Source organism: Pocillopora verrucosa, chromosome 3, assembly GCF_036669915.1.
Source record: "Pocillopora verrucosa isolate sample1 chromosome 3, ASM3666991v2, whole genome shotgun sequence".
NCBI lineage: Eukaryota > Metazoa > Cnidaria > Anthozoa > Scleractinia > Pocilloporidae > Pocillopora > Pocillopora verrucosa.
This window is the reverse complement of record NC_089314.1, coordinates 6,493,211-6,613,156: the sequence shown is the minus strand read 5'-3', so window position 1 is coordinate 6,613,156 and position 119,946 is coordinate 6,493,211. Positions and strand designations below refer to the sequence as shown.

Here is a 119,946-nt window from a genome sequence, read left to right as displayed (position 1 = left end):
CCAACACATTGATCTGGCCATTTCTTGTGCCCCCCTACCCGGGGTTCAGCGCGCTAAGCAACCGCGCCTCCACATCGAACACAAGCCGGCCGATGAACAACTGATCAATTCAACGAAAAACTCATCGTCAGGGATATCAGTTGGACTTATCAGAAATAATTTATATCCGCTTTTCGCTGGATTGAATCTATCGAAAATGGGATGAAGAGCCGAAAAGAGGATATTCTGTATACGTGATCATGCAGTATCCGGTCTCCAGAAAAAAGCAGGCTGTGATGATCTGTCAAACAATAGCAAATCTGTGCATTGCGTTAATATGTGCTTGCGTGGCTACTTTTTTTCTCTTCTGTTTCGTAACTTAGGTTCTTTACTTCTGTTCGATTTAAGCTTTGGTCGTTTTATCTAGTTGATCTCCTTAATAGTTTTATTCTTACTACAAGATTTAGACCACAATCTTCCATCTTTTCGATCTACGTTTATTAATATACAGTTGATTTGGATATATGTTTACATTCTTCAAAAAAATGACTTCCTTCCACAGCTTGAAAATGATGTTTCCGCTCATCCGTGATCGGCATATTGTTTGCAAAAGCTAAATAAAGACAAATCACATCAGAAGCCCACGTTCTCTCAGCAACCAAATATTAAAAAAAAAGATACAAGTGTCATTGGGCAGTGCTGAATATCTTGATATGTTTTTACCCGATAGTTAGTACCCCTTGAGTTTATGTATCAAATTTGTAATGTTGGTGCTAAGTTTCCAAGTAACGCTAACGGACATAAAATATTTTTATTATTTTCTGACACAATGTTTCCTCAGTAAAATTTTAACGGTTCCAATCAAATCGGCAGAAATCCGCACTATAAACTTACAAAAAAGAGAAAAAAAAAACGTTAACGAGTAAATTTTTGAAATATATGTAATGTTTCCCGTCTCCCTGTTAAGGCCATGGATCATGTTCCGGGTTAGGAACGGTATGAAACTTCGTTTTTTCGTGTATCCAGCCGCTTAGCGTTTCAGCATCAGAAAGAACCCACGCAAATGGGCGAAATTAAGAATGACAATAAAACACGAGAATAATAATTACTTTTAGAACAGTCATGTAACAGTACTAACAGTCCGTATAGGTTTAAAATTCCAGTTCACCTCTCATTACAAATATATATATATATATATATATATATATATATATATTTTTTAAAGCACATTTGTTATTCTCAAATTAGAGAATCGTAACACTAATCCTGCTTTTTCCCCTGAGGCAGATTTAATTATAGGATCAAAAAAAACTTTGGTTGACTTAAACAGCAAGGTACCGAGTGGCCACTGAAAGATAAACAAAAAAAAACAGCAGGCAGCTGGTGTGGATAAACTTTTTAAAAATTGTAATGAAAGTTTACAATTTCTTGCCGCGCTAAGCTCGTGACTATTGATCGACCGACGCAAATAAACTTTTCTTCAAAATTAAAAATTTTAATATGTCGGCTATTAATACTACGTTTAAGGCGTCATTCTTAGCAAAGTCAGGTCGCAGTTTTAAAAACATTATTGTTCCTCCTTGCTGCGAATATCTGACATTGTTTTCAAAACATAATAATGTAAGTTTTGACAGATGCCTCTTACTGTACTAAAAGGTCGTTTAAAACTCTTCTTAGAACTGCTGGAAGGCAAAGTTTTGGAGTCACATGTTTTTGTCTTCAACCACGTAATTTTGATGCTTTCTGTGGGTTCTAACCGTGAATGTTTGAAAATTAGGAGGCGCGTTTCTAAATGCTTTTTTCAGGACCGCCTCATACATTTTAATTTGTTCGCAGTAATAACTGAAAAGGTGTTACTTTGAACAGACGCTTTCGAATATTTAACAAGTTGGAGTAGGGAGGAATATTTCGCCCTACTACCAACCCAGACTGATAGGTAAATCCTTACATTGCTAATCGCTAAGCATCTATTCGTCAAGTTTGCCGCTAAAATCCTCACAAGTACCTTGATTTCAATGACAAAAAAAAGCTGGTTGAAAGATTAATGTATTAGATAAAACAGACAGGCATATAAGAAGAAATTGAAGGAACATCTTGGTAAACCACACGATTCCTGGGAGTGTGAAGAACACGCCGAATAATTATGTCTTTGTCTTTCAAATGAGACGAATGTAATAACTGGCTCCCCGTCAGGAAATTCAATTTACGAACACCAGTGGGAAGTGTGTATATAAACAGACAATCTGTCGAGCTGTCCTTGAGGAGTGACACAATTTGGTCCGCGAACGTGACGTACTCCTTCGTTTTGTAAACAGGAGAGAACAGATAAAGCAAACGAATGAATGAACACACTGTTTCCAAAGCATTTGTCAGAAAGCTGCTCATCTAATCAATCAACTAAAGAGAAAGAGGTTTTCAGTGATAGTTTCATTTCGCCTTGGCGATCGTTCAAAGGTATTTGGTCAGGGCGTATAGACCAAGGAACACAACGTGACGGACTGGAGGAAACGTTTGAAAAAGTTCCGTGTTGGAACACGTAATTATTCAACTGAATCTCCAACATCTTCGAACTGTGGTCAGCTCTGTCAGCCAAAAAAAATCTACGGTGGAATAAAAAATCAAGCTCAGATTCGAGCTCTATTGAAAAACAAACAAACAAATAAAAAAAAAACGAAGAAATCAGGCAACACGACTTATTCGCAAGCAGCGAAGAACAGAACATTTGAATGGCCGCAAATGAAAGTCTATCGGTGAACTTTAACAATCTGAGGGATTTGTACATGAAGTTTGAGCTCGCAGAGGGAATTTGCCTTCCAGTTCTGTCTGTTTTAACGGTTTCCACCAACATTTTACTCTTGATAGCGATATGGAAAGACCCGGGGAAAAACTTTAGATCACCAACAACTTACTTCTTGATAGGTCTTGCTATTGCAGACCTCTTAACTGGCATGTCGACCGAACCATTTTTCGCCGTTTATCACATCATGAATTTCCAGAGTGGAGGCAAGCCTATTCCCAGAGTGGTTGCTAAACTCTACAACATAGGACAGTCAATATCAACTGTAACTATAAGCTCCTCGTATTTAATAATCCTGGGTCTGTCGATATCGCAATACATTGCCATTAAGTGGCCACACAAGTACAAAGTTTTAATCACGCGAAATCGCGTCATCGTAAGTGTTCTATTAAGTTGGTTGTACTTCATTTGTTTCACGCTAGTCCCGTCTTTCACACCAAACATTGATCACCAATTGTTCCTGAAGGTAGATCTGGCCTTGCATCCTGTATTGATTTCCACCATTTTATTCACAACGTTAATTTTATTATACAGAGTTTTCTCGCAGGAAGTTCAGCGGAGGCGATCATACAGAAAGTCAGATAGTCAGAAAGGAACTGTCAGGGGCAAATCGGAAAATCTTCAACGGCAGTTTGTAATAGTCACGTTTTATTTGGCAGCAATTCTTTTGATTTCAGCTTTACCTCATATCGCTATTCAATTTGTCTGGCTGTACGTAGCTCTATCTGAGGAAGGATCATATTACACCTTCATGGCTTTACGGGTTCGAGATTTGTTGCTCTTTCTCAAAGTGGCGCTTGATGCCTTCATATACGCGTGGCGATTGCCTTCTTATCGTAAAGCCTTAAAAAGGTCGATAAATCATTCAAGGCGAGATAGTAAATCTTCTGTTGAAGTAAAAGGGTGAGTTGAGCAGAAATGAAATTTTTTCGTCATATTGTGAAAAAAAATTAATAAAAATGAAAGTGAAATATGACAGAAGCAGAAATTATTCAGGCTTTTAGGGAGCAGTTGTTGCTTTTTTTTAAAGGGGCCTGTGTAAACAAATTCACCTGGAGAACGGCCTTTTTAGAGAAACATTAAAAGGAAGTAAACGAGATGAATTTTATTTTTTAACTGAAAAATTTCGATTCGAAATTTATCGGGCTAATACTGGATAAGTCACGAAAGATTTTAGCTCGTTTGGGAGGCGTTTAGAGCAATTAAGTTTGTATGAATTTTATGTCATAGCGATTCTTAATAAATAATTCAGTAACAAAATAGGAAATAAATTATTATCAGAAACTCCAATAGTATTGTCACATTGTCAAGTGTCATTTGTTTTGGACCAACCATATTTATGATGACCAAACTGGTTTATTGACTCGCTTCAAGTGGGATTCCAATTTATTTTTCCACTGTTTCCAAATGCGTCATTATTATGCGTCTGTATTCCTCGTCTTGTATACCGGATTTTTATCTTTTTTTCAAAAATGAATTTTGAAATCTTTTTCATGCTTGCTCAGTTGAATGCGCGATCAAAACCATAGCTTTTTTGAACATCCACATGAACGAAGTGTATCGTGGTCTTCATTTGTATACACTTCCAATTCTTGAAAAGAGAGTAAGTTTGAAAAAAAAACGAGAAAGAGATTTAAAAAAATTTATGCAGAGTCACTTCGATCATAGCGTTTTTTAAGTTTAATCATTAGAACGGTTTTTTCTAATGCACATCATGATTTTTGCCAATTGATGTTACCGACGATGTCAATTTAACCACTTTAACCGAAACTGATCTGAGGTGATCAGAATTCATTTCCTGTGCTTTCTAGAATCTGAAATTCCTTTTTATTTAAGTATTCCCTCCGGCAAGATAATTAATGAACTACTAAAAGCATTGTGTCATTTGAACTCTATTTATCCTAGATTATTATGCAAGAAACGAACCTTTTCCTGTGGCTAAGTTTTAATAGCTTTGCAAATGAACGCCACGCACACTGTTTGGAGCACTCAGTGTCCGGTGATAATTAAGTTGGCGATGTCATTTGCTGACGCAACAATCCGAACGGTAATAGGCTGATCCATTCCAACAACTCGAATTTAACATGCATGTCTTTTATTTGGGACCTTTAATTGGATTTTCCTCGAAAATTATCTATTGCTCTATTACTCTAAAAGGATCTACATTTTGAACGAAAAATAGGTCCTTAAACTTTTTTATGGGCAGCAGCATCTTGCCGACGCACAATTACTCCGCAAGTATCATCGCACCTGATATAACTGATTAGATACTTTTCTTTGGTTAAGGATTTTCTATCAAATGCCGTCACAGCAACTCACTTTTAGACCAAACAAAAAAAAATCACACTTTACTCTATAAAACTTTTGATAAAAGTGTCGGTGTGAACACTTCTCATTAATCACAACAGTTATGCAGGTGGTTGAACCACAAGCCGGCAGCCCGGAGGGGGCCTGGCACCCTGCACGTTGCGATTGTAACAGCATCCCTTGGGTTGCACTGTGCGGTCAGGACAGCATTGGTGTGTTGCGAAAGTAAAAACACGAGAGAAACCACAGCAACCCTAAAAGATAAAGAGAGGAGATGTTGAGCTGAAAACGACTGTTTTAACAGATTTCTCAGCTTGACACGTTTTTCAAAGTTTTGTACTCAATTTCAAAGGAAATAAACGGAAGGTGGGGTGAGGGGGGGGGGGAAGATTCATATGAATGAGATGTTCTGAAATTTATCAAATCTTTGATGAGTACTCCATCCTTCCTTGTCAAAAAGGTCCACGTAATCCCCAGATTTGCGTGTATTGACGACACGATTTCATCCCCGAACCCATATGTTCACCATGTCCTGACAAAGTAGTTAGTATTACCGTAGTTACCTGTTTAGATGGGTCATATGACATCTGGCCACAGCAGCGCGGGGATCTGATGTCTGGTGGTCTGTAGGTGATCTGTCGAGCACAGCACAACTGATTTGATGGGTAATATGGAGTTAGACCACAACAGCTCATTGCCACATTCGAACATGGCTTGGAATAAAGAACTGAGCCACAGCATACCTATGTCAAAGAAAAAGAGAAGTCTCTATCACTTTGATACGGACAGCGTAAAAAAGGTAAGGAACCTCAACGAAATTTTACTTCTCACAAAAAACCTTAATTTGAGAATGTAAGTGACGTTAACAATATTAGGAGTCGTGTTTAATTTTTTTTTTCTGTTTTTCTATTTGTTTTGTTATTCCTACCATCTGTCTGCGATCATATGGGACAGTTCCACAGCACGCATAGGCAGTTGATGTTGGAGTTGGTTTTGGTATCACTCGTCGGTTGCAACAGAGATGTGTGGCTGTGTTAAATGCTTTTGGATCGAAAAACGATCTGGAAAAAAGGCAGTGGTTTTGAATACACTGTAAGTTGACCCTGACAGATCTTGATAACTTATAAATCGCGTCAAACTTATGTAAGTTTACAGTAAAGTAATTGGAAAGGTTTTGAACCCAGAACAACTGGGATGGTACCGTTGTAAGAAGCCCTGGGTCTCCAACTGAAAATCAAGACAAGACTTACCCACAGCATCCAATTCTGGAAGGAATGGAAGGAAAGGGATCCGATGTGCTGATTACTTTACCATAGCAACACATCTGCCTTCTGGTGTCATATGTTGCCCTGCCACAGCAAGCATGTGAGTTTGAAGGCTTGTTGTGCAACTGTCTACCGCAGCATAGGGAACTCTGTGGATCATACAGTTTTGTGCCGCAGCAGCGTTGTTTGCGAGGGTCATAAGGGATGCCTCCACAACATCCTGTATGAGAAAGCGATGGTTTTGTCATTACTTGGCGATTGCAACAGAGTTGATTTGCACGATTGTATGGCTCGCCGAAGCAGCAGCGTTGTTTTCGAGGGTCATAAGGGATGCCTCCACAACATCCTGTATGAGAAAGCGATGGTTTTGTCATTACTTTGCGATTGCAACAGAGTTGATTTGCACGATTGTATGGCTCGCCGAAGCAGCACGATTGTTGGCGAGGAACATATGGACTGCTTCCACAGCACGCCGTATGAGAAGGCGATGTCTTTCTTACTGGTTGACGGTTGCAACAGAGTTCCTTACTTCGATCATACAGTCTTGTTCCACAGCAAACCTGTCCTGGCTTCCGGAGTTGTACTGTGTTACTGCAGCACAAGTATTTGGATGGGTCGTAGAGGGCACTTCCACAGCACCGGTTAAAAGGGGATGATGGTGGCTTTGTTACTGGTTGACGGTTGCAGCATACTTGTTTCTTTGGATCATATAGTCCCATCCCACAGCAAAATTTTCCTAGCTGCCTGGGGAGTAGCCTGTTACTGCAGCAGATTTTTGCCCTGGAGTTGTATATACTCGATCCACAGCATGCATAACCAGGTTTCTTTGGATAAACTCGGTTGAGGCAACAGACACTTGTAAAATAATTGTAAGGAACGCTTCCACAACAGCGGTACGGGAAGTTTGGCGTCGGAGGAAATTTGGAAGGAGGGCCACCTTTGATCAACACAGGTCGACACTCTGGCCTCGGGGGACCTGGAGGACCTATAGGACCCGTGGGACCAGACACCTGGCAGTTGATTGCTACAACTTTAACAAATAAATAAATAAAGAAAAGAATAAATTTATAATGATTTAGTTCAAATTAATCAAAGTTTTGAGAAAAACCAATGATAGGAATGAATGAATTAATCATCTATTGTCTCGAGGCAGTTACTCACGACATTATAAAACAATATTTTACGCCCAGACTTGGCTTTTCTAATAGAAATGATGGGAGAAATTTGTATTGCTCTTGTTGATGGCCCTCGCGGCCTCGGAGTTTCATTTTCATCAGTTTTTCTTGTTGATGCCAGAGACGTCTTAACTGAATCACCTTGACACCCTGACAACATAGACCAGAAAATCCAAAAGTCTGGAAGACAACGATCAAGAAACACAGAAACAGAAGTGATATAGGGAGTGACTACGTGGTAAGACAACTGTATAAAGGGTAATTAATTCATTATCACTGAATTTTACCGCGATGAGCAACCACAACCTTGTTCATACAACTGATAGACCGAAGATAGACGACGGCCCGTATTATGCTGCTGCAGATAGAGTATTACGGAATACTTATGACAACTAAGAATCATTTCTAAACACCAAAGTATAAAATTAAGACAATTAAACTCTGATTTTCGAATACTAACGATGAAGGACCTTTAAACCACAAAAATGTTTAAATTTGAAAGTGGCACGCAAACGATTTAAGTTTAAGCTACAAAAAAGGAAGCGATAACTCCCCCCCTTCCCCCCCCCCCCCCCGTTTAACAAACAACAAAGGTTGCTTGACAGTGAATGCCCTGAAATAGAGGACACGCTTCGTTTAAACATTTTTTTTAGTTTTTGAACATCTAACGTCATCTCAACGGCTATGACCACCCCCCCCCCCCCTCCCCAACCACAAATCAAAATTTTAATTCGTGACTGGGAAACCAAAGGGCTCAATCTGTTTCCGGCTCTCTCGTAATAACTATTTTAGTAACCTGACCAATATCATAACCATCCTTGGATACTTGAATTACATATTGCTTAATTGCTTAATTATTCTTGAGTGCACGCGAAGAGATTTTTTGCCAGCGGGAATCAAGTTGAAGTTAGACCTCTTTTTGCTGACACACAACGAAGCATGCAGCAAAAGTTAATGAAGATCAAGTTTAGCTCGAAAGAGTTTATTATCGCTGAGATTTCATTACTGTATGTCGAAAGTATAGATGAGCTAAAAACTGTCGTAAGTCCGCTTTGAGCTCCTCTATCTATTAACTGCTCAGGGAAGTTTAAACAATTTGTATTTCTGTTAATTCAAAAGTAATATTTCTGCTGTTTAAGCTGCTTAGTGTTTCTTCTTCTCCTGAAATAGTGTCTTGTTTCCAAACTGCGAGCGCATGTACAGGGATTGGAGAATTATATCGTTTCATGCATTTCTAAGGCCCAAAAATTCCCCGGCCTGTACACAACCATATGGTTCGTACTTGGAAGTACCAGCCACATTGCTTGCTTAAACCGCACGAAAGGTTCTAGAGGTTATTTAAAACGGTTCAAGAATAAACACGAGTGTAAAGAAGGTTCTGTTACATGCTTGTTCATTCAAAACCTGGAAAAATGTTTTCTACGTACCTGATAAAAGAAAAAATGCAACAATTTCAATCCAGCGAGACATGTTCTCTGAGCTTGTTGCGAAGTACGAGGTCGACTGAAAAAGATAAAAATCAGGATGATATGTGGATTATTTCAGAATCAATGATGTAACTGATTTAAATGAGGAGACGTTTTCTTACAGCAGATTAGTACAAACGATTGCTTTAATTGGTGGGCGCTTTATACCTAAACAAATCTTCAAAATAAACGAACACGAATATAACCCCCTGTTCTCAGATTTGAATCAGTAGAATCCGACGAAAAGTCATCCTCTTCTGTAAGTCACTTAACCCCGAAAAGATTTAAAAATTTGGCAAGTCAGGTGAAACGTCACCACAACTTTTTAGCTTGTAGTAATAATTTCTTGATGCCATCAAATGAAAAAAAAATCTAACCTACCTGCTCCACACACTGCTTGCAGTCTGCTTCACTGTAGAACACGTAAAGTGAACCTCTTTAAATATGAAAGAGCTGAGTGAAACTTGAGGATATCAGATCACAAATCTTTTAGAAGTCACGTTTCAATAACGTTACCAAGCTAAAACGCCCCTCCAAGTGTTTACCGTCATTAGCAAATTCCCGATACGTGCTTACAGGAAGGTCAGGAAATTTAAAACGGGATTTCTATTTACGGAACCAACGTAAACCTCAGCTCATCCATATTTCATCTGATTTCTGTGGAAGATGAACAGATAGATAATGTATAACACGTGCTGTATTTTCCTAACTTTTGCTGTTTTATTTTTCTACTTTTAATTGTTTTCTTTTTCAATTTTTTTTGTTCGTTTTGTGTTGTACTTGTTTTTCTATACAGTTTTAAATCGTTTAAGGAAATTGCTCGAACTTGCGTCTTCCATCGGACAAGCGCCCTTCCCCACAACTCAGCCGTTTCCATCGGACGATAGATCACGTTCGCCGAATAAGTCCAGAGCCTTCCAACGGCATTACACGTGCACATTTTTAGAATCCTTTTTTCAACTTGGTAATCCACCAAGTTTGGGAAAAAAAAAACTAAAAGTGCCTTTGCTAATATGACTTTAAGATCGGCCTTTTAGCTTTTTAATTTAATTAAGAGGTCAAGCTTTTGTTTTCGGCCACGTAAATTTGACTTTGCAAACAACGATTATGTCTAGTTACAATGGAGGGAAAATCAAGCAAGTGCCTCCCTAGCTAAAGTGTGCACCCTTTCAAAATTCGCCGAGTTTGTCGTCGTATGGCCTAAATTGAGTGAATTGTGGGCGCTTTTCAGAGGGTAGCAAAACAAAAAATTGGGGGCGTTGTGTAAAAATCATATTCCTTCCTTTCATCAAGAAGGCTTTCCGCTGTTTTGATAAGCAATTCTAACCAGAATAGCTTAATTGTTAACGTGGTGACAAAAATTTCCGGCTTTCTGTGATAAACAAATATAGGTAAGTCGAGAATCTCAATGGGGTTAACCGTAAGCCGAAAAACGGCCAAGAAATTTAGACGTTAGGCATAAAAACTAACAGATTTTAACCGTTGGTCGTTGGAAAGTTAACCCTTATAAATTTCTTTCCACAATGTATCATTTTTGAGTCAATCGTTAGCCATAAATTGGCCAAAATTTTAACCGTCAGCCGTAAAAGCCATCAACTCATTGAGACCCTAGTGGCGAAAATATATCGTTACAAAACAGTGCACCTTAAATGAGTTTTAGAGAGCTCTTTTTTTTCAACTTGTTTTATGAACTGGTCGGCTCCTTGCCAGCATTCGCAGAACTTTGCTTCTTTTGTCTTTTTTTTTTCAGAAAAAACTGGGAATGACTATATATGATATTATGTAATGCTGTGCTTCATGAGAAGATAAATATTCTAGGTTTTGACATACACAGATAAGTTCGTGAACAACGGTGAACTGATACGGTTTGTGATTTAAAGTTATCCTAGAAAACTTTTAAAATTGCATTGTATATTTCTATGAAGGAACAGAACTGCAAAAAGAGAAGTGGATCAGATGTAGAAGATCGACCACGTAGAGAAGAAACAAACTAACTGGTGGGACGTGCATGGTGCGTGTCTCCAGTTTCCGTTCGATAAATGGTAAAAAATTTACCTGTCAATAACATATAAACAAAAAAGTGTGACCTTGGAAGCCCTCCTTATCTGAAAACAAAACCTCGCCGGTGATATTACTTCGCAATATGAGTTTGTTCTACTGAAACTAGCTGGTCTACTGAAACTAGCTTGCAGATTTCGCTACCGAAGACTCTTTGAGAATTATTCGATGAATGGCTGTTTTTGTGATAATAGCAGACTGCTTTAGCTGTTTATAGTGCCTATTACACCCCTCCACAACCTCCCCGCTTTTGTAACTCAACTATCTATCCACCAGCCGCGAGGTCTTAGCCCATCAGCTGATTTGTGGTAAGAAAGAAGCCACACTGCTAATCATGCAAAATAGCGAGAGCCAGTCAGGTGGTTGTTTGAGGTGACAAATGTACCCTATCTCAAGCCAACTGCTTTTGACACTCCACTTCTCTCTACACCTTGGGTCTCAGCCCACTGCCTGAGCAAAACAGCAAATGCCAACAATGAACTAAATGGGCTCTTCTAAGAAACCCCTTTTAGCGAGAGAGCAAAGTCCAATCGACTATGGTGTCTAAGACTTAACCTATAGACCCTACGCTTTAGAGTTACCTGTCTCGACGGGTCATATGATTGTAACAGGCCAGTTGTTACAGCAGCGCGGGACCTGATACCCGTTGGTCTGTAGGCGATCTGTCGAGCGCATCACAACTGATTTCATGGGTGAAATGGAGTCAGACTTCAACAGCTTATTGCCACATTCGAACATGGCTTGGAGACAAGATTTGAATTACAGCATACCTGTGTAGAAATGCGATAAGAAGTCTCTCAGTTTTAGGTTGAGGCATCTTAGTAAAATTTTATTTTTTTTGTGGAAATACCTCCGGTCGAGAATACACCTGGTTAATGTTTCCAGAAAAAAGAAATAAACTTGGGAGAATACTACACCGCATTCACATGATTTTGTTTGAATTCTTTGAATTGTCCTCAGCGCTAACAACCAAAACATAGTCACCTCGGCGGAATTAGGTATTTTATAATATGCGTAACAAAAATTACGCGCGTCTGATTGGTTGAAAACGATTGCATTTTTTGTGTAACATAAGTGCAAAGTTGTAACGCGAGTACGAATTACAAATAGCGCGCGCGCGCGCGCGCTGTCAAGAAGTGGAGAGAAACAGACGTAGTCGAGTGTTTCTCCCTACACTTCTTTCGTGCTCTTACCGCTTCCTGCGTGCTTTATAACAGAACAGAGCACACTCAAGGCTTCTCTATTTGTTTAATAAGGTATAGGGCTGAGCTAAAGCTATCACACCATCCGAATTGAACTATGTACGATTATTTCCCGAACTTCTCTCCAGCCTTTTTTCGAAAGTAGAATTTAGGAACAAGCCAGCCAGCAAATAGCAACAGAAGAACCAAACAAAGATTTGTAAACATGCCAAGCGCCGTAATTTACTTTATTATAACGTTAGCACATACGAAAATCCTCAAAGAGGAAACGAATTGGACAGTCCGAGTTTTGAAGGTTATCATGCTTAGTTAGATTGCAAGCTTAGGTACAGTTATAAAAATCAAACGCAGCTAACACTCGTATAGAATGTATACTTTCGTGTTCAAAAACAAAAACAGAACAAAACAGGAATGATGAAGATGTAGCCAAACTGGCATAACTGTTAAAATTCATACTAATCCTGTTGGGGTCCATCGCGGCTAGCTCATCATGGCGATCTTAGGTCATCGTGGTAAAGCAAGCCTCAGAAATTACATCGGCCGCCCTTCGTGTGAACAACTCAGAGCTTGATCTGATATCCTTTCCGGTGCGTTGAGTGGAAGACTACATCACACATGTTACTTGTTGATCATTTACACGAAAAAAGGATCACAGAAAGTCAAGACAGACGAAATTTTGACAGCGTGCGCGCGCTATTTGTAATTTGTACTTTGCACTCGTGTTAAAACTTTGCAGTCGGCGAGTTTTACGGCACTGTTATCCCGAGCAGTCTTTATGTCCCTATGAATTCTGCTGTCGTTCATTCATAAAACACACGCCTTGAGCAGTTTGTTTTCGAATTGTCATGTGAAAAGAGTAAACCCTAAGCCGGATTCCACTGAACATTTCACGTTCAGATTCTATATTTTGGAGACTAAAAAACTTCAGGCAAAAGTGTTAAAATCGACTTACCAAACTGTTTCAGTTTGTAAACTATTGCAGATTGTGAACTTTGATGGTTTCACATTTTTGACAGCTTTAGTCTTGTTCAACCAATCAGATTATTTGAACCATTCTAACAAGGATTCTGATTGGCTTATTTTCGCGTGCTTTTTGAGAACATGGAGCATGCTGAAGACACTGTTGTTCACTTTGGAAACAAAGAGATGCTGATGAGGGGAGTCATAAGATTATTACAGAGCCTTATGGGAGGATCAGAGAATATTTTATCTTGACCGAACCAAAATCCTTCAACCTTCTCTCTTCCAAGCGATAAAATGATGATCGGTCTCTGGATAAAATATTTCGATGACGTCGCATCAATGCAATTGATACCACGATCTGCCTTTTTTTCAAAGAACTTCTAAGAATTTTCTCTGTTGAGGCAGCTAAGATCATCGGCTTCTCGCCGCAATCAGCACATATGTTTCCAGACGGCCCTGCTACAGTGTGAAAGAATTGTAGCGAACGTGGGAAACATTGACGCGATTTCTAAGGCTGATAGTGCCTTCATAAAGAGCTATAATTTTGTTAATGGCTCTTGCTCTGGCTCGAACTTGTTGCGCGTCACTCTATAACTTCGTGCACTAGAATTCAGGGGTCATTTAAAACGAATCAAGTATAAACGCAATAATAAGAACAATTTTTCTAAATAGTATCTATCTTTTCTGGTATGCGTAGCCGGCGGATTTGATGGGGAGCTCTTGAGTAAGATGCAAAGCCGCAGTGGGGATCAAAAACAAATTTTCACGCCCCAGGAGCGAGATAGCTCACGAGGCGATTGCCTGACAAAAAGAAAGATCAAATCTAATGAAATATTTTAAACCTCCAAACGTGGTGAATCAGTTGCCAAATAAGTGTAACATATTTAGCAACTGGTTCGCCATCTTAAAATTGCTCACGCAGTGCGACAAAATATGTCCACATGTCTCCATCGTTGAGACTGTTGTCGATTTTAAGACTTTGAAGCCTGTTTCTTTCCAGTTGAGTATTCTTCAGCATGTTTGCTCTTCGTTTTCGAGGTCTACAAAGGTGTATTTTGGTCTAGAACGGATCAGAAAGAAGGAAAAACTACCTTGATAATTGTAGAGTATATGGTCCGACAATGGGACTGTTGTCATCGTTGATTTCAAGACTTTGAAGCTCTTTTCTTTACAATTGAGTATTTTTATATACATTACCTCTGCGTTTGTAAGGTCTCTACGGGTGCCTTTTAATCAAGGATGGAGCGAAAAGAGAAAAGACAGCCAGACCATTCTAGCCTACGACATGATATTGGGAACAGAGATAAGCTAACAAGGGAGGCTTGCGATTCCCATCTCCGCATCCCCTTAGGAACGCCTGGGACTATGATGCCGATTTGGCGACCAAGACAAAAAAAAAAAAAACGGCTTGCATTTTTAGACTCGAGCTTTCTTACGGAAGCATGAATAAGAAGTTTAGTCAGAGTTCCATATAACAAACTCCTTACTAACATCGCTTACTTGAGCCATACTGAAGAATATTGGCTTTCTGTCGTTTTCATGCTGTTTCATACTGTTTCATACTGTCACGAACTTGGGCCAACATTCCCTAGTATGGCCCTTGCGTTCAGTTAGTAAGAAGTTAATAGTCATGATTTAATAATTTAACAATGCCCAGACTGTCTTAAATTATTATGGGTCATTAGAAAAATCCCGGAACGTACTTGAGGAAAGCTAAGAATTGTGACACTCGTATTTTCCTAATTTTTTCGATCCTACAACAGGTTGAGATATCAATTTAAAGCTCTTGATATACAAAGATCATTTTCTCCAGCGAAGATTGACACGTGAAACGTCAGCGTTTCCAAAATTCGTTGGTACAGTTAGCCTACATTCAGTTTATTAGCCTTCCAGGCCTGGAGCGGAATAGTAAATGAGGAGGTAGTAGAGTGAAAAAAAACGAGAGAGGTTTGGGGTCGAGCTGCGTAATCGACCCATACCTCCTTTGCTTTTTTCGCTCCTCCTCTACTATTGCGCCATTTAGGCGCCTTTTGCTATTTCGCTCTGAAATGCTAAGTGGAACAGGCATTCAGTCAGTTATCAAATTTGACTAATTGCTTTAATAAAAATTTGTTCAATCATTCGAAGTTTAATCATTCAACAAATACAAGCACAGTCGAAGGCAATTATACAAAAGCGGAAATACATATGCGAGCAAAGCTTCATCAGCATATTTCACGGTATGTTTGCAAAACAATGAATAACACCACGATGGGAAAGCTCAGAATAATAGGTTACTGAGGAAAGAGAGAATTACATTCCAGGAAAGTACAGGAAGCTTTAGAATGGAGAACATCAATATAAATATTGCGTTATGATGCACTTTCTAAATGTCGTCCTTGTGTTTTACGTACAAGTCAGAATACCTCCAGATTAAACAAAGTAGTGGAACTGGGTTCAGGTTTCTTTGCGCACTTCGTTTATATCTGAATTTTCTGGAATCTCTATATTTTTCATCTGCTCGCCTATTTCTTGTTCATTTTGAATGTTTTCGGCTATTGGCTCTTTGCGAGAATTTTGATATTGATTTCGAAACAGTTTTTAATGACAGTTTCAAATGTTATGGCCTGGTTTTCGACACTTTCGCGGCAGAGCTAGCCTGGGTCTGTCTTCCGTGTGTGTGTGTGCATTACTTGCTGGTCATTCTGAGCATCTCTAGTTTGTAAGACACATGATTTTGTCCCTCAAACCTAGCGATACTCCTTCAGCGGAAGTGGAGAGGCTCATGAACGACCTTCACTGAACTCTAGGAGACTCCAATTTCATTTAATTATTTTCAATTTTCCCTTCCTCCGGACACTAATTAGGGGTCTAATACTATTAATGATAATAATTTTTTCCTCTTTCATGGACGTTTTATTCATATGTTGGTTTATCAAACTGTTTGCCGACACCGGTCCTCTGGATGAAAGGATTTCTGATATTGGCTTCACACCGAGATAAAATTGAGGTATTTTAGCTGACGTGTTCAGTTCTAGATTGGACCTTCTACTTCGCAATGCCACAAATAGCGCATGTTTTAACTTTATAGTTATCTGTAGAGTTAGCTCATCGATTTATGTCCACAAAAGTCCCTCCTCAGTTTTTCATCTGCTTTCCCGGAAAGATGGAGGGCACACACGAGTGAAAAATCTATCCTTTATTAAAACACATCCTGTACTTTACAATGAATACGGCAAGCGGAACAGTACCAGTGCAATTAACGATACATGCATCTGATCGAGGCAGGAGCCGTCGAGACGTTTCGAAAACGACTTGGTATTTTTTCTCTCTCTATAAAAGAGGTTTTGCGACCATTTTCAGCTTACCCTAGTACAACATGGGTAGGTCATAAAGAGTTAACGTGCAGAGAAGATATTTTGATAGCGGCGATTCTTTGAGATAAAAATATCCAATGTAATCTGCTGGAAACTGGTTGCGGTCTTTGAAACCTTTCCATAGCACTTTCCTGAAACATATTTTTAGGGTTCGCCACCTTATCAACATCTGCTGATTGCAATATCAAATATGCTTACCTTTCATGAAGGCTTACATGAATAGCTCGTGAAAGCTTACTTCGAGTAACCCATTTTTCTCCAAAATAATATACTTGGTCAGCCAGTTGTTCATCATTTTTTTTCTCCAGATACACACAGCAAAGAATTTCAATGACTTGAGCTGAAAGTGCTAACGAATTTCAATATATGTCAATGACTTGACACCAGGAAATTTTTATTACAAAGGGCTCTGATATTGTTGTTGTGGTGTTGCAAAAGACGTGGAAAGTTTTGTCCTAGACACGTTTCACTTTGGAACCTTGACTTAATATGTGATGTGCAGAAAATGTTTCGGCTGAAAGCCAACATTTGAGAAATTTAAGGAAGATTTGATGAACAGATATGTCTTTTGTCGGTTGTGATATCTCACGGAAGTAAACTCCAGTAATTACAATTAAGTTCAAATGCATAATATTAATCCCTTTTGAATGGCATTAAAACCGTTTTATTTGTAATAACAAAATGAGACTTAATCTTTAACGAAGAAGAGTTACATTGTAACACTTTCGCTAGAAAACAGACAAAATTCAGGAACAGTAAAGAAAAAAAGTGTTTGGGAGAACAGATGTCCGTTTTTGATATCGGAAACAACACCAAATCAAACTTAAATAAGTCTTGAGTTGAATATAATGATGACATATTGTACATGCATTCATTTAAGATTCAACTGGCTGCAATAGATATCTATTTTATTTCAAAGTATTTGTTGCGCTCGAAACTAAAATAAAATTAATCTGACAAGACAGGGACAAACACAAGGGCATGTCAGACAAAAGTGCCTGATAAAATATGCTTATTCAACAAATAAAAACACGGAAGTCAAAAGTTCTGAATCCACCCCTTTTTGTTTCGCTGCTTAAAATACTCATAATATAGCGCCTATCGAACACGGCTTCTATGGTTGCTTCATGCTGTCTAATTACGTACTGATTGGAAATCGTTTCGCTCTGAGTAAACTCTTTGAAAGTCGTCACTATCGTCAGGAAAGAAATCACTTGATTTCCTTTATTTCAGGAAGGGGTCAGACTACTTAAGCAGCCCGAGTATGTTAAAAAAGGTACAACAGTCAAACTGGGAAAGTGAACAATCACTAAGAAAATCAATATATTTGGACGCAACACGGTTTTGCAAGAGCGGCAAAATGTTATTTATTTATTTATTTATTTATTTAATTCATTTTTTGATACCACACGCAGAGAATATGTGGTTGGCTCATTCAAAGTCAGCACTACTTTTCTTTGCTGTTGTTTTTTTGTTGACGAACTTAAGCTCCGAACTGTAACTTAAGTGTCTGCATTGTGTCTGTGATGTGCTGTAGTCTGCCGCTCATAGATTGTAATTGCCTCACCCAGTGTAAGTAAGTATTGCTTAGTTTGAAGAGTAAGCTAATAATGGATTTAAAATTCGTTATGCAAGTAGTGCAAGCATCATATAATTTGTAGTGTTAGCTAGTTTAACAGAAAATCATCAATCATTTAAGTAGCCTTTAAACGTGAGTATTGATAAATAGAAATAGAAATAGGGGTAGTATTGTAAGTAACGTAAGCATTGTAAGTATCGTAATTATTGTAAGTGTTTTACGTACTATTTGTATCGCCCTGTTGTATGTAAGTTAAAGGTCAATATAGACAATTTCAGACAAAAAAAGCGCTGCATAAACAGCTTTGCAGCTTATTGAACACAGCTTTCAAGGATGCTTAGTATCACTAGTATTATATAGTTAAGGTCTTAAGAGCGTGATTCAGCAAGTTCAACTAACGTCAAACCAACACTCTGATTAATCGCTATTTTAGGAAAAAATTTGTCCTATCTGTCAGTTTATTTGATATTACTACCAACATCTAACATTTGAACCCTGCAATCTTCAATTGTCCATCAAGTTCCAAAGACGACTTAAAAGAGGTACGGCCAGTTGCAAAAACCAGTCGGAGTTGCGAAGGTAAACTATCAACCTTTCTTCATAAAACGAAGGTAAGTGAGTGCTTCATCGTTGTCACAATGCTAGTTATGTCAAGCAATGTTCTTCAAGAATTTTTTTTAACAAGCTAAGGAAAAGCGATCTCAAATATCCTTTTGCGTGGCTGCCAAATTTTCTTTTTTTTTCAGCAGCCATAATTCGCAAGAGAATATCAACTGTCGCTGATCTCGATAAAAAGATCGAACAGGTGTATTTTCGCAGTTTAGATGAGTGTTGAGAACAAAAGGGAAATTAGGTGAATGTGGAATAGTAAATTTCGAGCATAAACGCTTGCTGGTTATTGTGCTATAAGTAATTAAAAGCTCTAAGGTACCTAGAGTCCCAGTAGAAGTTGCTCAAAGTCTTGAATCTCGTCATGACAATTTTCTTAAGCATAAAATCGGAACAAATGGAGGATCAGTAAATTTGCTATCGAAAAGTTGGCGGAAATTCGGCGTCAGCTAACGGTTTAGTTTTAAATCTGTTAACAGGCAATTTTTCTACGCTTGTTTCAGTTGAGGTGTTAAAGTCAATTTTAGACTAGCTTTTTGTTAAACTATGATGAGTGCAACCGCACGTTGCTTAAGGATGAAAATGTAGAAATAAAACAAACTCGTTCCCTTTCCAATCACTTGTGGGACTCCTAGTTACGGGCTCATCTAGTTCTAGACCAAAGTTTTTTTTTCCACGGGCTTAGAACCGTATTCTGCTTTATACCCCTTAAAGGACATTTGGTAACTTACCCTTAACCCTCCCTCCATATATTTGATTTCTTCCCCTAACCCCTCCCTCCATATATTTGATTTCTTCCCCTAACCCCTCCCCCCATATGCATAATCTCTCTCACCTCTTATACATCCTTCCTTCTCCAGAACAGTTAGAGAGCATGAAAATTATATGCAATTTTCTACTCATATGCCGCAAAGAGTGGAAAGCATGCATTCCATAAGCCTTTTGATAAAGGCTTAATTTTACTTTTTTATTTGTTTAACAGCACCATGTTGATGATAACCTTACTTATGGTGGCGTTCTTGGCTCATGTCACGCAAGGTGTAACCAGGTACAATACTGGCAGGGGCACCGTTTACAAGCTATCAGTGGTACAAGATGTCACGCTTGAAAGTCCAAACAGAAACTTCAACTATTTGCCGTTCCTTCTCGTTTCTCAGCATCCTGGTTATCCCAATAAACGATCGCTTGTAAAGTTTGAACAGCTACCGAGGTACTGCCCAGCTTACAAGATCGTATCTGCGAAGATGTACCTGTACTATGTCTACGCACATAAGGCCAGCTGGCATCCCATTACCAGAACCCCTTTTATTCCCCGTTATATGCAGGTTCATTTGGTGAAAAAATCCTGGAACGAGTATCAAGCTACCAGCTCCAAGCGTTCATCATATGCCTATTGGTCGAAGCGATACCTTGGTTTGGATAACACTGACGCAGAGGCGGTTCCTCAGGATCGATCACCAGTTGTTATCTTTCCATATCGCCCTCGAGGCTTCGTGGAGTTCGACATCACACGAGCAGTCAGAAGTTGGCAGAGAGGAGTACCTAACCACGGCCTTGTGATCCGTGCAATTAATGAGTTTCAGAGGGGAAGAGGCATTCGGTTTGCAAGCAACGCAGATCGCGATCGTTCAAGACATGCGTATGTGCTTGTTCTATGCAGACAGTAAAGAAAACTTGTCGTTCTTACCCTCCCTGTTATCAAGATTATAGTTTAATCGTATCGTATCACAGATAGGGGGTTGCTTGTATCTGCACTATGTGGATGACAATAAAATATCACACAAAGCCTGTTTTTATTTTTACTCGTTTCTGCATGCACACCTGTAGCTTTAGGAGATATAATTAATGAACCAGTGACATGGGGATTCACTCTACATTAATCCATCATGCCCAAAACATTATTCATGTAGAAAGACATACACTGTTTAGTAACAACGTGATTATAAACTGTTTTATTACATCGCTGGCAGCGCCCGTGGGCAAAATAAAGCGAATCCTGTGTTCTGATTGGCTACCTGAGCCATCTTGCCCTCTTTGATCCCGCGCAAGAAAAGGAAGTTCGTTCGGTGGACCAAAAGAGTTCGTTATTTTTGGACAATGTCGGTGATAAAGTCGAAAAAAAAAACAATAGAGGACAGTCACAAAAAGAAAATATAAAATGTTATCGTTGGTTTGTTGTGCTACAAACACGTTTGGCTGTCTTCCCTGGCTCCCTCTCGAGATCGCAGTATATCTTTGGTCAGGGACTAATGGAGATACAGTAGTATCAGTTTGCTTTTCGTAGTAAAATCAGGTGGAATTATATTTTTGAGGCGACCGACTGTGGACGATTTATTTTGATTTTGTTCCTGTTAGAGGAACGGTTGTAAGCGTAGTCTCTTTTGCAACGTTATTTGGTCTCGTCACGCAATGGCTCTCTCTCCAATGGGGAATAGAGGGCGTTGTGTGACGAGACCAAAAAACGGCTGAGTAAGAGACCGCAGTATGCGTGGCACCGATACATTTTATTTTTGATGAGAAGTACTTATACAATAGAGACAATAGACCACAAAATATCTGTGTGATTTAAGATAAATCAGGTTTTTTCTGTTTCTCTTAAAGTGAAGTAATGCGATATTTTCGTTCTTTTGAAGGTTATGAAAACCGTAGGAATACAAAGTGTCCCATCTCGACCTACACAGCTGAGAAAATAACTTGTATGCTACGCATGCCTGTGTTTAACAGAGCGGTAAAATTTCCGCACAGCCCCATACTATTGTAAAACAAATCTGTTTTCCCAATGCGTGTATTGTTTTAGTCCTTGGTTTCTCTATTCAAGAACTGAATGTATAATAAAGTATGGGGCTGTGCGGAAATTTTACCAACAGAGCAAAATTTATTTGCTGTATGTATGAAATTCTTTATTGACCAAACTTTTTCGGTCAAGATGGCTGGAAATTGACTAAAATTTGTTTTATGGTATAGCCCAAGTTTGAAACAGGCATCGACTAAACATTCTCATGGAGCTTGATCTCGTGATTTGTTTTATTGCAGTACATTAAGAGCCCGCGCTAATTTTTCGCAATTAAGGGTGCCACAAAGAAGGATGCACATTGGAATTCCAATGAGCAAAACAGCGTAATTAACGTTACATGGATCTGATCACAGCAGGAGCCTTGGAGACGTTACCAAAAGCAAGTGCTATTTGTTGTTATTTCCTGGATGTAATATTACTGTTTTTTTCTCCAAAGAAAAAGTTTTGAGATTATGTTTGGGTTACCATAGTACTGCGTGGGTACAGCACTTAAGAGTTTACTGGTGCGTGCAGCGAAAGTATTCTTTTAGCGGCGATTGTTTGTAATAAAGTATCCAATGTAATATGCTGGAAACTAATGTTTGCGGTTCATTCTCTAAAAACCTTTTTTATGTGTTCACCGCCTTCTCAATATCTGCTGATTGTAAAATCAAATATGCACACATGTTTTGCTAATTTGTGTGAAAATCAGGTGCTGTTGGTGACTCAATTTGCCGCTAAATATTGCACTTGCAGACAGTCCTTCTGATTTCTATGCTTGGGAATCTCCAGATAAACTTAAACAGCAAAGAATTTATATGACTTGATCTAATAGTGCAAACAAACATCAATATATCTCCATCAGATTTTTACACAAATAATCTAAATGATAGGCACCAAGAGCTCTGATATTGCTTTTGTGCTGCTAAGAAAAAACGTGGAAAATTTAGCTTATTCTAAACACGTTTTACTCAGGAACTTTGACTTAATGTGCGATGTGAAGAAAAGTTCTTGACTATAACCGAACGTTTAGTACATTTAAGGTAGAGGTGACGTGAAGATACTTTTTGGCTGTGATATCTCACGATATTGAAGTCCAGTGACTATTAAGTTCAAATGTATACTATTTATTGCCTTTGTATGCCCGGCATGAAACCGTTTTACTTGTAATGACAATATTAGAGAATTAAGCTTTAACGAAAGAGAGTTATCCTATAATATTTTCGCTCGAAATCAGGCAAAGTTCGGGAACGGCAAGAAAAAAGTACTTTGGAGACCAAGCTTCTTTTTGATATTGAAAACACAAATCAAACTTAATTATAAATATTTGGATGACCTAATGATATGTTCCAATTAAGAATCAACTGCCTGCAATAAATCTCTATTGTATTTCAAAGTCTTTGTTTGGCTCGAAACTAAAATAAAACAAATCTAATTTAGGAAAGCGCTGACAAAACAGGAACAAGAACAAGGGCTTGTCAGACAAAGGTTCTAGATGAAATGGAATTTCGCAAAAATTCTTATTGAACAAATTAAAAACACAGAAGTCGAAAGCTTTAAATCCACCTTTTCAGTTTAATATAACATCTATAATAAGTCGCGATAATATAGCACCTATCGAACACAGCTATGTCTGATTGGAAATCGCATCGTTCTAGGTAAAATCTTTGAAATTCTTCATTATTGTCCGGCATGGAAAGAAATCACCTGATTTCCTTTATTTCAGGAAGGGGTCAGACTACTAAGGCAGCCCGAGCACTTTGAAAAAAAGGAAAGAAAATCAGTAAATTTGGACTCAACACTCTTTCTGCAAACGCGGCAAAGCAGCTAGTGTTACGTAGTTAGGGCATTAAGTGCATGATTCAGCAAGTGCAGCTAACGTCAAACTAACACTCAAATATGTGTTTGTTCATTTGATATTAATATCCGCCAACATCTAGCATTAAACCATGCAATGTTCAGTTGTTCGTCAAGTTCCGGTTTCGAATTCCAATGACGACTTAAAAGAGATCGCGGTGAGTTGCAAAAACCAGTCGGAGTTGCGAAGGTTAGCTATCAACAGCACTTCATTAAACGAAGGTAAGTAAGTGCTTCATCGTTGTCACAATACTAGTTATGTTGAGCAGATTTACACTTTTTTTAACAAGCCAAGAAAAGAGTTCTCAATTTTCCTTTTGTGTGTTTACCAATAATTCGCCAAAGTCAACATTTTTCGCTGACCTCGTGAGTAAAATTGAACAGAAGTTTCTTTGCAGTTTAGATGAGTTTTGAGAACAAAAGTGAAATGAGGTGAACGTGGAATAGTAAATTTTGTCCATAAACGCTTGCTAGTTATCGATTTAAAGATAATAAAGGGCGCTAAAGTTGAAAATTGAAGACGAGTTTGGATATTGGCCATATCACGACCATGTTACGATTGAAAAAGAATGGAATGCAGATGAATCCCTAATCTTTAAAATCTGCTTTAATATACAGTTGAGCCTTTCTGTTGCCTCCCAACATATTTCGGTGATATATCGATTGTCATTGAAATCATTTATTTTCTTATAACAGAGTGCGTAAGTTTTTAAAGAGAATCTGGTACTGCGTAAATGGTGGGGAATGACATGATAATTTGGTTTTATCGCCTGAGTTAATAACGTAAATTGGCCATCGTAAAGAGTTTCTAAGCTCTTGAAGCCGGCTTGGTTGATGAATGAAGGGAAAAAAGGCAGCCTGAAGTTAGTTCATTTTAAGGATAGCTCAGTTAGTTCAATTTCAAGACTATTCGCCACTTTTAGAATTTTACATTCAATCGAAAAAAATATGTTTTATTAGCTGTTCAGTGACGCACAGGAGGCTTGTGAATCTTTTTGGTCTTTGGATTGCAAAATTTTGTTCTGTCCGTGCAAACCTAAAGCAAATGTGGCATTTACCCCATTTGCACCACATTTGCTACGGCTTTGGACCAGATTTGATGACATTTGTACTGCGCAAATATGATGCAAATCCGTTTTTTTCGTCCAGTGAGATGAACTTATTATTTTCACTCATCTGTTCATTTCAGAAATTCCTTTTGTGCTAATTCAAAGACCAGGCAGAAACCGACCATCATCATAGAGTCAACATGACACATGTCAAATTTCTGTTGGGAGTTGTCGTTTTTGTCCTCCTGGGTAGGTAGTAAACTTTTTATCACATATTTACCATTGATCATCTTCCTTCTAATTATAAATCAGCGATCCTCGGATGGCTATAGCAGTAATAATCCGGCCATCTGGTAGTGGTTACATTTGGACTTATCCGAGTGCTCGAAACGTAGGAGCAAAAATTATCTTTGATATTTTCAAGATTCTCAACTAGATGGCGACCGAAGTTAAAGAATTTAGAGTGCTTTTCTGCTGAGTCGTAAAACCAAAGCCACAACAATCTGAACGGCTAACAAGAGAGAGAAAGAAATTTGTCAGAAAGAGCTAACGAGAGGTCAAAGAGTAGGGAAACACGGGTGACAGTTGGAATGGGTTATAGTTTTCTGCCTGGTTGTTTAAGGATCGGAGATGGTGCGAGTTTTTTAACAAAACAAAATCGATGATATCTCAAATCTTTTTCCAGGATCATTTAAAAACTACTCTTGTTAGGAAAGTTGATCGTCATAGTAAGGAAATAAGTATTACACACTGTTCATACACTTATATCTTATCAGTATATATTTGAGATAAAAGTCCAAATTTGATCGTTCATCATCACCATCATATTAATGATTGCTCAGACTATTATTGATATCATACTCATGATTATTGAAGCTATCCTTATCCAAAGTTAAATTTTGAATCGGTTCATTGCCTCACGTTTATTTCAGTAGTGAATAAACATTGTTTCTTTATTTTGTTAGCCATAAAGGTCCTCTGTCAGAACCCTATTGATCATTCTGAACATGAGAATTTGATACCACTTTGTGATCCGCACCGCACGCACGGTCACTGTTGTGGCGGAATAGGTTATCATCCACTTTCACAACTGTGCTGTTTAGGCGCCATTCAACCGGTTAGTGGTCCTCGATACTCTTGCTGCGGGAAAACTTTCTACAATACTGGAATACAGCTTTGTTGTTCAGGCGTCGTTAAACCAAAAATAGGCTCTCAAAATTCTTGCTGTGGAAAGACGCCCTTCTACACTGGAAAACAGCTCTGTTGCTCAGGTGTCGTGAGACCAAAAAGTCGCCAACAAAATGCTTGCTGTGGAACTTCAACTTACGACACTTACAGACAGATCTGTTGCATTAGATCCATCTTTCCAAAATTTTACGGCAGAACTCTTGCCAAATGTTGTGGGTAAGAACGCATTTTAAAGGCAATTTTATACGTAGAAGCCAGTTTACTCACTTAAGGGATCTCAGCTTTTCGTTTTTGTAACATCACTTTGTTAATGGCTGCGATAAACTTGTAAGATGAATAAGTTGTTCGGTATTTCTTCGTCTTCCTTGAGCAGCGTCAACGTAAATTGGCAGTTTCTTCTTCTGTTGAAACATATGATCGCCTTGGTGTGCTCATTGTTTTGATTCTTCCACATGAAATTCAAATGATACGTACAAAGTACCTCACTTTAAACAGTCAAGATCTGCAGGATGACTTGAGCGGTTTCAAAAATAAGCACCATCATTTCGATGGATTTTATCAGGGTTTTTTTGCATTTCATTCGGGTTTTCTGATACCAAGTATGAATTATGTTCATGTAGCCATAACCAGACGAGTACAAATGCAGTATTATTTGATCTGAATTAACTTTTTTCAAGTTATTTTAACAATTTTTTATTTTCATTACCCGTGATAAATACTCCGCAAAAGTGCTTTTTTTTCAACTCAGATCTAAAGCAGAACTGTTAAGCAGAGCAAAATACAAATCCTCAAAAATTTTTCCCTTTAGCTCTGGATCCTGCTGCTTTACTTCTGTACTCTTGCATTAATCCTTATTGTTCAGCAAAAATGTTTCTTTCGTCTTGTCATGCGTCAGCGTGGAACAAAGAAATTTCTGAGCAAGATAGTAAATCTCAATCAGGAATCTTTTTTGGGGGTCTTTAGATCTGCACGCTATAATCCCACCACCGAAGGATGCTGTGCTTGGAGACAGCCATATTCTACCTCTACTCAACTCTGCTGTGGAGGAACGGTTGTTCATAAAATCAAAGGCTCTGCCTGCTGTGGAAAAAGAGTTTATGACACCAACACCCAGGTAGATATCAACGAAATGATTTGATAGATGGCGAATTTATACAATATAAACATGATCAGTTTATAACTAATCGAGATTACAGAAATACATCTCATTTTTATTCTTGAAGTGGTGATTTCTAATACATTACAGACTCGCATGAAAACATCGTAAGCTCCCTCCCTCGTTGAGTTATCAATATTTATGGTAGCACTATTTCAGATACTTCTTTATTCACTGTTTTTATTATACTTGCCATCTTTACGCTATTATGCCAGGGTCATAATAGATGAAATAGAGAAATAGAGAAGCTTAGAGAAATACTAAGAAATCGCGATTTAAGAAGATATCAATAGAGAAAAGAGCAAGTCTAAGATCATTTTGCTTTTCCTGATTCTCATATTTACTCGTGGTCTTTAATTCGTAAAATAGTATTTAAAGATAAATTAGAGGAATACATGAAACAACTTGAAATAAATTGATATTCATTTTCTCCGACGATTAAATTTTCAGGTATGCTGTGGTGGTGTTGTTCATCCCAAACCAAGCCATGGACCGGTGAGCTGTTGTGGCACCACAGTGATCTTCTCCAATTATCAACGTTGCTGCGGCAATAGAGTGTATAACCCATCAACTCAGGTAGATAAGTATTGAAGGTTATCTCTGACAAAACGTGCAGCTGAGGTCACCGAAAGTAAACTTATAGAAACTTGTTGCCCAAGGAGCACTAAAAAAAAAAGCATCTCCTCGTGACTAAATTGCTTTTACATATGTAAGAGCATGCATGGAAGGGAATCGATAGCAAAAATATATCAACTTTGAAAATACTGCTCAGTGTCTTTCGTTTCATCGGTGGGGTACCTTTCAGATTAAAGCCCAAAATTACAGACGCTTGACCCTCATTTTGCAGACTCCCCACTGTCCCTGGCAAAATATTTTCTTTCTCTCTCAGTACTTCTTTCCTCCCCGTGGATATTTGATCATCGATACTCCCCGTGTTGTCAACCCGAACTAGCAGTCTCAACGATATATACAAAAGATAAAGTTCATGGTTAGCGCTGAAATACTATTTTCCATGCTCTTGTGTAGGTTTGCTGCTCAGGAGTAATCTCCAAAAAACCACACGGTGTATCAACTCCAGGATGCTGTAAAACCCTACCCTACAACCCAAACACTCAAGTAAGATCATTTAAGAATTCCTTGAAATAATCCTGAGCTTTGTTCTGAGCATGTTTAAATTTAATTTTCTGTTTCTCCTTTTTTCTTCTATTTGGTTTATGTTTAACGCTGAAATACTATTTTCCATGCTTTTGTGAAGGTTTGTTGCTCAGGAGTAATCTCCAAAAGACCACACGGTGTATCAAATCCAAGATGCTGTAAAACCCTACCCTACAACCCAAACACTCAAGTAAGATCATTTAAGAATTCCTTGAAATAATCTTGAGCTTTATTTTGAGCATGTTTAAAGCTAACTTTCTGTTTCTCATTTTTTTTCTTTTATTTGGTGTATTCTTATTCCTCGCTTGTACATTGTACCCACATTTTTCAGAAACCTTGGACTGAGAACTTCAAAAATTTAAAATAAAACATATTGATCAGGCAGCGCAAAAACATGCGTACAATGGGTTCGTCTACATGCATTAAAAATAATGCTTAGCGGCTTTTATTTCAGTGGCAAAACTGTGGTACCCATCATTGGTGGAGTATCTTTTAAACGAACAACAAAAATTTATGACAAACCACACATAAACCATCCCTGACAGATTCATTTTCTTCCACTCTCAGTAATTAATTAATTCTTTCTAAAGCGTATTTGATTATCGATAATCTCCGTAGTTAAATTCCCGAAAATTACCGTCTATGTGATCCAAAATTAAGGTACGTTTTACTCTGAAATGCTGTGTTTCATGTTCTTTTTGGTAGGTTTGTTGCTCAGGAGTAATCTCAAGTAAACCATTTCGTGTATCAAATCCAAGCTGCTGTAAGACCACACCCTATAACCCAATCACTCAAGTAAGATCATTTGAGAATTCTTGGATATGGTCGAACGCTTCATTTTGAGCAATTTTTAAATTGATTTCTCTCGCTTTCGGTTTGTTGTTTCTCTGTTTTGGTATATTCTAAGTCCTTGCTTGTACATGGTACTCACACTTTCCAGAAACCTGCAGCTGAGAACATTAAAAATTGAAAATAAAACTGCTTGCTCAGACACTGGAAAGAAGCAATTTAAAATAAACCCCGGAGTGTATCAACTCCAAATTGTGGTGAAAACCGACCCTACCACCCAGACTCACGGGTAAAGTCATTTGTGAATCGGAGTTATAGTCATAGGGATAATTTTGAGAATTTTGTTTTGTAAATGCAAAGTCCTCGCCAGTATATGGAACACGTACCGTTCAAAATCCTCTCCTTTCGGTCAAATGCAAAACGGTGAGGAGCGAAATCTCGGCGGGATATGGCATTTTTCAGAACAATAGAAATGCAATATTCTGAGTTGAAATTCAATAATTCATTGTTGATAATTTTCCTGTTCTGACTGGCGTAAACGAGTATAGGCGGACTTTTCAATTATTTTGTCTTTACAATTCGTTGCCGTTTTGGTTTTGCCACCGATTCTTACAACTTTCAAATATCAAGGGAACAAGTTTGCCTTGCCATTATTGCTATAAAATGTTTTATCCTCCTTTTTTTTCCCTTTTTTCCCTCTCTTCAAATGTAATATCGAGATAAACGAATGAACAAATGAATCAACAAAATAACAGCTACATTGATGTTAAGAGGATTGACTAGTGGATCAAGACCCATTTTGCAGTTGCGCCGGTGCTAAATCAAATTTCATTAACGGATTTCTTAAAACATTTTTTATTATATTTATTTAACTTTTCAGGTCTGCTGTGGAGGCAGCGTATTTACCAACAAGCTTTGCTGCGGATCTGTAGGGTATAATTCAAATACCCACTGCTGCAGATCAGGCTTCGTTCAACCTAACAGCTGCTGCTATGGAAACTCACCGTTTTCACCCTGTCTCATACCACATTGATTAAAATGTCGCAATTTTACTATACCTGATGATTTAAAAGTGCTTTGCTTTAGCGACACTCTATAAACAGGTTTGTCGCCTTCAAACTTTGTGCTTGGGCCACAGCAGATTCTTAAGCAATGACTATTTTATGTACGTCGTTTTTAATTCAAATTAAACCTTCTCGCAGTTTTGATCTCACTTTCTTTAGTATGTTTATTATTATCCCTTCAATCAGGTATCCCTCATTGATTACATTTTTCTACAGAAGAAATTACCATTTGAGAGATTGAACGAGGTTGAACATTTCATTCCGTCACTTCCAAATTAAAGACTCAAAAAATAAATTCTTAAAATTAGAGCTGCACCATAACCATGCACAAACATATACAACCCTTCTCGCCGGCTTATCACTCATTACTCAACACTATCTCCATGTTCTCTTATCTTTCCAACGTTGTGCCAATTTCTACAAATCGCTTCTCCCTGTTGCTTCCAGAGCACTGACGAATTCAGTGGAAAACTTCCGTTTAGATCTAATCTACGTGTTGCGTCGCAAACCAACCCTCTGACGTGATTCAATAAACGCACGAACAGCTGTGTTCAGAAGGACCGATTACAAGTTAAAACGGACTTGTCATATCGAATGTAACTTTAATATCTCAATTACATGGTTAAGAGACCATAGTGGTACAATCATGCTGAAACTAGCGAACAAATTCATTCGATCTAGCCTACGAAGGAATAATTTTGTCTCGACGTGACATTATCGAGTGTATAATCAAAACCTACAAACATCCAAGACATCCAACGGTGTTGTGGCTCACAATTCTGATTTTTAATAACTCATTTCGTACGATTGAATTGTTGAAACTCATTTTCATATCTTCCCCACTCGTTGGACCTCCGATAGATACCCGCATGAGATCAGGGCCATATGTTTCAGTCAGTCCAAGATGGCGTCAGATCGATACCCACGGGATATCATAATACTCGCGGGACTGAAAAAACGATATGAGTGGTAACGAAGGGCTAACGGTCGAAACTTCAGTTTACAACGGCCAATTCACATTGTTAACGTAACTGATAAAAGCAAACAATATGGTTAAGTGATATTCAACAACTCAGGGCTTCTCATTGTTTCCAGAGAAACCCTGTTGATATTGGCTTAGTGAACGATCGCCATCCATGTAAGAGGTACCTTTGCTACTGGCTGGTTTTGTTTAGTTCTATCTTACACCATATTCACATCAGTAAAACATGCTTAGCTAAACCGAATTTAACTGAATGATTGGATTCAAGTCGTCAGTAACTTGTACTTGCTATGTGCTAGATTTGAAGACGATGAACATCGTTTTAAGAAGCTTCCACGAATAAATAAATATAAACCGCCTTAAAAAAAAAGTTTTAAAACATGGTCAAGCTTTGGTGGGTAAAGGGTATTCGACAGTTTCCAGAAAACCAAAACAGGAAAAATATTTGTTCCACAATAGCATCGGAACTTGAACTCATGGTTACTTCACTTGAAAACTTGACCTCTTAAGTTTCGGGTTGGATTGACAAGAAAAGGTATGATGCTTGAAATGTTTTTCATCAAGAAACTCAAACCTAATTTTAATGTCTAGACGGTCTCCATACGTGTGAAACTTTGTGTTCAGCTTGTCGGTTTAATTTTTGTTCGTTTGCTAGTTTTTTCCGCTTTTGTCACCTTTGCCCTTCCTAGTATTTATAGCCCCTGGTTTTTATCATTTTTTTGACTTAGCAGTGACGTTTAAATTAACATCGAAAGGTCGTCGACTTTTCTAGCTTTTTTCACTTTTTATGATAGTTTTTGAAAATGAATTTCGCAAATTTCTATCGTAAATGTTTTTTAAGTCTCCAACGTTTAATTCTTGTGTTGGTTTTCAAACTGTTTACTGACACCGGTTCTGGTCGAGCGATTCCTGATCTTGGCCTCTCATTGTGATAAAAAATGGTATTTTAGCTTTTGTGCTCAGTTCTGGAATGTACCGTCTATTTTTTTAATACTACAAATAGCCTTATTATTATAGCGTTAGCAACGAGGAAAATTTTTTATTCTAAACACGTTTTATTCTAAATATTGTACGGTTATTGTTCGTTACGCTTGTGTGAGTTGTTTCAGCCACGCTTTTCTCACCCTTTGAGAAATGAGTAAAGATGTTGGATAACAAATAACTAATAAAACTTTATGGTGTGCAGGATCGCTGAGTATTATTACTCGTTGTTTGTATTTAATCTCACCATGCAGGCTCGTCAAAATACAGTACAACTCGTTGATTTTTATACGGTTTATCGCCTTTGAATCGCTTTTAAAAACCATTCTATTTGTGATGGCAAAATGGGAAATTAGTTAATTTTATTATACGATATTTCAGCTTGAAAACGGACAACATTTAAGTTATGATGGCAAAATGAAAAATTGATTAATTTTGTTATGCGATATTTCAGCTTTAAAACGGACAAAATTTAAGAACAGCAACTGAAAACATTAAGAATTGAAGAGCAAAATAAATCTGTGGAGGGTCATATTGATGGTATATTGCATAACTAGTCATGCATTCATTTAAGGTTCAACTATAGCTAGCTATAAGTGATCTTTTATTTTGTCTTTGTTGGGCTCTAAACTGACATCACATGTCTTTATTTCTTTTGATTCAGGAAAGCGCTAACGTCAGAGGAACAAACGCAAGGGCTTGTTAGACAAAGGTTCTTGATGAAACGCAGTTCCGCAAAAATTCTAATTCTGCAAAAATAAAAAAAAATTTAAAAAGTTACTTTGAATCCATTTGTTTTTTTTGTTTTTTTTTACGCTGTTGAAGTACCGATGGCACCTAACGAACGCAGCTTTCATGGTTGCTTCAGACAGTCCAATCGTATACTGGGTTATTTATTATTGTCAACTGAGTTGATAACGTAAATTGGCCACCGTAAAGAGTTTCAAAGCTGATGTTTTGAGAGCTAGCCCTTTGTCAGAGCTATTGACGAAGAAGATCGAGCCGTCGGACGAATTGCTCTGACGAAGGGCTAAACGTCAGCTTTGAAACTCTTTACGGTGGCCAATTTACGTTATCAACTTAGTTTATAATGCTTAATTACCCTGTTATACTCTCCCACCGACGCAGCACCACGGTTTCTCTAGAAACGTACCCACTTTATTCAGTCATATAGTGATTGGACATCGCATTGTCTCAGGTGCACGTTTTTGAAATTCTTCACCATCGCTTGGTATGAAAAGAAATATATTAGTTATTTCAGGATGAGGTTGCGATAGGCACGTCAACACACGTGGTAACGCGACGAAACACCGTTGCTGCCCATTAACCACAATTGTCAAGGTTGCCTGGTGTCGATCTTCGTAGTTAAGATAAGAGCAAGTTGAACAATCGTCCCACAGAAGGCAAGTTTGACTTAGGTGGAACCACTCAGATTAGCAGCTATTTTAAACAAAACTTTTTCCTGTTTTGATTGTTCATTGATATTACTGGCAACATCTAACAATCAAACCATGTCATGATCAATTGTCTATCAAGTTCCGGGTTCGAATTTAAGTGACGGCTTAAAAGGAGTACAGAGAGTGACTCTTACCAGTCAGAGTTGAGAAGGTAAACTTTCAACAGCTCTTCAGTTAACGAAGGTAGGTAAGTGTTTCATCATTATTTAAATGCTTCTCTAAACAATCGACAAACCCTTTAAGTTGTCAGGTAAGCGTATAGACCAAGCCCAACTTTGGACAAAACTATACGGAAAAGATGAACCCTCTAAAATTTGTCTCGTTGTTTAGGTGTGGCTTCGTAGTTCATTTGGTAGTGGGGCCCAACGAGTATCGATATCGGGAAGGAACGGGATCGAATCACGGTGAAGCCTAAATTTTTTAGGCTTCTTTTCAGCAGTCCCTTTAATCGTAGCTCAGCCAAGAGGATCATTGCTTTACGTTTGTCTCATCTGCAGGTCAAATGAATGTTAATTCATTTAAATTGTGATTGGTTTGCACACTTTTAACGAGAACTTTAAATAGCGCCTTAATTCTAAACGAGCCACTGAAAGGAAAAAAATTAAGGAGAAAAAGGCTACTTGGCATTACCTTACTTTGAGGGTAGCAAAGTAAGGTCAGTTTATAGATCGATCGTTTTTACTTTTAAAATTTGTTTAAAAAACTCCTCAGTTACGCACACAAAGCGGAAGAGCTTGATAATCTTTTGTGAGCGCAATATATACCTGAGATCATGCATTTGTTCATTTCTCACCGGTACAATTTTGTAGCTTATCTTTCAGTGCCAGCTCAACCAAGACCCACCATGACACAGTTAAATTTTCTGTCAGGAGTCATCGTTTTTGTTCTCTTGGCCATGGGTAAGTAGAAAAGTCGCAAAGCGATTGAAACAAAACTGGTGATATTCCGCATCACTTTTCATGATCAATTAAATAATTCTCTGTCCTAAGAAATATTGATCGTTGTAGGAAAGAAATAAATGATTCTTATAATTTTAAAGCCATCTTCATTCAAATTCAAATTTTGAGTCCGCTTCATACCTTACCACTGTATGAAGATAATGAGCATAATTTTATGATTCCTACAGTTTCAGAGAGCCATTGTCAACTGAATCAGACTGCGAGCCCGTTAAGACTTCTCCCAACTTGTGGTGGGATAAAATATGACCCAAGGACACAGCTTTGCTGTTCAGGTGTCATATCATCCAGGAATGGCTCTAAAAATGCTTGCTGTGGAAATACTTCATACAACACCAGAACACATTTATGTTGTTCTCGCACACTTCATCCAAGATTCTTTGGCAAAGTACATGCTTCATGTTGTGGGTAAGTTTGCATTTAAGGGCCAGTAATATCTATTACATCAAGTCGCTCCTATCACTTGTAGAAGGAAACTATTTTTTTAGGTTTGTACCTTGAATGATTTGCTATCAGTCATAATTAATCAAGGTCACTTCCTTTTCGTTCGTTTTGGTTGAGATTCCAAGGGCGAGGAACTGTGGTGGAAACTTGTGCAATATTCTCTCTCAATTTAATCACTTGTTGGTATTAGTTTCGAAATGTTACTTAAGCACTAAGTAAGATTTTTTCCGTTACTACAGGGAGCAAAGCTACAACCCTTTAAGTCAAGGTTGCTGTAGAACTAGAGCGCTGACTGTTTATAACAGAAGTACAGAGGTATATATGTAAAGAAAATGCCTCAATGTCTATATGTATCTTTGTAAAATTTTAACTTGCTCGATCGGCTACTTCTTTTCAGGTAGGGATATATCAATGGAAACTGATTCTCAGTGAATTGTAGATATGCTGTTGGGGAACTGTTTGTGATAAGCTGACGGACTGCGGACTGACGAGTAGTTGTGAAAACTGACAAAATTCGAAACCAATATTTCAATTGATAAATAGTCTATTCAGGAATAAAAATAAGTTACATTGTTTATTGCTACTATCTTCCATAGATCTTGCATTTGACCTTGTATTTCGTTCATATATAGGCTTGTTGCTCCTGGAAAATTGTGCCTAACCCAACCGGTGCACTATTTCCAAGGTGCTGTTTAACGAGTCCGTACAACCCAAAGACTCAAGTGAGTATTCATTTTGTTGAACTGCGTATTAATTCAGTTACTTTTCCTTCAACATTGTTCATTCAATTCATTGTTCAAAAATTTTAACTTGCTCGATCGGCTACTTCTTTTCAGGTAAGGATGTATCAATGGAAACTGATTTTTAGTAAATTGTAGATATGCTGTTGGGGAACTGTTTGTGATAAGCTGACGGGCTGCGGACCGACGAGTCGTTGTGAAAACTGACAAAATTGAAACCAATATTTCAATTGATAAATAGTCTATTCAGGAACAAAAATAAGTTACATTGTTTATTGTTACTATCTTCCCTAGATCTTGGATTTAACCTTGTCTCTCGTTCACATATAGGCTTGTTGCTCCCGGAAAATTGTGCCTAACCCAACCGGTATACTATTTCCAAGTTGCTGTTTAACCAGTCCGTACAACCCAAAGACTCAAGTGAGTATTCATTTTGTTGAACTGCATATTAATTCAGTTACTTTTCCTTCAACATTGTTCATTCGTACTCCTGTAGAGTGGTTGCTCTGGGAGAATCTTCGGCTCAGGTAGGGATAAATTAATAGAAACTGATTTTTTATCCGATAATTGATTGAATTATAGGCATGCTGTGGGGGAAGTGTTGTTAGTAGGCCGAGCCGAGACTGCGGACCGACGAGCTGTTGTGGCAGCACACTAATCTTCTCCACTTATCAGATTTGCTGCGCTGGAACGATCATATCTAGGCCAACACTGTACGCGCGGTGCTGTGGAACTGCAGCTTATAACCCATACAAAGAGGTGACTCCACATTATGCTTTCTATCCAAGAAAAAAACTGTATCTTGTTTCAAAGTCTTGGGTAATTCGGGTTGTATTAATTCTGAATCACTGTGGTTATAGTTGGTCAAAGAAACTCCGCTTTTCCCTCTTTACAAGTCAGATGTAGAAACAAAAAACAAAACAAAAAGGCAATCGCGACTCGGTCCCTCTTGTCTTTCTGCGTTAAAGCAATTTAGTTGTTGTTAGTTTGAGGTCTCGTTGGGTCCGTATTATATACTTACCTTTCTCGCATGACTGGTCAGGTGATAACCTTGATCTTAATTTACGATAGCCACTTAAAATGCGTTCCATTATTGATGGTGAACATTGTGTACCAACATAAAAAAAAAATGATAATAATAACTTTAATAATTATTCTTCATTAATTATTTTCAAGTTACAAACTTTAAACGGTATTTTCTGGCTCACGTACTTTTGCCTCAACATAAACTTAAAGAAGATTTTGAGTCGTGATTGTTGCGGTAGGTTTCCCTCAAGTAGCTGCACATAACGAACTTGAAATTTCTAATAACGTTGTATCTAAATGGTAAAATTGCATACTTTCATAGCCTCTTAAAGAAAAAATTCTGCGCTGTCAGCTCCTTACTTCTTTTGAGAGTGGGAGAGGTATCTTTATGTAGAAGTAGCTCAAAAGAACTTTAAAATATAATTTTCCTTTTAGTCTCATCCTATAAATTGAGACCAATATTTCATTTGATAGTCTCTTCACCTGCGGAAATAAGTTCTATTGTGAATTTTGTTCGTATCTTCCATGGAACTTGCATTTAACCTTGTCTGTCGTACGCACATAGGCCTGTTGCTTCGGGAAAATCGTTCCTAACCCAACGGGTGTATCACATCCAAATTGCTGTGGAACTCGTCCGTATAACCCAAGCCGTCATGTGAGTATTACATTTGGTTGAATTATATGTTTTTTCGGCTACTTTTCCGGCAACATTGTGTTTTCATACACTTATACCCGTAGGTTTGTTGTTCTGGGAGAATCATACCTAAACCATGGGGTTTAACTTCTGCACTTTGCTGTGGAAACAGTCTGTATAACCCAAAGACCCAGGTGAGTATTTTCATTTTGTTGAATTGCTCGTTAACTCGGTGACTTTTCCTTCAAGGTTTTGTGTCATAAACTTACAGGTTTATTGCTCTGAGAGAATCATGCCTTAACCACGAGGAATCTCCTTCTTTTATCTAATTTCCCAGGGTTGCTGTGGAACTCTCCTGTACGATCCAGGTCTTCAGGAGTGCTGCCGACCAGGGTTAGTTCAGCAAAAAGGCTGCTGCAAGCCAGGATACTCCAGTGCCCTTACAAAACGCACCAATCCGGCTGAGAATTGATACAACGTTACAATTTTGCTGATGGTTTAAAGTCTTTTGCTTTCAGCGACACACTATAGCGCGTTTGTCGCCATCAGTAACTAAAATTTAGTCACAGTAGATTGTTAGATATTTCGTTTAAAGTAATAACTACTTTAAATCAGTTGTTTTCGCTTCAAAATAAACTTGTACGCAGCATTTATCTTTTGTATCAGCCTTTTAGTCAGATATCCCGTATTTATCAAATTCGCTTCCAGAGGAAATAACGATTTGAAATAACGATTTGACAAATTAAATGAGAGTCCGAGAGCATCTGCAAGACTTGAAGTACGTTCTCAAAGTTAGTGTTTTACCACCGCAACGAACGAACATACACAATCCATCACGAGCGTCATTCGTCATATTAACCATAAATAACATTTCAATGCAGCCGGTTTCTCATATCTTTACAACGTTATGTCAACTTCTACTAATCTGAGCGCCTGAGTGTTGCTTCTTATGCCCTGACAACCCCATTGAAAACTATTGAGATTCGATCTACGTTTTGTCTCACAAACCAACCCACATGTACCTTAATAATTCTTTAGATGCTCCAGTTGCTCTAATTTTTCAGGAATAGTTAAAAAATTACCATCACATTTTAAACGTTGGGGAGATATTTATCGAAGTACAATTTTCGAGCAGACTTTGGGGTTTCATCCCTGGGTTTTGATTTAAGAGCTTTTGTGCCTCAGAGATTAAACGGGAACCCAAACTACTTTGGATTCTGGAATAACTTTTTGAACCTAATAATCTGTGAAAGTTTGAAAGCCGGTGGGTTGGCACGTGTCACACTTGCCAGGTCCTCTCTCTGAAAGCGTAATACATTCGCAAAAATCTGCGTAGTCTGAGGACGGAAAGGCCTAGAGAAACGGTGAAATCATCCAGAAATTCACGGGGTTCTTTACAAATTATTAAATTGATTATTCAATCAGCGTATTCTCTGCGTTGCTGTCCTGTCAGTATGAGGTCTTTCACTTCCTATGGGTGGAAGAGAGGACTCTGGGGACGAGACTTGTTCGTTCCCTGTTTCCCCTCAGCCATGAGCCGTCCTTAATCCTGGGAACTTGTGAGGACCAAGATGGCGGCACGGTTAAAGTCAGGTGAGATTTTGTAAACACACGTGTTGCAATGCTAATGCTCAACAATACGTGGAGTAGACTTGTACTTACAATTTTAGCAAATGTCACTGGAAACTTGACGAGACTTTATAGCCCATAAAAAATTACAGCCTCCTGCCTTGAGTTTGAAGCTCGCGTAGTTCCTAACTATCTGCATGAAGTCATTGATACATGTACTTGGGTTAATGTCAGTTTGAACAGTTAAGCCAAGCGCAACAGCAGCTGAATTGACACTGCGTAGTACTAGCAGTCCGCGGCTATGAAAATATGAAACTTCCACAATCGGTTGAAGAATTGAAGATATACACTGTACGCTCGCAATGATTTGTTGAAAACAGTCGTGCAGTGTCCAGTCTTTAGTGTTGAAGCTCGTGCGGGGCCCAAGCAAAATCTACAAACACATTCATGTTGCTTAAGTTTTCACCTTATCAGAACGTTATAAAACAGTGTGAATTCTATTTATCATTACCGAAACAAATGAACTTGTTGATAAAACTGGATGTAAAAATTTTAAACCAGAGAAAATATTAATCACCGTGCAAATGTGCATAAGGAAGGATACATCTGTAGGTCGCGGCATTAATTTACTAATTTTATTTTGCATTTTATTTCCAAGTCTGCCCCTTGTGTGATGCTAGAAGATGTTTATGGTGAAGAATTTACTTGCTTTAATTTGTAAAAACCATGAAAGCACCTCACAATTAAATGATAGTAATGGAATTTGAAACATTGGGAAACAAAACAGGAAACCTGGAAGATGTTTCCAGGCCAGTCAAGACAGTTGAGGTGCCTTTGATTTGTATTACTACATCTTTTGTTAATTTTGAAGAACAACTCCCTGAAAAAAACCAATCAGCTAACAGTTGGCCAACAGTCAGTTAACAGACGGCTGACAGTCAGCCAACAGATGGCCAGCAGGTGGCCAATTGTCAGCGGTCAGTTTTAACCAGACCAAAGTGTACATAAAGTACAGTCAAATTTAGTTTTTCCCTTTTATTCTTGGGTGCATTGCCAATATTGGTAGCCTGTGGGTAGCCTGATAGTGACCTGTTGGTTATCTGTAGGCCAACAGTCAGCTGACAGAGTTTCTTAAGGAGCTCTTCTTCACACTTACCCATCTTTCAGTAATGTATGAACTTTGAGGCTCAGTGACACTAACATAAACCAGAATGAAGCTGCAGGACTGCCAATTCACTCCAGTTACATGAATAAGAGTCCTCTATTGAGATATTGAAATGGTGTTCAGATTAGCATGTTGTATTACACCTATATAAAGCCAGTGGGGTCCTTAGATATGTCTTGATAGGGAGGTAAATACTTACAGCTGTATGCTGCTCCTGTGAGCACCCCTTTCTTAGAGAGTGCTGTGATTACTTGTCATGGCTGACATGAGTTTCAGCTCATATGTCTGGCCTATGAGACCTTTAAAGGAGTCTTAATTTGTCACCTTTTTTTGGTGACAACTGATTTTTTTTCCTTTGTAGGATAAATGGAAACTGCTACCAGCATTTTTAAAGGTAAAGTATCCCTCTCTGCTCATGCAGACACATTTATCCCATCTCAGAGAATAATAAGGATAAGGATTAGATACCCACAGTTCATGGCGTCTTTAAAGGAAAGAAAACCATCCATTTGGACTCTGAATTAGAGGGTACATGTTCTTCTGGATATGGAAAAATTTTTGGGGAAGCTGAACAAAATGATGTGGGCTGCTTGTTTTCATCTTTGTTCTCCTGAAACAGTTTAACATATTTGTTCAATATTTACACATCAAGTTTTTTTGCATTAATTTTAAATTTGCAGGTGAAAGGACTTGTCAAGCAACACATTGATTCCTTTAATTACTTCATAAATGTGGATGTAAGTTCAATTCTTAGTCTTCCTAATATCAGTATTCCTACATGATTGTACAGTTTTTGTGAAATTTAAGGTATGCAAAGGAGAGACTGTATGGTCAACAGTGTAACTCTGCAAGAATTGTCAGGGTCAGAGTAGTCCTGAAGGGAATTCATGGACATAGCTGGGAGAGGGGGTATTCCAGGGTTTCCTGTGGGCTCCCCCCCCCCTTGTAAGCATAACATGGCATGGAGATTGACATGGCAATCTGGTGTGTACCCTCTGCTTGTCACAGTGTGACCCCCCTGCTTGAAAAATCCTGGCTATGCCCTTGGACTGTAGCTGGTAACAGTGACTGACTAAAGACTTAGGTGAATTCATCGTCAGAGTTGAGTGAGGATTTATTTTTCAGTTGGATGGAGGGAGATAATACTGGTGATGTTGTATTTTGATGTTTGTATTGCCCTACTTTTCAGATAAAGAAGATTGTTAAAGCAAATGAGAAGATCACCACTGATGCTGATCCAGTGTGGTATCTAAAATACCTGAACATATACGTTGGAAGTCCTGATGTGGAGGAATCTTTTAATATCACTAAACCCATCTCACCTCATGAGGCAAGTTTATTGGATAATCTGGATGCTGAATGCCAGAACATTTCTACAGGTCCTTTTAACAACAAACTGATTACTGATATGGTTGAGACCATTATGGGTTTGAGATTCATGAACTGGGTCAATTCATGTGTCAATTCATTTGAAGCTTCAACTTTCCTTCCCTCTTTCCCTCCCCCTACTGGGAAACCTCCTGAGGATTTGACCTTTTTTAAGATTGCTTTCTTTAAAGTCCTATCTCCAGGTTCAAAATTTGATTCAAATGCCCCAAGTGCCAACCTTAGTGGAAGAGAAATTTTTACCTTAAGACACCTCGTTATTAAAAGATGAAACATGGTCAATATGCTGGAAGGGGTTCACAGTTCTGGTTCAAATTTCCCACCCTACCCTGGCAAGGCTTAAATCCCCCTCCCTCTGGGCACTGAGTTGCCCAGGGGGAGTGGGAGGGGGGGAGAAGAATGAAGCTTTTTATTGATCAGTGCATAGCATGGTGTGGTGAGAATCCAGGAGGTAATCCCTTTTGGTTCTAGTTAACATAAGTTTTGAATTACAAAGGTTTCAAGTTATAATAGGAGTCAACTGCAAATATGAATGAAAGCTATAAAAGGTCCAAACTTACTTGTAATTACAATCATTGTTTAGTGCCGCTTACGGGATATGACATACTCAGCACCAATAACGGTTGACATTGAGTACACTAGAGGCAGTCAGGTAAGGATCATGTTGTTTTGCTCAGAGGAATAATTATTTTCTAGATTACTCTGCTCCCTTTCTTTATAAGTGAAATAAGAAGCATTTAATTGTGTTGTTCTGATGCACCCAGTTGTTTAAAGTAATGGGCAGTTCTTCTAATTTTTGATATAATTGTTATTAAATTTACTTGTGTGCATATTATTCAAATTTGCTTAAATTAAAATTTTTGTTACAGTGTAACCTGTAAGTGGTTACCTATAGGGAATACAGAGTGACCACTTAATACGGTTTGGACTGTAGCTTGAAATTTTTTCATCTGGTACAGCAACTTTAAAAATACTTTGGCCCTTTTGTGCAAGTTGAGGTGGTCACCTTGTAGCTCTGCTCTGAACTGCCAAACATTTCTTGACTTTTTCTCTGGGTGTAAAATAGATTTTTTGGATTTGTTTGACAGAATTTTTTTCTTGTATTACAAGGGCAACTTCCCCTTGATAATGATTAGCATCTCTGTATCATTGAGGAAGGGTGTACTGTATGTGTGATATTGAATACTGGCAGGGTGGCTTTGTAAAGAGCAGATGTGCCGGGGAATTTTGGTTTTGAATAGTGTCAGAAATGTAATTAGTTTACCATCTAGTAGGATGAAGTGCCCTCTTCTATGTTGGTGAATAAAACCTGACTACTAACCACCAATTAAGTGGTTGTTGGAATGTTGTTTTACAGCGTGTGGTGAGGCATAACCTGCCAGTGGGGAGGTAGGTGTGACCTAGCTGATATTTTGAGTAACACATGCATGGCGGGTTATTAGCATGAGATCTAACCCAATCTGTGGTTTTACACATTCAAGCAGTGTGCCTACAGGATTCTCTGTAGGAGGGTTGATTACATTAAAAAAAAGTCCTTCCACTATTAGCACTCGGCTTTCTTGACACTGTTCACAGAAATAAAAAGTGAGATTAAAGGCTCTGCTAAATTGAAAAAGGTTTAGACCATGGCTTTGTTACACAACAGCTAAACTTTGTTTAATAACTGGCATGTGATGTCCACACTAATAAATTCAATTTGGAGCAGAGGAGAAAAAGCTGTGTGTAGACAATATTTAAGCATTTCTTTTCCTCCAACTTCAAATCAACTTTGTTTTAGGTTTACTGCTTGTTATTCAAAAGATAAACAAAGGGTAATCATAGATTAGATATGGAAAATGTTGCCAACAATTAGCCATCAGATTCAAACAATGTAACAAACAATAAACTTGGTTTCCATCAACATTGATTTAAGAGATTTTGTTTGAGATTTTACAATTTTATTTTCTTGTATAAGTGCCATATGAAATAATTTTGGCCAAAATATGTTTGTTTTTATCAATTTTTAGAATGCCTATAATGCTTCGCAGTTCTAACTGTGTATTGACTGGTAAAAGTCCAGCTGAGTTGGCATCCTTGAATGAGTGCCCTATTGATCCAGGTTGGTTAGAGTATAATAATTTATGGTGATTCCTCAGTATTGCGCTGGGTATCCTGCACCAACCATTATGTCAAGTACCTTAGTTGGGGGTAAATCCTGAAATGTGCTTCATTTTGGTTTCTCAGCTGAAGAGTGGTGTCATTCTTTGCTTTGGATGGTTGATATCATACATTAGTTTATTATTATGCTAGGTGTTGTAAGTGTAAGATGCTGTTTGGATTGAATTTGGATGGGAGCAGTTTACCTCCTCTAAGTACAGTACATGTAACTGTTTCTCTGCCAGTTTCCCCACAAAACCCATGTTGATCACTTCAACCCTTTAACTCCTAAGAGTGACTGGTGTCTAATTTCTCCTTTTGATATCACCCCTGAATCAAACATTAAGGTCATGAGAATAAAGGAAATGATCACCAACTAAAGAGGCTTGTGATTGTTATACAAATTCTCCTTGTCAGCACCTTAGGAAATTTACAGAGAACAATATGGAGAATCTGTGTATGTATACTGATGTTAGGGTGTAAAGGGTTAAACACAACTGTTGTTTATGTGGTTGGTGCTCAGTGTACATAGAGAGGGTTATGATGGTTTGTTTAAGAGGCATTCTAATTTTAGAATTCTTTGATCACTCTTGAATTACAGCTAGCTGTAAAGAATCGACTATTATAGAAACTGTCAATTGTTGATGATTTTGAATTTTTAGGAGGTTACTTTATAGCAAATGGAACAGAAAAGGTGATATTAATTCAAGAACAGTTGTCAAAGAATCGTATCATTGTGGAAGTAGACAAAAAAGGAAATATTGGATGTTCTGTTACAAGGTGTGTGATTCACAGCTGTCTACCATTTACTACTGATAACTCCTTTGCACACACAATAGGGTGCACTACATTTTCCTTTAGAGATGAAAGTTTATTTGTTGTTTGCATTTTGTCTCAGTTCAACAGCTGAAAGGAAAAGTAGAACAAGTATTGTGACCAAACAGAACAAGTTTTGTTTGAAACATAATGCTATGTCAGAGGTAAGTTTCCTTACTTATTTCAATGTGCATTTTATGTTGATAGTTCTGTTTGTATACTCTCCAACTTCCTTTGGTCAAAGACACAAGTACATGTATATGAGTTCTTTATTCTCTGAGGTCTGGAATTTTTGTATAAATTCTTGTCACTTTTGAAGATGTCCAAATTTTTTCAACAAGCACATAGTTTTCTTGAGTATTTCCCTTTCTCAATTGAAGGTTTTAGATAAGTTAGGATCATTCCTTTAGACCTCTCTTTTCTCTTACTCTTTGAGTTTTCTTTTGTTATGCAATGCATTTTTTTTTTAATTTAAAAGTTCAGTTTAAATTTATAGGCAAGGTAGGCCTAAGTTGGTATGAGACTAGAATTTTCAGTTCTCACTCAGATGTGATTTATCAATTAAAGTCTTGATAGCTTGAAGATGTAGTGTATATATATATATCCGTTAGTAGACAGAGTTTTTTAATCCCATAGGATGTCCCTGTTGTTGTGATCTTCAAAGCCATGGGAATGGAATGTGAACAAGAAATCGTTCAAATGGTTGGCTGTGAGGAGGAAGTGATCTCAACATTTGCTCCATCTCTTGAGGAATGTCACAAACTAAATATTTACACACAATTACAGGTACACCACTGTTATCAAGCAAACATGATTACAAAGATTTAAATAATTATATACCATGGAATTTACCACAGAGATCAGTTTCAGCCTCATCTACACGTACAGTGTACATCTTCAGTAAACATAGCGAGGCATCTTATAACTTGTCATAAGATAGATTACATATTAAGTACCTCGATAGAAGAAGTACAATGAGGTACATTTGTAGCATTTTAGTAAAAGTGCAGTCGTTTTTGAAATGCTTTTTATTGATTAGTTTCTATTTAAAGCATTTGAAGCGTGTTTAAGTAATGATATGCATGCTGCACACCGGTTTTTTTGAAGTGAGCGACCATTGGAAGAAACATTAAGACACATTTTGTTGTCATCAAGGAGATTTTAAGAAGCCATCCTCAGTGATAACTTCTGTGTCTGGAAACTTTGGCAATGAATGAGCCCCCTATCACCCACCCCTCCTCGGAAGGCTTTTAGGAGCGTGTACCATTAATCTCTGGATTGGGAATGACGTGGCGTAGTGTGTGCTACACCTCTCTAGATTGTCACCTTGAGACGTACATGTAAGCACAGCTGGCGAGGGTTTATATTCCTGTTCAGTAAGGATTTTCATTTTTAGACTCCTAGCAAGTTCAACCTCATTGCAGGATAGGCAAAATTCCTGTTTAAAACCAGTCCAACTGTCTATCTACGCAAACTGTAAGGGATATAAATTAACCAGCATAAAGTAAACTGCATTAAAATAACATATGCCCTATGTTTTGATTTTATTATATTAACAGGCTTTGCAGTATGTTGGATCCAAAGTGCGTCAGCGTGCAACTTGGGGGAAGAGCAGAACTAAAGTGGAGGAGGCAAGGGAGTTGTTAGCAGGAGTTATGCTCGCTCATGTTCCGGTAAGATTATAATTCTACCTCTTACTAACCAAGTTCGACGTCACTACTGTAAATTACGGCTTAGTTTTTTCCGCAACTTACCATACACGCGGGGAAACAAGGTTAGAGAGAAACATCTACTATACTTTATCTCTGAGTTCAGATAGAGGCGGTATATTTTAATTCAAACAACTTTTGAATTTAGCGGGCCGTGCAGTTACATACAGCTGCCTAAATCGACCAATCGTAATGCATGTACAGGTACAGTACTACATGTAGCTGAAAGATATAATATAACTGATGACAACACAGTTGGCTTTATTTGGCATCAAGACAAGATACGCTTACTGAAGGTATTTGTTCTTGGACTTTTTCTGTTTTATTTATTTCAGGTTATCAAATATGATTTCAAAGCCAAGTGTGTATTCTTAGCTCTGATGGTGCGTAGAGTCATTCTAGCGTGCAGCGACGAGGTATGTTGCCAAGTGAACCTGTCGACCTGATCTGATTGTCTGTTTTAAAGGTGGCTCTTGGGGAAGAATTACTGCAAGAGGAAGCGAAACGTTATTTACTTGAAATTTAAGATAATTTCTGCTTAAAATTTCAAGCTGAATTCAGTTTTTATTATTGCAAAGATCGCTCTCATTCACCTCTTCACCCGCAATTCACATTTATGATTTTTCATGTATTAACAGTCATTTATTTTCATCACTTCACGGGCTTATTACGAACTAACTTAATAACCAGCTCCCAATTGGCTTGTTAGCTCAGTTGGTAGAGCATTGCACCGGTCAGTACAGCTTAGGTCATGGATTAAAATCCCGTACAGGCCTGAATTTTTTTCAGGCCTTATTTTCACTACTGTTAAGTAGTATTCTTTATTGCGAAGATCGCTTTCCGATTCATTTCTTTTAAAATATTCACAGTCATGAATGCAACTTGTTTGCCTCAGAGTCAGCTCTGCAATTTATACTGTCCTCCATTCACCAAAAAAATTTAAGATAGACAATAAATAATTATAGTTTCAGGCCTACCGTTAGCTATCATGACTTGTGTATAAAGGTTCATCTGTACAAGTATGTCATATTTTTAGGCCCATGTAGATGACCGTGATTACTATGGTAACAAGCGGCTGGAACTCGCAGGCCAGGTATGTAGCATTGTTCGGAAAACGATTCACTTTCCGTATACAGATATCCTTGCTTCTTTCCATACTATTGTTTATTTGTGCAAAAATGATAAAAATTACTTCGAGAAACTAGAGAAGTTTGTCAGTCTTCTTTATTGTCTATTTATTCTCAGAAGCACGTTAGTTACAAGCTTCTGATTCACTTGAATAATGACTTGGTGTTTGTCTTTTCACAGCTTCTGTCTCTTCTCTTCGAGGACTTGTTCAAGAGATTTAATGCAGAGGTAAGCGATAAGGTCTATTTCGTCTACTGAGGTGTATTTTCCTCCAAATTAGTCTTCCCACCTCCTGTGGAACTTAATGAATAACAAAAATCCTGTATTTGCCCGCTTTACACTTGTTTGATACTCGTATGCCTGCTGTACCCTTCATAAATATTGTTTTTTTGTTTGTTTTTAGCTTAAGAAAATTGCAGACCAAACAATTCCAAAACCAAGAGCTGCCCAGGTATTCCGTTGTTTCGTTCAGTTTCTCTGTGATGTGTTCTCGGTGTATGCTGCTTTTAGGAGTGTAGATGAAAACTTTTATTCAGTAACTTCCAAACATATTTCGAGAAATGATTAAAGGGGTGAGTTTAAAAAGAAACTGTGGTGCTTGGTGGGGATAAAACAGAATAATTTGTTTTTATTTCTTATTTGATAACGTAAATAATCCACCGCGAAGAGTTTTTAAAGCTCTAAAACTCTTACGATTTTCTGTAAAAGGCGACGAAGCCGACCATTTACTTATCATGGTACGAAGCATTATGCTTAGTCCTGATTGGTTGGCTGATAACAACAGTGATTGACCGATTTCCCAAGCTGGGTTCCCTAAGCTTTCCGCTATTAAACAATTCAAATTTAACCGAAAACCAACTAATCACAGTGGGGTGTAATGCTTTACCAGTCGACACATAACTTGTCGATCACATCGCTTAAAGGAGACTGGGAATATGCAACATCGAAACATCGCTATCAACAGCGGAAGTGACTTAAACGTGAGGCAAACTATAATACTTTGTTACAAGTGTCTTCAGCATGACGAATAACCACAAACTTCTCGTAGCATGGTCAATTCTTTTATGAAAATCTGCATCCCTGGAACAGAATTTTGTTCTTGCGACAAGACGCACAAAAATAAACGCAGAACATGTACACACAAAGCAGATTTTCGCAGACACCTGTCACAGTGACTTTTTGTCACGTTTGTCTTTGCCTCAATGAAATATTTGTGGTTTTAAAGATTAAGACTTGATCTGGCTGATTGGCTTATTATGATTTACTTTTTGTGTACAGTTTGACATCGTGAAGCACATGCGTCAGGATCAAATTACCCATGGTCTGGTTCATGCAATCACCTCGGTAATAAATGCCTGGAACTCAATTTTTATTTTCATTTGTGCATGTCTTTTCAATAGCTTCTTTAATTAATGTAGAATGATAATAAGTAAAAACCCCAAGGACTTCTGACTCCTTTCTGGTCAAAATGTACCTATAGTTAGTTTTTGAGATGTCATTATGAAAACCTTGAGAATAGACGGGGTAAGTGGAGATAGGGGAAGGGTAAGTTATGATGTGGAGCATATTTAAGGTCTGAAATTATACTCCTTAAAAAGTGGGTACTACCTTTCGTGAATAGCCAACCTTTTACAAGCACTTCATTATTTATAAGAATGTTGGAATTTTTTCTTATGTTTGCTTTAGTATTATGGCCAGTCATGTATTTTTTGCTCATAGAGTGGGAAATTAGTACGTCTTTCTGAGGAGGTTTATATTAAGAGCTGAGAAATCCTTTGTTTCTGGTGGCAGGGTAATTGGATCATAAAGAGATTTAACATGAATCGTGCGGGGGTCACACAGGTAGGCGTAATGAACTAAATAATTTTTGCTTTACAATTTACTTGTACTTCAGAAAACCTTTCAGTCTTCCATCGGGGTGGAAGGGGGTTTTGGGGGTGGGTGTGTGGGTGTGGAAGGGGGGATAACCGGTCACTTAGGCCGTTTGCTAGACGTCTGCGCTGTGGAACATCAATTTTAATTAAGATTGCTGATTCCATTGTGCGAAAAATGTTTTTTTCCAGGTTCTTTCGCGGCTTTCATTTATTTCTGCTCTTGGAATGATGACAAGGATAAGCAGTCAGGTGAGAGTGAAAGTAATCTTTTAGTATGGTACTTAAGACCTTGAGGAGAAATGTTGAATACCAGGATAAAAGTTGAAAATATTGGTGTCAACTCTGATTATTACAGATAAGTTCCCCCCCCCCCCCGACTAATTTGATTTTTTTGGTGAATTGTGGAACTTTGAGGTTTCACTGTCGCCACAAGACTTCCTCATTTTTCAGTCTTAAACTTTCATAATAAAGGACACTTTGAACTTAAATCTTTGCTTTATTCCATTACTTCCAGTTTGAAAAGACCCGTAAAGTTAGTGGTCCTCGGTCGCTGCAGCCATCTCAGTGGGGAATGTTGTGCCCATCGGACACCCCTGAAGGAGAGGTGAGTAATGGGTACTTAACATGGATCAATCAAAAAATATAATGTTCATCATAGTCTCGAGAGTGGGTAAAGGAAAGTCCGTGTTTGGCAAAGGATGCAGAATACATAACACGGAACAGCTTAAAGTCCCTGTTACCCTTACAACCATTGCCCTCCAGGTTTAGTCGTAACAAGACTTTGATGGTAGCAGCTATCAAGTGTTAGTGCTGATCATTTTGTTGGAAATTCAGCAATAATCAAGGCGTATTAAAAAGGCGCCCACCCTTGTATTCACCTTGAAACGATTTGAGTGCTGTTTGAAAATTACTGACTAAGGATGTTATGTATGTTGATTAGGCCTGTGGCTTAGTGAAGAATCTTGCATTGATGACACATATTACCACAGACCAGAATGAAGAACCCATTATTCGCCTAGCTTATAATTTGGGAGTAGAGGTGAGGTTTTTTGCAGTGTCAGAAATTAGAGCTTATTCTATGTGCCATAGTCCAAGATGTAATTGAAACTAGTAGCGGTTTGAACTAAGAACTATCAGCCAAATGGTAGAGTCGTACAATGCATAAAAAAATGAAGCCCCTTTCCCGTTTCAAATGCTAAAGCAACGGCTTTCTAATTAATTGGATTTTTTTAAAGTTAGATTGGCAAGAGTTTCAGTTGATCCAGAGACAAACCTCAGGAATGGGATCAAAAAAAAAAAAAAAATAGAAAGGGAACTTTTCAGCGAATGCAGAATCAGACCTTGAAGTGGAAGAATTTAATTTGTTTCTGCCACTTTTGCTCGTAAATATATCATAGTTATAATTGTACACAAGTCCAACATTACAGTCTGTGTTGTTTTCCAGAATTTGAATATGTTGTCCGGCGAGGAGATAAGCCATCCTTCAGTTTATCTTGTGTTCCTGAACGGTGAGTTGGATTCTTTATATATTCCTTTTTTTTTTCTCTTTGCCCTGTCATTTCTACAGTTAACCTGAGCTTAGTTTGTTTTACCCGGCTCTGCCGAGCGATTAATTATACATAGAGTGAGATTTTATCTACGATGGCAGAAGCCAGCAAACTTGGGTAGCCAGCCCCTCAATTCAGGGTAAATCTTATTTCATGATATTTACTCGTTTTCTTGATGTAGTTTACGTTTGCGTTGATAATAAAAGTTAATTTTATGTATTAAGCCGCATTTCTCTGTCAGGTAACATTCTTGGTGTTGTAAAGAACTACAAGCGCTTGGTTGAAACGTTCCGTCTAATGAGGAGAGGTGAGGTTTTCGAACTGTACAACTGCATGCAGACAGCAGTTTTTCAGGAATTAGTTGTTGTTATGATAGACAGCTGGACGTGTCCTCGGCATTTCCATATTCTTTGGTCACGCTAATTCGTTTGAAAAGATACTACTTACACGAAGCGTGTCAAAAGTTTTGTTATTGACTGGTAGTTTTTGTACAAGCCTGGTTAGCAGTTCTTTGATCCCTTTTTTTTTTCCGGCCTGAAAATATTCAGATGGGCAGGAGAAGGCGATTGTGAAAATAGGTTTAACGGACGGGAGGCTCAGTATGAAGTCGGGTTATTAGAGGGGCACAGAGGGAGGTTATGATGAGGAATGCACAGATGAGAGCCACAGTTAGAATATTGTGTGTGGTATACACCCTAGGCACTTCGCAAAAGTTACAATATTTAGAAACGAAATTTGTAAAGGTTTTCAAATACAAGTGTGATTTGTACAGAAACGTTTTTCTGTCCTAAATGAAGATAAGGATACCTTCAGTTTGTTTGTTTGTTGTTGTCTTTTTTTATGAAGAGGGGGAAGAGAAAGGGAACGTATTCAAAACTGGAAGCTCTAGACTTGGCGGCAACTTGCAAAGGAGTGGGGATTGGGTCTTATTAGGAAGGGAGCTTATTCTTAACTCCGACAGCCCTTTTTGTCCTAAACATGTTCTACACTCCTACACATCTCAGCACACATTTAAAGATAATTTTTCCTCATGGTATTGTCTTGTTTCTTTTAGCTGGTTACATCAGTGAATTTGTCTCCATTTGCCCAAATCACCAGCACAGGTAGCTCAGCTTCCTAAAATGTTGCTAATTTGCTGTCAGTTTTGTTCAGTTGACCTTTTTCAACAGAGTAACCAAGAATTTTTTTGTTGCAGATTTGTTAACATTGCATCTGATGGAGGACGAGTTTGCAGGTAATTCCATAGACTTTTTGTCCCCCCCCCCCTACAAAATCTTCGGTATCGTTTATAGTCTAATACAATGTGACTTGAACAAATTTTAGGCCTTACATTATTGTTAAGAATGGAAAACCTAAAGTGACTGATCAACACATTCAAGAACTCGTGCAAGGTTTCAGGTGAGAGTTTTTTCCTAGTTTCCTAGGTGTTCATATACATATGGTGGCGTTGTTGTCATCCCCTGGTGCCTTCCTTCAAACTAAAATATTAATGTTTTCACATTTTTGAAAACCTCCACTATACGTCAGCGAGCACGTTCCAAAACCTTAGTTTTGCTTATCACCGAAGTCAATGTAGATATAGCCTCTTTTCGATGACTCGGACCATTTTCAGCGCTGTTGATTCAAAACTTGCAAAGATCTTTGGTAATGTTGACCATGCATGTCACATGATCTGAACATGCTCAAATAGACGTCTGTTGTGAAATAAAACTCTTTGCAAGCTTTGCATGAAAATGGTTCGTTCATCATGGCTTGTTTTGAGCGGCCATCTCTCTACTTATGGTTTAGTTACGGAAGGTTTGACTATTTTTGTTATTTTAATACGTGGCCTCTTGTAAATATGATATTTTTGTTTTGTTTTGACCAGGAGCTTCGAAGATTTCTTACATGATGGTCTAGTTGAGTATCTAGATGTCAACGAGGAAAATGACTGCGCAATTTCTTTGTACGAGAAGGAAATTACAAAGTATGGCAAGACTGACTTAAATCATTTTGTAGGCAGTGTATAACATCTGCATCGCAGGGTTCCAGTTCGGTCTTCATTTAAGTTAAGGGTTTTGTGCAAAAATCTACGCATGCTTCAACTGAAGAGATATCGTTTTTATAGACAGAATTTCGATGCTCTGCCGAGCCAACTGGTCGGTTTATTTTCATTATTGCGGGATTAACTATGAACTGCAGGGATTGCTTACATCTGAATAAATAGCAATTATTCCATGAGCATGCGTTGGACCTCGTTGGCTATTACCAATCTCGTATCCAACAAGCGCGAATAAAATCGTTGTTTTATTAAATTTCACGTTTGGATATTTGGAACCTTTTTTCAGCTCCGCAACAGTTGGCGCAATTCAATTCCATGCGAGGTGACTTGGGATATGAACTAATAACCGTAGTTTAGTGAACCAATCAGAACACTAGAAATGCAACATTCAGAGTTGAAAATTTTAATGATCACTAATAGTATTAACTGAACTTACTATATGGTAAAAAGAGTGTCGCTCTCTTCAAATAGCGAATAATTGTATCAATTGTTTTCATGTTTCTCTAAAAGTAGCACTTGACTTTATAGGGAGACAACACATCTGGAGATAGAACCGTTCACGCTGCTAGGGGTATGTGCTGGCCTTATACCATATCCTCACCACAATCAGTCTCCTCGGAACACTTACCAGTGTGCTATGGGCAAACAAGCTATGGGTGTGTACATTGTTCTGCTACTTTGCTTGTATCGGAAAATGGGGCAGTGGTTATGTAACAATTCTGGCACAGATATGAGCATTTACACTAAGAAGGAAAAATACGAGTATGAGTATGCCTTCACCTGATACTATTAACATTGTGAACTTGTTGGTAGAGGCTTTATGTTACTATTTGTTATATTTGTTACTTTTCTATGCCGTTTTAATCTTTCCATTTTTTTGTTAATTTCTAGGTTCCATTGGGTACAACCAGCGTAACAGGTAACGTGCATTTCTCGTGTTGAAATAAATACCATGGTGAGCTTCTTTACAAAGAGGAGAGAGTTGTACTCGTTTTTTTCGCAATTGTACGGCTATAAGCAAATCATATATTAACTGATCCAGCGGGTACATAAAGTTTCAATGTTTTGTTTGTTTTGTGTTTTAGAATAGACACGCTGTTGTATTTCCTGTGTTACCCTCAGGTGCCATTGGTGAGAACAAAGGTAATTTTCTGTTAACCTCAAAAAATTGCTTCAATCTATGAAGAGATTAGGAAAAGAAAAACCAATTTTGCTTTATGGTTCCTTTTTTTCAGACTATAGACTTGATCCAATTCGACAAGCTGCCGGCTGGTAAACTTTTTTTATTTCTCGGACATTTTGCTTGTTGATTGGTCAGTTTTGTGTACCTCTGTAATGGTTTGTTAAACATTGTTAATGTTTATTTTTGTCGGCTTTGTAGGTCAAAATGCAACAGTGGCTGTTATGAGTTACAGTGGTTATGATATTGAGGTAAAGACAGTTCAATGAATTCCCCAAGTGGTTCACATTAGTTTTAGTATTAAGCTTCCTCAGATGATAACTTTAAGGTTTTTTTTTTATTTTAGGATGCACTGATACTAAACAAAGCGTCTGTTGACAGAGGTACTATCAACCGTTGGTGTTACACTGACATTAAAACGCGTTTCCAACAGTAGACCGCTTTAACTTTGAATCAAATTATTTTGTCTTGTGGTGCAGGGTTTGGACGCTGCTTGGTATACAGGAAGCAAACGTGTTTGTTAAAAAGATACGCGAATCAGGTGAATACCAAGTCAGGTGTTTTTTGTGTTTTTTGAGTGACCGGTTGCTATAAAAGGAGAGACGAATCTGGGCAGTTTGGCCGCTAAATTGTTAGTTAATCAGATTTTTGACACACTACAGAGTACTGCTGTTAACAAAAGAACGACAGGTTCTGTGGATATCTGTTAACGTGAGGATTTCAAATCCCATCTCAGCCTCTGTGGTATCCTCGCTTCCTCTCGCCTCCAGGTTTCGTCTGTTGTTCAAAGGTGAAATCTCTGTGTAAAGGACTGTTCGTATTTGATCGCTAGAAAGATCCCCTTTTTATATCTAACATATTTTTGGTTTCCTTTCTTTTTTCTCTCTTGTATCGTCATCCTTTTCACTTCAATTGGATCTGAAAGACATTTGATCGTGTTATGGGTAAGACTCGTCTTCTAATTTTAATTTTAACTTCCCGTCGAAAGATATGCATGCCAAAAGTGCCTTAGACTGTAGCCATTACAGTAAATCAAAACATCTTCAACCGTGATTTGGGGCAATACAAGGGTTGTCAGATTGCGACCAAAAACACTTGAGGGAGTAATTAGTTAGATGTAGAAGTACAAATTCGTTACTGACTGTATTTAGTGCTTCAAGCAGTGATTTTTTGAGTTGAAGACAATTTTGGGAATATAACTTGCAGCGTAGGATGCCACTTTGGTGACCGATGTTGACAACAAGAGTAAAGAATTGGAAAGAGCCCCTCAAAAATCTGTGAATAACAACTCGAAAGGCTCAATACTCGCTGGGGGTTTTACCATTTACCTTCAGTAGTTGGAGATAGGAATAATGTAACAACTTTCTAACGAAGCGCCTTATGTAACAAAGAGTTTTTCCTTCTGTCAACCTCACCAAAACTTACTTTCCTTCTGCTTTTAAAAGTCAAGCTACAATAAGCAATGCACATTAAAATATACAGGTTGTCAATCTTGGATAATAAGGAACTTCGCAAACCTCCAACATGTGCTCCTGATAGACGTTGCGTTTGTGTTTAATGATGTGTTATGTGTCTCACTGATAATCAAAAATGCAAGGGAAACACGGAAAAATTATGATATTGTCCTAACGTGTGAACAAACGTAAACAACCAGGGAGGTTTATGTCGTTGAGCAATCTGGTAAAATCTGATAAAAAGTGCGTGCCCGGCAATTTAATAAGAACTCGTTTAATGTAAGAACCAGGGTTTACCTGACCTACGTGTTGTGAATTTTTCAGGTCCCAGTAGAGATGCAGCGACGGGTGAGGTAATCTGGAGACACAGAGCTCTTGACGCTGATGGAATTTGCGCTCCAGGTATTTCAGTTTATTTTGTTATCCTGTGTGTTGTATGGAAGATCTCTGGATTTGGATGTTCAAAGTATGATGAACGTAACCCCAAGATCAACCCAACCTGAATTTTGATCCCAATTGCGTGTCAAATTTGAATGCCATCGAGGGTTTTCTTCAAAGTGCTGTTTATTAAGTTTGATTATTTTTTACTTCTCGTTGCCTTTGATTGGTTCTCAAAAACCGCTGTAACGTCTAAACCAATCAGATACAAAACAGTCTTACATAGTATCTTTTTTCCCTTTTTTCTTTCTTTGTTAGGTGAGAGGGTTGAAAACAAACAAGTTCTCATCAACAAATCCATGCCTGTTGTCACTGCTTCAGGGCTTCAGCCAGGTATGGCCGTGCTATCGTTATTGTTTACATTTGAAAAAGAAAATCATTTTTATTGATTTAATGTTTTGTCTGTCACAGTGACACCAGGTCAACCACCTCCCCAACCTGAATACAGAGATGTACCAGTGTCGTAAGTAAATTTTTTGATATGTATTATTTATTAGCTCCCATCATGGCATCATTTTCTTGGCTTTAAGGAACTTTACAGTTTTATTTAAACTTCCAAATTTGTTAATCGCTGTAAGCTCCTTTGTGGTGGTCTTTTCTCTTCATATGTAAAATCGTCCCAACTCGTGTTTTTATTCCCCTTTCTATTTGTTCTGCTTATAGGTACAAAGGGCCAAAAGATATTTACATTGAGCGTGTGCTGGTGACTTCAAATGCTGAAGAGGTGGAATTTTGTTTATCTCTACAGTCATGTCCTTTAAGTACTTCAAATAATGACAAGTGTCTTGACAATACGCGTCAATAAAATAACTCAGTCTTTACTTAACAATATCTGTTCTGTCGTAATATTACACTAATAAGTTATTGGTTTTTCTTTGTTAGGCATTCCTCATAAAGATTCTTCAAAGACAGACGCGGAGACCGGAGATTGGGGACAAGTTCAGCAGTAGACACGGCCAGAAGGGGTGAGTGACACAAATAACAGACCATGCTGCCGGGCCTTGTCTCTTAACCCGTAGCTCCTGTGTACCGTTAGACGGCCACTGAGCATTCTACCCTGAGATGTGGGTCTTGATTGGTAACAGATATTGTAGAAGTCTCTGTAATTACTGATAATTACACAATTTTACAGCAGGTTATAGTAATATTAGGAAGTGTAAAACCCAGCAGTAATCAATTGTTTGTTTTTTGTTTCAGCGTTTGTGGTTTAATCGTTAATCAAGAAGATATGCCTTTTACTGATTTGGTAAGAAAGTAAATATTCATCTCTGGTATTTGCTTCTTTCCTTTCCATTTACGTTATATGTTTAGAAGTTTTTCCTTCTTTTTTTTTAGGGTATTTGTCCTGATATTGTAAGTATCATCTTTCTTTTGTCACGGATTCAGAAATTTTTTTGGATCAATGTCAGTATCCGGGCAACTGCCCACCTACCCCTCCCCTAACCCAACAGCAGTCAATTGATAATAACTTAGGGTGAATGTTGGTTTAGGGGAGGGGTAGGTGGGCCGTTGCCCAGATACTGATATTGATCCTTTTTTTTTTCTGTTTTGTTTGGTCTGGTTTTTTCTGGTTTTTTTTTAAGTTTTCCTTCTAGGAAACAAGCAAAAATGTAAAAAAAATAAATGAATAAACGGAGAAACGGAAACAACAAAGCAACCGGTATGAAAACAAAAGAGAAAAAAGAACCAAAGAACTGTTAATGGAAAACCTGACTATCAGAGTCTTGTCTGGTTCTTCGTTGGTTCTGTTTCGATCTACACAGTGTTCTGTTTGGTTTGTATTCATTGTGGACAAAGCTGTTTGGATTAACAAATATAAGATGACAATAAATCAACACTTAAACTTTCAGAAGTGATAAACATGTGAATTCTCCCTTTCATATCCATACATTATTTAGCAAAAAGGTAATGAGAACTTGTCAGGTAGAAGTTGTAATCTTGATCAAACACTAAATTCTGACTAATTCACAAGGAAATGTGTAACAAATAGAGGGGCGAATTAACATTCAGATCTTGGAAGATGGAGGGTCAAGTTAACGAAATTTTTAGTAGTTCCACTAATTTACAACTGGTTTGTATGACAGATCATGAACCCGCACGGCTTTCCATCGCGGATGACTGTTGGAAAACTGATAGAGTTGATGGCAGGCAAAGCTGGGGTCCTCGAAGGACACTTCGGTTATGGAACAGGTAAACACTCAGAACGCATGAAACCACTTTTTTTTAAGGTAAACCAAACATACTTATTTGAAACTAATACTTGTTTTCAGCATTTGGAGGCGACAAAGTGGAGGATGTTTGTGGTGCTCTTGTAGACCATGGCTTTAATTACTCTGGCAAGGAATTTGTCACGTCTGGTATTACAGGGTAAGTAATTTATATGGGTAACAGTTGGAAGTGAAACGAGTTTTCACGTTATAAACGCTCTGTTAGTGCAATTTAAAACGTTGGCAAAGTCGTTGTGATTTTCGTTGCCCTTCATCGTGCTACTAGGAAGTCAGAACCAAGTTGTCTTAAGAATATTTTTTAGGGGGTTTAACTCGAAAGAATACGACAAATCAATGGAATACTCGCTCTTTTCTTCCCTTTCTTTTGATTCCTTTTCCGGACGTCTATGAACGCTCTGACATCTTTTTTCCTTAATGGAGCTTGACACCGGTTGTTTCGTATCTTTTTGTTCTACATATTCGCCAGATGATGGCGCGCAGCTGGCCAGAACTGACTCACTTAGGCTGGAAATGCCTTGCGTTTTACCACTGAGCTACGGTTTATATACCCCTATTTGACTTGAATTAAAGCTACTTTATCCCTCAGCTGTGATTTAACGAAAACCCTGACAAATATCCGTTACCCATGTTAGAGAGGGACTGGTATTGAAGTGTATAGTAGTAACCAGTAAGAGATTGGAATTGCATGGGGCGCTGAACTTTCCGTTTATTTGAATATTTTTTTTAAATAAAAAGGATATGTAGTAGCCGAGGAATAATGATATAAATAACATACTCATCACTGCCTAATGTTTCATTTCAGGGAGCCATTAACAGCATATATATTCTTCGGTCCGGTATATTATCAGAAACTCAAACACATGGTGTTGGATAAGATGCATGCCCGTGCTAAGGTTGGATTCATTGCATCCCTCAGTGACTGTATTAAACGTTGTAAAACAAACCTCTTCTTGAAGCTACTTCATCTTTAAAGACCATTAATCTAAACATATCATTTATGATTTCGTTACACTAATTCTCTCATAATCTCTGTCAGCGAAGCCTTGAATCAAAGCTGATGGTAATCGAGAATAACCTTTCCTTAACATTTTCTTTTAAATTGATTAGTGTTGTTTTCTTTTTAAGAAAATCAATTAATCGTCTATTTATTGTTTATCTAATATGATACCTTCACTGGAGAAAAACACACTTTATCATAGTGATTATGTTGAATTGATAATCAGCCAATCTAGGGGTACTAGTATAAGTCTGGGCACTTTTGTCAAACCCGTATAAAACGGGCATTAGCCCCAATAAGCTCCTATCTTTTGCTTCCTTCTTTTCCCGTCAGACGAAACTGTATCCGCGTGTCTCGTGGGTTTAAGCGTGAGCCGGTTTTCTGCCTTGTTAGAACGGTGTTGTATTTTGTTGTTACGGTTTTTGATGATCTTTTCAGGGTCCCCGAGCTGTGCTGACCAGACAACCAACAGAAGGACGATCACGGTGAGAAATACCTTAACCTTCTCTTAGGAAAAAGCCCAGATTATTGTTAAAACTGTAGCTGTATGATAAAGTTCCCATTTGGGCATCGGAAAAATAAACGCTTCTGCGGGAACAAAGAACAACAAGTGACAAAGAAGAGGGAAAATTCAGAAGAAGAAGCAAGCAAATCAGTCAGATGCCCAGCGTCACGCGCGAGGAAACATGTTCGACCAAACTGTTATTATTTGTTCTTTTATATTTGACTCGACTTAGTGGGTGGCGCCTATCTCAATCCAAAAAGAAAGCAGTAATCGGCAAGATGTAACTTTACAGACAGACTCTTTGTAAATATGTTTCTTACGAACACTTGTTTGTGTTATCAGGGACGGCGGATTAAGGCTGGGAGAGATGGAGCGAGACTGTTTGATAGCTTACGGTGCCAGGTGAGTGAAGTAAACAAGAGTAAGTCTTGATATTGAGCTGTGTATAATTTATAAGAGAAATTCTTTTTCCGCAGCCCAGCCGAGATTTATATATGAGGGGGGCAGGGAACTTTGAAATAATCAATAGAAAACCTCCTGCCGAAGGAAAAAATGAAAAAGTTTGTCGCGTGAAGCTCAGGAAGATAAGGAAGAACGCAAGGAAAAATGAGACTGAAAATTAAATTCGAGCACAGAGGAATCAACCATCTCTTTCCTCAGAAATAAAATTGCATCTCCTTCCCTTTCCCAATTGTAAATACAAATATTTTTTTCCCACGAACAGCATGCTCCTTCTTGAAAGACTAATGATATCAAGTGACGCCTTTGAAGTAGACGTGTGCAGCGAGTGTGGCCTTATGGGATACTCAGGATGGTAAGGATGTAGTGGCCAACACTATATCAGCTGTCTGTTTTAGTTTAGATTCTTGATATTTAAACCTAGTTTATGGCTTACCTCACTGGCAGGTTTTTATGTCGCTCAGTTGGTTCTTCGTGTGAATGCGACAATTGAATCATAAGTGGAACTCGGGCTCAATAACTAACTGCTGGTCCTCTCCGAAGATTCTCTCTTCGGGGAAAAACGAATACCAAACAAATGATCCGAACATAGGCGAGAGACGGAAATCGAACCAAAAGGAAGTCAGATTGTGTTCTACGCTCGCGACAAATGTAGACCATTTTATAGCTTTCATAAATCGCATGAAAATTATCAAGAAAGAAATGGTCTTTATTAAAAGAGACAACAGTTAGTGGATTTTTTTTTCCATCCATCTGTTTTTGTTGTTAACATTAGGAATGGAGTACAGTGTTGGCCTCATAGATGAGGAAAAAATTTTGAAAAACCTGAATTGCAGAGTTTTACGTTTTACAAAACTTATTTTTAATGGCATTTCGTTGTGAAATAACAGAAATGTGTACTTTCTTGGTGTGTTTGTGTCTCAGTGTGCTTGTCCATGGTAACTGACTTTTACTTACTATGTGGTTTTTCACCAAATGAAGCCGACCTAAGCTTACGTGTAGCCGTACCCTCCCCCCTCCCCAGGAGTAACGTTTCTCCTTGGGAGGGTGGAAGGTTTCGGCTACACGTAGGCCACCTGCACCGCTTTTAATTGTGTGAAATGTTGCCATTTTTGTATGATTATGGGGTACGATTAATTTTATCTTGCATATTTTTTTTTGTAGGTGTCATTACTGTTCATCTTCTCACAATATTTCAACTCTAAAAATACCTTACGCTTGTAAACTTCTGTTCCAAGAACTTTTGTCCATGAACATAGTACCGCGGCTATCGCTAAAACACTACACGGATGAGTGAAGACGCCTTAAAATACCCCTATCATTGCCAGATTTATCACAGAGGACCTGGCAGAAGAATTGTAGGCACATATGGTAGGGATGAAATACTCTGCCAATGGAATTACGTGCGATTAAGATCCAGTTATCTGAAGGGGAAAATTCCTTTAACTGGGAGTTAAAGGTGGCACACAAAATGATTTTCGGGAATCTTGGAAACTTCGTAGCTCTTGAAAAGCTGCTTTTTTGTAAATTGAAACATTGTATAAACGGTTGACTATAAAACAGTGCGAACTTTGTTAGTGCTGTCGTTGTTAGATTGTGAAAATAAAGATGCATCACCTTCGTTAAAACAATGGAAGGCAAAGTCGATGAGCCTTAGCCAGTGCTGCTTTGAATTCTTTCAGTCTGCCAGTTGGCCAGTTTTTTTTTGTTTGTTTGTTTGTTTGTTTGTTTGGGTAGGGTAACTCATACACAGACCAGTATTCAGGTCAGTTTCAAACACCTTTATCTCATTCACACGACCTCGCACTGATTCTTCACTGTGGAAAAATTGTAGGTGCAGCAAAGGTGTTGATATGCCGCCATGACCGTACTGAGCACCTGCCACAGGGTTGCATTTGAACATGGAGTTGAATCGTCACTCTAATGTATTACTTTAAAAAAACAAAAATAACAACACAAAACAAAACAAACAAAAATCAACGGAAATCACTGAAAAACGAGGATAATTTTAACAACTTTATTACATTGTTAAGTTATTGAGTTTCCGTCAGGGGTTGGGTGGGTAATGCATTTGTAACAAAGTCCAGTCATTATAATTGTAGCATCATATCACATGACACAATGGGGATAAAAATACAACTAACTCGATCAATAAAAACCGTTTTTGCTTAGTCTCTGTCAAACTAACCCTCGAGAATTACTCATCCATTATCCGTTACCATAACTTGAAATAGGTTAAAAAGATACGACTGGCCTGGGAATTTGAATAAAAACAGCGGTGAGAATGTAACAACACAACATATTGATCATTATCGATTACTTGTGTAATTATCGGAACAATACTCGTGTGTTCACGCTTCCCTACACGAAGTGTAAAGTCACTAATTTTCCAAAAAATTGTTTCTCATTTTCATTTGGATATAGTTGCTTTGTTCTCCATTTCTTGCTTAAAACGGATGTGCAGTTCTTCGGACCGTCAGGAGTCTAGAATTAATTTTAATTCCAGCAAGCGAGCCAGCCCATTTTCGATTTCCATTTACCCTCTAACGGCTCGACATCCTGCGTGGAATTTACTCGTGGACATTCACGCGAGTGAATAAATGGAGAGACGATGGGCAATTATTAAGTCCATAGGTAGACCTTTCCACTTGAGTTTCCACCAGCCAGCATGTTAACCGAGGGATGAAGGACATTTAAGGAATTCACAGAGTTGAGGTTCTCATGGGTTAAATGCATCAATGCGTTACTTTTTAGCTCGGAGGAAAAAATATCAATCTGCCGAAAAGAAGATCAAAGAAGGTTATCCACGGTAAGTGCTTAGCTGATTGTAAGTTTTAACTTGCCTGAGCATTAACATCCAAAGCAGGGGTTTCGGTAGCCTTCTAACGCACTGTATTTCGTTGACGAGAAGAAGAATTTCGTCTATAAAAGAAATGTGGTGCACAGCGAATATAAATTTTCATACGATATTAATAGTGATATTAACCTGTCGTGGTCTTCTCATGCTCCCAACAACCGCATATTTTTCAAATTTAGGATCCCAAGTGGCACGAAAACTAGTGAGCCAGCGTCCAACTTGATTGTCATGTCTGAAAACAAAAATTACACCAGAAACACAGGTGAGTAATAGTGCAAAGGGACTTGTCTTCACGAGCGGAACATGTACGAGCCAAAGCAAAACACGAAGACCTTGCGAAGTGTTGATCATTACTGTCTTCTAATACACTTTTTTCGTCTTCTAATTGTGAAAAGACGAGCGTTATTCAGTAGAGGGTCATAACGATAAACCAATTGAAAGTAGTCACCGAGGCCAATCAGAACAAAGGAAATATCACCATGATCCACTGAGAGCTCAAAGCGAACTCAGACACAGGTGACCGGACCTCGAGCGCGGGAAACGAGTGGGTCAAGACTGGTTCTAGTTTGACATCTCATTGCTTGAGAGAAGGTACGAAATTTTACGACCAATCACAAATCAAAGTGAAGAGAACCCAACGTAATCCTGGAATGATTCTGACACTTAATTTAACTGTATGTTGTTACTCATAACGATGAACGCTCTACTGCGTCCTTCTTTGTTGGCTAACGTCGCGATTTTCCTTCTGCTGTTAAAGTACAGCAGCCCTTAATAATATGACACAAAACGATCGTGGCAGAGAAAAGAGCTTATCAAACCAAACACGGACGGAAATGGAGCTGATCTTCTCAATTCGAATTACCTGAAACAACACTTGGCTGCAGTGGAGACTATACCAGAAGCGTCAACGTCATTGATACTAAAAAACAAAATAGAGAAGGCAATATATGGTTAGAGCTTCACTGTATCAGGTCAGTGAAGCTGCGCCTTGATGAACAAATATACAGCAACCCTTTCCCTTCCAAGTGGAGGCGCGGGGCCTGATGGTTAGTGCGCTCGACTCCGGATCGGGTGGTCCGGGTTCGAGCCCTGGCCGGGGTCATTGTGTTGTGTTCTTAGGCAAGACACTTTACTCTCACAGTGCTTCTACAAATGGGTACCAGCAAATGTGCTATGGACTAACATCCCATCCAGGGGGGAGTAGCAATACTCCTTGCCGCTTCATGCTAAGAAAACCGGAGTTAAGCACCGACCCCATGGGCCCATATACTACTTTACTTACTACTTTCCCTTCCAAGACTTGAATACAAAATATTCGCTATAGGCCGTCCCCTGTTGTTGTTTCTCTATCTTCTTATCACCTTTTTGTACGAAAATTTAGGGGGAAAAATTATCTATGAACATTCCGACCCGTAAGTAATGAAACTACTAGACTTAGCCGCACTCTCACAGGGGAGAATTCAACTTGCGCTATCACTTACGTAACGTAATCATCCATTGACGTCACCAACACCTGACTGCCAGTCAAAGGAGAAAAATAAGCTGAGGAAGTGACACGGGTTCGCTGTAAACTGCTCAACTTTGATTTCATGTTTTTAATGTTCCGTATGTCCCAGAATGCTACTGACCTGAAATTCAGGAGAAAAAGAGAAGATGAGAAAATTCCGTGGGTGAACACGGCTTACAAACGACTGATGGCTTTGGTGACTGTAGAATCCTACAAAAAATTCAAAACTGTAAGTGTCCGACTTAAAACGCTGTCAGAGAGAGAAGGAATGCCCAGAGATGGTTTAAAAAGGAGTGGGAGTGGCCGGTAGGCTAACGATAGGGCCAAAAGCTGATTTTCCCGCCTCTCATCCATGGATTATGCTTCTGGTTGCTACTACTGTTCAGTTTTATTAATTCAGCCAACAACAAAAACAAATTCTCCCCTGTAGCTGGTTATCGGGAGAAGATACATGTTAATCACTTTTGGGAGTTAAAGCACAATACTGAGAACCCAGAAGGTCGAGATTGTACATATATCTCAAACCACGGCCTACTGCAAAAGCTTACCCGTCGGTGGAAGATGTGAGGAAAAGATTACGGTTTAACGGATGGACATCAATGCACTTGATAACTTTGTCATGAAGGCCATAACTTTGCTCTGCTATGGTTTTGCTGAAAGACATTGATTGTTAGTAATTGCCTGATTCAGCAACTCTGTCATTGAAAAGGTTGTTTCAAACTGAGACACTCTGAAGCGATATGTCAACCAAACAGCATAGACTATTTTCGACAACGTGACCAGGATGGACCAATCAGAGACGGGTACGCATAGAAAGATAGATTAAGAGAGATGGCAAGTTTTGAGCTCGGTCAAGAAATAGAGAAAGACGTACTTCGTCTTGTCACGGGCATGGGATAAGGCAAAAATTCCGAGTCCCCGTGAGGAATCGAACCTCAGACCTTCGGATTCCGCGCTTTAATGCTCTACCACTGAGCCACCGGAGACCATACGGTGAGCGAAGTCTATTACGAAGCATTCTTCTTTGTTTTTTCGCTTACTTGACGATGATTGGTCCAATTTGGTCAGACGGTTAAAAACACTCGATTTCAGCTTGGAAACACCCTGGCTAGTTTCACTTTGCTCCAAAGTATTTGCTCCTTAACTTTATTGTGATGGAGAACACAATTTTCTCAAACGTAAACTGATCACCATATCGGTGAGATTGTATAGGACGGTATTGAGCCAATTGTAGGCACAGTAATGTCAACAATCTTACCTGTTTGTTCTTGTGTCAACTACCATGACATAACCAGAGTCAGTCGCCGCTAAGATTGTACTGCTGCTGGGCGAGCCAAACGCAAAGTACATGAACCTGGAATAGTCGTCATCATCAAAAGAGTAAACCTGAAACGAATGTCAAATTGGAAGACTGAAAAACGCGTTAAAATTTGAAGCTTTTCTGTGTGCTGAAGTAATGAGTGGCCACGGCGCACCCAAAACTCGCCGCTACACAGGACAGTTGAATCTTCTCTGAAATCCACTGTTTAAATGGACGACAACAATTAGAAAATTAACAGGTGAGAATCGCATAGGCAGCCAAGGTCACATTTAAAGTGCTTCTGAAACTCTGGAAAGTTCGTATTTTTGTCGGCTGTCAGTTGCAATTTTCAAAAAAAGTTATAGTATCTTATACAGCTGTACACATTCCTGCTGCAAACAAGCTTTCAAACACACCATTGGAACTACCCCTTGGTAGTCAAATTAAGAGTTGATATCCTTTCGCTTTTCTTTATAATTTGAATATCCCAACTTGATGTCATATCTATGTTACCTCCTGAAAAGTAGCCGCCCTGAAATCGCCGCACCTCAGTGTTCCATCGTAGCTACATGAATAAAGTTTTCCATAATTTCCTGGCTCAAATGATATGCAGTTGATAGGACGAGAATGTGGTTCAAACAGGTACACACCATCGTCCCCCTTTGAAGAGTCCTAGAACAAACATAAAGATGTGTCAAAGATAAAAAGGAGCTTGAAAATTATTGTATCTCAGGGAATTGTCCAACATATTTTCACATTTCATAAAGGAGAAGTGTGTTCCTGAACTGAACCATATAATTTTTATCTATACCATTTAAAAGTTTATGCAAAAATTTATTAATAGAATTGTTTCAAGATTTTAAGGAGGAGACTGTCATTTTTCAAACAGTCCTCCAATGTAATCCAATATGCTGAAAATAAGACTTCAGATGCCACCATTTAGTCAGGCTGGAACGTGCTGCTCACAAATAGCTTGGTAACCAGCCAACTGTGCCAGTTTCATTTAGCTTGCACCCCATTTCAAATTAGCAACGTCAAAGAGTTTGACTTCAGCCATGTTGTGTCCTTAAATCTGTTATGTCATTGGTAAGGCAGATTTCTCAGCAATTTTCAAAGTTGTAACATCCACAATTAACTTTTTAACTCATTGATATTCATGCATGTTACTCTTCAGAATCTAAAATTGCATGCCACAACATCCTAATTCTTCTTAAACTTAAAACCAATTTCTTACCACATCCCATATGCCAAGGTTCCCCCACTTGTCCCCTGCCAGCACAAGTGTTTTGTATTTGGCAGGATGGAAAGCCATCGAAAAGATTCTGTGTGGAACAAGTTTAGCGACATGTCCTTCTGTGATTTCTAAAGATTGCATGGCCTTTTTGTAGCTGAAAAGAGAGAGAAAACTTTTGAGTTTAGGGTTAGATTTTGGGGCAACCACATCTAACTTAGTCTGAATCCCATCAAAGGTCATATCTAGTCAGTTTATCTTATGTAGCAAGTAGCCACCTCTATAGAGAAGTACTTATTCCTGAATGATATAAATTTTTTTAATCAGTGAAAATTATGTACATTTTGCTGCCCCAAGCAATGGAAATGAAAGCTTGCTGCAATCAAGCCTGGTGAAGCTTGTGGCATGAGAGAACTGGACTTGGCAAACAATACCAACTACAAACATCAGGTGAGTACAAAACAATTTGTCATAGCGCTGCCCATATATGTAATCAGTATCCTAGTCTTGAGTTAAGATTTAAATTAACCCTTTCACTCTCGTGAGTGACCAGGACAGAATTTTCTCCTAACAATATCAATACAATATCAACCAGATAAGTGATGAGAATTAAGAAAAATATCAATTTGGGGATAATTAGTTGATTTAATACTAAATTCTCTGAACTAACATGATAAGAATTGTATTAATGATGGAAAGGAAAATTACAAATTTGATCTGGGAGTTAAAGGGTTAAGGAATGTAAGTTCTCTAATGGATATATGTACATGTAAGCATCCAGGCAAGGACCCTATTCAGTTCAAATCTTATTAGTTGACCCTGTCAACACTGCACTTGATCAAGTAACCAACCTCACAACATCTGGGTCTATAGCAGCATCATCATCCGCATTTTCCTTTGACTTTTCCAGCTTGCAAGAGACAAAAGGCAATCATCATCAGCTTATTATAAAATGATATCATAAGGGGAGGTTCTTGGGAAGAGACAATTGTCAAACAAAACTATTTATTGAAAAAAATAAATCAACACAATTAAACACTGACATCAATTTTGCAAGGTGAAATATGTGTAGATGTTGTAAGAATAATTATGCCTTCACTGGTAAACTAGTTTGGGTTGAAAATGCAAGTTGATCAGTAAGTTAAGATTAGCTGTCCAAGTTAATCAAAGTTAGTTATCACAACTACTGTAAGTGGCCAGAGATCAGGTAACAAGGATGGGAAAGAGTAAAAGATGGCAGTTTTTCCACACTGGGTTCATTTATCTCATCCACAGGAACCATTTGGCCTCTGCAGGTGTCACCCTCTTTTCAGCAAGTGACCACATGAATGCTGTATCTTAAAATCACATTGTACTTTTAACTGACCTATAAATACAAAAATCATCTCAACAGCAAGATTGAGACCAGAAGTAACTGCCTAAAATTGGCATCATTCAAATCCAAAAACAGAGGAAGATGCCACCCACAGTACCTGTGAATCCAACTAGTGCCTTGCAATATGCTTAAGACTTACTATGTTTGCCAAGACAGTCAGTTCATCAATAAATTCCTGTGAATGTGTCTGCTCAACATTATTACAAGGCTCCATTTCCAAAGGTCCAATCTTACGTGGCTGGAAGAACAGTGAGTAAAAAAACCTTTTCAAAGTTGATGTAAGTACATTTGTATATATATGACCTTATAAAGTGGAATGGTGAAAGTTTTGTTGACTATCATTTTACAGCTTGTTGCTTTATGACCTTACTTACAGAATCATAGACAGTTTGTGATGCTATCAATGAGTTAATATTCTTTAATCCAACAGCTTTAAGTGCAGGTTGACGAAAATATCGAAAAGTTCTCTAAATGAAAAAGGGCAAACAAAAGTTGTATCAGAGAGATGCATTTGATGTGGAAAATAGACCTGGGAGACCAGAATTTAAGCTTGAACAAATCTTTATTCGCAAAATTGGCTTTTGTGGAGAACCAGTAGGTACATCAAGTGTTAAAAAGGAAGTCAAAAGTTGAAAATGAAAAGTATTATGAAGATAATGATGAATAGCTCTTTTTTGTAATTGATAAATTAATTGTTCCTTAATTTTTTGTGTGTGTTGACTGGTATGGGTGCTTTCTCGTAACAAAGAGGTTTCTGGTTTCTGAATGATGGGGGAAAGATCAAACAATAGTGACCACCCTTTAAAATCCATCTGAAATTATGCTGTGATTAATTACATTTCAGCTTTACATGACTTGTGATTTCTCTCTCTTGAGAGCTGAAATTCATCACCATGGCTCTGAATTTCTTGAGAATCAGTTACTTACTCCTTAATAAATTGCTATCAGTTAACCAACAGATATAGAAATAAAAATGTTTTAAATAAGCAATATTTTCTAAAACAAAAAGAAAAGACTTAAATTTGGTCTTGCTCAGTAGGCAATATTCAGCCCTCAGGGCAGAACATACAATTTTCTTACCTAGTTTGAAAGAAAATACCAAGATAATTAACTCAAGAATATTAATTTTGCTGCAGTGGGTAATGGATTCTAAAGGTGTGATTCATGGAAAGATCCAGAAATTACTGTGATTCTGAATTGCTGACATTGCAAATTGGTTCATGAACACTGTTTTGGGATAGGGCTAGAAAAACATTGTGGAAATTAAAGAAATAAATCCAAAACCCAGCTTGTCCTTAGGGCTTGGAAGAAGGTGTACCTTGTCTAGATCTCTCCCAGCAAGTAACTGAGTTTGCCTTTTTTCAAGATTTAGTTTACCCAAACAATGGCCCAAAGTTTAATCCATGGTATAGTGACCTGAAATATGTTTGTAGTTTGCACACAAATTTTAAACAGAACATTTAAACAACTTCTCACATGTTCATCAACAGTTTGGTAGATCTCAGAACTTGATGGCTCAGGAAGCAATTCACCACTGGGGTCTTTCTTGCGAATACGAAGTGACTGACGTGTGGGAAGTGCAGGCACAGCTTGTGTAGTCTTTTTGGGCCTGTAAGAAATATCATAGTAGTTCTGCATTGGTCTGAATGGCATGATTCTTTTTCAACAATTCCTTTGGGAAAACAATTTTGAGTATTAATCCAAGAAAGTTGTTTCAGAACTCTGAACTTTTAAGCCTTTCTATCAAGTTGAATGTTATAATTATACATATCTACCTCTCACTAATTGAGTTGAAGGTTTGTACTGTAAGATGCAGACTGAGAGAATGAGATAGTAAGATAATCACCATATTTCTTGGTTCAAAAAGTAGAAGAAAATTTCAGTTCAATCAACCCTTTGAATTTAGTGGGCAGTAAAGTGAAATATTGCCAGCCAAAATTAACCAATCATACTCACTGACAGCAGTGTTCTCCTTTTCAGGCAGTAACCAGTAACATTTACCACCTGTAATACCTCCTAATACCGTTTAAAATTGCTTGGAATTCTTGAAAATTAAACAAGTAAAATGATTGCTTTACTGGTTTGAAAATTTATTTTACCTGTCATGCTTAAAGTAAGGGAGAACCCTGGGACAGATATAATAAATCTGTGTATTAATCATTTCCTAAGATGAGTTTTGTGACTACAAATACTTGGTTTCTTAGAAATTGTGTCAAATAATTTGTAATGTAAATCTACCTTGTCAGCCCTCTTTCTTTCACTTTTGATGGAGTAGGCCTTGATACAGCCTGGTTAAATTCATTCTTCACCTAAGAAGGGAAGAGTAAGATAAAAGGAAAAGCAGAAACAATGAGTAAAAAAAAATTCTGCACTTGAGCGACATCGCCCAGTGATCTAGCTAGAGCTTTTCACTGTTTCCTCAGCCTGGAGTAACTAGGAGTATCACTCCTGCCCCCTGGATGGGATGCCAGTCTATTCCATGGTTAACCCCCCCCCCCCCCTTCCCCCAGAATTTCATCAGGATTCTCTGACAATTTGCTGGTACCCATTTAAATTCTTGGGTGAAGAGAGGCACTGTGTGAGTATATTTTGTCCAAGAACACAACACAATGACTTGGACTTCTCAAGCAGGATTCCAGCACAGTAAATATAAGGGGACCAAGTCTCCCACACACAATGAGTATGCATTTTATAATTCAGTCTGCTCCGATGTATTGGTATTGCCACTCTTCTTTACTGAAGTGTGATATGCCTTGATATTTTGATGTATAGTCAGTGAACGTGGCCCTACACTTCTGATGACTAAGTATTCCTCAGATATATATATATATATATATATATATATATATATATATATATATATATATATATATATATATATATATATATATATATATAAATATATGGGTATATGCAAAAGCAAAATGGCATAACAGCAAAGTCATTACCTCGGTAAGTTGAAGGCCATCAAAAAATTCACTGTTCTGTCTGATATTCTCCAGACGCTTTTTCTCATATTCTGACAACTCCCCACTGCCATGAGCATTCTTAAGCAAACACAGAAGATGTAAGTAAGACTGTCAAATAAAATTTACTGTCATGCCCCTTGAACTTAAAAATGATTATGTAACACACTTTCGAAATGTCTGCATGGTACGATTATAATGAAAACATAAACAGAAAGCTTTAGCAATCATAAACAACAAACTGATGACTGTGGATGAAATTCATTCATTGCTGATCATCTGGCAATTTCCCTTCCCAAAAAGTTTCTTTTTAAGGTTAGTAACCCGACAGATGTATATTCATAGACACAAAGATTTGTACATACATCCCCAGTTCTAATTGCTGTATTGCGGTAAAATCGAACCTGATTTTGTTAGATTTCTTTCAACACATTATATTATTGCCGGTGCCTTACAGGTATAATTGCATACTGATTCATATTAAATAGACAGTTTCTGATTCCCTGACTGAAGAATGTAACAGCGAACCCTTTGGTTTGCGAATTTTGCCTCGCTCATGTTGATCAGGGTTGGGTAATGAATGATCCGTTCAGCGGAAAGTCAGATGACTGATCAATACAACAAAATCGTTTTACTCGACAAGCTATGCTCGAATAGCCTTACCTCTTTTAGTCTCTTTGATTTTGGTGACAGTCCAGGACTTGAATCGCGATGTTTCTTCGGCATTATTGCTGATCGAGTATTCTTTATGAGGTAGTTGCATAATAACAAGTAACAAAGCCCCACTGTAATTTTTCGCGCCAAATTTTGGGAGCTGATATTCCTCCTGTCCCTCTCATAGTGAAGTCACTGAAGTTAAACATTAAGATAAAAACATGTCGCCAGTATTATTCTCCATTTTTACCAAGAATTAAATTAATTTGGCGATGGTCTCGAAATAACTTGAGTGCTAATGATCAAATAATTGATGTAACAAATAGTTTAAGTGGATAATAGAAATGATTACTTAGGGGAGAGAGTTGGGGATCGTTTTTGTTGTATTTGACTAAGCTCAGGAGGCCTGGCTGCTAATGATGCTTTAGAAACCGAGTAACAGTAGAGTAACAGAGTTCGTTGTTAGCTTCGAAAAAATTTGCATACGATCGCTACCTCAAAAAGTTAGGCACTGAATTGAAGGTGTTTTTTCGTACAAAAAGCTGTCTCTTCAGTGGTGTTGGAATATATGACGAATTACCAATCAGGTGAAACTTTCATAGAGAAGACATTTGAAAAGAACACTGGCGTGACATACACAAACTTATCGTAACTTTGCAGACGACAATGAATTGCTTTGGCATGGAGACTTTAATGTGTGACTTCTGTTCAAACACATTTGTTTAAATGTATCTCACTCAGGTTCGAAACCAGATTCCTGACTACGATAAAAAGTGCATTGTTGACAAAATACTTTCGTAGATATGTTTCATTAAATTTCTACGTGAGGTTTCTTGTTCGAATTCGTCACGATATATCAACAAAGAAGATTTAGTGGTGGTAGAAAGTTGTTTCTCAGTTGTGACGGATAAGACTTGGAGAAATGCAGAGCTCCGAAGCTGTGAAAAGTGTTTTTCAGGATACTCATTTGTTATCTACAAGTCTAAATCGACCAGAACCTACGCGATATACCAAAACAACAACTAATCAGCGACCAAGACCTGTGTCAGGTGAGTTATTCATCGTAAGCTTCTAAGCTAACAACCTTGCGTGTTTATTTGTTTATAAACATTCAGTCAGAACAAGTGGAAAGGCTTACGTTAGACAGTTGAGAGGATTTTCCCAGATAATGAAAGACTGATTTCAACTGTTGCTTAGTTTTCATTGCGATACAATACGTATTTTAATAACTTTTCACTCGCCTCTTTCACACTGCTTAACATACAAATGTACGCGCTCTAATTAGACAAAAAAAGGAGGGTGGACTTTGAGTTCGGGAATTAATTGAGAGATGTTATTCGTTTTGTAAGGAAAGAAACTGTCACTCCCAGAACCCCACAAGGATTCAAACCTCAGACTTACGGATTTCGCACACTTGAGGCTTTAAGCTGAGTTAGCCATTCTAAATTAGTCTTGGTAAAATTTCCGCACAGCCCCATACTATTGTAAAACAAATCTGTTTTCCCAATAGCAATCTATTGTTTTTGTCTTTGTTTTCTCTATCCAAGAACTGAATGCATAATGTAGTATGGGGCTGTGCGGAAATTTTACCTTAGTCTTTATATACTTGACAACTGAGCTCATTATTTAACTCTTTCTTCGTAGTATAAAATTACATGACACTTTGGACATTGTTGATCCTAACAGTACTGTATAACGCAGGGTGCTTTTCACGTCGCCTATAATTTAGAAATCATCAAGCTCACTTCCTGGACAAGCCTGTTGACTGCAAGTGAAATAATATTGCTGAGAAATTTGGCATAAATTCCCAAAATGTTGCATTACAACACAGTAAGGCAGCCAATTTTTCCTACACCATTTGGGAAAAATACTGACAGTGTGTAACCTTTCTTGTTTATAGCACCCCCTGCCAGTCAGCAACCTCGTTGGAGACACCCAAACTCACCTGAACCGAAAAGGGCAAGAAAGTTCCATGTGAGCCTGTACCACACCCCATTTGAGAGCAAGACAAGTAAAAAGGCTCCCTTTGCTCCAAGAGCTACAATTGGCGGCAGTTCCACTCTGCGTGGAAAAGACTTTTCTCCAGCAACATATAATTCTCTGAGTGACCCTCATTTGAACCCATACTTTTCACGAAAGTTTGGAAAAAGTGCATCTTTGAGGGAGTCAGGACCATCTAAAACAAGGGTGTGTGTAACTTTTTAGTGTTTGTTCCTGCTGAGAAGAATTTCACGTCAAAAGAAAATTCAATTGATTGTGAAGGGTCATGGCAAATGAATACTGTATATATTACATCAGAAATAATTAGAGACAGTAAAAATCAAAAGGAGAACTCAAACTCATTTTCAACTGCTAAAACTCCACTTGACATAAATTGTAAACTCAGATGATGTTTGAAAGAGACTGCTGTCAGCCAATTTTACACCCTTTCATCAGAATGTCTATTCCTCATACTGTTCTCTACACATTTTCCAAAGTGCTTACAAGGAGAGTTTGTTTAATAATCTGGAGCATCTTTAGTTGATAATCATTTCCTAAAATCTTTCAACTTAAATGTGTGATTCAGTGATGATGTTGTAAGGAGAAATTAGATGCTGGTCACCAATAGGGTTCAAGCTTTGAAAGAAAAAAAGTACAAATGACCCATGGGTTTGACATAAGATGAACAAGGCTTGTAAAGTATCTGAATTAGGAACAGAAGGTGAAGTTCCTTCTCCATATTAATTTTTAAGTACTTAATATGTACTTAAACTATAGTAAGACACAATTAGTTATTTAGGAATTTCATGTGCAGTTCATTTTTGGAGGTAATGACTTGACAATTGTGCATGCAGTAGTATTAATAGTTTAAACTTAGAGCTTAATATGTTTGGTTTGTGATTTTTTGTTAGGGAAGACGAAGTACCAGTGGAAAGACAAAGAAAAAAGGTTTTGAATCAAGATTTTTCTTCTTTTTTTATGAACTTTAAACATATTATTTCACAAGTACAGCTGTACAAGTCATGTACCATGTGCAATAGTAGCAATCATGTATTTCATTAAATAATGACGTCAATTTTAACAATGTAATTGAACTAAATTTGCTTGAAGGGTTCACCTTGGTGATATGTATGCACTGGTAAATATAACTGACCACTCTCCAACTGGGCATTTTATATCCAAAGTAAACAATCAGAGATGCAATTAGAAATCCTAGCAGGCAAGAGGCAAACATTTAGCTGTTAGGAGACTGCAGGGAAGGATTACAACGTTGAAAAATCAAGAAAACCAGATTACATACCCTAACACTACCCCCTCATCTTTCTACCATTTTCCCTCCACAAGATCATTCCCATTGAATGCAATTTTCAATCAATATATTTTGTGCAGGTGGAGTTACATTCAAAACCGTAGTGAAAACTGGAGCCAAGAGAAATGGTGGCACAGATGCAAAGGTATGAGAGAGAGGAATGAGACATTCAATAGTCTTGCAGTTTAAATGTACCAGAATTACTCATTTTGAAATAATTAGACCAGTTTACTTGAGGTTTGACACTCTCACTTTTTTTATTAGGTGACTTATTTTATATCACTGTACCAATACATGTAGTATGATTTCTGCCCAAATCACAAAAAAAATGATGTCACAAGCTAAGCATATGATGCAATGTATATAATTGTATATATTATACATTTAATTGTAGCTATCACTCTGTGCGGTACTTTGCAGTTATAGCCTTTATTGATTTATAGCATTATCAATTAAATATCGCAAAAAGGTTTTGCTTTCTTAAGAATCAATAATGACTTTTTTATTTTGAGAGCTAAGAAAGAGAGCCAACTGTGTTTGTAGCACAATAAACCCTGGAGAGTTGTTTATGTCTTCTTTCTTTTGACTGTCTTCATTCTATTTTTGACTCCACTGTCAACATTGTCCAAAAACTGTAAACTTTGTAAGTCTATTCCATGCAATGTTTTTCTTGTGCTGGAGCAAAATGGGCAATCTGGAACAGGCAAGATGGGCCCATCATGCCTGCCTTGGGTAGCCAATCAGAACACAAGATTTGTTCATATTGTCCATAGGTGCTTCCAGCAATTTAATGAATAACTGTATTTGATTTGTCTCACAGGTTTTTGCAGAATTTCGGGGAACAAAAGGCAAGTTTACCAGACAACTCACTCACCAAATGGATTCTGCTGTACCATCAGCCTTTATAGCAACATTGCCACCATTCCAATTCCACTCAGGAAGCACTGAGACTTTTACTGTGAAGGGACCTGATATTGGTGACCTTATACAGCTTATTATTCAGGTACAAGATTTATATTGACCAATCTTTCACTGCTAATATTTAAAAATTAATCCCTAAGTACATGTTGGATATGAGGTTGGCTTAATAACCAATCTCATATCCAACAAGGGTGAATGGAATATCTGTTTTACTAAATTTCATTAAATCCTGATTGTTTGGATATTTGGAGCCTTTTTTGGGCTTGGCAAAAGTTGGTGCAATGCTTTTCGGTATAACTTGAGTCAGAAGATGAGCTGCTCCTATGGAGAAGCTGTTTTTTCTTTCTCACACAGAAAATCTCCTTATTTTTCAGTATCAAAGTACAAGACTACATCTAGACATGGTACAATAATACAATTCACCAAACCACTGTTACCAAATTACTATTACAAAACATACAGTCATGTATTTTTATTATAACACACACCAAAGATTAGAATATGAATTAATTTGTCACATAGCTATTAATAATTTTAATAAAGTGTGGGATTGGGATTGGGATTTTGTTATGAAGACTCAACTGTGGAATTTTTTTTTTTCTCAGCATGATGGCCGTGAGCGGAAACAAGGATGGTTCCTGGATGAAATTCAAGTGACAAACCCTCAGAAATCAAAATCTTGGACTTTCCCATGCTATCAATGGTTGTCACTGTATGAGAGTGATTGTCAGGTAAAACGCTGTCTGAAACCACTGGTGCACAAGAAAGCTGAAAAAGTTGGTATGTTGGCAGTTACATTATATATGTAATTCTAAATACCATATTTCCTTGAAAGAGTGTGCATGTGCTTATTTAAAATCTCAGCTAAAAGGGGGGCACTTTTTGGAAGGAGGGTGCCTAATTGAGGGGTTGATTATTAAGTAAGTGCAGCCGTAGAACAAAAATCAAAAGACAGATAATGCACCTACACATAAAGGAACTCTGCAAGCACATAAAGATAAAAATACATGTAACTGGAAAGGGAAAAAAAATTATTCTCCTGTAGTTGAAGCTTAAAAAGGTATAAATAAAGTGGCAATAGAATCAGGATTTCCTTTTATTCCTACTATTTAGGAAAGTGAGGGAGGCAGGGTTGGGGCATTTATTCAAGGCAAGCAATTGTTTGAAATTATGGCTTTGGGGGTGGGTGCTTATTTGAGGACGAGGGTTATATAAAAGTGTGGGCTTATTCAAGGGAATGGGGTAATCATTGTGCAAGAATTTGACACAGTACAACATGTACATTAGGGCATTGTTTTGTCCATTGATAACACACTGTACATGTACATTGTACTCTGAAGCTACCTACTTTAAATCATTTGTTTGATTGACAGTTTACGTAATAGAGGTATACACTGGGGACAAAGCTGGAGCAGGGACAGATGCTCATGTGTTTATTACATTGTATGGCAAGAGAGGACAAGCCCCTAAAACACAACTTATTAGCAGGTACAGGTTTTAGATTTTGGTTTTTTTATTATTATTATTTTATGTACTTGTTGCATGCATTGTTCCACAGGATAATTAATCCCCTTGCATGTACTATTGGCCATTACTTGGTGTCATTCTTCCCTCATAGACTAAAACAGGATTCAGCAGTTATTTTTTTTCCAGGTTAATTGGTTAGTTTTGAATTCTCGCAAATAATTTCTGCCATTTTCCTTTTCTGTTCTTCTGCACCCAACAGGACTGATGATGCTTTTGAAAGGAAGAAAAAAGATGTTTTCAAAATCAAAACAACTGACCTTGGATCCTTGAAGAAGTTAACGTAAGCAGTCTGTACAAAAAAAATTATTTTTCTATTGTTTGACGTTAAAAATACAATTGAAAGCAGCTGCATGAAAAAACAAACAAAAAAACAAAAAGTTACATGTAAGTGATACTGCCAATACTTATGTATTGCATTGCGGATCTTAGCAATTGTGGAGTTAATTAATTTTTGCAGATGTAGTGTTAAATGCTACTGATGATAATATTAAATTGATGAAATTCTTAAATCTCACATTCTTTTATAAACCAATCAATTGCCTTTATCTCTCATAATTTTCATTGACCGTAAGAGGATTAAATATTCTTTTGTTTTTCATCATTTTGTAGTGTGGAACACGATAGTTTTGGTTTTTCTCCAGGATGGTTTTTACACAAGGTACAGTACCTATGTTTTGAATAGCGATACACTAGTTAGAAGTCTATTTGTTATATGAGACAACACTGAAAATTGCACTTTTTGAGAGTAAAAATGTTTAAACCAGCACATACTACTGTTGCCATCTGAATTTTTTTAAAAATTCTCTTTGGCTGTTCATTTACCCTTATTTTAATGATAATCACCTACGTGTGTACAAATTTCTTTCAGATAATAGTGTACTGTCGTGCGAGAGAAGATCAGAAATTCTATTTTCCCTGTAATCAGTGGCTGGCCAAGGATGAAGGTGACGGAATGACAAGGAGGCAGCTGACAGCTTCAACAGATTCTTCAGCTGTATTTCAAGGTTTGTTACATTGAATCCCAGAAGAATCAATTAAAGTTCATGTTGTTAGAAACAGAAAAAATTATAATCACCAAGTAAGAGCATTCTTATAATCCATAATTCTATGATATCTCTCGGATGTTGTTTTTTTACACAATTTTTATGTTCATATACAACAAAAATCAAGCTGATACGAGTGTGTGTTCTGTTCCTTTTTTTTCCCTTATTTTTGTTATCTAGGCCACCGATATCTTGTTCACACGTACACTGGTGACAAGAGAGGAGCTGGAACTGATGCTAATGTTGTAATTACCATATTTGGAGAAGATGGTGACTCAGGGGAGAAGAAGTTGGATAACGCAAGAAATAACTTTGAACGTGGAAAGTAAGCGGTGTATTTAAAGACTAACTGCAAATGTGTTTGTGACATGTATGAATGCAGTACACTTCTCGTAATAGCTCTTGAGGGATTTCTTATAAGCCTCAGACTGTATTACCATAAAAAGAAATATATAATGGCCGCTTTGTAGAGAATAACAACTTGGTTGGCTCCGCACTGAAATATTTCACTGGACATAGAAATGATGTTAGCATACTCCTTGAAGGAAGGATTGCTATCAAATTCATGGGATGTTCCTATTTTGGCATCAGAGGGATTCGATAATACATACATTTAGCCCAGCCTAAAAGCGGAGCACGCATTTTTTTTCCCGCACGTCTCAAGGGCACAACGCCTTGCCCCGGCCAGGACTAGAACCCGGGTCGTCCGACTCGGAGTCCAGTGCACTGACCACTGGACAAAGCCGTGGCGTTGGCGTGCCCGCGGTACAGTTAACCACGCATGTTAAAAGTAGCACCTTGTACGGTCTTACGATCGTACGGTCGTACATCCAAATTTTTTCGGCTTGATGGGTTACTGCTATTTTGTATAATTATGGAGCTACGCTCTGCGAGCTCCGCTATTATTTCAGATCTGTTATAACCTTACCAAATTTATTTGTTACATGGAAAGTCATCAGGAGAAGTTTCCGTTTGATTGTATCTGAGAGTCAAAGGGTTGCAGCTGTATGTCACTGTGCTCTATTTTCAGGAAAGATTCCTTTAAGGTCATTTGTGGAACAAGTCTTGGACGCCTGACCAAGATAAGAATTGGACATGATAACAGTGGATTAGGGCCTGGCTGGTTTTTGAACAAGGTTAGTTCATTTGATAACAGCCATCGTGTAGATGTATACAACACAAATAAATAGAACTTTTCGCATGCGCTGACTTAGCTGGCTCGGAAGTGATTAGCTAGCAATGTTCACCTACCTGCGGCTGAAGAGAGAAATCGCGCAACAAGAGTTTTACTTTTGACCATTTCTCGGTATGCAGACAGAAATAGGCAGAGTTGTTGGTTATGTACTTAAACAATTATTCACCTTAGCTTCTTTGAAAGTGGTGGACATTCACCTCCACTTCGGTAAATTATTCTTTTGAAAGTATATTATCAGTAGCGATAAGTCAATTACAGTGTACTGCTTGATGTCACCAACGAAGTTTTCACGTTGGAAATTAGTTTTATTTCCACTTGTTTCCTTTTCCAGGCAACTGTTGAGGATCCCAGTACAGGAGAAGCTGTTGATTTTCCTTGCCGACGCTGGTTTGCTAAAAATGAAGATGATGGTCAAATCTCACGTGAACTGATCCGAGCAGACGCCAAAGATGGTGATTTAGTTGTTGACAAAGGTCAGAGCTACTTTCTTGTCGATCGTAACAAATGTAACAAAGTAATTTAGTATTATCAACTGAGTTGATAACGTAAATTAGCAACCATAAAGAGTTTAAAGCTGACGTTTCAAATGTAGATGATCATGGTAACAAATGTAACACAGACGTTGGTTATGAAACAGGTTCACGGCGGGCTTTTGTCATCATACGACCTTGAGTAGAGAAAAAACACTTTTTTCGCTAATTAATTCAATCCTATTTTGCAGGAATGCTATACGCTTTCAAATTTTAACCAAAAAAATATGAAAAGGGTAAATGGTAGAAAGTTGAAAAAGTGTTTTGCGCAACCTTTGCTTGCGAAGATATTGAGTATCCTAGAAATGATCTCTATCAGAATTTCCATACGGTACTCTATCGAACGAAGGAAGACATTGGCTTCCGAAGTTGAAGTTGTCAAAGTTCATAGAATGTGGTTTTGTTTTTGAACTGGTAGGAATTCCCTATCATATTCATGTCACAACTGGAGACGTCAGAAATGCGTCGACTAATGCACGTGTTTATGTCATCCTTCACGGAGGGGAAGACGGCGAAAACAACAGTGGCAAACTGTGGCTTCAGAATGAAGAGAAAGACAACTTTCAAAGGGGAAGGACGGACATTTTTACTGTAGAAACAGCAGAAATGCTGAGTCCCTTGCATCATTTAACCATTGGTCATGACAATAGTGGTCTTGGTGCAGGATGGCACTGTGAGAAGGTAACTGAAATTTATGTATTAAACTGTGTATCAAAACCAAAGAAATAACAATGCGGAAAGAAGGAAAAATCAAAATTAAAAGGATCAATAGTTAACGTGGAACCCCTCAAGTGAGCAAGAGATGCAACAGACCAAGTGCCAATTGGTTTTAACCGAATTGCACCTGACTGTTTTAGAGGGTTCGCAACATACATGGATCAATCACAGAGCGCAAAACAGAAAAACTATTGTAATGAGTAACCCATGCAATTGAGTTCCCTGAAGTCCCGCCGCCTTCACATGACTCTCACATAGCTAAAAGGATGTGTGAAACTGCTAAGCAAGCCATCTAGAGTTTTCACGCTGTGGTTAGAAATGCCCAATTTTTGAGTGCTTTGTTTTACCCTCAGGTGGTTGTCGACTGCCCCAGCAGTGGAGATCAGCAAGTATTTTTGTGTCAGAAGTGGCTGGCCGATGATGAAGGAGACCAAGTGATTGAGAGAGATCTCTTTGAGTCTGAAGATATGAGATTGAAAAGACGGCCAAGTATGATTCACAGTGTTCCCTTTATTTTTGTTTCATGAAAACTGATATCCACCTAGAAGTGAACAATTAATTCTCAAACGTCAGATAAAAATACTACGCATTTGTAAATTCAAAAGCATTTGCTTCGCACCTGTCCATATACATGTAAGCAATGAACATGAGAACGTCAGGTCCTTTCGGTTTTGCATTCCTGTTGAATGTCGTAGTCAAGGCAGTGCAAGGACAAACGATAGACTACGCATAAAATTATGGTATTTTTTGGAGGAGAATTTTTGTGTACTAGGGGTTGGTTTTTCTAGTACAGGATTTAAAGGTCAATCTGGTTTTGGTTTCTCAAGTATTGAAGCGGTTATTCCAGCTAAAACTCGCTCTGTGAGGTTTCAACTTAGTGCAGGGGTAAAGCAAGATAAATCGTGTTTTAAACAGCCAGGCACAATACTGTTGTAAAGAGGAGGACTTCACTGGGGAAAGGTGCTAAAATGAGAACCGTTGGTAAGAGTGTTTTTCTTTTTCGGACAGAAACTGTGTGGAATGTCTGGCTATGGACAAGTGACATGAGAGGAGCTGGTACAGATGCTAATGTGTTTATGACATTGTACGGAGACAAAGGCAAGACTGATGAGGTACCGCTTGGTAATGCCACTGACAACTTTGAGCAGGGACAGCTTGATAAATTTAAGGTAAGTTCTGATCACTCTTCTCTTCTGTTGTCCAAAGTGCTCTTTATATTCATGGAAGTTTTAAACTTTTTCCACGTCTTGCCTCCCTGTTGAGCAGCTTATATTCTTTGTTTGGCGGTTCTTAATCACTTGCATAATTTGATCATTGCCATGTATTCAAACTTACACAAAACAATATTTCCCTTGTCATTCCTCAATGTTCTGTGTTTTTTTTTTCTTTTTATGTTAGGTTGAACTGACTAGAGTCGGAAAACCATACAAGCTGAGAATACGACATGATAACTCAAAAGCGTTTTCTGACTGGCATTTGGAAAAGGTAAGTCCGTCTGTCCGCCTGTGTTTTGGTACACTTATCTGTCCCTCCGCCTGCCTGCCCGTCCGTCCTCCCGTCCGTTTGTCTTTACGACCTTCTATCCAACCGTCGATAAATTTATCGATCAGTTGATCAATCAGTTAATCAACGAATAGAATAATCGATAACAACTTTGAGTTTGCGTATAGTTTGCGCATAGTTTACGAATGTGCTGGTACATTGTAATAGTAAAGACTTGATTTCTACTTTGTTCTGTTTTTTATTTTTTTGTTTTAAAACGTTTTGTGCGATCAATGGATGAGAAAGAACTAGACCTAAGGGCGTAAAAGAGTCTTGGGGAGCTTCTCACGCGTAATACTCTTTACGCGCTCGCCGCGCTCGCCTCGCGTTGGATTCCGGCTGCATAAAAAACGCCAAAGATGGCGCCTGCTCAGCACACCACTAACTTCGTATTCTTTGCAATGAAAACAGAGAGAAGTTGTGATAGCACCGTTCATTTAATGATAGTCATAGCCATCTGGGGCTGTGTTTATTTAACGATGAACACTCTTCCTTTTGTGGATCAAAATGCATTCACATTTTGATATGAAAAGATAGACCATGAAACAAGCTTACCAAATGTCGGTTTGATTTATTTTGCTTAGATCCAAATGGAAAATGTCAAATCAAGTATTAAGTGTTCTTACAAGTGCAACCGCTGGCTGTCTAAGAGTGAGGACGACCATCAGATTATTCGTGAACTGCCAGCAATCATCCAAGGAAAAGAACCTTTACCTGGTAATGAATAAATTCAAAGTTTTATTAACAACGACAAAAACAGCAATTATTGCTTTCTTTACGTGTTGAGGCTGATGAAAATAATGAAAAATGATAGTAATAATAGTAATAATAAATGTATGTTTGAACTTAGATTTAATAGAGCACAGCTACTACCAGCTAATTCTTTAAAAATTAAACCAGCCAATTCATTTGAAGCTTCTTATGAAGATAATCTTGATTTAATGTGCGTTTTTTGTTTTACTCTTTTTAATCTTTTCAGTGTACGTTTACCATGTTTATGTCCACACCGGTGACAAACGAGGCGCTGGTACAAATGCCAATATATTTTTAAATATTTTTGGTGAGTTGGGGGACACCGGTGACAGACCTCTGGAAGAATCAAAAACTAACAGGAACAAATTTGAGAGAAATCAGGTAATTTGTAAAATATTTTGTTTTCGTACTGTTGATATTTCTTTGAAGCTGGGTCATGCGTTAGGATCAGTCCAAAAGCATCAAGACATCGATAGTGAGTGTTTCTTCGTAGCTGGTTTTTCTCTACTCGCCTGAACGGCTATAAATCTTGCGTAAAGTTCTGCGTGAATCTTGAATCCGTAATCTTTCAAACATATTCTGCATTGTGTGGACAAAAACAAATCACGCAGCGGTGTTTTATCTCAATTTAAGACAAACCAGAAGAGAAAAAAGTATTAATAAGAAACCTCTCTAAAACAATCAAAGACCTGCATTAATCGTGGGTAAGCTTAACCATGTATTCCAGAACCAGAAATTGCCCCGTTGAGAGTGTTTTCCGTGATATCCAGTTTTGCGCGCAGTTATCAACTGTGATGTATGTTGACCTCTTTACTTGTGTCTGAAGGTGGATGAGTTCCTTATCGAAGCAGTGTCACTAAAAACCCTCGAAAAAGTCCGTGTGGGCCATGATTCCACTGGGCCCGGATCAGGATGGTTCCTAGATAAAGTTGTGATAAAGGATCCTGAGGACAACACCAAGGAATATGTGTTCCCTTGCAACAGGTTTGTTATGAATATCTATCTCGGAAACCTTTCCTTCGACTGACGTTATGACTACGTATGACGAATTGCACCGCGTTCGCCCCCTATCGAGTTCGCCCCTTCGAGTTCGCCCCTACCTTATGCCGTGTTCGCTCCCACACTTTTCGAGTTCGACCCCATCAAGTCGAGTTCGCCCCTTGATTGAGTGATATCCAGATGAGTTGATTTGTGACGAAGGCACTAGCAGAATGTGCCAAATGTCACGTCAGCGACGACCATTTTGAATTTCGGCAATTGCGTGGAACCTGCTTGGGAACTGGGTTGACGGAATCAACTAAATACTCTGCGTGGGATCTGGGGTTACCAGAAATAACTGTATACACTGAACTTGTGATAAAGAGAACCACACGGTTTATCTAACGAACACGAAATGTGTTAATCGTAACAACCAGACTTGAGAAGATGCAAACCACGCTTTCATCGCGACAGCATTGCTTAAGTTGTTAGACTGGTACCCGTTTAGCTTTATTTCATTCATTCATCTGGATATCACTCAATCAAGGGGCGAACTCGACTTGATGGGGTCGAACTCGAAAAGTGTGGGGGCGAACACGGTATAAGGTAGGGGCGAACTCGAAGGGGCGAACTCGATAGGGGGCGAAAGCGGCGGATACCCGTATGACTACGTTACGATTACGTATTGGGCGTTCATTTGTTTCGTGGGCTCACTTGCAGGCCTTATTGGCCCACTCTGGGACAGGGTAATGATGGGGAGGAGGAGATTGGGCTTACGGTAAGACTCTTTTCAAAGACAAATCGCATATTCGGGACGGGTTGCATGCATGCACTGTATCTCGTCGCATTTCCTTTCTCCTTTGAGTTTTTCGGTGGCATACCCTGGGTGTAGCCAGGGAAGGGGGTAGCTGAGTCACCCGTGTCTCTCTCTCTCCCCCCCCCCCTTTGTAAGCCTTTTTCGGTAACATATGACATAGGGGTCGACAGGGCAATCTAGTGAGTACACTCTGTTTGACAGGGAGAATTTGAAAAATCCTGGCTTAATTGGCGAAGTAAGTAGTTAAGCAAACTTATTTGGTTTTGAATTTCAAGAGTAAGGTTAGGCGTTCTTTGATTCCATCGGTGGCTCTTAAGTTTGTTTTGAAATTTTTTTATATGTTTTGCTCTTAAATTGTAGGAATTTTCAAGATCCATTCAGGCTTCCCTTTCCCTCTCTTTTTAGCACTTTGTATTGTTTCATATTTATTGTGTGAAGTAAAACCGAAAGCAATTTTTAAAAATGTAATGATCAAAACAGAGTGTTGAACTCAGACAAACTCTCCCAAGGGAGCTTACTATATTCGCACTCGGTATGAAGCTCAACAATTGTGCTACTGACTGGCTTGGTGCTTCGTTCTGTTGCAGATGGTTGGCAAAAGATGAAGATGATGGTTTGATAGTCAGAGAGCTCCCCCTTGGTGGTACAAGTCTGCTCAATAGTACGTCAGTTGTATTTATTTACTCCGCTATTTCAACATGTCCTCCTTCCAGAGCCTACGCACGGTTACTTTCGTCGCGGTTGTGCGCAGCCTTTGGCAGAGATGCTTGAAATCCAAACGGTGACTGGAAATTTTTTTTTTCTCTTGCAGCCACTTCGTATCTAGTATCTGTAAGGACTGGTGATGTTCGTGGCGCGGGTACGGATGCCAATGTTTTTGTTCAAATTTTTGGCGCTAAAGGTGACACTGGAAAGTTACAACTGAGAAGCGCTGAAAACACGAAAAACAAGTTTGAGCGAAGCAGGACTGACCAGTTTGTGCTGGAGGCCGTGGACATTGGAAAGGTGGGTAATGACAAGGAAAGAAACAAACACGCACAACCTCTCTGTTAGTGTTAAAAGACCTAAGTTTAAGCAGTATGCAGAAACCTCATAACGTTGATATGGAAAGGAGGCAGAATGGCCTCCATCTAAATGGGGGTCCAGAGTTCTTGATTTCAACCCGCTGGCCACAGTTTTAATTGCCGCCGTGATTGTCAGGGTTATTCTTCTTGGCAGAGTCGCGCTCGGCACATCAGTCATGATTGAAAACAGTCAATTGGTTTGCCTGCGGCCAGTTTGTGTCTTGATGCTTTTCTTTTAACTTCTAGGGTTATTAGTGACTTTGCTTTTTTTTTTTTTTTTTTTTTTTCTTGTTTAATTTGTTTGTGTTTTCAATATCACGTTCCTAGCCTGTTGTGTTTTTCCCGAATGAGGTCATAGCTCAGAGCATCCGTCCTTTTTCGCGAATATCTCTGTCCTCGGTTTCTCAATGTGTTTTTTTCTTGGATTCATACACCAAACTTGGTACAATCACTTCATAACGGCAGTGGATTCCTTGAGGGAGCCAAATATGCTAGCTCCGGTTGTTCGAAGCTTGGTTAACGCTATCCACTGGATAACCTCTTTCCGGTGGATAGTGCAGTACGTTTTACTATCACTTATTCACTGGATAGCGGTTTATCCGTTAGATATCGTTATCTGCGTTTTATGCAACTAGGCCCTAGTCAAGTTTGCTGCGGGTTTCTTGACTGACTATTTTCGATGTATTCTTCCCATCAGGTTGAAATGTTGCGTATCTCGCATGACAACAAAGGTGGTGCTGCTGGTTGGTTTCTTGATAACGTCACAGTAGATATCCCTTCACGTGGAGAACACGTGGTCTTCCCGTGTCACCGCTGGTTGGCAGATGATGAAGACGACGGCAAGATTGAGAGGGAGTTGTACCCAGGACAACAGACTCAGAGCAACCCAAGTAATTTACGTTTTTGTTCCTTCATTTTGCCGAGTAATGCCTTAAAAGTAGTTGAAAAGTTAAAAGTTTGTGGAACGTTCATATGAAAAAAGATAGACACAAGAATATTGTTGTTTTTGTTTGGGTAGAAATTCCTCACGAGGTGACGGTGTACACGGGTGACGTCAGAGGAGCTGGTACCAACGCAAATGTGTTTCTTGTCATGTATGGCGAGAATGGCAAGTCTGACCAGTTTGACCTGAGAAACAAGTCTGACAACTTCGAGAGAGGCCAGGTTGACAAGTTCAAAGTAAGTTCTGAGGATAAGGTTGAAGGCTCGCTCCCAAGCTCTCCCTTCCAGGGGGCGTAGAGTAGACAGAGCGTGGAAACCATCTGGTAGAGGGCAGAAGACATGAGTAGGAATTATTTTTTTAAAGCGGCGAATTTACCACGATATTGACGAGCAAAATTGCTTGTACAGTGTGAATAGAAGGCAACTGCTATACGCTTTGTTGTTCCCAGTATATAGAATTTTGCGTCATATTATGATAATGCCTTGACACCTGACAAGTGTATTCTTCTGTTTACCACTTCTCCGGATATTGTATGGATATTATAAGGAGAAATTATGTGTTAATTGCCTCTGGGAGTACTAGGATTCACCGTTCAACCTTTTTTTTTTTTTATCCACCAGGTGGAGTGCGAGGATATCGGACAGCTGGTAAAAATTCGTGTTGGTCATGATAACAATGGAATGCGCTCAGCCTGGTTCTTAGAGAAGGTAAAATGATTCAGTCGAGTATTAAATTTACTGTAAACGACGCGTGGGCCATTTGACTCGAAAAAACCTCCTTTGATTATTCGCGTTCAGCCATGGCTGCATGAAGTTTTGCCCTCTTGTTTAAAAGGTTGAAATTCGCCGCGTGAAGCCCGAAGACAAAGAACCAAGCAAGAAACGAAGGAATTCTGGGGAGGTTGAAGAGATGGGTGATGGAGATGAACATAATTATCTTTTTGTGTGTAACCGCTGGCTGGCTCGGGACGAAGACGACGGTCAGATCGTGAGGGAACTGGTGCCCGTGGACTCCAGTGGCAGACCAAGACGCGGCTCGCTTGCAGGTAACTTGAACAGATGAGCCCATAGTACCAAGGTGTAGTACAGCGGCCGGAGTACGTGTGCTGAGAGTGCACAAGGTCGAATGCTCATTTGTTTTTTATCTTTCATCCAAATATTCTGTTATATCTTTGGTAGAAAACACGTACCGTGTCCACGTACACACTGGTGATGTTTCTAATGCTGGAACGAATTCCAATGTGTTCACCTGCTTGTATGGTGAATTTGGCGATTCTGGAGAACGAAAGTTGGATAAATCTGAAACTCATATGGACAAGTTTGAAAGAAACAATGTAAGATCTGTAATTATTAATTAATTAATTAATAATAATTAATAATAATTAGTTAATAATAATGTAAGATCTGTATTTAGGGCGTGTTTGTAGGTTAAAGTAAGGACTCTTATGTCCTTATGTAGAGTTTAAATGCGTGTATTTCACTTCATTGTAACTGCAAAGATAGATTAGATCAGTTGGGCAATGGAAAGGAACCCAATACTCTTGTATATATCGTTTTTGTTATGCAGTGTGATGATTGACCAATTGGTAACTTTAACCTATTCTCGTGCAAACACACGTTTCTCGTGAGTTCTCCTTTATTTTGCGTAACTGGCGATTTTGTATTCGCCTTGAAGCGGTAGGTAGCGTAGCCGTATGCACCCAAAACCGCCGGTTACGCTAGCTCTGTTCCCTTCGCTCGCCTCGCTGCTGAAATGTTACTTGGTTTATTGGTCAGAAGTCAAAAGTTTGGAAAAGTGTTGAAGTCGTATGACAGTTTTTTACCACTTTATTGTCGTTACTTTTATTGAATATGTAGCAATCCTGCTTCCTTTTTTAATCCAACACTTCTCGCGTAGGATCATTATTACCTCAAACTCTTATTGCTGCTGATATCTGGTAGATGTATTTCTTGGTTTTTAGGAGGACATATTTTCGTTCAATTGCGTCAACCTCGGCCCGCTCAGTAAAGTCAAAGTGTGGCATGATAACAGTGGATTAAAGAGCGCTTGGCATTTAGACAGGATCGAGATCGAGGACAAACTAGCAGAGGAGAAACATGTATTTCCATGTAATCGGTGGCTTGCAACCAGCGAAGACGACGGCCAGATTTGTCGCGAACTTGTTAAAGTTGACGAGCGAGCTTTGAAGCTGGAGAGAAAGAGGACTTTGTCCAGAAAAACAAGTGTTATCTCCAACGTTGATGGTGTGGATCTTGAGGCTAAAGGTATGTTGCCCTGTTACATCTGCCTTTTAACGAAAACAGAAGAAATCTTGGAATAATTTATTGCCAATTCGCAAATTGATTGAAACTGTTCACATAAAGTCAGCTAAACCAGCCCGCGTGTGTTCTGGAATCATGCATACCCGCCATAACATTTAGTACTTGTAAGTTGCAAAAAGAGAAAAATCTAATTTATTGTTCTAGTGTAAGATATAAATTTAGAATGTCGATAAGCATTTCGTACAATCATGATTATTTTTTCTCTCAATTTTATATCGCTGGTGTGTGACCTTTTGCAGCTCGTATCACGACCTACGAAGTCTCTGTTATTACTGGTGACGTCAGAGGAGCCGGCACCAATGCGAATGTATATGTTATTATGTACGGAGCAGAAGGGGATACAGGTCAGTCAAATGAAGAGATACATCATGTGCTCAACATAAAAATGACGACCATATAATGTAGCCACTCGGGGGAGAGCGTTCCCGAGTTCTAGTCACTGATTTTCTGACAATACGAGGACATGTTGAGGCGTCGAAGATTTACCCATCCCACAGGATTCTGTTTTATTTTTTTATTCTTTTATTTTATTCTGGTTTGTTTTTACATTTGTGCTTGGAAGTCTTCTTGTCATAACATTTCTGTTGCCACTTACTCGTCAGGCAAAGTTCCTCTCAAAACCTCGAAAACGTTCAGAAATAAATTTGAGCGTGGCCAAACAGATGTCTTTACCGTTGATGCCAAAGTTGGAGAAATTGAAAAGATCAGGTAAAATGATAATGCGAGATTATGAGTAGATAAAAAGAAGAATTTCTGAGTTGTTTTTAGGTCTAAAGTGGATATGCTTGCTCTATGACAGCCTGCTTACTCCCAAAAGGAAGTGACGCTTGAAACAGCGTAATTCTAACATCATGATGGACTTTTTGCTTTCAAGTATTTGGGGTTTGCATTTTCTGGCAACCATTATTAGATTCTGTCAATGCATATTATCTGATATGTTTAACATTGTGTCATTTTATGGCCACGTGGAGTAACTTAACCATCTCAACTTGTAATATCGTCATTTAACCACTGCTCTTGCTGCAGGATCGGCCATGACAATAAAGGTGGATTTGCTGGTTGGTTCCTGGACAAGGTGATTATCGATGTTCCTTCCCTTGGTCAGAAAGCTGTGTTCCCGTGCGGCCGCTGGCTGGATAAAGGCAAAGATGATGGACAGTTGGAGAGAGAGCTGTTTCCTGGAGTGGACACCGAGGAAGCTTATTCTCCGTGTAAGAAAATCACTTCGTGTCGCCCCATATATTACCCCACATGTGTCACATCACCTATCGTTAAACCGTATTACGTTACTTCACTTCACAGTTCATCACATTGCAGACTGTTACGTCACGCTAATCAACATGACATGACAAAACGTCACGCCGGATCACTTGTCACCAAATCACACTGTGTTGAATAATGTAACAACAATTTAGGGTGCCACGCTTCATTACGTCACAGTAACGCAACATCTTGTCAGGGCACGCTGCATTGCATCAAATAATATTTTCCAACACGGATATCGTGTCACATACTTCGTCGCGCGAATTGAAACCTTAAGTTGTGTTTTTACGGACCCTGAGTATTGCGAATTTCGACTGGATTTGATTGATTTGAGGCCTTTTCGTTTGGATCAGTTTGTGCTTAGATATACATTTACCTAGTGATGTTGCTAATGTATCTACGAACCTTTCAGATGTGCCGTATGAGATGACTGTGTTCACAAGCGATGTGATGGGAGCTGGCACCTCAGCTCATGTTTATATTGTGCTATACGGCTCTGACGGCTGCACTGAAGAGGTTATGTTAGCAGACACGTCAAAGAAACAAAAGGATTCCTTCAAGAGAGGATCAACTGATCAGTTTGTTAAGGAGGTACGTGTATTAGGTTTGGAAGAAATGTATAATTATTCACAGTGGAGGTGAATAGAAGGGGGTATTTACTTAGCCGCGAGGTAAATATCGACCACTAGCTGCTGAGGTGAAAAGTTGTTTTAGTATATACCAAAAAAAATTCCTGCAGTGATTTCAATTTTTTGGAGTACAAATCCCACCTGCATTGCTCAGAGGTGAATAGCCAAGGATATCCGGAGTTCGAGTGGCCAATCAGCGTGTGCCTTCAACACTATCTACTGTTGCTGTATATGCGAATTGTTATTAGTATATACCACAATGTGTCAATTCAAGATTCAGGAACAAAGTTATTGCGCAAGTAAAAGAGAATTGAGAACACATCATATATTGGGTTCCGTGGGTTTTTATTCCGTGCACCGTAAGATATAACAGATGTGTTGATATACAGAACAGTCATTATAATGGTTGTACGCTCACATCTGCTTATCGTAATGATGACTTAAATTTTTTGCACATTTTGCGGAAACATGGGTACGATCGGGACTATCTTTTTAAACTGACTTACAGATTATATTACTCGCTTAAAACACGGTGGCGTTCAGAAAGCCCTCCTCTTAGGTTTTTACATCCTTACTATATTAGCACTTTTCTTTTCAGTGATTGTTATAGAAAACCTGAAATCGTGCGTTTCCAAATCGATTAGCGGACGAACATCATCTTGAATGTGCGGATGACATTAACCCTTTACACCCTAACATCAATATGCATATTCTCCATACTGCTCTCTATACATTTCCTAATGTGTTGGAAAAGGAGAATTTGTTTAACAATCAAGACGTTCTTCAGTTGATTATCATTTCCTTTATTCTCATGACCTTAATGTTTAATTCAGGGGTGATATTGAAAGGAGAAATTAGATGCTAGTCACTCTCAGAGATTAAAGGGTTAATGACGAAATACTCAACGAGTTAGCCTAAGAACTCCGAAAGTAAAAGGTTTTTGAACAGTCTCATAGCCGAAAAGAAACGTCGTGTTAAATAAGCCACGGTTTGCTTTTTCATACGTCTATTTCTGTATGAGATTTAATCACTTTTTTGCAGCTCGACAATGTTGGTGATGTGATTGAAAAGATTCGAATCGGACACGACAACAAAGGCATGACCCCTGGTTGGCATCTTGACAAGGTAGAGGTACGACGCTTGAAAGATGACGGCGAATCTTCCACAACTTACACCTTCCCCTGCAAGAGATGGCTGGCCAAGGATGAAGACGATGGATCTGTTGTGCGGGAGCTGATTCCTAATAAGGTTATCGAAGAATCTGTAACGGAAGATGGAGAAGTGGAAACTAAGGAGGTCGATCAAGAGACGTTGGAACGTAAGTAGGCTCTACAAGATGGGACCAAAACTGAACTTTTTCGTATAGACATTTCTGAATATCTTGTAGTTGTAGTTAGGAGAAGTTGCGAAGATGGAAAGATGCTATTGTTGGTTTTTATTCGTTCTCTATGGTGAAGAGAGGTAATTTGAACGGATCCGGTCTCGACCTTAAGATTTCTCTCAAATCGTAGCCTCTCTTGTTGTAAACGTTCCACGGTAATGGTTTTTAAGATTTGTTAATGGTTCTTTTTTCGTGTGGCTCGAACTGAAAAGATTGTAGTACCGGTAATTTTTCCAAATTTGCTGCTTATTTGAGCGGTATATAGGTGCTATATCTCGTTCTGTTTTCTGCAGAAGAATTTTCGGTTTTTTGGGGGGGGGATTTTACAGCCAGGCGCAAAGATATATTATAGTTCAGTTCATAATACGCGTTTTAAACCTTTTTCTCGTTCTCTTTGATTTATTGTTTTTCTTTGTTGTTTTACCTTCGTCTTGAACTATTGTTTTCAGATGAGTTCTACTAAAACTTACAATTTACATATCATTTTCAGTCCGCAAGTACAAAGTTCATGTCTTTACTGGTGACGTCAAAGGCGCAGGAACAGATGCTAATGTTTTTATCACCTTATATGGTGAATATGGTGACACAGGGGAGAGGCAACTTGCTAAGTCAGAGACATACTCTAATAAGTTTGAAAGGGGAAATGTGAGTGTCGAAATAGTCTTACCTGTGTGTTTGCATTGGAATTGAACTAACATTAGCATAAACTCAGCAACAGAAATAGAAGATGACAAGTAATATTTGAGGTGGAATGTATCTGAGCTTTGACTGATAAGTGACGACTTGGCCCTAACATATAAAACTTAATTTTATTTTAGTCCCTTTTAAGATACAATTACCAAGTGTTTTCCATGCCCAAACCGTTGCTACATAATGCCTCGTTACAGTCAGCTTTTCGGATTTTAAATTTTTTTTTAGATAATATCTCTCACCTTAGCGAGGCTTTCTTTGTTCGTAAAATTATTCTTAATAGTATTCTTCCTTGCTTAACAGGAAGATATCTTCACCTTGGAAGCCGCCGAACTCGGGAATGTTTTCAAGGTGAAGCTTCGACACGACAATGCCAATTTTAGTCCCTCCTGGTTTGTGGATCGTGTCGATGTTCGAGATTTGGAAACAGACAAACTTTATCCGTTTGTTTGCGAGAGATGGCTTTCTAAAAAGAAAGAAGAAGGGAAAATCCAACGAACGCTTTATGTAAAAGGCTATCAGGTATACTTTACACAGCACGATTATTTTTAATCTTTTTTTTAAATGATGAAGATATGAACTATTGCCTCGTACTCAGGACATCTCCTTTCTAAGATGGGCGCACCTATTCCCGTAGTCCCCCGCGTTTCGCTCTCATCGCCAGTCGCTCGCGTTTTCGTTCTCTTTCCAATAAGTATCTTCGAAAATTAGTGAAGGAGGATGTGTCTTACCTTAAATTTGAAATGAGTGCTGGCGGCTTATTGCAGAATATAAGGTGTTACCTCAGAGCGCTTTCTTTTTTTCTTATCTAGGGCGAACGCTCTACTCTTGGCACAATGAGTCTGAGATCTTTGAGCCAAAGCAGCCTCAGTCCCCGACGAAGTAGTCGCGGAAGCCTCGCCAGCAGCCGAGGGTCTCTAGGACGAAGCAACGAAAGTTTACCAACAGCGAACCGAAGTGCGACAGCTGATGCCATTTTCATGGAAGAATTTGGCCAAGGTGATAAAGATGCAGCAGCTGTTCGTGAAGGTAAAGTCAAACTCTGGCTCAAAAAATCTATGCTCTTCTTTGATTGCCACGCCTTCTATTTTAATTGCAATGAAGAGATTTTGCCGTTACATACGCGGAGTGAGGTGATTGTGCTTAACCAACCGCAGTTCCAATATGATCCGAAGTTTTTGAACAGTAGCATTTTTTTTGACAAATTTCATCTTTGTATCTGTTCTATATAATTATTTGTTTGCGTTTACGTTTTTGTTTTTGTTTTTGTTTTCATAGCCTGCTCTGTAGAGGGAATTATCGTTCTTTTTTTAGTTTCCTAGAAACAAATTATTCTGGCAAATTTCCGATCTGTGTATCATTTCTCTATAATTTTTGTTTACTTTTTTGTTTGTTTGGTTGGTTTTTTTTTTATGGCCTTCTCTGTAGAGGGTGGAAACTTATCTTTGTTTATTTTGTCTCAGCTATTGCCTACACCATCCGCGTGACCACAGGCGACCAATCAGACGCTGGCACCAAAGCGCAGGCACACATAGTTTTGATAGGAAGTGAAGCGGCCACGGAAAAGATCCCATTAGCACTGATTCAGAGAGATGGGTTCACCCCTGGCCTCACTGAGACGTTTTCAGTGGAAGCTGTAGATGTTGGAGAAGTGAAGAAAGTTGAGATATCCAACAACGGTTACGGAGCGGACAGCGGCTGGTTTGTGAAGGAAGTGGAGGTGGATGTACCCACTAGCGGTAAGAAATACTTCTTCCCGTGCAACAGGTGGCTGTCACAGAACAAGGAGGATGGGAAGGTGGTACGCGTGCTGTCTGCGTCAGATGATCATCTGGTTACTTACAAACCACGTGAGTTACTTGCAGTGAAATTTTGAAGTTTTTGTACGAAAACTGTTTTGAAGCTAAGTTCGTGAATGTAACGTCGGTGAAGGAATAAACTTGGATTCTCTTCGCTCGTCAATGCCAAATCGACCCCATCATCCCTTTTCTCAGTTAGAGAAGAAAAAGGCAAAATAAAACGAAAACCAGATAGCAAAGCCGCACCCAATGTTTAACTGCACTCACTGGGACTCACACAATCGACTTTCGCTTTGACATGGTCTTTTTGGTCTAAACTTTGCTATTCCAGTTCCAATACTTGGAATACTTCTTGCCACGAATTCTAACAAGAAAAAACTTTCAATATCTTGGAGACCAATTATTTTCTTGGGGCGAGGGGAATCATTTCCCTTTTCCACGTTTGTAGCACTCTCGTTAGTACTTGTAGTTAGTCTGATAGGCCCTCGTTTTTGATTAGATACATCCAGGAAAACGCTGGTGTTAATCGTGAGAAAATAATGTGCTATTGACATAAGTTGCATTGGTTTTTTTGTATAAACGATTGTTTTTGTGATAATGAAGTCAATTATTTCCTTGCAGATGTGCAATATGAGATAGAGGTGTACACAGGGGACGTAAAATCAGCTGGAACAGACTCTACCATATCCATGACAATGTTTGGCACTGATGGCACCACTCCAGAGTTTGTACTCGATAAAGACGAGTCGCGGTTTGAACGAGGAGGAGTGGATCTGATTAAAATGGACTTGTATGATGTGGGAAAACTGCTTAAAGTCAGGATCGCAGTCGATGGTAAAGGCACTCGTCATGATTGGTTTTTGGAAAAGGTATGAATTTTGAACCAACAGTTGACGTTTTCAGTCAGGTACAAGCATTCGTACTGATAAGAGGTACAAGAGATCATGCGAATTTTTTTCCCTCAATAGATAATCATACGGAACATGGAGACACATTGTGTGAGCGTTTTCAAGTCTAATCAGTGGTTTTCCAAAACAGAAGGCGATGGCAAACTTGTTAAAGAGATTCCGGCTGAGGTTGACGGAGAGGAATTACTCAAAAGTAAGTGTCCTTTACGGTGCCTACAGAAGCTGGTGGATCAAATAACCGAGGACTGAATATCCAACCTTCATTTAAAGATTTACTCCCTTTGTTCATCGTTCTATGGAGTCAACCATCTTTAAGACATGTAATGTAAAGCGCATTAGATCATATACTTATAATGAATTTTGCGCTATATAAGTATTAAATCTATTATTATTTTATTATTAAAAGCTGAGATTTTAACCGATGCTTACCTACAATTTTATTTATACAAAATTCACCAATCTAACAGTTACAACGTTTAAACAGGCTTAACTTTCTAACAATTCAAAGCTTTTTTACGCGATTCAAGGGTTTTATCTCTTTTGCTTTTATTTAACCAGTTATTCTTGTGCAATCACCAGAATTGCCATCACTAGTAATATACCAAAATTAGCCTGTATTTCACAAGACCATGTTTTCTTTTTATCTATTTAGCGATTTGTAAGAGTCCAGTTAGACGAATTGTATTCACTTTGCCGTGAAATTGGTGACGTTATCTTGTGTGGTAGATAACACCTTTTCGTTATAAGTTAAGGAGTTGATCACTTTTCTAAATTAAGAACTTATTCCACAACTTTTTCTAAACAGGAACTTCATATAAAGTTAACGTGAAGACAGGCGATGTGCTGGGAGCCGGAACTGATGCGAACGTGTTCATGGTGATATTTGGAGAACATGGAGATAGCGGAGAATTGGCTTTGAAGAATTCTGAAACATACAAAGACAAGTTTGAAAGGAATCATACCGACGTGTTTAGCTTCAAAAATTTCCTAAGTTTGGGTGAGTGTAAAGTGAAGTGACTGGCGGAAAGAAGCTCTGTTCTTCATGGACCAAAGCAAATAGCATTAAAGCAACTCTTTTACGAAGGATTTCCATGCCTGACTTTTGTGACATCTAGACCAGAAGATTTTAAAACAGTCTTAAGTTTGACACACTAGAATTTTTTTTTGTATTGTTTCATATGTTATATACTGGTGTAAGTTGCCCGAAATAGTTTAACTCTGAAACGCTACGGTGACTAGGTTGTCTTGGAAGGTACTAGAATTTCTGTTCTGGACTAAATTTTAGCAAATCAATTCAGCTAAGTTACCTAGCTTAGTTTATCGCGGAAGCTTTTTGTTTCAGTTCTTACGCGATTGTAACAGAAATTATGAAAACCTGTTTGGACTGTATTTCACTGTTTGGAGCCGGTGGTTGAGTCTATAAATATGTATTCTTACAGCTGTGTGCTTTAAGTTGATTTAGAACCTTCCTGAAATGATAAATCTGTTACATTCTTTTCCTCATCGATGAAGATTTTAGTTTCATGCGAAACTCTCTCTTTGTAGGTGAACTTACTAAAGTCCGTATCTGGCACGACAATAAATTTCTCAAAGCAAACTGGTTTCTTGAAAGTGTGGAAATCATCAACGAATCCAATGATGAAAAATACTTATTTCCTTGTAATCGGTGGCTGGCTAAGGATAAAGACGACGGAAGCCTGGTACGAGAGCTAACATGCGCAAATGCTAAGAAGAGTACCGACTCGCGAGCGCCCACAAGTGAGTATTAGCTGCTCTCCCACCCCTTGTTGGGTATTGTATTCCATAAAACGAAATACCCTATTATGTAATCATACAGATCATGTTCGCGACTTAGCAGAAATCCTGCTTAGGACTTGTTTCGACCAATCCCTATGAACGTTATGTAGTTTTCCCTATAAGGCGACGAAAGCGCAGACCAACTAACTGATTGAAGGACCTTGGCGTATATCTCTTACTATGAATAAGTAAATGATATTTCTTCAGATATAAGATACAACTGATCATGAAACCCAAATTGGTTTCCAATGATGTTTGCAGCTCTAACAGTTATAGACGTGGTGTGATTCGGTTCAAAAATGTACTTGCCCTACGACTATAAACATTCCTCTCATAATTCCTTTTTTGATTCCCTTTTTGTAGCCTTTGAACTTACTTTCCTTACAAGTGACAAGCAAAATGCCGGGACAACCCAGAATGCTTGGATCGTACTTGAAGGAGAAGAGAGGAAATCTCAGGAATACCCGATAGAAAACAGCGCAAAGAACAAAGTTCTACGTAGAGGACAAACAGACACATTTAAATTTGCGACCAGAAGTCTTGGGAATCTTACTCACGTGACACTGGGACATCGAAGACGGCAGGGATCTGTTGTCAAGGGAACCGGGAAAGAGACTGGTTGGTTCTTACATGAAGTGATTGTGACCAACCCTGAGACAGGGGAAAAGTAAGCTCTCTGTTGACTCTGTTTAACCTAACTTGAATTGTTTCTTAGGTAAAACGGAAATTTAATTATTTTGAAGGACTCTTGGAGTTAGCGACAAACTATTTAACTTGGACGGTCTATGTTTAAAAAGAATATATCTCTGTTTTAAATGCAATAAATGTCATCAAAAGTATTTACAGAGCAACAACTGGTGCAGCCAACATCACGCAGCATACGTGACTAAGCACTTGAAGTGACATAGTGTTGTTGTTATTGTTATTATTGTTAATGTTGTTTCCTGTAATTTTACGTTTGTTTCCATGAAAGCGTCGTGTATTGTCTTCCTATCGTTAATTCTGCTATTTCACTGATACAAGTATTTTTATCTAGCATAGCTGAAAAGTGAGATTGTGAGTGGCCTTCATGTCGTATTATTGATAAGATTGTAATCACTTAATTTTATTTGATTACAGATACGTGTTTCCCTGCCGTCAGTGGATTCCTCTCAGCGATGACAAGAATGATGCAGTTCGTTTAGAGTGCAAGTCATCAGAGAAACCAAAGTCAGCGACTATTAGAGGTAAAAGATGCTTGAATCAAAGGGATCCTCTATAGTTACAGATTATTGTCCCTCAGAGGTGTTGCCGCTACGTATTTCTTTTCGTTCTGCGAATATATTTGTAAACTGATTTCATATTTTCAAGCGGGTAACGGACATTGATGTAACATCTTTTTACCTCATTTTTATCTTTTCTTTTCTCGTTTTAGACCTTCAACCCGTCCAGTATCTAATAGAAGTCTTTACCGCTGACGTAGCACACGCAGGTACGGATGCCAACGTCTCCATCCTCTTATATGGCGCGAATGGTGACACTGGGCAGAGACAGCTGACTAAAAAGTTCGTCAACTTGTTCGAGAGAGGAAAAGTGGACGACTTTAAAATTGAAGCACTGGATCTTGGTCAGCTTACACGTTTGCGTATAGAACATGACAACAAAGGTTTTGGAGCCGGCTGGATGTTAGAGAAAGTGGACATCACAAATCTCACGAGTCAAGAAAAAGTGACTTTTCCCTGCAGTCAGTGGCTTGATAAGAAGAAAGGAGATGGGAAAATCTGTCGAGATCTGCTCCCACTAACGAAATGACCTCTGTGATCCCTTTGCAGCTCTGTCATTTTTAAAAGTAGTAGTATTCGTCATCTCCTGTAAAAATGACTTCACCTTTCTTCAAGGAATACCCACAGAAGCAGCATTGGCGTGAGCTCTCTGTTGGGATTCTTTGAGATTTATGTAATTATGTGCTCCTTTTTTGTAAAAACACTTAAAACAGTTATTTATGGACACGGGAATACAAATTATTTTGAACTGTAGAATTTGATATTTATGTGCTAACCTTGGCAATATAAACTGTATAAGAGTGGGATAATTGAAGCAAAGATTATTCTCCACATGCTAAGGCAGTCTTTTCTCAGCGTCACAATGAGAAAGGTCTGCGTAATACGTACTAACAAGCAAGAGCGTGGACATCATGGCGACATATCAGCTATGAACTTAACGAACATGAGAGGAAAAGATTAGGAAAATAGTGGAAATGATAAGAAACTGAAGTAAAATAGTAATGTTGCAATTGAATACATAATGTTGTATCGATGTGTAATTGATGTTTTTAATGTGGTTATTTATTATATCTAGGACTCTAAGGTTTTTTTTGTCATATTCCAATCGAGAACAAAATTGTTTGTTTTTGTTGCGTCAGTCAAATGTGTCAAGTTTGTCTAGGTATGAGGCTCCACTTGCGTGCACCTTGTTAATTCATTAATTACTTAAATCGGTATTTAGTCGGTATTTAGTCGGTATTTAGTCGTATGCGCCACCATTCTTTGCATTTTAATAAGCGCCATATTCGTTAATTTATACTGTAAACGCGAAGGCGCCCTCTAAAAGGAGAGGTGCTCTAGGTACTTACCTTTGGATCATTTTTTAATCAACCGTCGTGGCATACATGCGCGTCTATATTCAAAACAGTTTGAGCTGCAGCCGATCCAAAGCGAGTGAACAGCAGGTTGATTTCTCAAAAGCTCTCATAAGTTTCTACGTTTTCATCACAATGGAAAAAATTTGTCAAGGTTTTTATTTCCTTCCGCCATTCAAAACCGTCTTCGTTTGTGGCGGTAAATTTAAAATTCGAAATGATTCACTTGCCATCGCGTATATAATATTAACACAGTGTAATTTACAATTGAGCTAAAACCAAGGGGCGGAGCCAACCAACCGTGTTATTGCTTGACGACAGCTGACAAAGAGTCACACTGCCTGTCCGCATGGGTGACAGGCAAGTGGAAGCTTTTTTTACTTTATTGAGCATTTGAAATAAGAAAAAGACATGACCGAAATTTGACACCTTCCTCTTGAAGTCACTGAACCTCCAAAAATGCGCACGCAGAGTATGAGTCTTACATCCGGGACCTTCCAGAGACCAAATTTCATTTTCATTTAATGATGAATTTTTTTTTACTTTTTATCCTCAAGAGAGAACATAATTGCTCAAATGCACCTGCTCATTCAAAAATTCAAATTATGGTTCAACAAAATACTATTTTGTTGAAATGCAACCGATGACAGTATAATCGGTTGCATTTCTAAATGTAATGATGAGGATAATTTTAAAATCGTTACAATTTAGCTGTCAGACTTTCTGAAAGATAGGCTTCATATATATGAAGTAACACTACCGCCACGGTTAAAGCACACGCTGTCCATAGAGATGGTGTGACGATTCCTAAAATAGGGGCGCTAAGAAGAACACAGGCAAAAGGAAATAGCACAACCAAAATATGCTCACTATGTACACTGCTGTTAATAAAGACTTCCTCGCTCTTGACTCTAAAATCGACCGTGGTGGAATATTCAGTTGAGAAACTGACGAAAGTTGAGCGTCAATCCCTAAAAAGGGGGCGAGAAGAGGGCGAGAAGAGGGATTGTTATTATGAACGGGACACGGGAATCGGCGATTTTGAAGAGCGGGATACGGGAAATAGTCACTTTAACGAACCGAGAACCGAGATGGCCGTTGACGAGAATTTATGAAGAAATTGATCCTCTCAGTCATGAAAAGCGCCAGGTGCGCAATCTCTTAAGCATTCAAGAGGTAGTCGGGCCGCTTAGCGACACTCTTCAGTAATTACGCGGGAAGGAAACGAAGTTGCTAACTTATCAAAAATTCTTAATGGCCCACAAGGTAGCGTGGCATCTAAGACTGCTGCGTCAATTGAAATATTGCGACTTAAGGCAATTTAAGGCGACTGTGGGCGACTTAACGCTACATAAGGCCACATAAGGCGACTTAAGGCGACTTAAAGCGATTTCATATGACTGAAGTGATAAAACCAAAGTTAGTAAGAGTCTCTCCATAAACTTTAAAAATATCTACAGAAACCCTCGCAATAAACACAATAGTCATTTTGGTTACTTCTGTATGCTTACAAGTCACCCTAGTCTAAAATATCCAGATTTCAAATCAATTTAGCCAAAAAAAAACTTGTCAAAAATATACACATAGTGACATAAATTTTTAATTTAAGAAAAGATACATGATTTGTATAAAACTATCAATACATTTTCCACAAAATTAAATAAAACTAACTTGATTATTTACGTGTATTAATTATTTCACAAAGCTTCACAAATTATAAAAATTGTTGTCTTGGTAAACTTGACTCCCATATTTTTGGCACTGTCAATTTAGGCATGAAAGTTTGGCAAGTCGCATGCCTTTCCAACAGCATCCAAAATTGCTCAGTCCTTTTCAGGGACCCAACCAACTTGTTGCTCTCCTGCCTAGTAAGACAAAACTTCCCAATACCATACTGAGAACCATATGCTAAGGTCCTTCGTAGAAATACTTCCTTTCCAGTCCTTCCAACTACTTTTCACAACGAAATTCTACAAACTTATAACTGGCTCTCTAATCTCAGTCATTTTAATTCTCCCAGTAACCTTTGCGCTGCTAACTAGTTTCCATGCTTACCGCGAAAATTCAAGCTCTCTCGCCAAGTACGCCCTTACTATCTGCTATTACCGAACATTTACTTTACTTTACTTCGAATTGTGTCTTTCGGTAATACAAGCAGCTAATCAGTCAATACACACAAGGCAGACCTTTTCTTTGGGCCGTGGATTGGAAAGAATGCAGGCCAAAATGATAATCTACTCCACGAGGGAAAAGCAAGTGCGTGGTGTTTTCATTGAAGCAGTCGCTCACAGTTCCTCCTAATCTCTGGATTTTGTCAACAAGTAGTTTGTGGTATGCCTTTAATTTACAAACTTTTTGGTAAGAAAAATAAAATTCCAGGCCATAGAGGAAGTTGGATGACTTAGCAGATACAAAACTTAAGCGATCTATTTTCCCGGGTCAACTCTAGTTCAAACTGTTAATAAATTATTAAACAACACTGAAATGCGAGAACAATCTAACTTTTACCTTTAGCCGCAATCTGCTGTATCACGTAGGTAGATGACATCAGTTCTGTTATCACAATTTTAACGATCAACAACCGTGACACGCAAGAGCTTGTAAGTTTATTTCAATGTTTTTATTATTATTTAAGTTGTCTCATTTGCAGCCAAGTTATGCTAAACTTGTAGAAAGAAATGTTTTTTTCCTTTGTTCGCTGCTTCAATGCGTTCCCGAGCAGTTCTTCATGTGATACTTTTCCTGGAATATTTGTATTGTCCAGGGCCCCGATGTCTGGCTTACAGTCAAAACTTCGATGCACTGTCCATTTTGATACATTAGATGCCTGATTTTCCTCACTGAAACCAAAATAAAGACTTCATTGGCAGAATAGATAAAGACCAGTAAAAACTTGTCGATAAAATATTCCAATTCAAGGGTGACAAAATGTCCTCTCATCTTGCGGCATCGTATAGCGCATTGGTATACTACATATCAATTATAAAGCAGTTGGTAAACTTGGTAACACAATCAATTTGAAGATATTTCATTACAACATTGTAGATCTTGAAGATTTTTTGTTTTATTTGACAATGCCAAAGTATGATGACATGATCAGTCAGTAAAATCTTCATGTTAGGCAGCAGTATTATGCTTTTTCAAAGGTCTAATATTTCCTGTTTATGTCTTTATTCCTGTACTATAATATAGGCTGTTAAGTAACAAATTTAAAAATGTATGGCCGTTAACATTAATCATTCAGAGTGAGGTAACCATTAACTGTTAAGTTCACATTTAAAATTATCAAGTTGTGATGGATGTTTTAGGATGATTGAAGTTTCACTAACATTAAATACCAAAATATTGAGTAGTGATTCAAAATGACATTCTTTTGGTTATTAGGAATGTTCTGTTTTTTGTGGAGGCTGATACAATGTTCAGTCAGCTCAGAGGAAAATAAGCTTTTCTAGATCACACATTAATTTCAGATCGCCTAGTGAAACTTTCAGAGTGAATTATTTTGAAGTTTTTTTATGATTTTTCTTTTCTTTTTCTTTTTTTTTTTTTGCACAGATAAATTGGTTATTTCTCTGTACACTTGTCAGCAGGCTCGCGTGCGTGTTGTCACGGGACAAAACTAAGTCACGCGATCAAATATGACTGGCGGCCATGTTTGTTGTAAAAGGCTCGGCTTAGAAGGGGCTCATGTGTGTTGATCATCAAACTGACGAAAATGAAATTTACAAAAAGACCATCAAAGTCTCAAGATAGATAAATATTTACGCCTTTAGTAGGTTTGTTGAGCTACAAAGGTTTAAGGTCTTTCTATTTTGTTTTATCATGATGATCCGGAACTTTAGGTTTGAATTGATTTAATATTTAGTATTTACTGATGATAATATACAGTATCAACCTTTTGATCAACTTGTTCATCATGAAATTTAGTTGAAACAGACGGCTGTTTTATTAAGAAAATAGAAGAGTATACATTGTCACGTTTCCTACATCAGGATTGTCTATATGTAGGAATTACCCATACCAGCACAGGGGCTAGACAGGTGAATGACTATTTTCACACGGGGTTTCCATGTATATGGAAGCACTTGCCCACCTAAAAATAACTCATAGTTCATTGCAAGGTTTCCTCCCCTCACAACCAGTACCCATATTTACATTTGGAAGAGGTGAGGCACTTTGAGCTTACAGTTTCTTGCCCAAGAACACAATGCAATGACCAAAACTGGACTGCTTAATGATGAGTCCAGTGCACCAACCATTCTGCCACCATGCCTCCTCCTCTGATCCTTATGATTGGAGTGGAGTGAATGGGGTCAATTGGAAAGGTTGGAACCCTTATAACATTGCAAATCCAATAGCGACTTAAGGCAACTTAATGCGACTTAAGGTGACTTCAGACGACTTAAGGCGACTTAAGTTCCCAAAGTAGACCTGAAACGGTTGAACTGAATAAAACACGACCTAAATTTTGAACACACTATCTAGCGATGAAAATGGTCTCCGTATGAAGAAACTATACCTCTGGCCTCGGTTTTTCAAATGCTGGATACCGCTTTTCCGCCGGATAAATTGCTAACCAGCTGATAGGTGTTAACAAAACATTCTATTCTTTCCGCTGTATGGCAATTTATCCAATGGACAGCGTTATCCGGCCTTCGAACAACCGAGGCTTTTTCTAAACCACTTTTAAAAAAATTTCTAACCAGTTTTCAAATAAGATAAATATAAGATAGTATCAAGAGCTTAAGGTGTACTAAGGTGCTGTTAAGCGATATGACACACTCATATTTTACAATCTTTCTTTCACGAGACGTGGAAAACGCATTTGCAAAATCGTTTTAGTTTCACGGGGTTCACGTCTAATCATGTTTTCTAGATAAGTTCTGACAAACGTTTACCATCATACGACTAAAACTGCGGACACTGATCTACGGACTAATATTGTTCCCATGTGACATCTAAAGTCCCCTAGTACACGTGTGGTAGACAGCTGAGCGGTGGCCATCTATGGGGTGCTTACTTTCTACATTTAAGACAGAAGAAAGCGTTTCATTGGCTGGGTGCTAGCTTTGGCCTCTCTTCAGACTGATTATAACTTTCCATGGCGACGTTTCCTCCAGGTTTGTCATCAGCATCAGCATCATTAGGTAACACAACATTTCTGTTTTTTCTCTTCCTCTTCAAACTAAAATAAAGAGATTGAAGAATAGCTTCACATTGATAATTCAAATCTCTTGATTTTTATTTGAATTTACGTGGTAAGGAGACAATGGAGGGAGCTGTACCCTTAAATGTGGAGCCTTTGTCTCCAAATAATACGGCTCAGACTCAAGACATAGCTGGAGTTATAGTGTTATACCTCTGGGCGCGTACGTTGCCCTAGCAGAACCTCTTTAAAATCGTTATTACATACAAGCACCGGAAAACTGTCAGGAAAGCTTGAAAAAATGCGAGGGGATTGCCTGGTATCCCAGTCTGGGGGAGAACTGGTACACAATAATGAAAATAAAAGTAAAAATAAAACCAGTAATAATAATAATAACAATAAGAGTAATAATGATAATAATGATATTGACATCCCACGAGACGGTTTGGAATGTTTGGTTTTTGTGAAGAAAGGAAAGTCCAAGAACTCCGAGGAAAACCCTCAGAGCAAGGACAAGAACCAACAATAAACTCAACCCACATGTGACACCAGATCCGGGATAAGAGGTTTTGGCGCTAAGAATTGTTATATTGACTTACCATCTGCAAACGATAATGACAACGATCATGAATACAACCACTCCTCCCACGCTAGCACCAATTATAATCCACATCCAGGATTTGGCATCCGGTTCTTCTGTTCCTACAGATGGTAAAGAAAACCAACACCAAAAGGAAAGATTAAACTTAAGTTCCCTCAAAAGCAGTGCGAAATAAATATAAGTCTCGATAACAGATATCGAAAAATCAATGTGGCGACAAGCCATATAATAGTCATTAAAGTAAAATTAATACTTATTGATAACATATGCTTCAAACCATCATTTTTCTAAAGGATGCAAGGGATGAAGGGCCATTGATCTCAAAACTTAGAGAGTTAGAAAACTTTAAACCTTTAAAGAAAACGGAAAACTGCGGAATATTTGTTTTACATAACGGTGGACAAAAAGAGTTTGCATGCCCTGTGTTTTAGCCATGGATTTGGTTGTTTCTCATGGGTACGTTTTCAAATTTTCGAAGGAGGACAGGTTTTTTTAAATAAGACCATGAACTGACATAACTGTACCAAGTGAATGCCTTGAAATTTAAGTAAGTTAAGTTTCTTGAAAATAGGATCTATGTGTGCCTTATATTTGGACTTGTTTATTTTCCCAATTACACGATTTCGCAAAATTACAACTCTACGAAGATAATAATTATATAAAATAATTAAGATATGAAAGTGTTATTAAGTTATAAAGCACGCGAAGAGAGAATTTGAAGAGGATAAAGACTAGATCTAACGATTGTATACCCACGGATTTTGATATTTTGTAAATGGCTTGAGGTTAGATAAAAATACTAAATGGTTGCCATCTGCTTCTGTATATAGATCAGTTTTTTTATATATGTTTTACCTCCAGTAGTGGACGGCTTTGTTGTGTTCGCTAAAAAAAATGAGAAAAAAATGGAAAAATATGCAATTACATGGCAACATAATTATCATAGGGCTTCAATACATTTAGCCATGTATGGTTTTATACGATTTTTAAAATAGAACCGTAGTATATGCGAACTTTTGTAAATCCAATTCTCGCGCGAAAAGACTTCATGTCCTAAGTTCCTAGTTTTTATATTAGTATTTTTTTTTATTTTGATTATTTCTCTGGGGTGATGTCGGTACTTACACATTGAAGATGCTTCTGTCTTGTCGCTACCAAACAACATCAAAATTAACACTAAGATGTGAATTTTTATTTTAATATTACTGATGACGGTACTTACCTGTAGTAGGCGGCTCTACTGTGCTCGCTGGAAAAATGAGGAAAAAATGGAAAAATATGCAATTACATGGCAACATAATTATCATAGGGCTTCAATACATTTAGCCATGTATGGTTTATATGATTTGTAAAATAGAACCATAGTATATTCGAACTTTTTAAATCCAGTTCTCACTCAAAAAGACTTTTAAATTCCTGGGTTTTTTTGTTTGTTTGTTTGATTGTTTTTTTTTTCATTTCCAAGATTATCTTTTTTTTATTTTATTATTTTTCTGGTTTTGAATTCGGTAATCACGCATTGAAGGTCAAAAACGGAGATGGCAATGAATTATGACGCTGAAAACGATAAGAACCATGAAGCTTATAAACGCATCACATCATAAGAGTTTTACGCATACCTACATACACATTCAGTTTCATATCCTCTTGTGAAACTTAAGGATAGTAAGACATTTATGGAAAATTTAGACATCATTTGAAATTTTCATCTCAAAACAGAGTCTTGTGCGTGCATGTTTTTCTCTGGTCAAACGTGCAGTTCTAAATGAATGCTGATTGTCGGAGTACCATTTAAATTGTAGATTTGAGTGGAATTGGGCTCTGGGGAAGACTCAGGAAGCTTCATGGACGAATAAATAGCTGGTGAACTTGCAAAAACGTAGGTAGAAGACGGCTGTTCAGTAAACATGGTTGACGCACCACTGCCTCGAGGACTGGCTGATATAGTGTAAAAAGTCGTCAAAGGAGTTGAAGAACTTTCCACAACCACAGCAGTAGTAAGTTTATCTTGAAGACTTTTTGTCATATTGGTGGAAGTCATCGAAGAATTCCCCAAGTGCAAAGACGAATTACTTCCAGATACTAAAAAATACAGAGTTGAATGGAAAAGACAAGCTAAATCAAAAAGGATGTCTTGACTGGATTTGGTAAGTTAAAATATCGAGCATGTAAAATGTATGGAGTACCTCGTTTTAACTAATTTTGACTTAAAGTGCAGCACATTCTAAGTGAAAGCTTCACTGCTGATGATCTCGATTTCGAAGAGCAACAAAGGAATGGAACAAACTAAGTGTGGACCTCAAACGGAGTACTAGTGTCAAAAACTTTAAGCGCTTCCTCTTTAAAATAATTTTAAATAATCAAATTCTCACGCAATTATTCATGTAAATTTTAAAATCTGTATATAACCACAATTTATAATTTTATTTTGCGATGTACAAAGGCTTTATTACTATCAATATTGTTACAACTACTGCTATTAGTTTGTTTTGTCTTTTTTTGAGGGCCATTAGGTCATCAGTTTTATTACTGTCAAATGTTACTCTCATAAATAAAGTCTTACCTACTTAACGTTTCGAACTAACCTGACTTGACTTTACATGAATAGCAAACAGATCACTTTTTTCTATCCCACTCATTGTTTTAGAAAGCTTTGGATAAAAGTCCGTAATTTTACCCATGATTACAAATTTTATTTTCATACAAAACATGACCTTTAAGATACGCGAGGTCGCCTGACAGCCGTGAAAGGTTCCTGTCAGTAATTCGATCGGAGAAGCTGTTTATAATAGTCTGACAAAAGTTTATTAGCATAGTCTGAGTTTTGAACCCAAATTTTAATCTGTATAAGATGTCATTTACCTCTTCTTCGCTTTACAGATATATTTCATTCGCTCTATTTTACGTCATTGCTCAAGGCCTCCAATTAATTCATGAATCGAAGACAAACGAAGTAAACTTCTAGTATTCTTATTTTCCGGCATTAGAAAAAACACGGCAATACTAACGGCTGACTCTAACACATCTGCCTCTGTCTTTATTTAACATATGATCCTTTTAATTATTTAGAATTTTACAGTCATGATGTAGTGAAACTAATTCTACCAGAGAAACATTATGTCGAAAACAATAACAAATTAGATTGTTTTGACTGTCCCCGGCCTTTTTTTTTTTCTTGGTTATGTTCTGCCCAGCATAATCACTATATAGTTATAACTTGCGTTTACCTAATCAATGCAACAGTTCTTAAATGGGATCGATCGATGCTTGTTGTTCTTCAGTAGCATTTGAAAAAAACAACATCGCAGTAAGGATGAGGCCTTCGACTGAATGCTGTTTAAAGAAACCTTAATGCTTCCGGATCCAATTTAGGCCTGAATTTCTCAGGATTCGTTCAATAGGCCCCATTAGATCTTCCATAGTGTTAAATGAATGAGAAATATATATATATATATATATATATATATATATATATATATATATATGTATATCAGTTTTTTGTTTTTTTTTGCGACGTTAAAGTTTACGTATCACAAAAAGAGTTTATCACAATTTACTAAGTACACTCCAGTATCACTTTTGCGTAATTTAGTTCTTCGATCGACCAAATAACAAACGCCGCTGCTTCTGAATGAAACGAACCTTAAAATGTGTTCTCTCCTTTTTATAAGAACCGTTGTCTGTTTCTTCCTTTTATCCGGCTCCTAAAACGCGGTTGTTTTGGACAATCTTATGCCTTCAAACCCTATTTTCACAGTACAAGAAGTTGACACTTATATACCTCGATTAAACAAGCGTTTCTTGAAGCCATCTTTAATTGACATGTTTGCAAGCCTGTCGAGTAACCTTAAACCTTGAAGTTTTTCAACGCATACCTACAGTTAAGTTTGGCCTTGACTAAACTTCGTTATATCAAATATTAGCAGGCGAGAAGGTTGACTTACCTTTATGGAAAACGATACAAAGAATCAAAACACAACACGCGCTTTGCCTCATACTTTCAAGTTAAGGGTCTTACCACTTTCTCGCTACATTCGCTTGATCACGCGAACTACAAACAAGGTTACTAGGCAACTTTGAAGGTCTCTTGAGAATTACGAAACGGTAAAAAAACTGTCTATGAAAACAATTTTTCAGTCGTTTTCAGTCGGAAAATGCTTTAGAACAAAAATACAAAGTATTTATCTGATTTATTCGATAGAAAACTCTATTTTTTTTATCAATATTACGAGACGTGTATACCTTGGTGACAACGCAATGTTTATGAATGAGCGACTGTTTGGGAACACTTCCGTTTTTTCTGAGGCACCGACGCGCCCTGTTTTCTGTCACTTATGACTAAGAAAGGTTTGACGTGATTTGGTGATCGCGAAAGATCTCAGCAGGATGTATATCGCATGACAGTCACAGCTCCCTCTGTCTTATCACCGGCAACCTAAACTCGATATAAGATTACATTTGTACTCTGTACAATATTTATGTCGCCTAACAGCAAACGGAAACAGGAAACGGTTGTGGTCGATAAAAAAAAATTTTAAGGGATTTGGTTTAAGGTAATTATAGCTTAACTCACTACAAGCACTTATTTTTGTGTCTTCGAGGTATATCGGAACTGAAGACTGACCATGACTAAAAGAACACAAAGGATGCGATTTACAGTCGGCATGTGATAGTTCTCACTTAGAAGAAAGCCGGAATCTAGGCTATTATTTTTACATAATTTGCGATCTAAGGTATAATTCGAATCCCTTAATCTGCTTATTAGTAAGGTTTTTAGGCCGATTTCACCGACTTGCAAACCCATCAATTCACCTTCTTGTACTATTTTTTATACATGTATACGCCATCAAAAAGGTTCTCTCATTATCATGCGCCAAAGAAGAATGGACTGCATCTCTAATCTACTCTGATGAAGGTCGAAGAGATGAACGAAAGTCGAAAAAGGTCGTTTCCATTTTATCACTAAATATACTCTTGCAAATAGTGTGCCAAGCTGTTCTCCATCTTGTCAAATTTGTTCTTTCTTTATTGGCTCTAGATTTATCGCTTTTTATCTCATCCCATGTGCGAGTATATGTCAAAAAGCGTTCGAGTCTTTTAAGCAGTTCGGACACAAAGCGAGAAAGGTCATATACACAATAGGAATAACAAACTCCAAGGCCGGTTACAGAAGAAAAAACCCACGCGAGTCTGGATTGTTATAGCGACGAGGAAATTATAATGAGCGTGTCCTGAGCGTTTGCAGTATGTGTGTTTTCAATTCCGTTCCAACGCAACTCGTTTTTAAAATATGGGGCAAAATATTTACCGCAACCCGTCAGTAAAAACGTGTGCATGTATCAGCTTGGTTAACAAGAGTAGAAGTCACTTTGAGCAAGCTTCGTTCTCTGTCGAATGCGGAAGTCGTTATTACAAGCTTTCTTTTTTTATCTCACGTCTGACCACTGCCAAAAGGTAAAGAATCCCTACGCTAGCCAAATATACGTAAAAATCACCTACCTCGATTTAAAATTGCGAGTAAAAGTATTGCATAAAAAGCCCTCTGCATGTTGCGAACGTGATACATTGCAGTATGGATTGCTTCCACAAAATTAATTTGACGGTTGATCTGACCTTACGTAAAAAGGTACGAAAGCCAGACGGTTCAAGTTTCAGTAAACAACGGATTTCGACGACTGGTTTATATTTATAGTTGTTGATAACAGTTAGTTTACCGCTTGACTGCCAGTTATTATCAAATTCATCTAGAACACGAAAGTTCACCACTTCTCCAAGGGGTTTGAATATTTAAATTATCTGATGTCTGATAATTTGGTTCAATCAGATGTGAGTCCGATCATAGCGACACACTCAATTTGATTGCATCATGTGGCGATCATTTGCTAGACGCGTGTAGGATCAGATTAAAGCGTGCCTGAAATTCTGGGCTGAACGTTACCCTGAAAGAACAAGTTTGAAATGCTGATTATTCGCTACAGAAACAGCAGATATAAAAGAGGGATTCTGGCAAATTTTGAAAACAACCATAATTTCAAGGCAACTCTTGAATATTAACCTTGGTTTCAAGTAAACCTTGAAATCGACCTTCATTTCAAAATGAAATGAGAGATTTCTGGCGGCCTTGATACGGGGACGTATTTTCTGCTTTGCGCGGTGAGTTCGTTTTGGTTAAAGGCGTACTTTGCTGCTGACCAAGGAGGGGTTGGTGTCACAGTCAGCACTGTGATGACTACGAGTGACGAGGACACAGTTCAGCAAGGGTCTTCGGGTGATGACAAGATCCAGTTGGTGCCAATGATGGGATCTGGGGTGCCGTCAGGAGACTCTGTGGTTAAGTTTGGTGGAGAAGAAAGTGTTAGTTATGCAAAGGTCATGGTAAGAGCAAAGCTCTAGTAATCTCTGCCCGTTCTCATGTAGCTTTCCGATGCCAAAATGGCCGATGCTACGGGACCAGGAGTTGTAGTCAGCTCCAACTCGGGCATTGAATTCTCCAAGCATGTACAAGTGTTCTGTGGCGGAGATATTTCTGATGGTTGTCTCAAGCTTCTCGTAAAACTCGTCCTTTATCTAAGCTGTGGAACAGAGTGTGGGAGCATAACTGCTCAGGATGTTAACTGGGCCTGATGAGGTTGATAGGCGAAGAGAGAGGATTTGGGCTGTTCCTTTTAACTGTGGCGGTTCGATGGAGGACCGTAGTGAATTTCTCCATGCGAATCCAATGCCATCTGATCTTTCCTCCTTCGGTTCCCTTCACCGCCAAAAGAATGTGTAATCCTGTTCTCTTAGGCTACCGCTGGATGGGAGTCTTGTCTCCTGCAGAGCAGCAATGTCAATGTTGAGCCTCCTGAGTTCACGGTTCATGATTGCCGTTTTCCTGGCGTCGTCAATCTGTTGTGGATCATCGGAGAGGCCTGGACATAATGTTCTGACATTCCAGCTTGCTAGTCACAAGATTTTTACTTTTCTCTTTCTTCTGTCTTTGCCTGGTGCGGGGTTTACAGTCTGCTTTTCGGTCTATTCCCTGAGCTCCAAGCACCCATTGAAGCAGGCAGACTATGGCGGGTGAGCACCTTACTGGCTGGGGGTTGCCCAGCTTGAAGAAGGCGGTAGCTGACCAGTAGAACTGCGACGGTCCTTCCAACCGTCGAAGACATCCCGCAGCGTCCGAGCTTACGCTAATCACTCAGGACTCAGGACTACTGCCTCCCATGTTGTTTCTGAAGCTGTGAGCAGCGGCACTAAAGTGACCTCTCCAGGGTGCGAGCCTAGGCGAGGTGAATAGAGATCCTAGGGTGCCCAGGCGACAGGATCACCCTCTTGGCCTCACTAATGTAGTTCAAAGGAGCGCGGAGCGATATGTTTGGCACCAGCTTGGCTGCAAGAGCTGCTGAAAGGAAGTCACAGTTGGCATCCCACCGCCCACCCAAACAATTTTTGTTTGGGTTTAGTCCCATAGGCTGGCTACCGACCATGGCCAACGAGCCCAGCCTGCCCTTTTTTGATTTAGGACAAGGATTATCCAGCAAAAATGTGGACTTAAATCACAGTTCTGATGTTTGTCATATTGGACAAAGCTCATAGCAAGCATGCTTATAGAACCAACGCATGCTTGGGATTTAACATCCACTGTTTACCTCCAGGTCTGTTGTGGAACTGAGTACTGTTGACCACAGCCACTGAGAAAAGGGAGATGAAAGCAAAGAAGTTCTACGTAGAGGACAAACAGACACATTTAAATTTGCGACCAAAAGTCTTAGGAATCTTACTCACGTGACACTGGGACATCGAAGACGGCAGGGATCTGTTGTCAAGGGCACTGGGAAAGAGACTGGTTGATTCTTACATGTGACCAACCCTGAGACAGGGGAAAAGTAGGCTTTGTGCTGACTCTTTTTAACGCAACTTGACTTGTTTCTTAAGTAAAACGGAAATTTAATTCTTTTGAAGGACTCTTGGAGTTAGCGACAAAACATTTAATTTGAACGGTTCTTGGTTAAAAAAAAAACTCTCTTTTTTAAATGCCGCAAATGTCATCAAAAGTATTTACAGAGCAACAACTGTTAACGAGATGCAGCCAACATCACACAGCATACGTGAATAAGCACTTGAAGTGACATTGTGTTGTTGTTATTGTTATTAATTGTTGTTTTTGTTGCTGCCTGTAATTCTGCGTTTGTTTTAGACCTTCATCTTGTCCAGTATCCAGTAAAAGTCTTCACCGCTGACGTAGCATAGCGACGTAGACACTACACGACACTTTCATGGAAACAAACGCAAAATTACAATAAAAAATTACAATAAAAACAACAATAACAATAACAGCAACATAATGTCACTTCAAGTGCCTATTCCCGTATGCTGCGTGATGTTGGCTGCATCTCGTTACCAGTTGTTGCTCTGTAAATACTTTTGATGACATTTGCTGCACTTAAACACAAACAATGTTTTTTAACCATGAACCGTCCAAGTTATATGGTTTGTCGCTAACTCCAAGAGTCCTTCAAAAGAATTAAATTTCCGTTTTACCATAGAAACAATCCAAGTTACGTTAAACAGAGTCAACACAAAGCTTGCTTTTTCCCTGTCCCAGGTTTGGTCACAAACACTTGATGTAAAAACCAACCAGTCTCTTTCCCAGTTCCCTTGACAACAGATCCCTGCCGTCTTTGATGTCTCAGTGTCACGTGAGTAAGGTTCTCAAGAATTTTAGTCGCAAATTTAAATGTGTCTGTTTGTCCCCTACATAGAAAATTGTTCTTTGCGCTATTTTCTATCGAATATTCCTGATATTTCCTCTCTTCTCCTTCAAGTACGATCCAAGCATTCTGAGTTGTCCCGGCATTTTGCTTGTCACTTGCAAGGAAAGTAAGTTCAAAGGCTACAAAAAGGGAATCAAAAAAAGGAATTATGTAGGGAATGATTATAGTTTTAGGGTAAGTACATTTAACTGAATTACACCACATCTAGAACTTTTAGAGCTGCAAACATCGTTGGAAACCAATTTGGGCTTCATGATTAATTGTATATTATATTCGAAAAAATTTTACCTACTTTTCATAGTAAAAGACATACACTAGGGAACTTATGGGGAAAACTCCATAAAGTTCACAGGGACTGGTCGAAGGAACTTTAGGCAGGGTTTCTGTTGAGTCACGAACACAATCTGTAGTTCTCTTAAACATGATTACAAAATAAGATCCTTTGTTTTATGGAATTCAATATACCCAAAAATTGGAGAGCGGCTAATACTCACTTGTAAGCGCTCGCGAGTCGGGACTCTTTCTAGCATTTGTGCATGTCAGCTCTCGCACTAGGCTTCGTCGAAGTAGTTCTTTCGTCTTCCTTCGCTCACTGAAGAGTCCAACGCGTATTTGATGGCAGAAAATTGTTAGTTGTTTATTGTGACAAATTTTTTTCTTTAACTTCTTTCAAAATCCCTTGTTTACTGAAACTTGAACCATCTGGCGTTCGTAACTTTCTACGTAAGGTCAGATCAACCGTCAAACCAATTAATTTTGTGGAAGCAATCCATACTGCAATGAAATACTTCAATGCAATATTTCACTCGCAATTTTAAATTAAGATAGTTGATTTTTATGTATATTTAGCAAGGGTAGGTATTCTTTACCTTTTAGGAGTGGTCAGACGTGAGATAAAAAAGGCTTGTATGAACGACCTCTGCTTTTGACAGAGAACGTAGCTTGCTCAAAGTGACTTCTACTCTTATTAACCTGGCTGATACATGAACACGTTTTTACTGACGGGTTGCGGTAAATATTTTGCCCAATTTTTAAAAACGAGTTGCGTTGGAACTGAATTGAAAACACACATACTGCAAACGCTCAAGACACGCTAAATATAATTTCCTTAACGCTGTAACAATCCGGTTTTTTCTTCTGTAACCGGCCTCGGAGTTTGTTATTTTTATTGTGCATCTGACACCTCTCGCTTTGTGTCCGAACTGCTTAACCCTATTGAGACCCTCATTAAGTAAAAATGTCAGAGAAGACCACAGAAAAATCGAAAAAACGAACAGCACTTGGTCGTAAAGTTGAACTAATATTTTTTCCTGGGATTCCCAATGGTGAGATTAAAATGGCGATGGACTTATATTGCACACATCTATCTGCCTCTGTTTTCTTAAGAATTTCAGAAATCTGTTGAATGGCGGGAGTCCGTGTCCCAAGAAGTGGCGAGTAAATCGTTCTAATTTGCTCATCAAACAAGGCACCAAAATAAAGGAACTTACCGTCAGAAATGAGGGATTGCGTAGGGACAACTGCAGACGTAGAACTTTCAAGAATTATGCTCGGAGTGGACTGGATGTAAGGCATAGCTTCGTAGGCCAAAGAAAAAGAAAAGTCATTTAAGCTGAAAGATCGAATACACTTTAACACAATAGTGTCATTACAATAAAATGCGATGGACTCACAACAACATTTCTTCCTGAGGAATCATTTCACGATCCTGAGTTTAACAATAACTTAACTGTAAAATGACGGATGTCAGTGTATCAAGAAGTGGCGAAAACTGTGCTCATCAAATGCGTAACGCACCCATAGAAAAGAAAACTTTGGAACTTACGATCCGGCATGTCCATTGCATACATGGAACCGTCGAGAAGTGAGCTCGGAGTGGACTGGATGCCAGGCATAGCTACATAGGCCAAAGAAAAAGAAAAGTCATGATGGCTGAAAAATCGAGTACACAATAGTGTTATTACAATAAAATGCGATGGAATCACATCCATATTTCTTCCGAAGGAATCATTTCACTGTAAAATGGCGGATGTCAGTGTACCAAGAAGTGGCGAAAACTGTGCTCATCAAATGCGCAACGCACCCATAGAAAGGAAAACTTTGGAACTTATTTTCTGAGGCAGAAATAAGGATTGGTGAAGGGACATCTGTAGACGTGGAACCGTCGAGAAGTGAGCTCGGAGTGGACTGGATGCCAGGCACAGCTACATAGGCCAAAGAAAAAGAAAAGTCATGATGGCTGAAAAATCGAGTACACTTTAACACAATAATGTTATTTAAATAAAATGCGATGGAATCACATCCATATTTCTTCCGAAGGAATCATTTCACGATCCTCAATAATGTAAACATGTCAGCCAAATTCGTCTATTTATTAATGATTCGTAGAAAGACTCTCATACTTGATTTAAGACTCCTAGTAGTATTCGAAGACACCTAGTGTTTGAATTCGTACAGCCCCATCTTACAACATGAACTTAAAGTCTTACTTCGGTATTTCAATTCTTTAAATAAATGATGTATGTGTAGGTATACTTACTAGACGAGACCTCGGATGATGCGCTGATAGTAGTGCCGTAAGAACCTGAAACAGCTACAAACAGTAGGCTTTATGAGAATTTTGACAAAGGAATCAGTTTTAATGTAAGAAGCTTGGTATAGACCAGAGGCGGATCTGGGGGAGGGGCCCGGGGGCCCTGGGCTCCCCTTTTTTCGGGTAAAGAAAAAGGAATCGCAGAAAGAAGAAAAGCCGGCAGGGCAAGCCACAAAAAACCGGCCCCACCTTAGCTCAAGGTCGGGATCCGCCACTGTAGACTATACGTTGATATACATTGAGTGGAAATGTCTGAGAGGATCGCAGAAAATCGAAAACGTACGGCACATGGTGGAAAAATGCAAAGACTAATATTTTCCCTCAGGATTCCCCATAATTAGCAAGCAATCGCGATGTACTTGTATCGCAGTGATCTGCTTCTATTTCAGTTCTTATGAATTACAGAAAACTGTAAAATGGTGGATGTCATTGTCCTAAGAAACGGCGAAAAACTGTGCTCATCAAATGCACAATGCACCCATAGCAAGGAAAACTTTGGAACTTAATTTCCGAGGCAGAAATTAGGATTCGCGAAGGGACAACTGCAGACGTAGAACCGTCAAGAATTATGCTCGGGGTGGACTGGATACCAGGCACAAGTACATTGGCCAAAGAAAAAGAAAAGTCATGATCGCTGAAATGTCGAACGTAATAGTGTTAATATAACACAATACTGTTATTACAATAAAATGCAATGAACACCCAACCATATTATTTCCCTGTTTTGACTGACATTACCACAATGTTGGTATTGCCCCTGTACTCTTAAACGTTTGGCAAATAACATATTAATTATAAGTAATCATTTCATGATCCCAAGCTGAACTAAGAATGCAAACATATCAGCCGAATTCTTCTACTTATCAGTCATTCATACAAGGACTTTCATACTTGATTTAAGACTCCTATCTTAATGAAGTTACCAATTTTTTTGTATTTATACTGCCCTCTAATATGCCGTGAGCTTGAATTATTATTTCAATTCTTCCAATAAATTATAATACACAGTATTTATGGAGCGCTAATTCCCAATGGTCCAAAAGCGCTTTATCAGTGACACAGGGGCATAACAAACGGAGAATTCACGGAAGATAATATATTGTATGATCTGGTGGCATTAGGGCCACAATGACATTTACACATTGAGATAGAAGATGAAGACAACTGGGATGATCCATTTATAGAAGTACCGAAGGAACCTGGAAAAGCTAAAAGCATGCAGCATTTATGAGAATTTTGACTTAGAAACCAGTTTCAATAATGAAAGTGAAAATGTCTCAGAGGACTTCGAGAAAATCGAAAAACGTGTAGCACATGGTTGAAAATTTAATACCTTATGGGATATGCAATAATGAGCTTACAAACTCCATTAATTATTTTGCCTAGATCTGCTTCCAGTATTTCAGACAGCTGTAAAATGGCGAAATTAGTGCCTCAGGAAACTGTCTAATTAGTTTTTCCCATTTAAAGCGCAAAAGAAAGCAAGCCCATATCATTAAAAAAATTTCTAGGACATTTTCTATTAAAGAACAAAAGCTGAAAAAACACTCTATCAAGTTTCTGGCTCAGTAAAGAGTTATTTAATGCTCAGCTTGTGTACATCGAGTTATGGATGCGCTCGGGAAGTTTGGAGAGCTCGAGAGAAGCGTAAGAGTTGCTCGAGGCGCAGTCGAGAGCAACTTTGGGTCTTTCAAGTGCTCTCCTTCACTTTCCAAGAGAAAGGATGAGTTTCACGGGAACGAGTCATTGTGACATTAATATGGCCAAAATTTAATCGCCATACAGTCTCATTTCGTTTGTCAATCATTATATTCACGACGAATAAATCTGAGTTGTAGCCTTAGCGCATTTTTCTAAAAAACAACCGATGAAACAATACATCTATATGCAATACATCTATATATTTTGTATTGATTTCAATTATGCTAAACGTGACTCTTTTCCTGAAAGGATTCTTTGAATTTATGGATATCACAACAGACAATAACATGTCTACAAAGCCTTTGTAGCAGATCAAGTCAAAGATAGTAACTGGACTCACTATCGAATGGACCAAGTAAGTTCCATGCAGCTTGGGTTAACACAGTCCTTAGTTGCAATTCATTAAACTGCAACTATACAAAGTTTTCTTCGAGTTAATGGTGAACTATGTTCATGTCATGTAAATCAGTTACATATGAATACAAAACCTGATTATTCATGATTCTTTTGTATTCAAACCCGAATACAAAATTATAGCGTATTAAACTTTATGCTTGGCATATTTCAGTCCAGGGTCAAAAGGAAGAGTAACAATGTTTCCGAGTCTTCAAAAGTTAATATCGACGTCTAAGATATTGCTTAAATTCTTCGAAAGATTACTGAGAGGATAAAATTAATGACGGGGCTTTTACCATGAGATAGTTTAGGAATTAATAACACCGGAAATAACGTTAATGAATCTACCTTCTAAAGAACCGATGCTGCCAGTAGCCGTGGGCATACACGCTAATGTAGTGTTTGAATCTCCCTCATGATAAATACAATAAATTCCTTGTTGCGGTCAAATTTCAATTTATGCGCTTTCCCAGCACTTAGATGGCCTAATGATCTCT

At 38.4% G+C, this 119,946-nt stretch overlaps 9 protein-coding genes and 1 long non-coding RNA gene across 15 annotated transcripts in view; 7 read left to right on the top strand and 3 right to left on the bottom strand.

Moving 5' to 3' along the window:
• Window positions 1–1,804: 1,804 nt before the first annotated feature.
• On the top strand, window positions 1,805–4,060 carry LOC131777366 (alpha-1A adrenergic receptor-like). Its single transcript, XM_059093660.2, has one exon. The coding sequence runs from the start codon at window positions 2,706–2,708 to the stop codon at window positions 3,681–3,683; it is 978 nt and encodes a 325-aa protein (XP_058949643.2). The 5' UTR covers window positions 1,805–2,705; the 3' UTR covers window positions 3,684–4,060.
• LOC131777365 (galaxin-like) lies at window positions 4,019–9,486 on the bottom strand. 2 transcript variants are annotated; one of them, XM_066164284.1, is made up of 7 exons: window positions 9,371–9,483; window positions 8,951–9,026; window positions 7,038–7,378; window positions 6,334–6,866; window positions 6,012–6,144; window positions 5,647–5,826; window positions 4,019–5,337 (listed from the first exon to the last, which is right to left on the bottom strand). In XM_066164284.1, the coding sequence occupies exons 2-7, from the start codon at window positions 8,991–8,993 to the stop codon at window positions 5,185–5,187; spliced, it is 1,383 nt and encodes a 460-aa protein (XP_066020381.1). In that variant the 5' UTR covers window positions 8,994–9,026; window positions 9,371–9,483; the 3' UTR covers window positions 4,019–5,184. The 2 variants fall into 2 exon arrangements, with proteins under 2 accessions (XP_066020381.1, XP_058949642.2); XM_059093659.2 differs by having other exon boundaries at window positions 6,334–7,378; window positions 9,371–9,486.
• A 9,156-nt stretch (window positions 9,487–18,642) lies between these two features.
• Window positions 18,643–20,513, top strand: LOC131777398 (uncharacterized). 3 transcript variants are annotated; one of them, XM_059093691.2, is made up of 2 exons: window positions 18,643–18,758; window positions 19,739–20,513. In XM_059093691.2, the coding sequence occupies exon 2, from the start codon at window positions 19,743–19,745 to the stop codon at window positions 20,421–20,423; it is 681 nt and encodes a 226-aa protein (XP_058949674.2). In that variant the 5' UTR covers window positions 18,643–18,758; window positions 19,739–19,742; the 3' UTR covers window positions 20,424–20,513. The 3 variants fall into 3 exon arrangements, with proteins under 3 accessions (XP_058949674.2, XP_058949673.2, XP_066020363.1); XM_059093690.2 differs by lacking the exon at window positions 18,643–18,758 and adding an exon at window positions 18,901–19,000; XM_066164266.1 differs by lacking the exon at window positions 18,643–18,758 and adding an exon at window positions 18,907–18,952.
• Window positions 20,514–23,522: 3,009 nt separating this feature from the next.
• Window positions 23,523–25,439, top strand: LOC136279441 (uncharacterized). The gene is made up of 3 exons (XR_010716867.1): window positions 23,523–23,608; window positions 24,576–24,684; window positions 25,401–25,439. It is a non-coding gene; the product is annotated as an uncharacterized lncRNA (long non-coding RNA).
• Window positions 25,440–26,509: 1,070 nt separating this feature from the next.
• Window positions 26,510–29,756, top strand: LOC131777348 (galaxin-like). Its single transcript, XM_066163440.1, has 6 exons — window positions 26,510–26,737; window positions 27,230–27,355; window positions 27,806–27,895; window positions 28,035–28,124; window positions 28,640–28,729; window positions 29,604–29,756. The coding sequence occupies exons 1-6, from the start codon at window positions 26,510–26,512 to the stop codon at window positions 29,754–29,756; spliced, it is 777 nt and encodes a 258-aa protein (XP_066019537.1).
• A 4,295-nt stretch (window positions 29,757–34,051) lies between these two features.
• LOC131777346 (galaxin) lies at window positions 34,052–37,479 on the top strand. Its single transcript, XM_059093631.2, has 8 exons — window positions 34,052–34,106; window positions 34,334–34,571; window positions 34,847–34,922; window positions 35,678–35,767; window positions 35,930–36,106; window positions 36,939–37,028; window positions 37,112–37,201; window positions 37,345–37,479. The coding sequence occupies exons 1-8, from the start codon at window positions 34,052–34,054 to the stop codon at window positions 37,477–37,479; spliced, it is 951 nt and encodes a 316-aa protein (XP_058949614.1).
• A 1,073-nt stretch (window positions 37,480–38,552) lies between these two features.
• On the top strand, window positions 38,553–61,692 carry LOC131777313 (DNA-directed RNA polymerase III subunit RPC2). The gene is made up of 49 exons (XM_059093585.2): window positions 38,553–38,600; window positions 39,235–39,404; window positions 40,103–40,135; window positions 40,422–40,478; window positions 40,931–41,071; window positions 41,711–41,779; window positions 42,485–42,516; window positions 43,134–43,225; window positions 43,926–44,043; window positions 44,162–44,243; window positions 44,716–44,865; window positions 45,639–45,752; window positions 46,124–46,204; window positions 46,825–46,881; window positions 47,097–47,144; window positions 47,320–47,367; window positions 48,195–48,260; window positions 48,708–48,758; window positions 48,980–49,039; window positions 49,305–49,394; window positions 49,731–49,829; window positions 50,235–50,298; window positions 50,579–50,644; window positions 51,392–51,440; window positions 51,533–51,571; window positions 51,661–51,735; window positions 52,205–52,303; window positions 52,907–53,034; window positions 53,270–53,297; window positions 53,464–53,521; window positions 53,614–53,650; window positions 53,760–53,809; window positions 53,905–53,941; window positions 54,038–54,099; window positions 54,484–54,502; window positions 55,337–55,414; window positions 55,709–55,783; window positions 55,862–55,913; window positions 56,114–56,174; window positions 56,333–56,415; window positions 56,648–56,696; window positions 56,786–56,803; window positions 57,535–57,640; window positions 57,721–57,817; window positions 58,481–58,571; window positions 59,114–59,160; window positions 59,523–59,582; window positions 59,905–59,994; window positions 60,804–61,692. The coding sequence occupies exons 2-49, from the start codon at window positions 39,324–39,326 to the stop codon at window positions 60,934–60,936; spliced, it is 3,420 nt and encodes a 1,139-aa protein (XP_058949568.1). The 5' UTR covers window positions 38,553–38,600; window positions 39,235–39,323; the 3' UTR covers window positions 60,937–61,692.
• LOC131777314 (WD repeat-containing protein 76) lies at window positions 61,643–71,667 on the bottom strand. Of its 2 annotated transcripts, XM_059093586.2 has the most exons (15): window positions 71,539–71,667; window positions 70,858–70,956; window positions 70,148–70,218; window positions 69,386–69,518; window positions 68,284–68,376; window positions 68,049–68,147; window positions 67,386–67,444; window positions 66,538–66,691; window positions 65,817–65,975; window positions 65,262–65,389; window positions 64,552–64,656; window positions 63,978–64,124; window positions 63,359–63,415; window positions 62,626–62,728; window positions 61,643–62,414 (listed from the first exon to the last, which is right to left on the bottom strand). In XM_059093586.2, exons 1-15 carry the CDS (start codon window positions 71,599–71,601, stop codon window positions 62,262–62,264), a joined length of 1,623 nt encoding a protein of 540 aa, XP_058949569.1. In that variant the 5' UTR covers window positions 71,602–71,667; the 3' UTR covers window positions 61,643–62,261. The 2 variants fall into 2 exon arrangements, with proteins under 2 accessions (XP_058949569.1, XP_058949570.1); XM_059093587.2 differs by lacking the exon at window positions 68,284–68,376.
• A 322-nt stretch (window positions 71,668–71,989) lies between these two features.
• LOC131777364 (lipoxygenase homology domain-containing protein 1) lies at window positions 71,990–99,913 on the top strand. Its single transcript, XM_066163807.1, has 44 exons — window positions 71,990–72,578; window positions 73,430–73,716; window positions 74,421–74,457; window positions 74,899–74,963; window positions 75,639–75,821; window positions 76,345–76,519; window positions 77,113–77,227; window positions 77,466–77,546; window positions 77,876–77,924; window positions 78,135–78,270; window positions 78,490–78,634; window positions 79,340–79,445; window positions 79,836–79,977; window positions 80,453–80,715; window positions 81,105–81,240; window positions 81,760–81,920; window positions 82,150–82,236; window positions 82,878–83,010; window positions 83,273–83,427; window positions 83,873–84,030; window positions 85,429–85,502; window positions 85,653–85,846; window positions 86,603–86,795; window positions 86,924–87,084; window positions 87,469–87,555; window positions 87,683–87,893; window positions 88,027–88,181; window positions 88,809–89,112; window positions 89,409–89,513; window positions 89,772–89,877; window positions 90,196–90,380; window positions 90,845–91,023; window positions 92,103–92,379; window positions 92,933–93,087; window positions 93,436–93,654; window positions 93,945–94,161; window positions 94,596–94,982; window positions 95,553–95,800; window positions 95,900–96,032; window positions 96,645–96,836; window positions 97,385–97,597; window positions 98,000–98,303; window positions 98,756–98,862; window positions 99,051–99,913. Exons 1-44 carry the CDS (start codon window positions 72,452–72,454, stop codon window positions 99,425–99,427), a joined length of 7,524 nt encoding a protein of 2,507 aa, XP_066019904.1. The 5' UTR covers window positions 71,990–72,451; the 3' UTR covers window positions 99,428–99,913.
• A 4,262-nt stretch (window positions 99,914–104,175) lies between these two features.
• The window catches only part of LOC131777394 (uncharacterized), a 17,215-nt gene continuing 1,444 nt past the window's right edge, over window positions 104,176–119,946 (bottom strand). The window contains exons 2-9 of one of the 2 annotated variants that reach the window (XM_066163764.1): window positions 117,299–117,352; window positions 116,871–116,963; window positions 116,250–116,336; window positions 107,921–108,082; window positions 107,223–107,249; window positions 106,856–106,885; window positions 105,999–106,101; window positions 104,176–105,438 (exon numbers count right to left, since the gene is read on the bottom strand). In XM_066163764.1, coding sequence (XP_066019861.1) covers window positions 105,303–105,438; window positions 105,999–106,101; window positions 106,856–106,885; window positions 107,223–107,249; window positions 107,921–108,082; window positions 116,250–116,336; window positions 116,871–116,963; window positions 117,299–117,352 — 692 coding nt within the window. In that variant the 3' untranslated portion in view covers window positions 104,176–105,302. Of the gene's footprint in view, window positions 105,439–105,998; window positions 106,102–106,855; window positions 106,886–107,222; window positions 107,250–107,788; window positions 108,083–116,249; window positions 116,337–116,870; window positions 116,964–117,298; window positions 117,353–119,946 lie in introns of both variants that reach the window. The other variant, XM_066163763.1, reaches the window with a different exon arrangement.

What these genes read in the sequence shown, in the direction of transcription:
- LOC131777366 (XM_059093660.2), top strand. Translation starts at nt 2,706, where the DNA reads ATGGCCGCAAATGAAAGTCTATCGGTGAACTTTAACAATCTGAGGGAT.
- LOC131777365 (XM_059093659.2), bottom strand. Translation starts at nt 8,993, where the DNA reads ATGTCTCGCTGGATTGAAATTGTTGCATTTTTTCTTTTATCAG. An exon ending in TGCATTTTTTCTTTTATCAG is followed by an intron (nt 7,379 to 8,950) that starts GTACGTAGAAAA and finishes TATTTGTTAAAG; the next exon opens with TTGTAGCAATCAACTGCCAG. An exon ending in TCCAGAATTGGATGCTGTGG is followed by an intron (nt 6,145 to 6,333) that starts GTAAGTCTTGTC and finishes CCTTTTTTCCAG; the next exon opens with ATCGTTTTTCGATCCAAAAG.
- LOC131777398 (XM_059093690.2), top strand. Translation starts at nt 18,972, where the DNA reads ATGAGTGTTGAGAACAAAAGGGAAATTAG. An exon ending in GAGAACAAAAGGGAAATTAG is followed by an intron (nt 19,001 to 19,738) that starts GTGAATGTGGAA and finishes TTTGTTTAACAG; the next exon opens with CACCATGTTGATGATAACCT.
- LOC131777348 (XM_066163440.1), top strand. Translation starts at nt 26,510, where the DNA reads ATGCGTCAGCGTGGAACAAAGAAATTTCTGAGCAAGATAGTAAATCTC. An exon ending in CCTACAACCCAAACACTCAA is followed by an intron (nt 28,125 to 28,639) that starts GTAAGATCATTT and finishes TCTTTTTGGTAG; the next exon opens with GTTTGTTGCTCAGGAGTAAT. An exon ending in CCTATAACCCAATCACTCAA is followed by an intron (nt 28,730 to 29,603) that starts GTAAGATCATTT and finishes TTAACTTTTCAG; the next exon opens with GTCTGCTGTGGAGGCAGCGT.
- LOC131777346 (XM_059093631.2), top strand. Translation starts at nt 34,052, where the DNA reads ATGACACAGTTAAATTTTCTGTCAGGAGTCATCGTTTTTGTTCTCTTG. An exon ending in TTTTGTTCTCTTGGCCATGG is followed by an intron (nt 34,107 to 34,333) that starts GTAAGTAGAAAA and finishes TGATTCCTACAG; the next exon opens with TTTCAGAGAGCCATTGTCAA. An exon ending in CGTATAACCCAAGCCGTCAT is followed by an intron (nt 37,029 to 37,111) that starts GTGAGTATTACA and finishes TTATACCCGTAG; the next exon opens with GTTTGTTGTTCTGGGAGAAT.
- LOC131777313 (XM_059093585.2), top strand. Translation starts at nt 39,324, where the DNA reads ATGATAGTAATGGAATTTGAAACATTGGGAAACAAAACAGGAAACCTG. An exon ending in CTTATAATTTGGGAGTAGAG is followed by an intron (nt 49,830 to 50,234) that starts GTGAGGTTTTTT and finishes GTTGTTTTCCAG; the next exon opens with AATTTGAATATGTTGTCCGG. An exon ending in TTATCTTGTGTTCCTGAACG is followed by an intron (nt 50,299 to 50,578) that starts GTGAGTTGGATT and finishes TTTCTCTGTCAG; the next exon opens with GTAACATTCTTGGTGTTGTA.
- LOC131777314 (XM_059093586.2), bottom strand. Translation starts at nt 71,601, where the DNA reads ATGCCGAAGAAACATCGCGATTCAAGTCCTGGACTGTCACCAAAATCA. An exon ending in AAAGAAAGAGGGCTGACAAG is followed by an intron (nt 69,519 to 70,147) that starts GTAGATTTACAT and finishes TATTTCTTACAG; the next exon opens with GCCCAAAAAGACTACACAAG. An exon ending in ACCTTGGCATATGGGATGTG is followed by an intron (nt 65,976 to 66,537) that starts GTAAGAAATTGG and finishes TGTTTGTTCTAG; the next exon opens with GACTCTTCAAAGGGGGACGA.
- LOC131777364 (XM_066163807.1), top strand. Translation starts at nt 72,452, where the DNA reads ATGCAGAGCTCCGAAGCTGTGAAAAGTGTTTTTCAGGATACTCATTTG. An exon ending in TGGAAAGACAAAGAAAAAAG is followed by an intron (nt 74,458 to 74,898) that starts GTTTTGAATCAA and finishes TATTTTGTGCAG; the next exon opens with GTGGAGTTACATTCAAAACC. An exon ending in AAAACACAACTTATTAGCAG is followed by an intron (nt 77,228 to 77,465) that starts GTACAGGTTTTA and finishes TGCACCCAACAG; the next exon opens with GACTGATGATGCTTTTGAAA.